This window comes from Lissotriton helveticus, chromosome 12, assembly GCF_964261635.1.
Source record: "Lissotriton helveticus chromosome 12, aLisHel1.1, whole genome shotgun sequence".
Classification (NCBI taxonomy): domain Eukaryota; kingdom Metazoa; phylum Chordata; class Amphibia; order Caudata; family Salamandridae; genus Lissotriton; species Lissotriton helveticus.
The window spans coordinates 94333701-94477879 of NC_136073.1; positions in this window are offsets into that span (position 1 = coordinate 94333701).

Sequence of the window (144179 nt, forward strand, 5' to 3'; positions counted from 1 at the left end):
AAAATTAGTGCAGAATATGCAGTATTATAAACAAAGTAGCGCTTAAGGTACTCCTTGTAAGTTGCGCCGTTCAAACAAATTCAAATAGAGAAAAATCTCCTCATTACCTCCCTATATAAATTGCAATTCATATATAATTGTCAAACAAATACTAATATTAGCCAATCTTTCAAACAAAAGCCACAGTAAGTGTTACTAAACTATCTTACCAAGGTCTCAAATCAACCAAATGGTCACTGCACGACGAATCAACAGAAGAGATATCAGTCGAGGAACGACAGCACCTGGATGGTCAGATCAGAAAGAAAGGAAAAACGCCATGGTTGCCAAGACTCGGGTCTCCTCAGGGAGCGATCGCGTCCAAAGCGAGATTGATTCCAATCCTTCGTCTTGACCACTCCTTCAGGCATCCGAGTCGCCGATGAGCCCCATGTTGGATGCGCCAATTTGTGGGGGTGAGCCTCAGCAAGGCCTACCAATGCAAGGGATTCGCCGTTCTCTGCACAGAGTCCTCAGACCAATAGGAAGAAGTTGGCACAGAAACTGGAATAGAAAATACAGAGTGGCACTACTTTCACACAACACCCTTCGGTAGTGTATGGCGTTGCACACTGAATGGAAGGAGCTTGGTCCTTTTATACCCACACAGGGGCTCAAATGAGAGCGGTACACGTACAAAATGCTGGTTTTAGGTACATATAAGGTCATACAGAAAATGCACAGTCAACAAGTGGGAGGAGCTAACAGTTGCTAATTCTGGTGAACACATCCTGACAGTTACAGACTGGGGACAGCTGCAAGGACAGCTGCAAGCTCAACTGAGCATGTGCGAAGCAGAAAAGGCTAAATATATCTCGTCTCTAGGCAGATTTCAGGAGCAGTTAACAGGAAGGTAGGACAGAGCACATTGCGGGCACATAGTTGCACATGGCAAACAAAATGGCTGATAGAAATACAAAATGGATTCCACAAAACGGGCAAGATAGTCTCTAAATGTAGGATGGCTTCCGCTAATGCTAACCTAATCGCTGTCAAATTACAACAAGACAACACAGTGAAAAATGTTGTGTGCTGGTGCAGCAGCTCTCCTGTTATCTGGTGTTGTAGCACTTCACCAGTACACTGTCAGGTAAAGTCACTGTCACTGGCCGAGATACAGCTCAAGAAGAACTTCTGGATAAGAGATCTGGCTTGATCACCCTCATTCCCAGCTAAAGATATACTTTATATTACTTTATTTTGTACTTCAACCCTCTACTCCAGCACCTATCAGGGCATAAAAAATAAATAAATATAGAAAATTAGGCATTATGACACTTCTTTGTTCTTTTGAAATAGTGACAGGCGTCGATCCTCGCCAGTGAGAGTGGGATTTTTCCTCCATTGTGGTTGTCGTTCTAGTCTTTTTGGAATAGTACATAAGGCAGATGCTGGCACAACCAAGTAGTAATTAATGGTACTTTTGCTGCTCAGATATTTAATAACTTGCACTTTTGCACACTACTAATTGCACATTCTTGGGGGGACTCTAAAAGTTAGCCAGAGGGTGTTTTAACTGTGTATTTAAATGTCGATCCTCCACACTCAGAGTAGGGCTCTTCCCAACCACCATTTTGGTTGTCATTCTAATCTTTTTGGGAGACTGTATAAGGCGAATGACAGGATGACCATGCAACGATTACAGGTACTTTTGCTGCGCAAAGCAGGTGTGCACTGCCGGCATGCCAAAGGCAATCCGGTCTCTGCATGTCCGTGCACCATCCGTGAGTAGCCCCTGCCATGCTGCCAGTCGCACCTCAGAGGCCTGGGGGACCACTTTGGCTAGTGCAGGACCCGGAACCTGTTACACAAGGGATCAACTGTTGGAAATTGGTAAGCGGATTGTTAAGCAATATGATACCCCTCTCATTTGAACACCACTACAAAGGAACTTCAAGGGCCTCCTTCATATACTAGCAGTAAAGACCCTGCTTTTCTGATATGTGGATTATCTAATAATGCAAGATCATTAGTAAAGCATTCTACAGAAATAGATTTCCTGCTAGAATCTGGCAATTGGGATGAAGTGTTTATAATTGAGACCTGGACCATCCTCCGACTCAGCAGCAGACCAAAGTATGGCCTGCTTGTTGTGTTTTTAAGCTTTTCACAATTCACTTATTAATAAGAAAGGAGGAGGAAGAGGAATTCTTTGCAATGAACATTTTAACATTTTAATTTTTCCCTACTTTCACTTGATGAGTCTGGAGGTTCAGAGGTACTGAGCTTTACCTTGAAAGCCGGTAATGGCAATGCTTCCTCATGTGTCCTATATTGTAGACCCTCAGATTCCCCAAATATAAATCTCTATTTTCTGATAGAAGTCTTCTCCAATAAGGCACTTGCAAATTCTATTTTTATTTTTAATTTAGGGTACTTCAATCTATGTGCAGAGGGGTACCTATCAACACATCTTAAGGAGCTGCAGGGCCACACCCATTGAACTGGACATAATCTGAATCTTAAAAAACAATATACAGAAGGAGCGTTAAATATAAGACAAAGAAAAATATATTGTTTATACAATTTCACAATTTATATTCAGAAATGTTAACTCCAAAGAAAAGTCCTCCAAGCTGCAGTTGTTCAATTCATTTTCTTTATTCTGAATGATGTCAGTCAGCTTCCAACCAAGATTATTATAAATACAACATAATTAACAGCCAACGCGTTTCGTCCCCATTTGGGACATCATCAGGGCTGAAAATAAGGAAAACAATATATCATAAAAATTATAAAAAGAACAGAATAGTCCAGAAATAAATACAACCAGTCTACTTTCTTTTAACAAAGCACCAATTACATACCCAGTCTACCTATTGAACATTCTAAAAATGAAATATACATCAGCACAGCAACCCGTATCTTTAGTGAATTAACATTCCAAAGGAAAGGAGAAACCTGACAATTCTATATCCGATTCATACCATTTAAGTCCTAATTGGGATACTCCAACATTTATCTGGATGGAAAATATTTCTATTATACCATTGGACGGTTCTGTTATCAAATATCCCAAATCTATACTGGCAGGTGATAGTTAGTCAATTAGTATTTCTTATATTCACATATGAAAAGCTCACCTCCTCGAGTATATTCAACTTTTAATCCTTGCTGTAAATACTGTAGTTGCGTCTGTTGTTATCTTAATGCTTCTATACCCTGGCAATAATACTGCAATTGAAAAAATGAAATATAAAAGACATGAGGTCATATAACCTGACTGAGTCTATCTGACCATTGCCCCCATTGATCCTTAACCGCACCCAATCTGTACGTACCCAGTCCGGTATCCAATTTTATCTCTCAAATTATATCCTTTTGTTAAATATTATGCGTCGCGATCCATCTCTGGAGTGAAACACATCCAAAGGTGCATACGTCCATCATGTCACAATTACAGAAAGCTAAGCAAGCGTACAAACTTTCTGCAGATAAACATCGAGTTGCAGGTCCTCAGTATGTCAAAGGTGATAAAGTATGGCTTTCTACCAAGAATATCACATTCAAGGATAAAAAGGCCTTTTACCCTAAATTTATTGGTCCATATGAGGTCATCAGATGGATAAACCCAGTCCCTTACAGACTAAGCTTTCCATCCAATATGAAGATTCATCCAGTGTTCCACACTTCATTGCAGAAACCAGCTTGGCAAACTTGTTCTTCTCCTCCAATTCCTGTTTCTGTCAAAGGACATGATGAATTCGAGGTTCGTCAAATTTTGTATTCCCGGTGGCGAGGTTCTCAGTTATGGTATCTGATTTCTTTGAAGGGCTATGGTCCTGAACATGACTCTTGGGAACCTGCCGTGCACGTCCATGCACCTCGTTTGGTGCGAAAATTCCATGATTCCTTCCCTCAAAAGCCAGCCCCTAGAGAACGCTTGGGAGGGGGGAGTACTGTAATGGTTACGGGCTGCGGCTCTAGGGGCAACACCATATCCTGCCGCATAAACTCTATCAATCAGTCCTGCGGTAGAAATATGTGTTCGCGCAGGCTCTGTGGCAGAGTTCATCCTCCTTTGCTTGGTTGTACCTCGGACTCCTTCAAAAGACATTAGAGCATCTTGTCACAGCTTATTATGTCAAACTGCCATGTATAAACTGTGCTTTGAGATGAAGGAACTGTGTATCACAAAGCAGCATTTTGTTACACTGTTATCCTTGATATGTTTAAACCATAGTTATCCTTCTTGTGTGTTAAAATACCTTGTTTATATTGCCAAAAACCTTTCTGAAGGAGGGTGGATACCTGACTATGGTTACCCCAGATTGTTGCCTTGTGTTTAGCTGGTTTTCGACTTAGTTGGCCTGGGATCCTGCCAATCAGGGTCCCAGGCTATCTGCTCTCTCCTTAAAATGGACTCCATGTACCCTAGGTGCATAACTATTTGGTACCGGACACCTTATCAGCCCCTGTACAGTGCACTAAAGGTGCCCAGGGCATAGGTGCATCCAAGGTCTATCAGGGGCTGCAGCATATATTTTGCCACCCCTGGCTGGCCATTCAAATCGACACAACTGGCTGATCACTCAGCTGGGGAGAGGTGGTGTACTCACACCTTGCTTAGATATAGTATACCTGTATCTAAACCTACATCTGGACACATATATACCTATCAGTCACTCCTATGGCAGGCCTTAACAATCCTGGAGGCAGAGTGCTTGGTTTTCTGTGAGATGGTGCTCTAGCATGAGCTGCGCCTGTCTGCAGCGTTCGGAACCATTTCCTTACTGCTGTTCCAGGATATTGCCATACCATATACTCTTAAGTGCATTATAATCCTCGCAGTTATTGCTAACTTTGGTTTGGCTTTATCAAAACATGTCGTGTAAGGTGTCATACACTTTGGAATACTACCCCCTCGCCAGTCCTGGCGACGGGGGTAGCTATCCACCCTTCTAGAGGGAGAAGACATGTTACTTTACTTAAAACGCGGTTAATCCTAACCAGAGCCTCAGCATCACAAAATGGATGCTGCTGCCCCGACACAAGTCTGACCTCCTGCTGCTGACCGAAACCTGGCAGGGGAGGCTTGGACAAAGAGTTTCCTGTCACAGGGAGTTGCTACACCACCCCAGACAGGAGATAGTGGATTGGAGCAGGGAGGGTTGAAAGAAACTAGACACTGCCTGGGGCACACAAGGTGTCCCATACAAAATCCAGTCAAACCGGTTGTGGGGCACTCCAGCCCCAGCTCTGGCACGAAACTGGACAAAGGGAAAGGGGTGTAACCACCCCCTTCCTGGGTCCCACCCATAGGAGGAACCTAGCAGGTAATCCAGCCCCTTGATTTGGAATAAAGGTAGGAGCTGTGCCAACGCACATCAGATTATCCTGACTGAAACTTATGAAACAAAACTCTGGACCCTTCGACATCATACTCGACGTAGAAGACTAAAGAATCTCCCTTGTGGTCAAGGAGTGACCACCCTGTGCAAACAGGTACCATCCAGCGCTCAATGGTTTGCTTTGTTGCAGTTCCCGCTGGAACTCGAGCGACAGAGATCAACAAGACCCAGCTTCCCTGGTTTCCAGCAGCCCGATCCACAGTCCCAGCGAATCTGAGACCCGTGGAGGTGACGTGAAGCGTGGAGCCGGCCATCTTGGAAAAACTACAAAGTGCTGACCGTGCAGTTCCTGAGGCACCCTTGAAGCTGTGCATTGGGGTTTGAAAAGGTTTATCCCCGAGCAGCTTGTGCACCGAAGATCTTCCCTCCACACTCACCGATTGCTGCGTGGGGCCCTTTTGCATTTTCCTGCTTGATGCATTGGTCCGGTCGCTTGCCCGTTGGCTAGTGGCCCCAGTACCGACGAACCTTTGAATTTGCTCTGCTAGTCTGGTTGCTCCAGACTGGCCCTCGCTCCCCTGAAAAGGAGCAACCCCTCTGACCTTGCTGCTCCGAGAAAGAAGCGATGTTCCAATCCTGCGTGGGTTGCCTTTGCCAAGGCCTGTTGACTCCGATCCAAAAACCGACACCGCCAACAGCGAGAGCCTTTGTGGGACAGCTCGTGATTTGATACACGTGGCAGCGGAGACAAGCTTCTGTCAACAACCTGATTGCGCCCGACGTCGCCTGGTTCCTTCTTGGTTCCTTCCTGGTTCCTTCCTGGTCATGGGCTAGTGACCCAGACTCTGTCCACTCTGCTTTCAGGTACTCTACAAATTCGATCCACTCTTGGATCCAACCGGACTCTTCTCTCCTGGCCGCCTGCAGCATCTTCCTCTCCAGGCTCCATAGAACTCCACGACGAAACCCGACACACTTTGGCACCTATGCACCCGCTTCCTGTGGGTGAGGTAACGATTGAACGCCGGTGCTCCTGTAGTGGTTCACACCCCTAGTGTCCTAGTTTAAAGTGGTTAAGTTCTAGTCCAGTCGGAAGACTTCTAAAACAGTAACTTTGTAACTTTTACGCACCATTGACTTTGCATTGGTGCATGCGTGGGCTTTTAGCGCTGCACCCGATTCCCGCGGGCTACTCCCGTCCTAACTGCTGTTAGTCCAGTGTAGTCCCAGCGATTCCCAAGGCCCCAGGCCTTACCACTGTTCGCAAAGTGATACTTATACCACTTTTTTAATATATGGTTTGAGTGGCCACCGGCCTCAACCATAAACGTGCAACTTTCATATGTTAAACTGTGCTTTTGTTTAAACGCTTGTGCTTCTAGACTCATAAAGAGTATAGAGGATTATTCTAGTAATAAATACATATATTTTTATAATATATAACTTGTGTGGTGTCCTTTCATTTGATATTACAGGATTGCATATGGTAAAACAGCTGGCTTCACATGCCCTCTTGAGTTTAGCCTGAAGGCTGCTTAGTCCATGCTACCTCTGGGATAGCTTGTCTATAAGGTTGACTTACAACCACCACCATAATGGATCGTTTGGACTGATACAAGGTGCCCACAGAACTGTGGACATCATACTTCAGGCCAACTTCTCACACTTTCTCTCCACGCCCCTGATGGTGGGCGCTCGTTATTCAGAATCATCTTGACGAAGACAGAGATCTTCAGCGCGAGTCCTTTTTCTCGGCAGAATTCCGGAGCAGTTGATTGGTGAGATGCGTCTCGACAAAAGGCAGAGCGGAAGACAGGCCGGAGCTTCTGAATCAAGGTAGGGGCTCTTTGCCTGTTGAGAGGGGGATTTTCAATCCAGCAGGCAGTCTTGAGAGTACTGTTCAGAACTGTCGGAGTGATCGAGCCGATGGCTGGAATTGAAGGGCAGTTCTAAAGAGGCGCTTTATTTTGAAAAGGTGTACAACATAAAGGAAAAGCATTTTGAAAGAATCCCTGAACTGTGTACATTATTAAAGGGAAGTTTTGGCAGCCAAGACATTTTACAAGAACCAAAGCGATCTATTAGATTGTATCTTCATTAAAAACTTTTTTTGACTTTACAAAAGTACGAATAGACTGGGAGGCTGAGACTAAAGAGAATTACAAGTTATTGAACTAAAAGCAGTCCGTGTATAAAGTTGCAAGGCAGGACCTGCATTGTTTGAATGATCCTAAACTGTAAAGGCTTATTTACAAGGAAAAGCACCAAAGGAACTTGCAGGCAGATGCATCAAAGAAAATACCGGGAGCAAACGGGCAGATTCTCAGAATCTGGCCGTTTGCTCCCGGTATTTTTGCATTTGGGATGCATCATCCCAAATGCAGAAATCGCAATTTAAGGAATCTCTAAATAGCGATTCCTTAAATTGCTCTTGCATTTAAGGAATCCCAAAATGAGATTCCTTAAATGCAATGCATGAAACCCCAAAAAATAGCGAATTCGCTAATAGGCGGAGCAAATGACCATGAAGTTGAACTTCGTGGTAATTTGCTAAAACTTTGAAAAATGCACTTTTGTGCATTTTTCAAAGTTACATGTTGCGCACACACATGCCCTTAGGGCATGTGTGTGTGTAACATTTGTGCACAGGTCCATTTCAGGGGTGCAACAGGGTGTCCTTTGGACACCTTGGCACCCTTGAAATAGCGGAACATTAGCGATTCGGTAATAGCTAATCACTAATAAGGAATGGCTTTCCCATTCATTCATAGGAATGAATGGGAAATCCATTCCTTATTAGCGATTAGCTATTACCGAATTGCAAATAAGGAATCTGTAGGAATCGCTAATAACATTGCGATTCCTACATGCATCCCGTTTTGCGAGTCTTTAATAGCGATTCCTTAAAATTCACTATTAAGGACTCGCAAAACATAACTTTGATGCATCTGCCAGTTGGTGGGTATATTTTATGCTTCAATTTTTTTTATAAGACAACCTTAGTTGCAATTTTTGAGTTATGTGAAGAATGATACTAAAAGAGTCTCTATATTTTTTAATATAGCTATCAAAGCCATTCCTGGAAGAACTTAGGGAAGAACAGATGATTGTTTAACAGATCCTTGAGTTTAAGACTTTAGATATATAGGGGGGCGTGGCTTGCGCGCCGCTGAGTGATGGCGGGTCGCGCTTGAGCTCCAGGGCGACGAGGTCCGTTGGAGATTCCTTCATCCGTTTCCAGCTGCCCTTCTGCGCTGAAATCCTCTCCTGGTCTGCTGAACATGCCGAGAGCGGTTTGTTTATATTTCCGTCGCTCTCCAGCCCTCCGTGTGTGATTTATGATAGACAGCGGTGACGCTCGTTATCTCTGTCTGCGACCGCCATTTTAGCTGCTGGTGACGGAGCTCGCAATTTCCTCTCAGAAAGCACGACATGAACACACTCTTGCAGGGTCAACGAGTTCACAGGTGCCATTACCCATATTTGGTTACTTTGTGACTCTCTATTATTTTCTCTTTTTTCTCTGCACTGCTTGGCTGCTATTTTGTGGCGATTTATGCTCAATGACGCATTGGATTACCCTGGGTATTAATTCCAAACTGCAGCTGCATTTGTTTCTTCTGTATTTCTCTGCTTTCGCCTGCTAGTTTTTTTTGGTATTCTCTACTATTATCTCCTGAGACTGAATGCATTATAAGTCCGCCTTTTTGGGTTATTTTGCCTGCGTGCTTCCAATGTGCTATATTCCTTACTTTTGTAGGAATATTCTACCTTTGACCTTCCTTGCCTGCCTCTATTATACCTCAAGTGGCCTTTCATTTTTTTTTGGTTTTTTTTGTGGCTGGTATCCCATGGCTTCAAATATGGGACGGTCATCAACTACTAAAGATGTTAAAGAGCCTGGTACCTCTCCTAAAAGAATCAAATCACAGTCCCCTACGCCTGAGGCTTCTCAATCGGATACCAATACCACTCTTGATGCAATCTTGACCAGACTTAAGGAAGTTCATGATATTGCGCAGTCCACAAAGACTAATACAGATTTACTGCAAGTGGAGGTGTCTGCTATCAGGAATGACTTTAAGGCTCTTTCTATCCGTGTTTCGGCCACAGAATCACGTATTAGTGGGGCAGAGGATAATATGCAGAAGCAATCTAGGTCTCTCTCCAGCATGGAGCGCTCAATGGCGGCATTGCGAAGGGATCTCACGGAGCAGGAGGATCGTAATCGCAGATCAAATCTGCGCATTTTTGGGCTGCCGGAAGATGCAGAGAAATCATCCTCTTCTATGATTGACTTTTTATACCAATGGATTCCTTCTACTCTACAAATCTCCTTCCAGAGAGACTTTGAATTGGAAAGGGCTCATCCTGTTCCTTCCTTTTGTTCTAAATCTGCCACACAGCCAAGAGCCATAATTTTTAAACCACTGCGTCACCAACACACGGAGCAGATTCTTGCCCACATGAGGAAGGTTAAAGCTGTTATCTGGGAAGGTCATCGAATCTCAATCTCTCAGGACTTCGCCAGGGATACAGTGATAAGGAGAAAAGGCTTCCTTAATCTTCGGAAACGTCTTTCTGACATGAACATCCCTTTTTCCTTCTCTGGTCCATCGAAATTTCGTATTACCTTCAAGGGTCGCTCCAGAATTTTTGACGAACCCGCTGACGTAACCTCCTTCTTGGACAATCAGATGGAACTGCAGATGGAGCTTCAAATGGCAACTTCTCTTGATCCTGGTGCTTCTGGCACTTGAAGTGTATACTTATATCTTCTCTGCTTTCTCTTTTGGTTTCAGATCTGTTGATCTATAGGTCTCTTATGATCTGTTTGGTGGTTTGATGCTTCCCTGTTGTGGATATATTGCGGTTGTCTTTTTCTGGCTTTACCAATTGAGTGGTTTGTTATATGCAATGACTTATTTTTCTTTCAGGTTCATTAAGTTTATTTCTTTTTGTTCTGTATAGTATTTTTACTCTTCACTGTTGTTTGTATTCTTTTACTATCCTGGGTGAGGTTTGTCAATTAATGATTTACGGTCTATCTTCTTCTCTCCCTTCTATATGCGTTTTCTATTTCTATGTTGTACTTTACCACCCTTTTCGGTATATATTATTTATTTCTCTTCTAACCTTTTTGGTGCTATTCCTTTTATTTATGTTGTCCATATTCCTATTTGTTTTTTCTTGTACTTATTCGTCTTCTTCCTTCCCTCTGCTTGTTCTCTGCTCGAGTTAGTTTTTCGGTTCTTCTAGTATTTCTTTTTCTGCTTCTTTTTATTTCCCTCTCTTTTATGTATGAGTCTTGGTCTTATGTCCCTCCTTTCTTCTTCTTTTTCTTTTGATTCTAATGTATCTCTCATTTACTGCTGTTGTTGTTTTATATGTTCATTTCGTATGGCTTTTTTGTCATGTGGTTTGTTCTTCAATGTTTACGTCGTTACTTATTAATGCATGATATTATACATTGGTTAGATAAACTGTTTCATAGATGTTTATTATGTACGCTTATATAGTTAATGCTCAATTCCTATTATTGTATAAGTTGTCTATATATCTAGCTTATGATAAGTCTCATCACTTGCTTCGTTATCTAGTATTATAATTGCCTCTCTATCCTAGTTCTAAGTTTTCTATAATTATTCTCCATATTCTAGTCTCCTGCTCTCCTATTTTTCATTACTATATAGTTAATATGTTCTTATATTTAAAAAAAAATCAAATTACGTATTACAAGTTATTTCTATTTACTAAATTTACTTAATTGATTGTCGTTCATTCTTGCATATACATCTGCCTGATATAGCGTTTTTTTCTATTTTTATCCTTGATTTTATTCTCTCTAAATCCTGATTTTGTTCTATCTACATCCTCGTTTACTTCTCTATGTTTTTGGCGCTTTCTTTTATTTCTGACTTGGCATATACAATTTCACTATTTATTTTCTCTGCTAGATGTCTTTCTCTCTTCTTCCTATGCAACTTGTCTATGATATACTCGCTATATTACCTATGTATTAATTTGCTACATGCTTACTGACTCTTTAGACCCACATTATGAATTGTTTTTTGCATATAATCTAATGGTTTTAGTTCATTTTTCAGATGTTGCTTTCTCCTCATTAAGCTTAACCAGTTTATACACTGTATTAGGGTTGTTGTTGTTATTATTGATTGAATTTTATTCTTCTGACGGTATCCTTGCTCGCCTTCCCACGTTCCCCCCTAGTATGAAGTTGGTCTTTTTCAGACCTCCCCTGCTGGTCCCTCTCCTTCTTCTTCTTTCTTCTATTTTCTCTGTCTTCTCCTTTCGGATTTCCCCCATGGACTCCTCCTCTTCGACAGTTTTGTTTCTTGTCTGGACGCTTCTATTCGTGCTCTATGTTCTCTTTTATTTTCCATTTAGGGTCTATGTTATCCTGTTCTATGTATATTAATGGCCGGTTTGAATGTGTTGTCCCTTAATGTTAAGGGTTTAAATCATCCAGTGAAACGATCGAAAATCTTAGACTATTGCAAATCTCTCTCATCAGATCTAGTCCTTTTTCAGGAAACTAAGGTATCTACTAGACAGGCACTATTTCTGAAGAAGGAATGGGTTTCAGATGTTGTTTGTTCTGATGCTTATGGTAAAAGAAATGGGGTCATTACTTTAATTTCAAAAAATTCTGGTTTATCCATTGTCTCTTCTGATCATGACACTGAGGGTCGGTGGTTATTAACTAAGTTGTCTGATGGCAATACGGATCTTCATGTCATGAATATTTACGCCCCTAACAAAGATGATCCGTCCTTTTGGAAAACGGTTACCAAAAAATTGAATGACACACCTCATTCTGGGAATCTTATTGTTGGTGGAGATTTTAACTTACCAATGGACCCCATGCTTGAGAGGAATTCAGCTTTTCAATTTCGCCCTCCAAAATCTCATAAACAAATGCTTAACATGTGTTCCTTAATTCATCTTCAAGATGTATGGCGTCTTCACAATCCCACTGGTAGTGATTTTTCCTTCTTTTCCTCACCTCATTCTACCTTTTCTCGTATTGATTATTTATTGGTTCACTCATCTCTAGTCTCGGCTTCCTCTTCTCCGCTTATTCATCCTATCTTGATTTCTGATCATGCCGCGGTTACTTTTACTTTGTTGTCCTTTGCTCCTAAATCAAGAGCTCGTTCCTGGAGGCTTAATACAGAAATTTTGTATGATGAGGCCCAAGTGGATCAATTTTCTACGGATATCGAGACCTTTTTCCTTGAGAATGAAGGCTCGGTCTCTTCCCCAGTTGTCCTTTGGGATTCGTTTAAATGTACCTTCCGTGGACAGGTTATTAAATGTATGTCGAAAAGGAATGCTACTATTAAAAAAGAACTTTCAGATTTAGCAACTGAAATAAAATCTCTAGAGTCTTCCTTTCGACACTCTAAAGATAAGTCTTGTTTACAGGCTATCAAGCAATTAAAGTATAAATATAATACTATAGTTACCAAAAGAGCCCATATTGGGGTTCAAGCTCAAAAATCCAAAAGACTATTATTAAAAAATCGTGCTGGGAAGATTCTCGCGGCCACATTAAAATTTCAGGATTCCTCCTTTAAGTCTTCTCAAATCTCTTCTATTAATGATCATCTTGGTTCTAAAAAATTTCAGACTGGGGAAATTCTTGAAGTCTTTTGTGACTTCTACGATAAATTATATACCCCTTCTAATCAAGCTTCTTTTGAGCAGTGTCAGGACTTCTTGAAAAATGTCCCGGTGAAGTCGATATCTGTGGAAGATAGCACTTCTTTAAATGGTCCGATAACTCCTGAAGAAATCATTGCCGCAATTAAAGCTACTCGTTCTGGGAAAGCTCCAGGGCCTGATGGTTACCCTATTTTGTTCTATAAAACCTTTCTTCCAGTGATTGTTCCCAAGCTTCAATCTGTCTTTGACGCTTTTATTAAGAATGGCTCTGTCTCTGGCACTGCGGCTGAGGCTACCATTGTCGTGATTCCAAAAGAGGGGAAAGATCACTCAGAGCCCAAAAACCTCCGTCCTATCTCCCTTCTTAACATGGAGGCTAACATTTTTGCTAAAATCTTGGCCAAGAGATTAGAGTCCTTCATTCCTAAATTGGTTCACCCCTCTCAAACGGGCTTTGTCAAAGGCCGTCTTGCGCGCGATAATATACGTACTTTTTGCCATATTCTTGGTGCAGCTAAACGTTCTCTTCTCCCTGCCGCGGCCTTGGCCCTTGATGCTGAAAAGGCCTTTGACAAGGTCTCTTGGCCTTTTCTTCGAGCTGTCTTGTGTGCACATAATCTTGGTGACTCCTTCATTAATATGGTAATGTCCCTATATTCTCAACCTAAGGCTAATATAAGGGTCAATGGGGCTACTTCGTCCTTTTTTACTCTTCGCCAAGGTACTAGACAGGGATGTCCGTTATCTCCACTTTTGTTTCTATTATCCATTGACCCTCTCCTCAGATTGATCGACACAAATCCAAATATTAAAGGTTTTGCTTTTGGACCTCATTGTATTAAAACTGCGGCCTACGCGGATGATGTTCTTATTTTCTCAGATGATATTGTTTTGGCTATCCCGGCGATCTCAGATACGATTTCCCTTTTTTCGAAAGTCTCAGGATACACCCTAAATAGGGATAAGACTGAGATGTTCCCTTTGAATGCCTACTGTTTTTCTACGCATATGGGTTCTGCTGGTTTCAAATGGCAGTCTAAGCAGTTAAAATATTTGGGTATATATTTTTGCTCTACCTTATTTGCTACAATTGCCTATAATGAATCTCAGACTATTCTTAAAGTACGACGTCTCTTGGATACTTGGTCGCCTAAACACATTTCTTGGTGGGGTCGCCTGCAGACCCTCAAAATGATGATTACGCCTATTATTAATTTTGTATCATCTATGCTCCCAGTAAAGTTATCGGACTCCTTCTTTCACGAAATTGATGTTCTGACCTCTAAGTTTCTATGGAATGACAAACGGGCTAGGATTGCATATAAATTCTTGCGAAAGCCTTATGATATGGGAGGTTGCAATCTTCCTGATTGGGAAAAATACCAAACTGCCTTTTTGGCGTCTCAAGGTGCTCTTTGGTTTTCTGTTCCCTCTATTCATATTCCTTCTTGGCTATTAATAGAGCAGGAATTGGCGTCTCCATTACCGACTGCCTCCTTTTGCACTGCATCTACCCTGTCTATCCTGTTCTCCCGCTCGATTATTCTTGATACTCTTGCTGCGGTTCGGAGGGTAGACAAGAAAGTGGCGATACCACTGCACAAGTCCAGGTGGTCATCTATTTGGCGGAATTCTAAAATCAAAATTAATATTGATCCTTCTCTGATGTCTTATTGGGCTACTAAGGGGATATCGCTTGTTAGACACCTTTATGGTTCTAATAATGAGCCACTTCCTTTCTCATCCTTAGCTCAACAACATTCTTTAACTAATTTGGACTTTTATACTTTTCTTAAAATCAAAGTAGCTCTTGCTAAGGTGCATCTTCATCCTACTTCCCCTACGATTTCTCTCTTTCAAATATGGACTAAATCTGGTCATGTAGCCTCTAAAATCTACAGATTCTTATCAACCATTTCATTACCTACTCACACGGTTGCTCAACATAAGTGGTTGCATCATTTTGATCATGGTGTTACTGACCATATTTCGTCCGACACCTGGCAGATGATTGGTAAATTTTCTCTTCACAATGAGATAGCCCCATCGTTAATGCAATCTAATTTTTTTTTCATTAACCTCCTTCATTGGACTCCTGTTCATTTACATTCGCTCAATCTAAAAGAGGATAACCTATGTTGGAGCTGTGGTTTGCTACCAGGTGACTTTCCGCATATGCTTTTTGAATGCTAATCCTCCTTCCCTTTTGGGACCTCATTCACAAACACCTAATGCTCATCTTTAATATTAAGTTCCAACTTTCCTTTCCATTAATTCTTCTGGGTCCACTAGCTGCCCCAGTTCCACTTCCCTTAGATACCTTGGATTTACAGCTACTGGATCTCCTATTGACTATTGCAGTGAAAGTAATTCTTATGGAGTGGAAATCCTTTTCCGCTGTTTCTTATCACACCTGGTGGGCTTGGGTTTCCTTTTTACGCAGTGCCCATACTTCGGTCGATCATGCTCACCTTTCTTCTCCTATTTCTAGTGGGGTTTGGAGTTCCCTGGATAATTATATGGATTTGTCAGCAAAAGGGTTGATTGCACAATTTCCCTTCGATTTGTCTGTATGACTGGTGTCTTGTTTGTTGTGGTAGTTTGGTGGAAATCCTTCTCTCCTTTTTTCTTCTTCTTCCTCTCTGTCCTATTTCCTTTTCCCATCTTTTTTCTTTTTCCTCTCTTTCTTTTTTCTTTCTTTTTTCCTTTCCTCTCCTCCCCTGATTATACCAGCTGATAGTGATACTTTTGATTGTAGACTTTGCCTAGCCACTTACTTTATTTCACTTCATCCATTTATCAGTTTTTGGCAGGCTACTTTTGTTTATTGATGTCCTGGTTACGACTCATTTTTGAATTCCAATTTCTAATTGCTTCTTATTTTTTTTTATTGATTGTGTCACTTTTTCATGTATTGTGTCTATCTATTTGCTTTTTTCTAATAATAAAATTCTTTTGAAATGAAAAAAAAAAAAAGACTTTAGATATATAAAAACATCAGATGTAAAGAAGTGTTTTTATGTCCTTTCAGATCTCCTTCCCAGCAGTTCCCTTCCTCCCTTCCTTTCCCTCACCTGGCCACTCTAAAGCTCTGTGTGATAATCACAAATCAGAGATTGGAGGTGCCTGGAGGTGGAACCCTTCTAACATCGTACAAGTCCAGAGGAGCATCGGCCTGACAGGACCCTTAGTTGTTGACTAACTACAGGCTCATATTGCTCCCTAAATGTGGGATAGAACCAGATTGTCATGCTGTTCAGCAAGCAGAATCCCCTTGGATTTTCCCCCCAACTTCTGGTCCTTTCCAACAGGAGCTGCGGCTGTCAGGTGCAGCGCACAATATTGGGGTCTTCTTTGATGACAATCTATCTCTGGGGAGCCCTGTCACAAAAGTTGCAGGTACCCGTTCTGCACTCCCATGTGTAAATCTCTCTTTGTGCGCAGTGTCATACTCAGTAGGTTGGACTATTGCAATGTCCTATTACTTAGAGCTCCTGACTACTTGATCAATAAGTTGCATAGAGTGGTGGCAGCTAAACTTGCTATTTTATTAAACAGACCCCAGAGATCTTTGGCATCCAATGCACTGTCGTGTTTGCATTGGCTTCCCCTGAGGCAGAGGAGCATCTTTATAGTACTGTGCATTGTGTTTAAGGCTCTACATTGGCAACGCTCCTGTGGTTCTACAGCATAGACTGAAAGGATATACTCCTGGGAAATATCTCCACTCAAGTTCTGCAACTCTTGTTTGCATAAATACATTTCACAAGATAAGACACAGTGGTCTGGCTTTCACAGTTAAGGTGGATCAGTTGTTGAACACACTGCCACCCACTCTTCTTCAACGGAATTGTTGCAATTCAGGAATGCTTTAAAGACCTGGCTTTTCCCTAAGTAACTCTGCCCCTCGTCCATGTGCATTCTTTCTTTCTATGTCATGAGTGTTTGGCCTATCTGTAAGCTTCCAGACCCAGAATACCAGTTTAGTGACAATTTGTGCTAAATATAATAAATAAATCAATAGATATTGGCGCGTTTTGAGTTTTTCTACTTTGTAGTTAGTGGGGGCAATTCTCTGATGACACAACACCTCAAATGTGCTTATCCCTAAAAAACAAATTAACAAAACACTGTATTAAAACTCTGTCGGTCTCCAATGCAGCATCACACTGAACAAACGTAAAGGTACATTACCTACAAACTCCAGCTTTGTCATATGTCTGTTTTGCCAGGTGATATTTGTATTGTCTTGTAGTGTGATGTGGACTCCGCAGCAGTATTTCCGGTCTCCGTCTCTTTCTGTAAGGTTGTCTATTCTGATGGTGGCGCTTCTGGCCTCAGGATCTCCCACTAGTGTAATGCGGTTGGTGTAGTTTTTATGGGTGTGCTTTTCAGTGTGATAGTAGATGAATGTAGCACTCCCACAGCGGTCTCCAGAGCCAGCTCTCCAGAACACATTCACCTTAACTTGACCCAGTGTCCTGGGGTAGGAGAATGTGCAGGGGATGGTGACGGACCCACCAATCCGCACTCGCAGGGACTCGGGCTGGTCTGCACAGAAGCCATGTTCTGCAGCTGCAGGCCCATATCCTAAAAAAGAGGAAGGAGAAAGTCAGGCTATCAGTCCTACAGGGGCCAACATGCATGCCTTACATATGTAGTTTTGCAAAAAGATGGAGCAAATTCATTACATGCTAAGGTTCTGCATGCACAATATGGAATGCCCCAAAACGTGTTTGCCCCAATTTATTTTTTCTACAAGGACAAATATTGAGGCAATGAAATATGCTTGAATTTTTAAACAGATAATATTGATGAACAAGATTTACTTTGTCAAAACATGTTAAACACGTTAAATTATTTATAACCTAATGATACTTCATATATTCTTTGCAATCGCTTCTCCACCTGCTTCCTTTATGTGTGCACTACCATATGTTTCAATAGCAAGTGCATTCACATCTTTTCCCTTTATCTGTCTCACAAGCATTGAACATACGTTGCAGCAGTACAGGCTTTCCATAACCAGGCCCCTGGCATGAGACTACAGAGCTTCCTCCGGTATAAGGCACTGATGCATTATACACTGTTGTTTTCACAAATTAACTACTGCAAAATTACATTTGTGCAGATTGAAATAAAATAGAATTTTGCACAGAATAATTAGAGCCAGACCTAGATGTAGGTAGTGCTGATAACCCCAGGTTATTGGATGATATTCTAATGCTAGACCTCAATCCTTCGCCTGGATTTCATCCACTTTATTAGAGACAAATCAGTTTGTGGATCATTTTCATTTACCTAAGAAAATATCAAAGAAATATTTGGGGCCTATTCGTGAAAGCATTTTAACGTAGAAGAAGTGGTACACCAGTAACATTACTTTAAGCACTGACAAATACTATTCAGGTGTGAGGGCCTGATAGACCGGTCACCATAAGGGAGGTCTCCCTCCAAATGTTATGCCTGTCTCTTCTGCTTTTGACAATTCTTTTTGTTGGCCTTAGGACTCTGGCTTTTGTAGTCTGGTCTGCCCTGTTCCCATGATGCACTGGGCCAGGGACAGACTTATTTGCATACAGCCAGGTTCTGAAACTGGGATGGTGCAATGAGCTAAAAAACGGTGTTGGATCTAGCCCTGATCTCTTGACTGTGTGAGAGTACTCTGCTTAATTCAGAGACTCTGTCCATCACCACCCCTTGTTGTAAATAATTTTGTCCACCCTAAGCGTGGAAGGGTATACTCAGATGTGAGTCCCTTGCTCATTGCACCATCAGGATTCAAGCAAGCCGGGCCGAAGACGGCTGAAATGCCAGAAACCGGTCCCCGGAAGCTGGTTTCCTTCCCAGTGTAAGAATTGGCTTTTGTAGTCTGGTCTGCCCTGTTCCCATGATGCACTGGGCCTGGGACAGACTAATTTGCATACAGCCAGGTTCTGAAACTGGGATGGTGCAATGAGCTAAAAAACGGTGTTGGATCTAGCCCTGATCTCTTGACTGGGTGAGAGTACTCTGCTTAATTCAGAGACTCTGTCCATCACCACCCCTTGTTGTAAATAATTTTGTCCACCCTAAGCGTGGAAGGGTATACTCAGATGTGAGTCCCTTGCTCATTGCACCATCAGGATTCAAGCAAGCCGGGCCGAAGACGGCTGAAATGCCAGAAACCGGTCCCCGGAAGCTTGTTTCCTTCCCAGTGTAAGAATTGGCTTTTGTAGTCTGGTCTGCCCTGTTCCCATGATGCACTGGGCCAGGGACAGACTAATTTGCATACAGCCAGGTTCTGAAACTGGGATGGTGCAATTAGCTAAAAAACGGTGTTGGATCTAGCCCTGATCTCTTGACTGGGTGAGAGTACTCTGCTTAATTCAGAGACTCTGTCCATCACCACCCCTTGTTGTAAATAATTTTGTCCACCCTAAGCGTGGAAGGGTATACTCAGATGTGAGTCCCTTGCTCATTGCACCATCAGGATTCAAGCAAGCCGGGCCGAAGACGGCTGAAATGCCAGAAACCGGTCCCCGGAAGCTTGTTTCCTTCCCAGTGTAAGAATTGGCTTTTGTAGTCTAGTCTGCCCTGTTCCCATGATGCACTGGGCCAGGGACAGACTAATTTGCATACAGCCAGGTTCTGAAACTGGGATGGTGCAATGAGCTAAAAAACGGTGTTGGATCTAGCCCTGATCTCTTGACTGGGTGAGAGTACTCTGCTTAATTCAGAGACTCTGTCCATCACCACCCCTTGTTGTAAATAATTTTGTCCACCCTAAGCGTGGAAGGGTATACTCAGATGTGAGTCCCTTGCTCATTGCACCATCAGGATTCAAGCAAGCCGGGCCGAAGACGGCTGAAATGCCAGAAACCGGTCCCCGGAAGCTTGTTTCCTTCCCAGTGTAAGAATTGGCTTTTGTAGTCTGGTCTGCCCTATTCCCATGATGCACTGGGCCAGTGACAGACTAATTTGCATACAGCCAGGTTCTGAAACTGGGATGGTGCAATGAGCTAAAAAACGGTGTTGGATCTAGCCCTGATCTCTTGACTGGGTGAGAGTACTCTGCTTAATTCAGAGACTCTGTCCATCACCACCCCTTGTTGTAAATAATTTTGTCCACCCTAAGCGTGGAAGGGTATACTCAGATGTGAGTCCCTTGCTCATTGCACCATCAGGATTCAAGCAAGCCGGGCCGAAGACGGCTGAAATGCCAGAAACCGGTCCCCGGAAGCTTGTTTCCTTCCCAGTGTAAGAATTGGCTTTTGTAGTCTGGTCTGCCCTGTTCCCATGATGCACTGGGCCAGGGACAGACTAATTTGCATACAGCCAGGTTCTGAAACTGGGATGGTGCAATTAGCTAAAAAACGGTGTTGGATCTAGACCTGATCTCTTGACTGGGTGAGAGTACTCTGCTTAATTCAGAGACTCTGTCCATCACCACCCCTTGTTGTAAATAATTTTGTCCACCCTAAGCGTGGAAGGGTATACTCAGATGTGAGTCCCTTGCTCATTGCACCATCAGGATTCAAGCAAGCCGGGCCGAAGACGGCTGAAATGCCAGAAACCGGTCCCCGGAAGCTTGTTTCCTTCCCAGTGTAAGAATTGGCTTTTGTAGTCTAGTCTGCCCTGTTCCCATGATGCACTGGGCCAGGGACAGACTAATTTGCATACAGCCAGGTTCTGAAACTGGGATGGTGCAATGAGCTAAAAAACGGTGTTGGATCTAGCCCTGATCTCTTGACTGGGTGAGAGTACTCTGCTTAATTCAGAGACTCTGTCCATCACCACCCCTTGTTGTAAATAATTTTGTCCACCCTAAGCGTGGAAGGGTATACTCAGATGTGAGTCCCTTGCTCATTGCACCATCAGGATTCAAGCATGCCGGGCCGAAGACGGCTGAAATGCCAGAAACCGGTCCCCGGAAGCTTGTTTCCTTCCCAGTGTAAGAATTGGCTTTTGTAGTCTGGTCTGCCCTGTTCCCATGATGCACTGGGCCAGGGACAGACTAAATTGCATACAGCCAGGTTCTGAAACTGGGATGGTGCAATGAGCTAAAAAACGGTGTTGGATCTAGCCCTGATCTCTTGACTGTGTGTGAGTACTCTGCTTAATTCAGAGACTCTGTCCATCACCACCCCTTGTTGTAAATAATTTTGTCCACCCTAAGCGTGGAAGGGTATACTCAGATGTGAGTCCCTTGCTCATTGCACCATCAGGATTCAAGCAAGCCGGGCCGAAGACGGCTGAAATGCCAGAAACCGGTCCCCGGAAGCTTGTTTCCTTCCCAGTGTAAGAATTGGCTTTTGTAGTCTGGTCTGCCCTGTTCCCATGATGCACTGGGCCAGGGACAGACTAATTTGCATACAGCCAGGTTCTGAAACTGGGATGGTGCAATGAGCTAAAAAACGGTGTTGGATCTAGCCCTGATCTCTTGACTGGGTGAGAGTACTCTGCTTAATTCAGAGACTCTGTCCATCACCACCCCTTGTTGTAAATAATTTTGTCCACCCTAAGCGTGGAAGGGTATACTCAGATGTGAGTCCCTTGCTCATTGCACCATCAGGATTCAAGCAAGCCGGGCCGAAGACGGCTGAAATGCCAGAAACCGGTCCCCGGAAGCTTGTTTCCTTCCCAGTGTAAGAATTGGCTTTTGTAGTCTGGTCTGCCCTGTTCCCATGATGCACTGGGCCAGGGACAGACTAATTTGCATACAGCCAGGTTCTGAAACTGGGATGGTGCAATGAGCTAAAAAACGGTGTTGGATCTAGCCCTGATCTCTTGACTGGGTGAGAGTACTCTGCTTAATTCAGAGACTCTGTCCATCACCACCCCTTGTTGTAAATAATTTTGTCCACCCTAAGCGTGGAAGGGTATACTCAGATGTGAGTCCCTTGCTCATTGCACCATCAGGATTCAAGCAAGCCGGGCCGAAGACGGCTGAAATGCCAGAAACCGGTCCCCGGAAGCTTGTTTCCTTCCCAGTGTAAGAATTGGCTTTTTTAGTCTGGTCTGCCCTGTTCCCATGATGCACTGGGCCAGGGACAGACTAATTTGCATACAGCCAGGTTCTGAAACTGGGATGGTGCAATTAGCTAAAAAACGGTGTTGGATCTAGCCCTGATCTCTTGACTGGGTGAGAGTACTCTGCTTAATTCAGAGTCTCTGTCCATCACCACCCCTTGTTGTAAATAATTTTGTCCACCCTAAGCGTGGAAGGGTATACTCAGATGTGAGTCCCTTGCTCATTGCACCATCAGGATTCAAGCAAGCCGGGCCGAAGACGGCTGAAATGCCAGAAACCGGTCCCCGGAAGCTTGTTTCCTTCCCAGTGTAAGAATTGGCTTTTGTAGTCTAGTCTGCCCTGTTCCCATGATGCACTGGGCCAGGGACAGACTAATTTGCATACAGCCAGGTTCTGAAACTGGGATGGTGCAATGAGCTAAAAAACGGTGTTGGATCTAGCCCTGATCTCTTGACTGGGTGAGAGTACTCTGCTTAATTCAGAGACTCTGTCTATCACCACCCCTTGTTGTAAATAATTTTGTCCACCCTAAGCGTGGAAGGGTATACTCAGATGTGAGTCCCTTGCTCATTGCACCATCAGGATTCAAGCAAGCCGGGCCGAAGACGGCTGAAATGCCAGAAACCGGTCCCCGGAAGCTTGTTTCCTTCCCAGTGTAAGAATTGGCTTTTGTAGTCTGGTCTGCCCTATTCCCATGATGCACTGGGCCAGTGACAGACTAATTTGCATACAGCCAGGTTCTGAAACTGGGATGGTGCAATGAGCTAAAAAACGGTGTTGGATCTAGCCCTGATCTCTTGACTGGGTGAGAGTACTCTGCTTAATTCAGAGACTCTGTCCATCACCACCCCTTGTTGTAAATAATTTTGTCCACCCTAAGCGTGGAAGGGTATACTCAGATGTGAGTCCCTTGCTCATTGCACCATCAGGATTCAAGAAAGCCGGGCCGAAGACGGCTGAAATGCCAGAAACCGGTCCCCGGAAGCTTGTTTCCTTCCCAGTGTAAGAATTGGCTTTTGTAGTCTGGTCTGCCCTGTTCCCATGATGCACTGGGCCAGGGACAGACTAATTTGCATACAGCCAGGTTCTGAAACTGGGATGGTGCAATTAGCTAAAAAACGGTGTTGGATCTAGACCTGATCTCTTGACTGGGTGAGAGTACTCTGCTTAATTCAGAGACTCTGTCCATCACCACCCCTTGTTGTAAATAATTTTGTCCACCCTAAGCGTGGAAGGGTATACTCAGATGTGAGTCCCTTGCTCATTGCACCATCAGGATTCAAGCTCAGTGGTTAGAGGCGGCAGACCCGGAAGCTGAGATCAGCCGTGGACCAGGGTTCGATTCCCCGCCTTGGCGGGTCTCGGGCTCAAAATTCCACGAACTCGATAATTCTCGTTCCGGTGCCTACTCAACTCACGGGGTCACACTCTGCGACTCTGGGCAATAGCTTGCTTAATCTCCACTACGGCCCCTCGCGGCGGGATGCCTGGCTTTCACCTTGTGGACACCCTGCTGGGGTATCTCACAGGGGAATACCAGGACGGGTTCCCTAAGCAAGCGCCGAGATGCCTACGGGTAGTCGTGCGCTATACAAGAGCGTAATCAAGCAAGCCGGGCCGAAGACGGCTGAAATGCCAGAAACCGGTCCCCGGAAGCTTGTTTCCTTCCCAGTGTAAGAATTGGCTTTTGTAGTCTAGTCTGCCCTGTTCCCATGATGCACTGGGCCAGGGACAGACTAATTTGCATACAGCCAGGTTCTGAAACTGGGATGGTGCAATGAGCTAAAAAACGGTGTTGGATCTAGCCCTGATCTCTTGACTGGGTGAGAGTACTCTGCTTAATTCAGAGACTCTGTCCATCACCACCCCTTGTTGTAAATAATTTTGTCCACCCTAAGCGTGGAAGGGTATACTCAGATGTGAGTCCCTTGCTCATTGCACCATCAGGATTCAAGCAAGCCGGGCCGAAGACGGCTGAAATGCCAGAAACCGGTCCCCGGAAGCTTGTTTCCTTCCCAGTGTAAGAATTGGCTTTTGTAGTCTGGTCTGCCCTGTTCCCATGATGCACTGGGCCAGGGACAGACTAATTTGCATACAGCCAGGTTCTGAAACTGGGATGGTGCAATGAGCTAAAAAACGGTGTTGGATCTAGCCCTGATCTCTTGACTGGGTGAGAGTACTCTGCTTAATTCAGAGACTCTGTCCATCACCACCCCTTGTTGTAAATAATTTTGTCCACCCTAAGCGTGGAAGGGTATACTCAGATGTGAGTCCCTTGCTCATTGCACCATCAGGATTCAAGCAAGCCGGGCCGAAGACGGCTGAAATGCCAGAAACCGGTCCCCGGAAGCTTGTTTCCTTCCCAGTGTAAGAATTGGCTTTTGTAGTCTGGTCTGCCCTGTTCCCATGATGCACTGGGCCAGGGACAGACTAATTTGCATACAGCCAGGTTCTGAAACTGGGATGGTGCAATGAGCTAAAAAACGGTGTTGGATCTAGCCCTGATCTCTTGACTGGGTGAGAGTACTCTGCTTAATTCAGAGACTCTGTCCATCACCACCCCTTGTTGTAAATAATTTTGTCCACCCTAAGCGTGGAAGGGTATACTCAGATGTGAGTCCCTTGCTCATTGCACCATCAGGATTCAAGCAAGCCGGGCCGAAGACGGCTGAAATGCCAGAAACCGGTCCCCGGAAGCTTGTTTCCTTCCCAGTGTAAGAATTGGCTTTTTTAGTCTGGTCTGCCCTGTTCCCATGATGCACTGGGCCAGGGACAGACTAATTTGCATACAGCCAGGTTCTGAAACTGGGATGGTGCAATTAGCTAAAAAACGGTGTTGGATCTAGCCCTGATCTCTTGACTGGGTGAGAGTACTCTGCTTAATTCAGAGTCTCTGTCCATCACCACCCCTTGTTGTAAATAATTTTGTCCACCCTAAGCGTGGAAGGGTATACTCAGATGTGAGTCCCTTGCTCATTGCACCATCAGGATTCAAGCAAGCCGGGCCGAAGACGGCTGAAATGCCAGAAACCGGTCCCCGGAAGCTTGTTTCCTTCCCAGTGTAAGAATTGGCTTTTGTAGTCTAGTCTGCCCTGTTCCCATGATGCACTGGGCCAGGGACAGACTAATTTGCATACAGCCAGGTTCTGAAACTGGGATGGTGCAATGAGCTAAAAAACGGTGTTGGATCTAGCCCTGATCTCTTGACTGGGTGAGAGTACTCTGCTTAATTCAGAGACTCTGTCTATCACCACCCCTTGTTGTAAATAATTTTGTCCACCCTAAGCGTGGAAGGGTATACTCAGATGTGAGTCCCTTGCTCATTGCACCATCAGGATTCAAGCAAGCCGGGCCGAAGACGGCTGAAATGCCAGAAACCGGTCCCCGGAAGCTTGTTTCCTTCCCAGTGTAAGAATTGGCTTTTGTAGTCTGGTCTGCCCTATTCCCATGATGCACTGGGCCAGTGACAGACTAATTTGCATACAGCCAGGTTCTGAAACTGGGATGGTGCAATGAGCTAAAAAACGGTGTTGGATCTAGCCCTGATCTCTTGACTGGGTGAGAGTACTCTGCTTAATTCAGAGACTCTGTCCATCACCACCCCTTGTTGTAAATAATTTTGTCCACCCTAAGCGTGGAAGGGTATACTCAGATGTGAGTCCCTTGCTCATTGCACCATCAGGATTCAAGAAAGCCGGGCCGAAGACGGCTGAAATGCCAGAAACCGGTCCCCGGAAGCTTGTTTCCTTCCCAGTGTAAGAATTGGCTTTTGTAGTCTGGTCTGCCCTGTTCCCATGATGCACTGGGCCAGGGACAGACTAATTTGCATACAGCCAGGTTCTGAAACTGGGATGGTGCAATTAGCTAAAAAACGGTGTTGGATCTAGACCTGATCTCTTGACTGGGTGAGAGTACTCTGCTTAATTCAGAGACTCTGTCCATCACCACCCCTTGTTGTAAATAATTTTGTCCACCCTAAGCGTGGAAGGGTATACTCAGATGTGAGTCCCTTGCTCATTGCACCATCAGGATTCAAGCAAGCCGGGCCGAAGACGGCTGAAATGCCAGAAACCGGTCCCCGGAAGCTTGTTTCCTTCCCAGTGTAAGAATTGGCTTTTGTAGTCTAGTCTGCCCTGTTCCCATGATGCACTGGGCCAGGGACAGACTAATTTGCATACAGCCAGGTTCTGAAACTGGGATGGTGCAATGAGCTAAAAAACGGTGTTGGATCTAGCCCTGATCTCTTGACTGGGTGAGAGTACTCTGCTTAATTCAGAGACTCTGTCCATCACCACCCCTTGTTGTAAATAATTTTGTCCACCCTAAGCGTGGAAGGGTATACTCAGATGTGAGTCCCTTGCTCATTGCAACATCAGGATTCAAGCATGCCGGGCCGAAGACGGCTGAAATGCCAGAAACCGGTCCCCGGAAGCTTGTTTCCTTCCCAGTGTAAGAATTGGCTTTTGTAGTCTGGTCTGCCCTGTTCCCATGATGCACTGGGCCAGGGACAGACTAAATTGCATACAGCCAGGTTCTGAAACTGGGATGGTGCATTGAGCTAAAAAACGGTGTTGGATCTAGCCCTGATCTCTTGACTGTGTGAGAGTACTCTGCTTAATTCAGAGACTCTGTCCATCACCACCCCTTGTTGTAAATAATTTTGTCCACCCTAAGCGTGGAAGGGTATACTCAGATGTGAGTCCCTTGCTCATTGCACCATCAGGATTCAAGCAAGCCGGGCCGAAGACGGCTGAAATGCCAGAAACCGGTCCCCGGAAGCTTGTTTCCTTCCCAGTGTAAGAATTGGCTTTTGTAGTCTGGTCTGCCCTGTTCCCATGATGCACTGGGCCAGGGACAGACTAATTTGCATACAGCCAGGTTCTGAAACTGGGATGGTGCAATGAGCTAAAAAACGGTGTTGGATCTAGCCCTGATCTCTTGACTGGGTGAGAGTACTCTGCTTAATTCAGAGACTCTGTCCATCACCACCCCTTGTTGTAAATAATTTTGTCCACCCTAAGCGTGGAAGGGTATACTCAGATGTGAGTTCCTTGCTCATTGCACCATCAGGATTCAAGCAAGCCGGGCCGAAGACGGCTGAAATGCCAGAAACCGGTCCCCGGAAGCTTGTTTCCTTCCCAGTGTAAGAATTGGCTTTTGTAGTCTGGTCTGCCCTGTTCCCATGATGCACTGGGCCAGGGACAGACTAATTTGCATACAGCCAGGTTCTGAAACTGGGATGGTGCAATGAGCTAAAAAACGGTGTTGGATCTAGCCCTGATCTCTTGACTGGGTGAGAGTACTCTGCTTAATTCAGAGACTCTGTCCATCACCACCCCTTGTTGTAAATAATTTTGTCCACCCTAAGCGTGGAAGGGTATACTCAGATGTGAGTCCCTTGCTCATTGCACCATCAGGATTCAAGCAAGCCGGGCCGAAGACGGCTGAAATGCCAGAAACCGGTCCCCGGAAGCTTGTTTCCTTCCCAGTGTAAGAATTGGCTTTTGTAGTCTGGTCTGCCCTGTTCCCATGATGCACTGGGCCAGGGACAGACTAATTTGCATACAGCCAGGTTCTGAAACTGGGATGGTGCAATGAGCTAAAAAACGGTGTTGGATCTAGCCCTGATCTCTTGACTGGGTGAGAGTACTCTGCTTAATTCAGAGACTCTGTCCATCACCACCCCTTGTTGTAAATAATTTTGTCCACCCTAAGCGTGGAAGGGTATACTCAGATGTGAGTCCCTTGCTCATTTCACCATCAGGATTCAAGCAAGCCGGGCCGAAGATGGCTGAAATGCCAGAAACCGGTCCCCGGAAGCTTGTTTCCTTCCCAGTGTAAGAATTGGCTTTTGTAGTCTGGTCTGCCCTGTTCCCATGATGCACTGGGCCAGGGACAGACTAATTTGCATACAGCCAGGTTCTGAAACTGGGATGGTGCAATGAGCTAAAAAACGGTGTTGGATCTAGCCCTGATCTCTTGACTGGGTGAGAGTACTCTGCTTAATTCAGAGACTCTGTCCATCACCACCCCTTGTTGTAAATAATTTTGTCCACCCTAAGCGTGGAAGGGTATACTCAGATGTGAGTCCCTTGCTCATTGCACCATCAGGATTCAAGCAATCCGGGCCGAAGACGGCTGAAATGCCAGAAACCGGTCCCCGGAAGCTTGTTTCCTTCCCAGTGTAAGAATTGGCTTTTGTAGTCTGGTCTGCCCTGTTCCCATGATGCACTGGGCCAGGGACAGACTAATTTGCATACAGCCAGGTTCTGAAACTGGGATGGTGCAATGAGCTAAAAAACGGTGTTGGATCTAGCCCTGATCTCTTGACTGGGTGAGAGTACTCTGCTTAATTCAGAGACTCTGTCCATCACCACCCCTTGTTGTAAATAATTTTGTCCACCCTAAGCGTGGAAGGGTATACTCAGATGTGAGTCCCTTGCTCATTGCACCATCAGGATTCAAGCAAGCCGGGCCGAAGACGGCTGAAATGCCAGAAACCGGTCCCCGGAAGCTTGTTTCCTTCCCAGTGTAAGAATTGGCTTTTGTAGTCTGGTCTGCCCTGTTCCCATGATGCACTGGGCCAGGGACAGACTAATTTGCATACAGCCAGGTTCTGAAACTGGGATGGTGCAATTAGCTAAAAAACGGTGTTGGATCTAGACCTGATCTCTTGACTGGGTGAGAGTACTCTGCTTAATTCAGAGACTCTGTCCATCACCACCCCTTGTTGTAAATAATTTTGTCCACCCTAAGCGTGGAAGGGTATACTCAGATGTGAGTCCCTTGCTCATTGCACCATCAGGATTCAAGCAAGCCGGGCCGAAGACGGCTGAAATGCCAGAAACCGGTCCCCGGAAGCTTGTTTCCTTCCCAGTGTAAGAATTGGCTTTTGTAGTCTAGTCTGCCCTGTTCCCATGATGCACTGGGCCAGGGACAGACTAATTTGCATACAGCCAGGTTCTGAAACTGGGATGGTGCAATGAGCTAAAAAACGGTGTTGGATCTAGCCCTGATCTCTTGACTGGGTGAGAGTACTCTGCTTAATTCAGAGACTCTGTCCATCACCACCCCTTGTTGTAAATAATTTTGTCCACCCTAAGCGTGGAAGGGTATACTCAGATGTGAGTCCCTTGCTCATTGCACCATCAGGATTCAAGCATGCCGGGCCGAAGACGGCTGAAATGCCAGAAACCGGTCCCCGGAAGCTTGTTTCCTTCCCAGTGTAAGAATTGGCTTTTGTAGTCTGGTCTGCCCTGTTCCCATGATGCACTGGGCCAGGGACAGACTAAATTGCATACAGCCAGGTTCTGAAACTGGGATGGTGCAATGAGCTAAAAAACGGTGTTGGATCTAGCCCTGATCTCTTGACTGTGTGAGAGTACTCTGCTTAATTCAGAGACTCTGTCCATCACCACCCCTTGTTGTAAATAATTTTGTCCACCCTAAGCGTGGAAGGGTATACTCAGATGTGAGTCCCTTGCTCATTGCACCATCAGGATTCAAGCAAGCCGGGCCGAAGACGGCTGAAATGCCAGAAACCGGTCCCCGGAAGCTTGTTTCCTTCCCAGTGTAAGAATTGGCTTTTGTAGTCTGGTCTGCCCTGTTCCCATGATGCACTGGGCCAGGGACAGACTAATTTGCATACAGCCAGGTTCTGAAACTGGGATGGTGCAATGAGCTAAAAAACGGTGTTGGATCTAGCCCTGATCTCTTGACTGGGTGAGAGTACTCTGCTTAATTCAGAGACTCTGTCCATCACCACCCCTTGTTGTAAATAATTTTGTCCACCCTAAGCGTGGAAGGGTATACTCAGATGTGAGTCCCTTGCTCATTGCACCATCAGGATTCAAGCAAGCCGGGCCGAAGACGGCTGAAATGCCAGAAACCGGTCCCCGGAAGCTTGTTTCCTTCCCAGTGTAAGAATTGGCTTTTGTAGTCTGGTCTGCCCTGTTCCCATGATGCACTGGGCCAGGGACAGACTAATTTGCATACAGCCAGGTTCTGAAACTGGGATGGTGCAATGAGCTAAAAAACGGTGTTGGATCTAGCCCTGATCTCTTGACTGGGTGAGAGTACTCTGCTTAATTCAGAGACTCTGTCCATCACCACCCCTTGTTGTAAATAATTTTGTCCACCCTAAGCGTGGAAGGGTATACTCAGATGTGAGTCCCTTGCTCATTGCACCATCAGGATTCAAGCAAGCCGGGCCGAAGACGGCTGAAATGCCAGAAACCGGTCCCCGGAAGCTTGTTTCCTTCCCAGTGTAAGAATTGGCTTTTTTAGTCTGGTCTGCCCTGTTCCCATGATGCACTGGGCCAGGGACAGACTAATTTGCATACAGCCAGGTTCTGAAACTGGGATGGTGCAATTAGCTAAAAAACGGTGTTGGATCTAGCCCTGATCTCTTGACTGGGTGAGAGTACTCTGCTTAATTCAGAGTCTCTGTCCATCACCACCCCTTGTTGTAAATAATTTTGTCCACCCTAAGCGTGGAAGGGTATACTCAGATGTGAGTCCCTTGCTCATTGCACCATCAGGATTCAAGCAAGCCGGGCCGAAGACGGCTGAAATGCCAGAAACCGGTCCCCGGAAGCTTGTTTCCTTCCCAGTGTAAGAATTGGCTTTTGTAGTCTAGTCTGCCCTGTTCCCATGATGCACTGGGCCAGGGACAGACTAATTTGCATACAGCCAGGTTCTGAAACTGGGATGGTGCAATGAGCTAAAAAACGGTGTTGGATCTAGCCCTGATCTCTTGACTGGGTGAGAGTACTCTGCTTAATTCAGAGACTCTGTCTATCACCACCCCTTGTTGTAAATAATTTTGTCCACCCTAAGCGTGGAAGGGTATACTCAGATGTGAGTCCCTTGCTCATTGCACCATCAGGATTCAAGCAAGCCGGGCCGAAGACGGCTGAAATGCCAGAAACCGGTCCCCGGAAGCTTGTTTCCTTCCCAGTGTAAGAATTGGCTTTTGTAGTCTGGTCTGCCCTATTCCCATGATGCACTGGGCCAGTGACAGACTAATTTGCATACAGCCAGGTTCTGAAACTGGGATGGTGCAATGAGCTAAAAAACGGTGTTGGATCTAGCCCTGATCTCTTGACTGGGTGAGAGTACTCTGCTTAATTCAGAGACTCTGTCCATCACCACCCCTTGTTGTAAATAATTTTGTCCACCCTAAGCGTGGAAGGGTATACTCAGATGTGAGTCCCTTGCTCATTGCACCATCAGGATTCAAGCAAGCCGGGCCGAAGACGGCTGAAATGCCAGAAACCGGTCCCCGGAAGCTTGTTTCCTTCCCAGTGTAAGAATTGGCTTTTGTAGTCTGGTCTGCCCTGTTCCCATGATGCACTGGGCCAGGGACAGACTAATTTGCATACAGCCAGGTTCTGAAACTGGGATGGTGCAATTAGCTAAAAAACGGTGTTGGATCTAGACCTGATCTCTTGACTGGGTGAGAGTACTCTGCTTAATTCAGAGACTCTGTCCATCACCACCCCTTGTTGTAAATAATTTTGTCCACCCTAAGCGTGGAAGGGTATACTCAGATGTGAGTCCCTTGCTCATTGCACCATCAGGATTCAAGCAAGCCGGGCCGAAGACGGCTGAAATGCCAGAAACCGGTCCCCGGAAGCTTGTTTCCTTCCCAGTGTAAGAATTGGCTTTTGTAGTCTAGTCTGCCCTGTTCCCATGATGCACTGGGCCAGGGACAGACTAATTTGCATACAGCCAGGTTCTGAAACTGGGATGGTGCAATGAGCTAAAAAACGGTGTTGGATCTAGCCCTGATCTCTTGACTGGGTGAGAGTACTCTGCTTAATTCAGAGACTCTGTCCATCACCACCCCTTGTTGTAAATAATTTTGTCCACCCTAAGCGTGGAAGGGTATACTCAGATGTGAGTCCCTTGCTCATTGCACCATCAGGATTCAAGCATGCCGGGCCGAAGACGGCTGAAATGCCAGAAACCGGTCCCCGGAAGCTTGTTTCCTTCCCAGTGTAAGAATTGGCTTTTGTAGTCTGGTCTGCCCTGTTCCCATGATGCACTGGGCCAGGGACAGACTAAATTGCATACAGCCAGGTTCTGAAACTGGGATGGTGCAATGAGCTAAAAAACGGTGTTGGATCTAGCCCTGATCTCTTGACTGTGTGAGAGTACTCTGCTTAATTCAGAGACTCTGTCCATCACCACCCCTTGTTGTAAATAATTTTGTCCACCCTAAGCGTGGAAGGGTATACTCAGATGTGAGTCCCTTGCTCATTGCACCATCAGGATTCAAGCAAGCCGGGCCGAAGACGGCTGAAATGCCAGAAACCGGTCCCCGGAAGCTTGTTTCCTTCCCAGTGTAAGAATTGGCTTTTGTAGTCTGGTCTGCCCTGTTCCCATGATGCACTGGGCCAGGGACAGACTAATTTGCATACAGCCAGGTTCTGAAACTGGGATGGTGCAATGAGCTAAAAAACGGTGTTGGATCTAGCCCTGATCTCTTGACTGGGTGAGAGTACTCTGCTTAATTCAGAGACTCTGTCCATCACCACCCCTTGTTGTAAATAATTTTGTCCACCCTAAGCGTGGAAGGGTATACTCAGATGTGAGTCCCTTGCTCATTGCACCATCAGGATTCAAGCAAGCCGGGCCGAAGACGGCTGAAATGCCAGAAACCGGTCCCCGGAAGCTTGTTTCCTTCCCAGTGTAAGAATTGGCTTTTGTAGTCTGGTCTGCCCTGTTCCCATGATGCACTGGGCCAGGGACAGACTAATTTGCATACAGCCAGGTTCTGAAACTGGGATGGTGCAATGAGCTAAAAAACGGTGTTGGATCTAGCCCTGATCTCTTGACTGGGTGAGAGTACTCTGCTTAATTCAGAGACTCTGTCCATCACCACCCCTTGTTGTAAATAATTTTGTCCACCCTAAGCGTGGAAGGGTATACTCAGATGTGAGTCCCTTGCTCATTGCACCATCAGGATTCAAGCAAGCCGGGCCGAAGACGGCTGAAATGCCAGAAACCGGTCCCCGGAAGCTTGTTTCCTTCCCAGTGTAAGAATTGGCTTTTGTAGTCTGGTCTGCCCTGTTCCCATGATGCACTGGGCCAGGGACAGACTAATTTGCATACAGCCAGGTTCTGAAACTGGGATGGTGCAATGAGCTAAAAAACGGTGTTGGATCTAGCCCTGATCTCTTGACTGGGTGAGAGTACTCTGCTTAATTCAGAGACTCTGTCCATCACCACCCCTTGTTGTAAATAATTTTGTCCACCCTAAGCGTGGAAGGGTATACTCAGATGTGAGTCCCTTGCTCATTTCACCATCAGGATTCAAGCAAGCCGGGCCGAAGATGGCTGAAATGCCAGAAACCGGTCCCCGGAAGCTTGTTTCCTTCCCAGTGTAAGAATTGGCTTTTGTAGTCTGGTCTGCCCTGTTCCCATGATGCACTGGGCCAGGGACAGACTAATTTGCATACAGCCAGGTTCTGAAACTGGGATGGTGCAATGAGCTAAAAAACGGTGTTGGATCTAGCCCTGATCTCTTGACTGGGTGAGAGTACTCTGCTTAATTCAGAGACTCTGTCCATCACCACCCCTTGTTGTAAATAATTTTGTCCACCCTAAGCGTGGAAGGGTATACTCAGATGTGAGTCCCTTGCTCATTGCACCATCAGGATTCAAGCAAGCCGGGCCGAAGACGGCTGAAATGCCAGAAACCGGTCCCCGGAAGCTTGTTTCCTTCCCAGTGTAAGAATTGGCTTTTGTAGTCTGGTCTGCCCTGTTCCCATGATGCACTGGGCCAGGGACAGACTAATTTGCATACAGCCAGGTTCTGAAACTGGGATGGTGCAATGAGCTAAAAAACGGTGTTGGATCTAGCCCTGATCTCTTGACTGGGTGAGAGTACTCTGCTTAATTCAGAGACTCTGTCCATCACCACCCCTTGTTGTAAATAATTTTGTCCACCCTAAGCGTGGAAGGGTATACTCAGATGTGAGTCCCTTGCTCATTGCACCATCAGGATTCAAGCAAGCCGGGCCGAAGACGGCTGAAATGCCAGAAACCGGTCCCCGGAAGCTTGTTTCCTTCCCAGTGTAAGAATTGGCTTTTGTAGTCTGGTCTGCCCTGTTCCCATGATGCACTGGGCCAGGGACAGACTAATTTGCATACAGGCAGGTTCTGAAACTGGGATGGTGCAATGAGCTAAAAAACGGTGTTGGATCTAGCCCTGATCTCTTGACTGTGTGAGAGTACTCTGCTTAATTCAGAGACTCTGTCTATCACCACCCCTTGTTGTAAATAATTTTGTCCACCCTAAGCGTGGAAGGGTATACTCAGATGTGAGTCCCTTGCTCATTGCACCATCAGGATTCAAGCAAGCCGGGCCGAAGACGGCTGAAATGCCAGAAACCGGTCCCCGGAAGCTTGTTTCCTTCCCAGTGTAAGAATTGGCTTTTGTAGTCTGGTCTGCCCTGTTCCCATGATGCACTGGGCCAGGGACAGACTAATTTGCATACAGCCAGGTTCTGAAACTGGGATGGTGCAATGAGCTTAAAAACGGTGTTGGATCTAGCTCTGATCTCTTGACTGGGTGAGAGTACTCTGCTTAATTCAGAGACTCTGTCCATCACCACCCCTTGTTGTAAATAATTTTGTCCACCCTAAGCGTGGAAGGGTATACTCAGATGTGAGTCCCTTGCTCATTGCACCATCAGGATTCAAGCAAGCCGGGCCGAAGACGGCTGAAATGCCAGAAACCGGTCCCCGGAAGCTTGTTTCCTTCCCAGTGTAAGAATTGGCTTTTGTAGTCTGGTCTGCCCTGTTCCCATGATGCACTGGGCCAGGGACAGACTAATTTGCATACAGCCAGGTTCTGAAACTGGGATGGTGCAATGAGCTAAAAAACGGTGTTGGATCTAGCCCTGATCTCTTGACTGGGTGAGAGTACTCTGCTTAATTCAGAGACTCTGTCCATCACCACCCCTTGTTGTAAATAATTTTGTCCACCCTAAGCGTGGAAGGGTATACTCAGATGTGAGTCCCTTGCTCATTGCACCATCAGGATTCAAGCATGCCGGGCCGAAGACGGCTGAAATGCCAGAAACCGGTCCCCGGAAGCTTGTTTCCTTCCCAGTGTAAGAATTGGCTTTTGTAGTCTGGTCTGCCCTGTTCCCATGATGCACTGGGCCAGGGACAGACTAAATTGCATACAGCCAGGTTCTGAAACTGGGATGGTGCAATGAGCTAAAAAACGGTGTTGGATCTAGCCCTGATCTCTTGACTGTGTGAGAGTACTCTGCTTAATTCAGAGACTCTGTCCATCACCACCCCTTGTTGTAAATAATTTTGTCCACCCTAAGCGTGGAAGGGTATACTCAGATGTGAGTCCCTTGCTCATTGCACCATCAGGATTCAAGCAAGCCGGGCCGAAGACGGCTGAAATGCCAGAAACCGGTCCCCGGAAGCTTGTTTCCTTCCCAGTGTAAGAATTGGCTTTTGTAGTCTGGTCTGCCCTGTTCCCATGATGCACTGGGCCAGGGACAGACTAATTTGCATACAGCCAGGTTCTGAAACTGGGATGGTGCAATGAGCTAAAAAACGGTGTTGGATCTAGCCCTGATCTCTTGACTGGGTGAGAGTACTCTGCTTAATTCAGAGACTCTGTCCATCACCACCCCTTGTTGTAAATAATTTTGTCCACCCTAAGCGTGGAAGGGTATACTCAGATGTGAGTCCCTTGCTCATTGCACCATCAGGATTCAAGCAAGCCGGGCCGAAGACGGCTGAAATGCCAGAAACCGGTCCCCGGAAGCTTGTTTCCTTCCCAGTGTAAGAATTGGCTTTTGTAGTCTGGTCTGCCCTGTTCCCATGATGCACTGGGCCAGGGACAGACTAATTTGCATACAGCCAGGTTCTGAAACTGGGATGGTGCAATGAGCTAAAAAACGGTGTTGGATCTAGCCCTGATCTCTTGACTGGGTGAGAGTACTCTGCTTAATTCAGAGACTCTGTCCATCACCACCCCTTGTTGTAAATAATTTTGTCCACCCTAAGCGTGGAAGGGTATACTCAGATGTGAGTCCCTTGCTCATTGCACCATCAGGATTCAAGCAAGCCGGGCCGAAGACGGCTGAAATGCCAGAAACCGGTCCCCGGAAGCTTGTTTCCTTCCCAGTGTAAGAATTGGCTTTTGTAGTCTGGTCTGCCCTGTTCCCATGATGCACTGGGCCAGGGACAGACTAATTTGCATACAGCCAGGTTCTGAAACTGGGATGGTGCAATGAGCTAAAAAACGGTGTTGGATCTAGCCCTGATCTCTTGACTGGGTGAGAGTACTCTGCTTAATTCAGAGACTCTGTCCATCACCACCCCTTGTTGTAAATAATTTTGTCCACCCTAAGCGTGGAAGGGTATACTCAGATGTGAGTCCCTTGCTCATTTCACCATCAGGATTCAAGCAAGCCGGGCCGAAGATGGCTGAAATGCCAGAAACCGGTTCCCGGAAGCTTGTTTCCTTCCCAGTGTAAGAATTGGCTTTTGTAGTCTGGTCTGCCCTGTTCCCATGATGCACTGGGCCAGGGACAGACTAATTTGCATACAGCCAGGTTCTGAAACTGGGATGGTGCAATGAGCTAAAAAACGGTGTTGGATCTAGCCCTGATCTCTTGACTGGGTGAGAGTACTCTGCTTAATTCAGAGACTCTGTCCATCACCACCCCTTGTTGTAAATAATTTTGTCCACCCTAAGCGTGGAAGGGTATACTCAGATGTGAGTCCCTTGCTCATTGCACCATCAGGATTCAAGCAAGCCGGGCCGAAGACGGCTGAAATGCCAGAAACCGGTCCCCGGAAGCTTGTTTCCTTCCCAGTGTAAGAATTGGCTTTTGTAGTCTGGTCTGCCCTGTTCCCATGATGCACTGGGCCAGGGACAGACTAATTTGCATACAGCCAGGTTCTGAAACTGGGATGGTGCAATGAGCTAAAAAACGGTGTTGGATCTAGCCCTGATCTCTTGACTGGGTGAGAGTACTCTGCTTAATTCAGAGACTCTGTCCATCACCACCCCTTGTTGTAAATAATTTTGTCCACCCTAAGCGTGGAAGGGTATACTCAGATGTGAGTCCCTTGCTCATTGCACCATCAGGATTCAAGCAAGCCGGGCCAAAGACGGCTGAAATGCCAGAAACCGGTCCCCGGAAGCTTGTTTCCTTCCCAGTGTAAGAATTGGCTTTTGTAGTCTGGTCTGCCCTGTTCCCATGATGCACTTGGCCAGGGACAGACTAATTTGCATACAGCCAGGTTCTGAAACTGGGATGGTGCAATGAGCTAAAAAACGGTGTTGGATCTAGCCCTGATCTCTTGACTGGGTGAGTGTACTCTGCTTAATTCAGAGACTCTGTCCATCACCACCCCTTGTTGTAAATAATTTTGTCCACCCTAAGCGTGGAAGGGTATACTCAGATGTGAGTCTCTTGCTCATTGCACCATCAGGATTCAAGCAAGCCGGGCCGAAGACGGCTGAAATGCCAGAAACCGGTCCCCGGAAGCTTGTTTCCTTCCCAGTGTAAGAATTGGCTTTTGTAGTCTGGTCTGCCCTGTTCCCATGATGCACTGGGCCAGGGACAGACTAATTTGCATACAGGCAGGTTCTGAAACTGGGATGGTGCAATGAGCTAAAAAACGGTGTTGGATCTAGCCCTGATCTCTTGACTGTGTGAGAGTACTCTGCTTAATTCAGAGACTCTGTCTATCACCACCCCTTGTTGTAAATAATTTTGTCCACCCTAAGCGTGGAAGGGTATACTCAGATGTGAGTCCCTTGCTCATTGCACCATCAGGATTCAAGCAAGCCGGGCCGAAGACGGCTGAAATGCCAGAAACCGGTCCCCGGAAGCTTGTTTCCTTCCCAGTGTAAGAATTGGCTTTTGTAGTCTGGTCTGCCCTGTTCCCATGATGCACTGGGCCAGGGACAGACTAATTTGCATACAGCCATGTTCTGAAACTGGGATGGTGCAATGAGCTAAAAAACGGTGTTGGATCTAGCTCTGATCTCTTGACTGGGTGAGAGTACTCTGCTTAATTCAGAGACTCTGTCCATCACCACCCCTTGTTGTAAATAATTTTGTCCACCCTAAGCGTGGAAGGGTATACTCAGATGTGAGTCCCTTGCTCATTGCACCATCAGGATTCAAGCAAGCCGGGCCGAAGACGGCTGAAATGCCAGAAACCGGTCCCCGGAAGCTTGTTTCCTTCCCAGTGTAAGAATTGGCTTTTGTAGTCTGGTCTGCCCTGTTCCCATGATGCACTGGGCCAGGGACAGACTAATTTGCATACAGCCAGGTTCTGAAACTGGGATGGTGCAATGAGCTAAAAAACGGTGTTGGATCTAGCCCTGATCTCTTGACTGGGTGAGAGTACTCTGCTTAATTCAGAGACTCTGTCCATCACCACCCCTTGTTGTAAATAATTTTGTCCACCCTAAGCGTGGAAGGGTATACTCAGATGTGAGTCCCTTGCTCATTGCACCATCAGGATTCAAGCAAGCCGGGCCGAAGACGGCTGAAATGCCAGAAACCGGTCCCCGGAAGCTTGTTCCCTTCCCAGTGTAAGAATTGGCTTTTGTAGTCTGGTCTGCCCTGTTCCCATGATGCACTGGGCCAGGGACAGACTAATTTGCATACAGCCAGGTTCTGAAACTGGGATGGTGCAATGAGCTAAAAAACGGTGTTGGATCTAGCCCTGATCTCTTGACTGGGTGAGAGTACTCTGCTTAATTCAGAGACTCTGTCCATCACCACCCCTTGTTGTAAATAATTTTGTCCACCCTAAGCGTGGAAGGGTATACTCAGATGTGAGTCCCTTGCTCATTGCACCATCAGGATTCAAGCAAGCCGGGCCGAAGACGGCTGAAATGCCAGAAACCGGTCCCCGGAAGCTTGTTTCCTTCCCAGTGTAAGAGTTGGCTTTTGTAGTCTGGTCTGCCCTGTTCCCATGATGCACTGGGCCAGGGACAGACTAATTTGCATACAGCCAGGTTCTGAAACTGGGATGGTGCAATGAGCTAAAAAACGGTGTTGGATCTAGCCCTGATCTCTTGACTGGGTGAGAGTACTCTGCTTAATTCAGAGACTCTGTCCATCACCACCCCTTGTTGTAAATAATTTTGTCCACCCTAAGCGTGGAAGGGTATACTCAGATGTGAGTCCCTTGCTCATTGCACCATCAGGATTCAAGCAAGCCGGGCCGAAGACGGCTGAAATGGCAGAAACCGGTCCCCGGAAGCTTGTTTCCTTCCCAGTGTAAGAATTGGCTTTTGTAGTCTGGTCTGCCCTGTTCCCATGATGCACTGGGCCAGGGACAGACTAATTTGCATACAGCCAGGTTCTGAAACTGGGATGGTGCAATGAGCTAAAAAACGGTGTTGGATCTAGCCCTGATCTCTTGACTGGGTGAGAGTACTCTGCTTAATTCAGAGACTCTGTCCATCACCACCCCTTGTTGTAAATAATTTTGTCCACCCTAAGCGTGGAAGGGTATACTCAGATGTGAGTCCCTTGCTCATTGCACCATCAGGATTCAAGCAAGCCGGGCCGAAGACGGCTGAAATGCCAGAAACCGGTCCCCGGAAGCTTGTTTCCTTCCCAGTGTAAGAATTGGCTTTTGTAGTCTGGTCTGCCCTGTTCCCATGATGCACTGGGCCAGGGACAGACTAATTTGCATACAGCCAGGTTCTGAAACTGGGATGGTGCAATGAGCTAAAAAACGGTGTTGGATCTAGCCCTGATCTCTTGACTGGGTGAGAGTACTCTGCTTAATTCAGAGACTCTGTCCATCACCACCCCTTGTTGTAAATAATTTTGTCCACCCTAAGCGTGGAAGGGTATACTCAGATGTGAGTCCCTTGCTCATTGCACCATCAGGATTCAAGCAAGCCGGGCCGAAGATGGCTGAAATGCCAGAAACCGGTCCCCGGAAGCTTGTTTCCTTCCCAGTGTAAGAGTTGGCTTTTGTAGTCTGGTCTGCCCTGTTCCCATGATGCACTGGGCCAGGGACAGACTAATTTGCATACAGCCAGGTTCTGAAACTGGGATGGTGCAATGAGCTAAAAAACGGTGTTGGATCTAGCCCTGATCTCTTGACTGGGTGAGAGTACTCTGCTTAATTCAGAGACTCTGTCCATCACCACCCCTTGTTGTAAATAATTTTGTCCACCCTAAGCGTGGAAGGGTATACTCAGATGTGAGTCCCTTGCTCATTGCACCATCAGGATTCAAGCAAGCCGGGCCGAAGACGGCTGAAATGGCAGAAACCGGTCCCCGGAAGCTTGTTTCCTTCCCAGTGTAAGAATTGGCTTTTGTAGTCTGGTCTGCCCTGTTCCCATGATGCACTGGGCCAGGGACAGACTAATTTGCATACAGCCAGGTTCTGAAACTGGGATGGTGCAATGAGCTAAAAAACGGTGTTGGATCTAGCCCTGATCTCTTGACTGGGTGAGAGTACTCTGCTTAATTCAGAGACTCTGTCCATCACCACCCCTTGTTGTAAATAATTTTGTCCACCCTAAGCGTGGAAGGGTGTACTCAGATGTGAGTCCCTTGCTCATTGCACCATCAGGATTCAAGCAAGCCGGGCCGAAGACGGCTGAAATGCCAGAAACCGGTCCCCGGATGCTTGTTTCCTTCCCAGTGTAAGAATTGGCTTTTGTAGTCTGGTCTGCCCTGTTCCCATGATGCACTGGGCCAGGGACAGACTAATTTGCATACAGCCAGGTTCTGAAACTGGGATGGTGCAATGAGCTAAAAAACGGTGTTGGATCTAGCCCTGATCTCTTGACTGGGTGAGTGTACTCTGCTTAATTCAGAGACTCTGTCCATCACCACCCCTTGTTGTAAATAATTTTGTCCACCCTAAGCGTGGAAGGGTATACTCAGATGTGAGTCCCTTGCTCATTGCACCATCAGGATTCAAGCAAGCCGGGCCGAAGATGGCTGAAATGCCAGAAACCGGTCCCCGGAAGCTTGTTTCCTTCCCAGTGTAAGAATTGGCTTTTGTAGTCTGGTCTGCCCTGTTCCCATGATGCACTGGGCCAGGGACAGACTAATTTGCATACAGCCAGGTTCTGAAACTGGGATGGTGCAATGAGCTAAAAAACGGTGTTGGATCTAGCCCTGATCTCTTGACTGGGTGAGAGTACTCTGCTTAATTCAGAGACTCTGTCCATCACCACCCCTTGTTGTAAATAATTTTGTCCACCCTAAGCGTGGAAGGGTATACTCAGATGTGAGTCCCTTGCTCATTGCACCATCAGGATTCAAGCAAGCCGGGCCGAAGACGGCTGAAATGCCAGAAACCGGTCCCCGGAAGCTTGTTTCCTTCCCAGTGTAAGAATTGGCTTTTGTAGTCTGGTCTGCCCTGTTCCCATGATGCACTGGGCCAGGGACAGACTAATTTGCATACAGCCAGGTTCTGAAACTGGGATGGTGCAATGAGCTAAAAAACGGTGTTGGATCTAGCCCTGATCTCTTGACTGGGTGAGTGTACTCTGCTTAATTCAGAGACTCTGTCCATCACCACCCCTTGTTGTAAATAATTGTGTCCACCCTAAGCGTGGAAGGGTATACTCAGATGTGAGTCTCTTGCTCATTGCACCATCAGGATTCAAGCAAGCCGGGCCAAAGACGGCTGAAATGCCAGAAACCGGTCCCCGGAAGCTTGTTTCCTTCCCAGTGTAAGAATTGGCTTTTGTAGTCTGGTCTGCCCTGTTCCCATGATGCACTGGGCCAGGGACAGACTAATTTGCATACAGGCAGGTTCTGAAACTGGGATGGTGCAATGAGCTAAAAAACGGTGTTGGATCTAGCCCTGATCTCTTGACTGTGTGAGAGTACTCTGCTTAATTCAGAGACTCTGTCCATCACCACCCCTTGTTGTAAATAATTTTGTCCACCCTAAGCGTGGAAGGGTATACTCAGATGTGAGTCCCTTGCTCATTGCATCATCAGGATTCAAGCAAGCCGGGCCGAAGACGGCTGAAATGCCAGAAACCGGTCCCCGGAAGCTTGTTTCCTTCCCAGTGTAAGAATTGGCTTTTGTAGTCTGGTCTGCCCTGTTCCCATGATGCACTGGGCCAGGGACAGACTAATTTGCATACAGCCAGGTTCTGAAACTGGGATGGTGCAATGAGCTAAAAAACGGTGTTGGATCTAGCCCTGATCTCTTGACTGGGTGAGAGTACTCTGCTTAATTCAGAGACTCTGTCCATCACCACCCCTTGTTGTAAATAATTTTGTCCACCCTAAGCGTGGAAGGGTATACTCAGATGTGAGTCCCTTGCTCATTGCACCATCAGGATTCAAGCAAGCCGGGCCGAAGACGGCTGAAATGCCAGAAACCGGTCCCCGGAAGCTTGTTTCCTTCCCAGTGTAAGAATTGGCTTTTGTAGTCTGGTCTGCCCTGTTCCCATGATGCACTGGGCCAGGGACAGACTAATTTGCATACAGCCAGGTTCTGAAACTGGGATGGTGCAATGAGCTAAAAAACGGTGTTGGATCTAGCCCTGATCTCTTGACTGGGTGAGAGTACTCTGCTTAATTCAGAGACTCTGTCCATCACCACCCCTTGTTGTAAATAATTTTGTCCACCCTAAGCGTGGAAGGGTATACTCAGATGTGAGTCCCTTGCTCATTGCACCATCAGGATTCAAGCAAGCCGGGCCGAAGACGGCTGAAATGCCAGAAACCGGTCCCCGGAAGCTTGTTTCCTTCCCAGTGTAAGAATTGGCTTTTGTAGTCTAGTCTGCCCTGTTCCCATGATGCACTGGGCCAGGGACAGACTAATTTGCATACAGCCAGGTTCTGAAACTGGGATGGTGCAATGAGCTAAAAAACGGTGTTGGATCTAGCCCTGATCTCTTGACTGGGTGAGAGTACTCTGCTTAATTCAGAGACTCTGTCCATCACCACCCCTTGTTGTAAATAATTTTGTCCACCCTAAGCGTGGAAGGGTATACTCAGATGTGAGTCCCTTGCTCATTGCACCATCAGGATTCAAGCATGCCGGGCCGAAGACGGCTGAAATGCCAGAAACCGGTCCCCGGAAGCTTGTTTCCTTCCCAGTGTAAGAATTGGCTTTTGTAGTCTGGTCTGCCCTGTTCCCATGATGCACTGGGCCAGGGACAGACTAAATTGCATACAGCCAGGTTCTGAAACTGGGATGGTGCAATGAGCTAAAAAACGGTGTTGGATCTAGCCCTGATCTCTTGACTGTGTGAGAGTACTCTGCTTAATTCAGAGACTCTGTCCATCACCACCCCTTGTTGTAAATAATTTTGTCCACCCTAAGCGTGGAAGGGTATACTCAGATGTGAGTCCCTTGCTCATTGCACCATCAGGATTCAAGCAAGCCGGGCCGAAGACGGCTGAAATGCCAGAAACCGGTCCCCGGAAGCTTGTTTCCTTCCCAGTGTAAGAATTGGCTTTTGTAGTCTGGTCTGCCCTGTTCCCATGATGCACTGGGCCAGGGACAGACTAATTTGCATACAGCCAGGTTCTGAAACTGGGATGGTGCAATGAGCTAAAAAACGGTGTTGGATCTAGCCCTGATCTCTTGACTGGGTGAGAGTACTCTGCTTAATTCAGAGACTCTGTCCATCACCACCCCTTGTTGTAAATAATTTTGTCCACCCTAAGCGTGGAAGGGTATACTCAGATGTGAGTCCCTTGCTCATTGCACCATCAGGATTCAAGCAAGCCGGGCCGAAGACGGCTGAAATGCCAGAAACCGGTCCCCGGAAGCTTGTTTCCTTCCCAGTGTAAGAATTGGCTTTTGTAGTCTGGTCTGCCCTGTTCCCATGATGCACTGGGCCAGGGACAGACTAATTTGCATACAGGCAGGTTCTGAAACTGGGATGGTGCAATGAGCTAAAAAACGGTGTTGGATCTAGCCCTGATCTCTTGACTGTGTGAGAGTACTCTGCTTAATTCAGAGACTCTGTCTATCACCACCCCTTGTTGTAAATAATTTTGTCCACCCTAAGCGTGGAAGGGTATACTCAGATGTGAGTCCCTTGCTCATTGCACCATCAGGATTCAAGCAAGCCGGGCCGAAGACGGCTGAAATGCCAGAAACCGGTCCCCGGAAGCTTGTTTCCTTCCCAGTGTAAGAATTGGCTTTTGTAGTCTGGTCTGCCCTGTTCCCATGATGCACTGGGCCAGGGACAGACTAATTTGCATACAGCCAGGTTCTGAAACTGGGATGGTGCAATGAGCTAAAAAACGGTGTTGGATCTAGCTCTGATCTCTTGACTGGGTGAGAGTACTCTGCTTAATTCAGAGACTCTGTCCATCACCACCCCTTGTTGTAAATAATTTTGTCCACCCTAAGCGTGGAAGGGTATACTCAGATGTGAGTCCCTTGCTCATTGCACCATCAGGATTCAAGCAAGCCGGGCCGAAGACGGCTGAAATGCCAGAAACCGGTCCCCGGAAGCTTGTTTCCTTCCCAGTGTAAGAATTGGCTTTTGTAGTCTGGTCTGCCCTGTTCCCATGATGCACTGGGCCAGGGACAGACTAATTTGCATACAGCCAGGTTCTGAAACTGGGATGGTGCAATGAGCTAAAAAACGGTGGTGGATCTAGCCCTGATCTCTTGACTGGGTGAGAGTACTCTGCTTAATTCAGAGACTCTGTCCATCACCACCCCTTGTTGTAAATAATTTTGTCCACCCTAAGCGTGGAAGGGTATACTCAGATGTGAGTCCCTTGCTCATTTCACCATCAGGATTCAAGCAAGCCGGGCCGAAGATGGCTGAAATGCCAGAAACCGGTCCCCGGAAGCTTGTTTCCTTCCCAGTGTAAGAATTGGCTTTTGTAGTCTGGTCTGCCCTGTTCCCATGATGCACTGGGCCAGGGACAGACTAATTTGCATACAGCCAGGTTCTGAAACTGGGATGGTGCAATGAGCTAAAAAACGGTGTTGGATCTAGCCCTGATCTCTTGACTGGGTGAGAGTACTCTGCTTAATTCAGAGACTCTGTCCATCACCACCCCTTGTTGTAAATAATTTTGTCCACCCTAAGCGTGGAAGGGTATACTCAGATGTGAGTCCCTTGCTCATTGCACCATCAGGATTCAAGCAAGCCGGGCCGAAGACGGCTGAAATGCCAGAAACCGGTCCCCGGAAGCTTGTTTCCTTCCCAGTGTAAGAATTGGCTTTTGTAGTCTGGTCTGCCCTGTTCCCATGATGCACTGGGCCAGGGACAGACTAATTTGCATACAGCCAGGTTCTGAAACTGGGATGGTGCAATGAGCTAAAAAACGGTGTTGGATCTAGCCCTGATCTCTTGACTGGGTGAGAGTACTCTGCTTAATTCAGAGACTCTGTCCATCACCACCCCTTGTTGTAAATAATTTTGTCCACCCTAAGCGTGGAAGGGTATACTCAGATGTGAGTCCCTTGCTCATTGCACCATCAGGATTCAAGCAAGCCGGGCCGAAGACGGCTGAAATGCCAGAAACCGGTCCCCGGAAGCTTGTTTCCTTCCCAGTGTAAGAATTGGCTTTTGTAGTCTGGTCTGCCCTGTTCCCATGATGCACTGGGCCAGGGACAGACTAATTTGCATACAGCCAGGTTCTGAAACTGGGATGGTGCAATGAGCTAAAAAACGGTGTTGGATCTAGCCCTGATCTCTTGACTGGGTGAGTGTACTCTGCTTAATTCAGAGACTCTGTCCATCACCACCCCTTGTTGTAAATAATTTTGTCCACCCTAAGCGTGGAAGGGTATACTCAGATGTGAGTCTCTTGCTCATTGCACCATCAGGATTCAAGCAAGCCGGGCCGAAGACGGCTGAAATGCCAGAAACCGGTCCCCGGAAGCTTGTTTCCTTCCCAGTGTAAGAATTGGCTTTTGTAGTCTGGTCTGCCCTGTTCTCATGATGCACTGGGCCAGGGACAGACTAATTTGCATACAGGCAGGTTCTGAAACTGGGATGGTGCAATGAGCTAAAAAACGGTGTTGGATCTAGCCCTGATCTCTTGACTGTGTGAGAGTACTCTGCTTAATTCAGAGACTCTGTCTATCACCACCCCTTGTTGTAAATAATTTTGTCCACCCTAAGCGTGGAAGGGTATACTCAGATGTGAGTCCCTTGCTCATTGCACCATCAGGATTCAAGCAAGCCGGGCCGAAGACGGCTGAAATGCCAGAAACCGGTCCCCGGAAGCTTGTTTCCTTCCCAGTGTAAGAATTGGCTTTTGTAGTCTGGTCTGCCCTGTTCCCATGATGCACTGGGCCAGGGACAGACTAATTTGCATACAGCCAGGTTCTGAAACTGGGATGGTGCAATGAGCTAAAAAACGGTGTTGGATCTAGCTCTGATCTCTTGACTGGGTGAGAGTACTCTGCTTAATTCAGAGACTCTGTCCATCACCACCCCTTGTTGTAAATAATTTTGTCCACCCTAAGCGTGGAAGGGTATACTCAGATGTGAGTCCCTTGCTCATTGCACCATCAGGATTCAAGCAAGCCGGGCCGAAGACGGCTGAAATGCCAGAAACCGGTCCCCGGAAGCTTGTTTCCTTCCCAGTGTAAGAATTGGCTTTTGTAGTCTGGTCTGCCCTGTTCCCATGATGCACTGGGCCAGGGACAGACTAATTTGCATACAGCCAGGTTCTGAAACTGGGATGGTGCAATGAGCTAAAAAACGGTGTTGGATCTAGCCCTGATCTCTTGACTGGGTGAGAGTACTCTGCTTAATTCAGAGACTCTGTCCATCACCACCCCTTGTTGTAAATAATTTTGTCCACCCTAAGCGTGGAAGGGTATACTCAGATGTGAGTCCCTTGCTCATTGCACCATCAGGATTCAAGCAAGCCGGGCCGAAGACGGCTGAAATGCCAGAAACCGGTCCCCGGAAGCTTGTTTCCTTCCCAGTGTAAGAATTGGCTTTTGTAGTCTGGTCTGCCCTGTTCCCATGATGCACTGGGCCAGGGACAGACTAATTTGCATACAGCCAGGTTCTGAAACTGGGATGGTGCAATGAGCTAAAAAACGGTGTTGGATCTAGCCCTGATCTCTTGACTGGGTGAGAGTACTCTGCTTAATTCAGAGACTCTGTCCATCACCACCCCTTGTTGTAAATAATTTTGTCCACCCTAAGCGTGGAAGGGTATACTCAGATGTGAGTCCCTTGCTCATTGCACCATCAGGATTCAAGCAAGCCGGGCCGAAGACGGCTGAAATGGCAGAAACCGGTCCCCGGAAGCTTGTTTCCTTCCCAGTGTAAGAATTGGCTTTTGTAGTCTGGTCTGCCCTGTTCCCATGATGCACTGGGCCAGGGACAGACTAATTTGCATACAGCCAGGTTCTGAAACTGGGATGGTGCAATGAGCTAAAAAACGGTGTTGGATCTAGCCCTGATCTCTTGACTGTGTGAGAGTACTCTGCTTAATTCAGAGACTCTGTCTATCACCACCCCTTGTTGTAAATAATTTTGTCCACCCTAAGCGTGGAAGGGTATACTCAGATGTGAGTCCCTTGCTCATTGCACCATCAGGATTCAAGCAAGCCGGGCCGAAGACGGCTGAAATGCCAGAAACCGGTCCCCGGAAGCTTGTTTCCTTCCCAGTGTAAGAATTGGCTTTTGTAGTCTGGTCTGCCCTGTTCCCATGATGCACTGGGCCAGGGACAGACTAATTTGCATACAGCCAGGTTCTGAAACTGGGATGGTGCAATGAGCTAAAAAACGGTGTTGGATCTAGCTCTGATCTCTTGACTGGGTGAGAGTACTCTGCTTAATTCAGAGACTCTGTCCATCACCACCCCTTGTTGTAAATAATTTTGTCCACCCTAAGCGTGGAAGGGTATACTCAGATGTGAGTCCCTTGCTCATTGCACCATCAGGATTCAAGCAAGCCGGGCCGAAGACGGCTGAAATGCCAGAAACCGGTCCCCGGAAGCTTGTTTCCTTCCCAGTGTAAGAATTGGCTTTTGTAGTCTGGTCTGCCCTGTTCCCATGATGCACTGGGCCAGGGACAGACTAATTTGCATACAGCCAGGTTCTGAAACTGGGATGGTGCAATGAGCTAAAAAACGGTGTTGGATCTAGCCCTGATCTCTTGACTGGGTGAGAGTACTCTGCTTAATTCAGAGACTCTGTCCATCACCACCCCTTGTTGTAAATAATTTTGTCCACCCTAAGCGTGGAAGGGTATACTCAGATGTGAGTCCCTTGCTCATTGCACCATCAGGATTCAAGCAAGCCGGGCCGAAGACGGCTGAAATGCCAGAAACCGGTCCCCGGAAGCTTGTTTCCTTCCCAGTGTAAGAATTGGCTTTTGTAGTCTGGTCTGCCCTGTTCCCATGATGCACTGGGCCAGGGACAGACTAATTTGCATACAGCCAGGTTCTGAAACTGGGATGGTGCAATGAGCTAAAAAACGGTGTTGGATCTAGCCCTGATCTCTTGACTGGGTGAGAGTACTCTGCTTAATTCAGAGACTCTGTCCATCACCACCCCTTGTTGTAAATAATTTTGTCCACCCTAAGCGTGGAAGGGTATACTCAGATGTGAGTCCCTTGCTCATTGCACCATCAGGATTCAAGCAAGCCGGGCCGAAGACGGCTGAAATGGCAGAAACCGGTCCCCGGAAGCTTGTTTCCTTCCCAGTGTAAGAATTGGCTTTTGTAGTCTGGTCTGCCCTGTTCCCATGATGCACTGGGCCAGGGACAGACTAATTTGCATACAGCCAGGTTCTGAAACTGGGATGGTGCAATGAGCTAAAAAACGGTGTTGGATCTAGCCCTGATCTCTTGACTGGGTGAGAGTACTCTGCTTAATTCAGAGACTCTGTCCATCACCACCCCTTGTTGTAAATAATTTTGTCCACCCTAAGCGTGGAAGGGTGTACTCAGATGTGAGTCCCTTGCTCATTGCACCATCAGGATTCAAGCAAGCCGGGCCGAAGACGGCTGAAATGCCAGAAACCGGTCCCCGGATGCTTGTTTCCTTCCCAGTGTAAGAATTGGCTTTTGTAGTCTGGTCTGCCCTGTTCCCATGATGCACTGGGCCAGGGACAGACTAATTTGCATACAGCCAGGTTCTGAAACTGGGATGGTGCAATGAGCTAAAAAACGGTGTTGGATCTGGCCCTGATCTCTTGACTGGGTGAGTGTACTCTGCTTAATTCAGAGACTCTGTCCATCACCACCCCTTGTTGTAAATAATTTTGTCCACCCTAAGCGTGGAAGGGTATACTCAGATGTGAGTCCCTTGCTCATTGCACCATCAGGATTCAAGCAAGCCGGGCCGAAGATGGCTGAAATGCCAGAAACCGGTCCCCGGAAGCTTGTTTCCTTCCCAGTGTAAGAATTGGCTTTTGTAGTCTGGTCTGCCCTGTTCCCATGATGCACTGGGCCAGGGACAGACTAATTTGCATACAGCCAGGTTCTGAAACTGGGATGGTGCAATGAGCTAAAAAACGGTGTTGGATCTAGCCCTGATCTCTTGACTGGGTGAGAGTACTCTGCTTAATTCAGAGACTCTGTCCATCACCACCCCTTGTTGTAAATAATTTTGTCCACCCTAAGCGTGGAAGGGTATACTCAGATGTGAGTCCCTTGCTCATTGCACCATCAGGATTCAAGCAAGCCGGGCCGAAGACGGCTGAAATGCCAGAAACCGGTCCCCGGAAGCTTGTTTCCTTCCCAGTGTAAGAATTGGCTTTTGTAGTCTGGTCTGCCCTGTTCCCATGATGCACTGGGCCAGGGACAGACTAATTTGCATACAGCCAGGTTCTGAAACTGGGATGGTGCAATGAGCTAAAAAACGGTGTTGGATCTAGCCCTGATCTCTTGACTGGGTGAGAGTACTCTGCTTAATTCAGAGACTCTGTCCATCACCACCCCTTGTTGTAAATAATTTTGTCCACCCTAAGCGTGGAAGGGTATACTCAGATGTGAGTCCCTTGCTCATTGCACCATCAGGATTCAAGCAAGCCGGGCCGAAGACGGCTGAAATGCCAGAAACCGGTCCCCGGAAGCTTGTTTCCTTCCCAGTGTAAGAATTGGCTTTTGTAGTCTGGTCTGCCCTGTTCCCATGATGCACTGGGCCAGGGACAGACTAATTTGCATACAGCCAGGTTCTGAAACTGGGATGGTGCAATGAGCTAAAAAACGGTGTTGGATCTAGCCCTGATCTCTTGACTGGGTGAGTGTACTCTGCTTAATTCAGAGACTCTGTCCATCACCACCCCTTGTTGTAAATAATTGTGTCCACCCTAAGCGTGGAAGGGTATACTCAGATGTGAGTCTCTTGCTCATTGCACCATCAGGATTCAAGCAAGCCGGGCCGAAGACGGCTGAAATGCCAGAAACCGGTCCCCGGAAGCTTGTTTCCTTCCCAGTGTAAGAATTGGCTTTTGTAGTCTGGTCTGCCCTGTTCCCATGATGCACTGGGCCAGGGACAGACTAATTTGCATACAGGCAGGTTCTGAAACTGGGATGGTGCAATGAGCTAAAAAACGGTGTTGGATCTAGCCCTGATCTCTTGACTGGGTGAGAGTACTCTGCTTAATTCAGAGACTCTGTCCATCACCACCCCTTGTTGTAAATAATTTTGTCCACCCTAAGCGTGGAAGGGTATACTCAGATGTGAGTCCCTTGCTCATTGCACCATCAGGATTCAAGCAAGCCGGGCCGAAGACGGCTGAAATGCCAGAAACCGGTCCCCGGAAGCTTGTTTCCTTCCCAGTGTAAGAATTGGCTTTTGTAGTCTGGTCTGCCCTGTTCCCATGATGCACTGGGCCAGGGACAGACTAATTTGCATACAGGCAGGTTCTGAAACTGGGATGGTGCAATGAGCTAAAAAACGGTGTTGGATCTAGCCCTGATCTCTTGACTGGGTGAGAGTACTCTGCTTAATTCAGAGACTCTGTCCATCACCACCCCTTGTTGTAAATAATTTTGTCCACCCTAAGCGTGGAAGGGTATACTCAGATGTGAGTCCCTTGCTCATTGCACCATCAGGATTCAAGCAAGCCGGGCCGAAGACGGCTGAAATGCCAGAAACCGGTCCCCGGAAGCTTGTTTCCTTCCCAGTGTAAGAATTGGCTTTTGTAGTCTGGTCTGCCCTGTTCCCATGATGCACTGGGCCAGGGACAGACTAATTTGCATACAGGCAGGTTCTGAAACTGGGATGGTGCAATGAGCTAAAAAACGGTGTTGGATCTAGCCCTGATCTCTTGACTGTGTGAGAGTACTCTGCTTAATTCAGAGACTCTGTCTATCACCACCCCTTGTTGTAAATAATTTTGTCCACCCTAAGCGTGGAAGGGTATACTCAGATGTGAGTCCCTTGCTCATTGCACCATCAGGATTCAAGCAAGCCGGGCCGAAGACGGCTGAAATGCCAGAAACCGGTCCCCGGAAGCTTGTTTCCTTCCCAGTGTAAGAATTGGCTTTTGTAGTCTGGTCTGCCCTGTTCCCATGATGCACTGGGCCAGGGACAGACTAATTTGCATACAGCCAGGTTCTGAAACTGGGATGGTGCAATGAGCTAAAAAACGGTGTTGGATCTAGCTCTGATCTCTTGACTGGGTGAGAGTACTCTGCTTAATTCAGAGACTCTGTCCATCACCACCCCTTGTTGTAAATAATTTTGTCCACCCTAAGCGTGGAAGGGTATACTCAGATGTGAGTCCCTTGCTCATTGCACCATCAGGATTCAAGCAAGCCGGGCCGAAGACGGCTGAAATGCCAGAAACCGGTCCCCGGAAGCTTGTTTCCTTCCCAGTGTAAGAATTGGCTTTTGTAGTCTGGTCTGCCCTGTTCCCATGATGCACTGGGCCAGGGACAGACTAATTTGCATACAGCCAGGTTCTGAAACTGGGATGGTGCAATGAGCTAAAAAACGGTGGTGGATCTAGCCCTGATCTCTTGACTGGGTGAGAGTACTCTGCTTAATTCAGAGACTCTGTCCATCACCACCCCTTGTTGTAAATAATTTTGTCCACCCTAAGCGTGGAAGGGTATACTCAGATGTGAGTCCCTTGCTCATTTCACCATCAGGATTCAAGCAAGCCGGGCCGAAGATGGCTGAAATGCCAGAAACCGGTCCCCGGAAGCTTGTTTCCTTCCCAGTGTAAGAATTGGCTTTTGTAGTCTGGTCTGCCCTGTTCCCATGATGCACTGGGCCAGGGACAGACTAATTTGCATACAGCCAGGTTCTGAAACTGGGATGGTGCAATGAGCTAAAAAACGGTGTTGGATCTAGCCCTGATCTCTTGACTGGGTGAGAGTACTCTGCTTAATTCAGAGACTCTGTCCATCACCACCCCTTGTTGTAAATAATTTTGTCCACCCTAAGCGTGGAAGGGTATACTCAGATGTGAGTCCCTTGCTCATTGCACCATCAGGATTCAAGCAAGCCGGGCCGAAGACGGCTGAAATGCCAGAAACCGGTCCCCGGAAGCTTGTTTCCTTCCCAGTGTAAGAATTGGCTTTTGTAGTCTGGTCTGCCCTGTTCCCATGATGCACTGGGCCAGGGACAGACTAATTTGCATACAGCCAGGTTCTGAAACTGGGATGGTGCAATGAGCTAAAAAACGGTGTTGGATCTAGCCCTGATCTCTTGACTGGGTGAGAGTACTCTGCTTAATTCAGAGACTCTGTCCATCACCACCCCTTGTTGTAAATAATTTTGTCCACCCTAAGCGTGGAAGGGTATACTCAGATGTGAGTCCCTTGCTCATTGCACCATCAGGATTCAAGCAAGCCGGGCCGAAGACGGCTGAAATGCCAGAAACCGGTCCCCGGAAGCTTGTTTCCTTCCCAGTGTAAGAATTGGCTTTTGTAGTCTGGTCTGCCCTGTTCCCATGATGCACTGGGCCAGGGACAGACTAATTTGCATACAGCCAGGTTCTGAAACTGGGATGGTGCAATGAGCTAAAAAACGGTGTTGGATCTAGCCCTGATCTCTTGACTGGGTGAGTGTACTCTGCTTAATTCAGAGACTCTGTCCATCACCACCCCTTGTTGTAAATAATTTTGTCCACCCTAAGCGTGGAAGGGTATACTCAGATGTGAGTCTCTTGCTCATTGCACCATCAGGATTCAAGCAAGCCGGGCCGAAGACGGCTGAAATGCCAGAAACCGGTCCCCGGAAGCTTGTTTCCTTCCCAGTGTAAGAATTGGCTTTTGTAGTCTGGTCTGCCCTGTTCCCATGATGCACTGGGCCAGGGACAGACTAATTTGCATACAGGCAGGTTCTGAAACTGGGATGGTGCAATGAGCTAAAAAACGGTGTTGGATCTAGCCCTGATCTCTTGACTGTGTGAGAGTACTCTGCTTAATTCAGAGACTCTGTCTATCACCACCCCTTGTTGTAAATAATTTTGTCCACCCTAAGCGTGGAAGGGTATACTCAGATGTGAGTCCCTTGCTCATTGCACCATCAGGATTCAAGCAAGCCGGGCCGAAGACGGCTGAAATGCCAGAAACCGGTCCCCGGAAGCTTGTTTCCTTCCCAGTGTAAGAATTGGCTTTTGTAGTCTGGTCTGCCCTGTTCCCATGATGCACTGGGCCAGGGACAGACTAATTTGCATACAGCCAGGTTCTGAAACTGGGATGGTGCAATGAGCTAAAAAACGGTGTTGGATCTAGCTCTGATCTCTTGACTGGGTGAGAGTACTCTGCTTAATTCAGAGACTCTGTCCATCACCACCCCTTGTTGTAAATAATTTTGTCCACCCTAAGCGTGGAAGGGTATACTCAGATGTGAGTCCCTTGCTCATTGCACCATCAGGATTCAAGCAAGCCGGGCCGAAGACGGCTGAAATGCCAGAAACCGGTCCCCGGAAGCTTGTTTCCTTCCCAGTGTAAGAATTGGCTTTTGTAGTCTGGTCTGCCCTGTTCCCATGATGCACTGGGCCAGGGACAGACTAATTTGCATACAGCCAGGTTCTGAAACTGGGATGGTGCAATGAGCTAAAAAACGGTGTTGGATCTAGCCCTGATCTCTTGACTGGGTGAGAGTACTCTGCTTAATTCAGAGACTCTGTCCATCACCACCCCTTGTTGTAAATAATTTTGTCCACCCTAAGCGTGGAAGGGTATACTCAGATGTGAGTCCCTTGCTCATTGCACCATCAGGATTCAAGCAAGCCGGGCCGAAGACGGCTGAAATGCCAGAAACCGGTCCCCGGAAGCTTGTTTCCTTCCCAGTGTAAGAATTGGCTTTTGTAGTCTGGTCTGCCCTGTTCCCATGATGCACTGGGCCAGGGACAGACTAATTTGCATACAGCCAGGTTCTGAAACTGGGATGGTGCAATGAGCTAAAAAACGGTGTTGGATCTAGCCCTGATCTCTTGACTGGGTGAGAGTACTCTGCTTAATTCAGAGACTCTGTCCATCACCACCCCTTGTTGTAAATAATTTTGTCCACCCTAAGCGTGGAAGGGTATACTCAGATGTGAGTCCCTTGCTCATTGCACCATCAGGATTCAAGCAAGCCGGGCCGAAGACGGCTGAAATGGCAGAAACCGGTCCCCGGAAGCTTGTTTCCTTCCCAGTGTAAGAATTGGCTTTTGTAGTCTGGTCTGCCCTGTTCCCATGATGCACTGGGCCAGGGACAGACTAATTTGCATACAGCCAGGTTCTGAAACTGGGATGGTGCAATGAGCTAAAAAACGGTGTTGGATCTAGCCCTGATCTCTTGACTGGGTGAGAGTACTCTGCTTAATTCAGAGACTCTGTCCATCACCACCCCTTGTTGTAAATAATTTTGTCCACCCTAAGCGTGGAAGGGTGTACTCAGATGTGAGTCCCTTGCTCATTGCACCATCAGGATTCAAGCAAGCCGGGCCGAAGACGGCTGAAATGCCAGAAACCGGTCCCCGGATGCTTGTTTCCTTCCCAGTGTAAGAATTGGCTTTTGTAGTCTGGTCTGCCCTGTTCCCATGATGCACTGGGCCAGGGACAGACTAATTTGCATACAGCCAGGTTCTGAAACTGGGATGGTGCAATGAGCTAAAAAACGGTGTTGGATCTGGCCCTGATCTCTTGACTGGGTGAGTGTACTCTGCTTAATTCAGAGACTCTGTCCATCACCACCCCTTGTTGTAAATAATTTTGTCCACCCTAAGCGTGGAAGGGTATACTCAGATGTGAGTCCCTTGCTCATTGCACCATCAGGATTCAAGCAAGCCGGGCCGAAGATGGCTGAAATGCCAGAAACCGGTCCCCGGAAGCTTGTTTCCTTCCCAGTGTAAGAATTGGCTTTTGTAGTCTGGTCTGCCCTGTTCCCATGATGCACTGGGCCAGGGACAGACTAATTTGCATACAGCCAGGTTCTGAAACTGGGATGGTGCAATGAGCTAAAAAACGGTGTTGGATCTAGCCCTGATCTCTTGACTGGGTGAGAGTACTCTGCTTAATTCAGAGACTCTGTCCATCACCACCCCTTGTTGTAAATAATTTTGTCCACCCTAAGCGTGGAAGGGTATACTCAGATGTGAGTCCCTTGCTCATTGCACCATCAGGATTCAAGCAAGCCGGGCCGAAGACGGCTGAAATGCCAGAAACCGGTCCCCGGAAGCTTGTTTCCTTCCCAGTGTAAGAATTGGCTTTTGTAGTCTGGTCTGCCCTGTTCCCATGATGCACTGGGCCAGGGACAGACTAATTTGCATACAGCCAGGTTCTGAAACTGGGATGGTGCAATGAGCTAAAAAACGGTGTTGGATCTAGCCCTGATCTCTTGACTGGGTGAGAGTACTCTGCTTAATTCAGAGACTCTGTCCATCACCACCCCTTGTTGTAAATAATTTTGTCCACCCTAAGCGTGGAAGGGTATACTCAGATGTGAGTCCCTTGCTCATTGCACCATCAGGATTCAAGCAAGCCGGGCCGAAGACGGCTGAAATGCCAGAAACCGGTCCCCGGAAGCTTGTTTCCTTCCCAGTGTAAGAATTGGCTTTTGTAGTCTGGTCTGCCCTGTTCCCATGATGCACTGGGCCAGGGACAGACTAATTTGCATACAGCCAGGTTCTGAAACTGGGATGGTGCAATGAGCTAAAAAACGGTGTTGGATCTAGCCCTGATCTCTTGACTGGGTGAGTGTACTCTGCTTAATTCAGAGACTCTGTCCATCACCACCCCTTGTTGTAAATAATTGTGTCCACCCTAAGCGTGGAAGGGTATACTCAGATGTGAGTCTCTTGCTCATTGCACCATCAGGATTCAAGCAAGCCGGGCCGAAGACGGCTGAAATGCCAGAAACCGGTCCCCGGAAGCTTGTTTCCTTCCCAGTGTAAGAATTGGCTTTTGTAGTCTGGTCTGCCCTGTTCCCATGATGCACTGGGCCAGGGACAGACTAATTTGCATACAGGCAGGTTCTGAAACTGGGATGGTGCAATGAGCTAAAAAACGGTGTTGGATCTAGCCCTGATCTCTTGACTGTGTGAGAGTACTCTGCTTAATTCAGAGACTCTGTCCATCACCACCCCTTGTTGTAAATAATTTTGTCCACCCTAAGCGTGGAAGGGTATACTCAGATGTGAGTCCCTTGCTCATTGCATCATCAGGATTCAAGCAAGCCGGGCCGAAGACGGCTGAAATGCCAGAAACCGGTCCCCGGAAGCTTGTTTCCTTCCCAGTGTAAGAATTGGCTTTTGTAGTCTGGTCTGCCCTGTTCCCATGATGCACTGGGCCAGGGACAGACTAATTTGCATACAGCCAGGTTCTGAAACTGGGATGGTGCAATGAGCTAAAAAACGGTGTTGGATCTAGCCCTGATCTCTTGACTGGGTGAGAGTACTCTGCTTAATTCAGAGACTCTGTCCATCACCACCCCTTGTTGTAAATAATTTTGTCCACCCTAAGCGTGGAAGGGTATACTCAGATGTGAGTCCCTTGCTCATTGCACCATCAGGATTCAAGCAAGCCGGGCCGAAGACGGCTGAAATGCCAGAAACCGGTCCCCGGAAGCTTGTTTCCTTCCCAGTGTAAGAATTGGCTTTTGTAGTCTGGTCTGCCCTGTTCCCATGATGCACTGGGCCAGGGACAGACTAATTTGCATACAGCCAGGTTCTGAAACTGGGATGGTGCAATGAGCTAAAAAACGGTGTTGGATCTAGCCCTGATCTCTTGACTGGGTGAGAGTACTCTGCTTAATTCAGAGACTCTGTCCATCACCACCCCTTGTTGTAAATAATTTTGTCCACCCTAAGCGTGGAAGGGTATACTCAGATGTGAGTCCCTTGCTCATTGCACCATCAGGATTCAAGCAAGCCGGGCCGAAGACGGCTGAAATGCCAGAAACCGGTCTCCGGAAGCTTGTTTCCTTCCCAGTGTAAGAATTGGCTTTTGTAGTCTAGTCTGCCCTGTTCCCATGATGCACTGGGCCAGGGACAGACTAATTTGCATACAGCCAGGTTCTGAAACTGGGATGGTGCAATGAGCTAAAAAACGGTGTTGGATCTAGCCCTGATCTCTTGACTGGGTGAGAGTACTCTGCTTAATTCAGAGACTCTGTCCATCACCACCCCTTGTTGTAAATAATTTTGTCCACCCTAAGCGTGGAAGGGTATACTCAGATGTGAGTCCCTTGCTCATTGCACCATCAGGATTCAAGCATGCCGGGCCGAAGACGGCTGAAATGCCAGAAACCGGTCCCCGGAAGCTTGTTTCCTTCCCAGTGTAAGAATTGGCTTTTGTAGTCTGGTCTGCCCTGTTCCCATGATGCACTGGGCCAGGGACAGACTAAATTGCATACAGCCAGGTTCTGAAACTGGGATGGTGCAATGAGCTAAAAAACGGTGTTGGATCTAGCCCTGATCTCTTGACTGTGTGAGAGTACTCTGCTTAATTCAGAGACTCTGTCCATCACCACCCCTTGTTGTAAATAATTTTGTCCACCCTAAGCGTGGAAGGGTATACTCAGATGTGAGTCCCTTGCTCATTGCACCATCAGGATTCAAGCAAGCCGGGCCGAAGACGGCTGAAATGCCAGAAACCGGTCCCCGGAAGCTTGTTTCCTTCCCAGTGTAAGAATTGGCTTTTGTAGTCTGGTCTGCCCTGTTCCCATGATGCACTGGGCCAGGGACAGACTAATTTGCATACAGCCAGGTTCTGAAACTGGGATGGTGCAATGAGCTAAAAAACGGTGTTGGATCTAGCCCTGATCTCTTGACTGGGTGAGAGTACTCTGCTTAATTCAGAGACTCTGTCCATCACCACCCCTTGTTGTAAATAATTTTGTCCACCCTAAGCGTGGAAGGGTATACTCAGATGTGAGTCCCTTGCTCATTGCACCATCAGGATTCAAGCAAGCCGGGCCGAAGACGGCTGAAATGCCAGAAACCGGTCCCCGGAAGCTTGTTTCCTTCCCAGTGTAAGAATTGGCTTTTGTAGTCTGGTCTGCCCTGTTCCCATGATGCACTGGGCCAGGGACAGACTAATTTGCATACAGCCAGGTTCTGAAACTGGGATGGTGCAATGAGCTAAAAAACGGTGTTGGATCTAGCCCTGATCTCTTGACTGGGTGAGAGTACTCTGCTTAATTCAGAGACTCTGTCCATCACCACCCCTTGTTGTAAATAATTTTGTCCACCCTAAGCGTGGAAGGGTATACTCAGATGTGAGTCCCTTGCTCATTGCACCATCAGGATTCAAGCAAGCCGGGCCGAAGACGGCTGAAATGGCAGAAACCGGTCCCCGGAAGCTTGTTTCCTTCCCAGTGTAAGAATTGGCTTTTGTAGTCTGGTCTGCCCTGTTCCCATGATGCACTGGGCCAGGGACAGACTAATTTGCATACAGCCAGGTTCTGAAACTGGGATGGTGCAATGAGCTAAAAAACGGTGTTGGATCTAGCCCTGATCTCTTGACTGGGTGAGAGTACTCTGCTTAATTCAGAGACTCTGTCCATCACCACCCCTTGTTGTAAATAATTTTGTCCACCCTAAGCGTGGAAGGGTGTACTCAGATGTGAGTCCCTTGCTCATTGCACCATCAGGATTCAAGCAAGCCGGGCCGAAGACGGCTGAAATGCCAGAAACCGGTCCCCGGATGCTTGTTTCCTTCCCAGTGTAAGAATTGGCTTTTGTAGTCTGGTCTGCCCTGTTCCCATGATGCACTGGGCCAGGGACAGACTAATTTGCATACAGCCAGGTTCTGAAACTGGGATGGTGCAATGAGCTAAAAAACGGTGTTGGATCTGGCCCTGATCTCTTGACTGGGTGAGTGTACTCTGCTTAATTCAGAGACTCTGTCCATCACCACCCCTTGTTGTAAATAATTTTGTCCACCCTAAGCGTGGAAGGGTATACTCAGATGTGAGTCCCTTGCTCATTGCACCATCAGGATTCAAGCAAGCCGGGCCGAAGATGGCTGAAATGCCAGAAACCGGTCCCCGGAAGCTTGTTTCCTTCCCAGTGTAAGAATTGGCTTTTGTAGTCTGGTCTGCCCTGTTCCCATGATGCACTGGGCCAGGGACAGACTAATTTGCATACAGCCAGGTTCTGAAACTGGGATGGTGCAATGAGCTAAAAAACGGTGTTGGATCTAGCCCTGATCTCTTGACTGGGTGAGAGTACTCTGCTTAATTCAGAGACTCTGTCCATCACCACCCCTTGTTGTAAATAATTTTGTCCACCCTAAGCGTGGAAGGGTATACTCAGATGTGAGTCCCTTGCTCATTGCACCATCAGGATTCAAGCAAGCCGGGCCGAAGACGGCTGAAATGCCAGAAACCGGTCCCCGGAAGCTTGTTTCCTTCCCAGTGTAAGAATTGGCTTTTGTAGTCTGGTCTGCCCTGTTCCCATGATGCACTGGGCCAGGGACAGACTAATTTGCATACAGCCAGGTTCTGAAACTGGGATGGTGCAATGAGCTAAAAAACGGTGTTGGATCTAGCCCTGATCTCTTGACTGGGTGAGAGTACTCTGCTTAATTCAGAGACTCTGTCCATCACCACCCCTTGTTGTAAATAATTTTGTCCACCCTAAGCGTGGAAGGGTATACTCAGATGTGAGTCCCTTGCTCATTGCACCATCAGGATTCAAGCAAGCCGGGCCGAAGACGGCTGAAATGCCAGAAACCGGTCCCCGGAAGCTTGTTTCCTTCCCAGTGTAAGAATTGGCTTTTGTAGTCTGGTCTGCCCTGTTCCCATGATGCACTGGGCCAGGGACAGACTAATTTGCATACAGCCAGGTTCTGAAACTGGGATGGTGCAATGAGCTAAAAAACGGTGTTGGATCTAGCCCTGATCTCTTGACTGGGTGAGTGTACTCTGCTTAATTCAGAGACTCTGTCCATCACCACCCCTTGTTGTAAATAATTGTGTCCACCCTAAGCGTGGAAGGGTATACTCAGATGTGAGTCTCTTGCTCATTGCACCATCAGGATTCAAGCAAGCCGGGCCGAAGACGGCTGAAATGCCAGAAACCGGTCCCCGGAAGCTTGTTTCCTTCCCAGTGTAAGAATTGGCTTTTGTAGTCTGGTCTGCCCTGTTCCCATGATGCACTGGGCCAGGGACAGACTAATTTGCATACAGGCAGGTTCTGAAACTGGGATGGTGCAATGAGCTAAAAAACGGTGTTGGATCTAGCCCTGATCTCTTGACTGTGTGAGAGTACTCTGCTTAATTCAGAGACTCTGTCCATCACCACCCCTTGTTGTAAATAATTTTGTCCACCCTAAGCGTGGAAGGGTATACTCAGATGTGAGTCCCTTGCTCATTGCATCATCAGGATTCAAGCAAGCCGGGCCGAAGACGGCTGAAATGCCAGAAACCGGTCCCCGGAAGCTTGTTTCCTTCCCAGTGTAAGAATTGGCTTTTGTAGTCTGGTCTGCCCTGTTCCCATGATGCACTGGGCCAGGGACAGACTAATTTGCATACAGCCAGGTTCTGAAACTGGGATGGTGCAATGAGCTAAAAAACGGTGTTGGATCTAGCCCTGATCTCTTGACTGGGTGAGAGTACTCTGCTTAATTCAGAGACTCTGTCCATCACCACCCCTTGTTGTAAATAATTTTGTCCACCCTAAGCGTGGAAGGGTATACTCAGATGTGAGTCCCTTGCTCATTGCACCATCAGGATTCAAGCAAGCCGGGCCGAAGACGGCTGAAATGCCAGAAACCGGTCCCCGGAAGCTTGTTTCCTTCCCAGTGTAAGAATTGGCTTTTGTAGTCTGGTCTGCCCTGTTCCCATGATGCACTGGGCCAGGGACAGACTAATTTGCATACAGCCAGGTTCTGAAACTGGGATGGTGCAATGAGCTAAAAAACGGTGTTGGATCTAGCCCTGATCTCTTGACTGGGTGAGAGTACTCTGCTTAATTCAGAGACTCTGTCCATCACCACCCCTTGTTGTAAATAATTTTGTCCACCCTAAGCGTGGAAGGGTATACTCAGATGTGAGTCCCTTGCTCATTGCACCATCAGGATTCAAGCAAGCCGGGCCGAAGACGGCTGAAATGCCAGAAACCGGTCCCCGGAAGCTTGTTTCCTTCCCAGTGTAAGAATTGGCTTTTGTAGTCTAGTCTGCCCTGTTCCCATGATGCACTGGGCCAGGGACAGACTAATTTGCATACAGCCAGGTTCTGAAACTGGGATGGTGCAATGAGCTAAAAAACGGTGTTGGATCTAGCCCTGATCTCTTGACTGGGTGAGAGTACTCTGCTTAATTCAGAGACTCTGTCCATCACCACCCCTTGTTGTAAATAATTTTGTCCACCCTAAGCGTGGAAGGGTATACTCAGATGTGAGTCCCTTGCTCATTGCACCATCAGGATTCAAGCATGCCGGGCCGAAGACGGCTGAAATGCCAGAAACCGGTCCCCGGAAGCTTGTTTCCTTCCCAGTGTAAGAATTGGCTTTTGTAGTCTGGTCTGCCCTGTTCCCATGATGCACTGGGCCAGGGACAGACTAAATTGCATACAGCCAGGTTCTGAAACTGGGATGGTGCAATGAGCTAAAAAACGGTGTTGGATCTAGCCCTGATCTCTTGACTGTGTGAGAGTACTCTGCTTAATTCAGAGACTCTGTCCATCACCACCCCTTGTTGTAAATAATTTTGTCCACCCTAAGCGTGGAAGGGTATACTCAGATGTGAGTCCCTTGCTCATTGCACCATCAGGATTCAAGCAAGCCGGGCCGAAGACGGCTGAAATGCCAGAAACCGGTCCCCGGAAGCTTGTTTCCTTCCCAGTGTAAGAATTGGCTTTTGTAGTCTGGTCTGCCCTGTTCCCATGATGCACTGGGCCAGGGACAGACTAATTTGCATACAGCCAGGTTCTGAAACTGGGATGGTGCAATGAGCTAAAAAACGGTGTTGGATCTAGCCCTGATCTCTTGACTGGGTGAGAGTACTCTGCTTAATTCAGAGACTCTGTCCATCACCACCCCTTGTTGTAAATAATTTTGTCCACCCTAAGCGTGGAAGGGTATACTCAGATGTGAGTCCCTTGCTCATTGCACCATCAGGATTCAAGCAAGCCGGGCCGAAGACGGCTGAAATGCCAGAAACCGGTCCCCGGAAGCTTGTTTCCTTCCCAGTGTAAGAATTGGCTTTTGTAGTCTGGTCTGCCCTGTTCCCATGATGCACTGGGCCAGGGACAGACTAATTTGCATACAGCCAGGTTCTGAAACTGGGATGGTGCAATGAGCTAAAAAACGGTGTTGGATCTAGCCCTGATCTCTTGACTGGGTGAGAGTACTCTGCTTAATTCAGAGACTCTGTCCATCACCACCCCTTGTTGTAAATAATTTTGTCCACCCTAAGCGTGGAAGGGTATACTCAGATGTGAGTCCCTTGCTCATTGCACCATCAGGATTCAAGCAAGCCGGGCCGAAGACGGCTGAAATGCCAGAAACCGGTCCCCGGAAGCTTGTTTCCTTCCCAGTGTAAGAATTGGCTTTTGTAGTCTGGTCTGCCCTGTTCCCATGATGCACTGGGCCAGGGACAGACTAATTTGCATACAGCCAGGTTCTGAAACTGGGATGGTGCAATGAGCTAAAAAACGGTGTTGGATCTAGCCCTGATCTCTTGACTGGGTGAGTGTACTCTGCTTAATTCAGAGACTCTGTCCATCACCACCCCTTGTTGTAAATAATTGTGTCCACCCTAAGCGTGGAAGGGTATACTCAGATGTGAGTCTCTTGCTCATTGCACCATCAGGATTCAAGCAAGCCGGGCCGAAGACGGCTGAAATGCCAGAAACCGGTCCCCGGAAGCTTGTTTCCTTCCCAGTGTAAGAATTGGCTTTTGTAGTCTGGTCTGCCCTGTTCCCATGATGCACTGGGCCAGGGACAGACTAATTTGCATACAGGCAGGTTCTGAAACTGGGATGGTGCAATGAGCTAAAAAACGGTGTTGGATCTAGCCCTGATCTCTTGACTGTGTGAGAGTACTCTGCTTAATTCAGAGACTCTGTCCATCACCACCCCTTGTTGTAAATAATTTTGTCCACCCTAAGCGTGGAAGGGTATACTCAGATGTGAGTCCCTTGCTCATTGCATCATCAGGATTCAAGCAAGCCGGGCTGAAGACGGCTGAAATGCCAGAAACCGGTCCCCGGAAGCTTGTTTCCTTCCCAGTGTAAGAATTGGCTTTTGTAGTCTGGTCTGCCCTGTTCCCATGATGCACTGGGCCAGGGACAGACTAATTTGCATACAGCCAGGTTCTGAAACTGGGATGGTGCAATGAGCTAAAAAACGGTGTTGGATCTAGCCCTGATCTCTTGACTGGGTGAGAGTACTCTGCTTAATTCAGAGACTCTGTCCATCACCACCCCTTGTTGTAAATAATTTTGTCCACCCTAAGCGTGGAAGGGTATACTCAGATGTGAGTCCCTTGCTCATTGCACCATCAGGATTCAAGCAAGCCGGGCCGAAGACGGCTGAAATGCCAGAAACCGGTCCCCGGAAGCTTGTTTCCTTCCCAGTGTAAGAATTGGCTTTTGTAGTCTGGTCTGCCCTGTTCCCATGATGCACTGGGCCAGGGACAGACTAATTTGCATACAGCCAGGTTCTGAAACTGGGATGGTGCAATGAGCTAAAAAACGGTGTTGGATCTAGCCCTGATCTCTTGACTGGGTGAGAGTACTCTGCTTAATTCAGAGACTCTGTCCATCACCACCCCTTGTTGTAAATAATTTTGTCCACCCTAAGCGTGGAAGGGTATACTCAGATGTGAGTCCCTTGCTCATTGCACCATCAGGATTCAAGCAAGCCGGGCCGAAGACGGCTGAAATGCCAGAAACCGGTCCCCGGAAGCTTGTTTCCTTCCCAGTGTAAGAATTGGCTTTTGTAGTCTAGTCTGCCCTGTTCCCATGATGCACTGGGCCAGGGACAGACTAATTTGCATACAGCCAGGTTCTGAAACTGGGATGGTGCAATGAGCTAAAAAACGGTGTTGGATCTAGCCCTGATCTCTTGACTGGGTGAGAGTACTCTGCTTAATTCAGAGACTCTGTCCATCACCACCCCTTGTTGTAAATAATTTTGTCCACCCTAAGCGTGGAAGGGTATACTCAGATGTGAGTCCCTTGCTCATTGCACCATCAGGATTCAAGCATGCCGGACCGAAGACGGCTGAAATGCCAGAAACCGGTCCCCGGAAGCTTGTTTCCTTCCCAGTGTAAGAATTGGCTTTTGTAGTCTGGTCTGCCCTGTTCCCATGATGCACTGGGCCAGGGACAGACTAAATTGCATACAGCCAGGTTCTGAAACTGGGATGGTGCAATGAGCTAAAAAACGGTGTTGGATCTAGCCCTGATCTCTTGACTGGGTGAGAGTACTCTGCTTAATTCAGAGACTCTGTCCATCACCACCCCTTGTTGTAAATAATTTTGTCCACCCTAAGCGTGGAAGGGTATACTCAGATGTGAGTCCCTTGCTCATTGCACCATCAGGATTCAAGCAAGCCGGGCCGAAGACGGCTGAAATGCCAGAAACCGGTCCCCGGAAGCTTGTTTCCTTCCCAGTGTAAGAATTGGCTTTTGTAGTCTGGTCTGCCCTGTTCCCATGATGCACTGGGCCAGGGACAGACTAATTTGCATACAGCCAGGTTCTGAAACTGGGATGGTGCAATGAGCTAAAAAACGGTGTTGGATCTAGCCCTGATCTCTTGACTGGGTGAGAGTACTCTGCTTAATTCAGAGACTCTGTCCATCACCACCCCTTGTTGTAAATAATTTTGTCCACCCTAAGCGTGGAAGGGTATACTCAGATGTGAGTCCCTTGCTCATTGCACCATCAGGATTCAAGCAAGCCGGGCCGAAGACGGCTGAAATGCCAGAAACCGGTCCCCGGAAGCTTGTTTCCTTCCCAGTGTAAGAATTGGCTTTTGTAGTCTGGTCTGCCCTGTTCCCATGATGCACTGGGCCAGGGACAGACTAATTTGCATACAGCCAGGTTCTGAAACTGGGATGGTGCAATGAGCTAAAAAACGGTGTTGGATCTAGCCCTGATCTCTTGACTGGGTGAGAGTACTCTGCTTAATTCAGAGACTCTGTCCATCACCACCCCTTGTTGTAAATAATTTTGTCCACCCTAAGCGTGGAAGGGTATACTCAGATGTGAGTCCCTTGCTCATTGCACCATCAGGATTCAAGCAAGCCGGGCCGAAGACGGCTGAAATGCCAGAAACCGGTCCCCGGAAGCTTGTTTCCTTCCCAGTGTAAGAATTGGCTTTTGTAGTCTGGTCTGCCCTGTTCCCATGATGCACTGGGCCAGGGACAGACTAATTTGCATACAGCCAGGTTCTGAAACTGGGATGGTGCAATGAGCTAAAAAACGGTGTTGGATCTAGCCCTGATCTCTTGACTGGGTGAGAGTACTCTGCTTAATTCAGAGACTCTGTCCATCACCACCCCTTGTTGTAAATAATTTTGTCCACCCTAAGCGTGGAAGGGTATACTCAGATGTGAGTCCCTTGCTCATTGCACCATCAGGATTCAAGCAAGCCGGGCCGAAGATGGCTGAAATGCCAAAAACCGGTCCCCGGAAGCTTGTTTCCTTCCCAGTGTAAGAATTGGCTTTTGTAGTCTGGTCTGCCCTGTTCCCATGATGCATTGGGCCAGGGACAGACTAATTTGCATACAGCCAGGTTCTGAAACTGGGATGGTGCAATGAGCTAAAAAACGGTGTTGGATCTAGCCCTGATCTCTTGACTGGGTGAGAGTACTCTGCTTAATTCAGAGACTCTGTCCATCACCACCCCTTGTTGTAAATAATTTTGTCCACCCTAAGCGTGGAAGGGTATACTCAGATGTGAGTCCCTTGCTCATTGCACCATCAGGATTCAAGCAAGCCGGGCCGAAGACGGCTGAAATGCCAGAAACCGGTCCCCGGAAGCTTGTTTCCTTCCCAGTGTAAGAATTGGCTTTTGTAGTCTGGTCTGCCCTGTTCCCATGATGCACTGGGCCAGGGACAGACTAATTTGCATACAGCCAGGTTCTGAAACTGGGATGGTGCAATGAGCTAAAAAACGGTGTTGGATCTAGCCCTGATCTCTTGACTGGGTGAGAGTACTCTGCTTAATTCAGAGACTCTGTCCATCACCACCCCTTGTTGTAAATAATTTTGTCCACCCTAAGCGTGGAAGGGTATACTCAGATGTGAGTCCCTTGCTCATTGCACCATCAGGATTCAAGCAAGCCGGGCCGAAGACGGCTGAAATGCCAGAAACCGGTCCCCGGAAGCTTGTTTCCTTCCCAGTGTAAGAATTGGCTTTTGTAGTCTGGTCTGCCCTGTTCCCATGATGCACTGGGCCAGGGACAGACTAATTTGCATACAGCCAGGTTCTGAAACTGGGATGGTGCAATGAGCTAAAAAACGGTGTTGGATCTAGCCCTGATCTCTTGACTGGGTGAGTGTACTCTGCTTAATTCAGAGACTCTGTCCATCACCACCCCTTGTTGTAAATAATTTTGTCCACCCTAAGCGTGGAAGGGTATACTCAGATGTGAGTCTCTTGCTCATTGCACCATCAGGATTCAAGCAAGCCGGGCCGAAGACGGCTGAAATGCCAGAAACCGGTCCCCGGAAGCTTGTTTCCTTCCCAGTGTAAGAATTGGCTTTTGTAGTCTGGTCTGCCCTGTTCCCATGATGCACTGGGCCAGGGACAGACTAATTTGCATACAGGCAGGTTCTGAAACTGGGATGGTGCAATGAGCTAAAAAACGGTGTTGGATCTAGCCCTGATCTCTTGACTGTGTGAGAGTACTCTGCTTAATTCAGAGACTCTGTCTATCACCACCCCTTGTTGTAAATAATTTTGTCCACCCTAAGCGTGGAAGGGTATACTCAGATGTGAGTCCCTTGCTCATTGCACCATCAGGATTCAAGCAAGCCGGGCCGAAGACGGCTGAAATGCCAGAAACCGGTCCCCGGAAGCTTGTTTCCTTCCCAGTGTAAGAATTGGCTTTTGTAGTCTGGTCTGCCCTGTTCCCATGATGCACTGGGCCAGGGACAGACTAATTTGCATACAGCCAGGTTCTGAAACTGGGATGGTGCAATGAGCTAAAAAACGGTGTTGGATCTAGCCCTGATCTCTTGACTGGGTGAGAGTACTCTGCTTAATTCAGAGACTCTGTCCATCACCACCCCTTGTTGTAAATAATTTTGTCCACCCTAAGCGTGGAAGGGTATACTCAGATGTGAGTCCCTTGCTCATTGCACCATCAGGATTCAAGCAAGCCGGGCCGAAGACGGCTGAAATGCCAGAAACCGGTCCCCGGAAGCTTGTTTCCTTCCCAGTGTAAGAATTGGCTTTTGTAGTCTGGTCTGCCCTGTTCCCATGATGCACTGGGCCAGGGACAGACTAATTTGCATACAGCCAGGTTCTGAAACTGGGATGGTGCAATGAGCTAAAAAACGGTGTTGGATCTAGCCCTGATCTCTTGACTGGGTGAGAGTACTCTGCTTAATTCAGAGACTCTGTCCATCACCACCCCTTGTTGTAAATAATTTTGTCCACCCTAAGCGTGGAAGGGTATACTCAGATGTGAGTCCCTTGCTCATTGCACCATCAGGATTCAAGCAAGCCGGGCCGAAGACGGCTGAAATGCCAGAAACCGGTCCCCGGAAGCTTGTTTCCTTCCCAGTGTAAGAATTGGCTTTTGTAGTCTGGTCTGCCCTGTTCCCATGATGCACTGGGCCAGGGACAGACTAATTTGCATACAGCCAGGTTCTGAAACTGGGATGGTGCAATGAGCTAAAAAACGGTGTTGGATCTAGCCCTGATCTCTTGACTGGGTGAGAGTACTCTGCTTAATTCAGAGACTCTGTCCATCACCACCCCTTGTTGTAAATAATTTTGTCCACCCTAAGCGTGGAAGGGTATACTCAGATGTGAGTCCCTTGCTCATTGCACCATCAGGATTCAAGCAAGCCGGGCCGAAGACGGCTGAAATGCCAGAAACCGGTCCCCGGAAGCTTGTTTCCTTCCCAGTGTAAGAGTTGGCTTTTGTAGTCTGGTCTGCCCTGTTCCCATGATGCACTGGGCCAGGGACAGACTAATTTGCATACAGCCAGGTTCTGAAACTGGGATGGTGCAATGAGCTAAAAAACGGTGTTGGATCTAGCCCTGATCTCTTGACTGGGTGAGAGTACTCTGCTTAATTCAGAGACTCTGTCCATCACCACCCCTTGTTGTAAATAATTTTGTCCACCCTAAGCGTGGAAGGGTATACTCAGATGTGAGTCCCTTGCTCATTGCACCATCAGGATTCAAGCAAGCCGGGCCGAAGACGGCTGAAATGGCAGAAACCGGTCCCCGGAAGCTTGTTTCCTTCCCAGTGTAAGAATTGGCTTTTGTAGTCTGGTCTGCCCTGTTCCCATGATGCACTGGGCCAGGGACAGACTAATTTGCATACAGCCAGGTTCTGAAACTGGGATGGTGCAATGAGCTAAAAAACGGTGTTGGATCTAGCCCTGATCTCTTGACTGGGTGAGAGTACTCTGCTTAATTCAGAGACTCTGTCCATCACCACCCCTTGTTGTAAATAATTTTGTCCACCCTAAGCGTGGAAGGGTATACTCAGATGTGAGTCCCTTGCTCATTGCACCATCAGGATTCAAGCAAGCCGGGCCGAAGATGGCTGAAATGCCAAAAACCGGTCCCCGGAAGCTTGTTTCCTTCCCAGTGTAAGAATTGGCTTTTGTAGTCTGGTCTGCCCTGTTCCCATGATGCATTGGGCCAGGGACAGACTAATTTGCATACAGCCAGGTTCTGAAACTGGGATGGTGCAATGAGCTAAAAAACGGTGTTGGATCTAGCCCTGATCTCTTGACTGGGTGAGAGTACTCTGCTTAATTCAGAGACTCTGTCCATCACCACCCCTTGTTGTAAATAATTTTGTCCACCCTAAGCGTGGAAGGGTATACTCAGATGTGAGTCCCTTGCTCATTGCACCATCAGGATTCAAGCAAGCCGGGCCGAAGACGGCTGAAATGCCAGAAACCGGTCCCCGGAAGCTTGTTTCCTTCCCAGTGTAAGAATTGGCTTTTGTAGTCTGGTCTGCCCTGTTCCCATGATGCACTGGGCCAGGGACAGACTAATTTGCATACAGCCAGGTTCTGAAACTGGGATGGTGCAATGAGCTAAAAAACGGTGTTGGATCTAGCCCTGATCTCTTGACTGGGTGAGAGTACTCTGCTTAATTCAGAGACTCTGTCCATCACCACCCCTTGTTGTAAATAATTTTGTCCACCCTAAGCGTGGAAGGGTATACTCAGATGTGAGTCCCTTGCTCATTGCACCATCAGGATTCAAGCAAGCCGGGCCGAAGACGGCTGAAATGCCAGAAACCGGTCCCCGGAAGCTTGTTTCCTTCCCAGTGTAAGAATTGGCTTTTGTAGTCTGGTCTGCCCTGTTCCCATGATGCACTGGGCCAGGGACAGACTAATTTGCATACAGCCAGGTTCTGAAACTGGGATGGTGCAATGAGCTAAAAAACGGTGTTGGATCTAGCCCTGATCTCTTGACTGGGTGAGTGTACTCTGCTTAATTCAGAGACTCTGTCCATCACCACCCCTTGTTGTAAATAATTTTGTCCACCCTAAGCGTGGAAGGGTATACTCAGATGTGAGTCTCTTGCTCATTGCACCATCAGGATTCAAGCAAGCCGGGCCGAAGACGGCTGAAATGCCAGAAACCGGTCCCCGGAAGCTTGTTTCCTTCCCAGTGTAAGAATTGGCTTTTGTAGTCTGGTCTGCCCTGTTCCCATGATGCACTGGGCCAGGGACAGACTAATTTGCATACAGGCAGGTTCTGAAACTGGGATGGTGCAATGAGCTAAAAAACGGTGTTGGATCTAGCCCTGATCTCTTGACTGTGTGAGAGTACTCTGCTTAATTCAGAGACTCTGTCTATCACCACCCCTTGTTGTAAATAATTTTGTCCACCCTAAGCGTGGAAGGGTATACTCAGATGTGAGTCCCTTGCTCATTGCACCATCAGGATTCAAGCAAGCCGGGCCGAAGACGGCTGAAATGCCAGAAACCGGTCCCCGGAAGCTTGTTTCCTTCCCAGTGTAAGAATTGGCTTTTGTAGTCTGGTCTGCCCTGTTCCCATGATGCACTGGGCCAGGGACAGACTAATTTGCATACAGCCAGGTTCTGAAACTGGGATGGTGCAATGAGCTAAAAAACGGTGTTGGATCTAGCCCTGATCTCTTGACTGGGTGAGAGTACTCTGCTTAATTCAGAGACTCTGTCCATCACCACCCCTTGTTGTAAATAATTTTGTCCACCCTAAGCGTGGAAGGGTATACTCAGATGTGAGTCCCTTGCTCATTGCACCATCAGGATTCAAGCAAGCCGGGCCGAAGACGGCTGAAATGCCAGAAACCGGTCCCCGGAAGCTTGTTTCCTTCCCAGTGTAAGAATTGGCTTTTGTAGTCTGGTCTGCCCTGTTCCCATGATGCACTGGGCCAGGGACAGACTAATTTGCATACAGCCAGGTTCTGAAACTGGGATGGTGCAATGAGCTAAAAAACGGTGTTGGATCTAGCCCTGATCTCTTGACTGGGTGAGAGTACTCTGCTTAATTCAGAGACTCTGTCCATCACCACCCCTTGTTGTAAATAATTTTGTCCACCCTAAGCGTGGAAGGGTATACTCAGATGTGAGTCCCTTGCTCATTGCACCATCAGGATTCAAGCAAGCCGGGCCGAAGACGGCTGAAATGCCAGAAACCGGTCCCCGGAAGCTTGTTTCCTTCCCAGTGTAAGAATTGGCTTTTGTAGTCTGGTCTGCCCTGTTCCCATGATGCACTGGGCCAGGGACAGACTAATTTGCATACAGCCAGGTTCTGAAACTGGGATGGTGCAATGAGCTAAAAAACGGTGTTGGATCTAGCCCTGATCTCTTGACTGGGTGAGAGTACTCTGCTTAATTCAGAGACTCTGTCCATCACCACCCCTTGTTGTAAATAATTTTGTCCACCCTAAGCGTGGAAGGGTATACTCAGATGTGAGTCCCTTGCTCATTGCACCATCAGGATTCAAGCAAGCCGGGCCGAAGACGGCTGAAATGCCAGAAACCGGTCCCCGGAAGCTTGTTTCCTTCCTAGTGTAAGAGTTGGCTTTTGTAGTCTGGTCTGCCCTGTTCCCATGATGCACTGGGCCAGGGACAGACTAATTTGCATACAGCCAGGTTCTGAAACTGGGATGGTGCAATGAGCTAAAAAACGGTGTTGGATCTAGCCCTGATCTCTTGACTGGGTGAGAGTACTCTGCTTAATTCAGAGACTCTGTCCATCACCACCCCTTGTTGTAAATAATTTTGTCCACCCTAAGCGTGGAAGGGTATACTCAGATGTGAGTCCCTTGCTCATTGCACCATCAGGATTCAAGCAAGCCGGGCCGAAGACGGCTGAAATGGCAGAAACCGGTCCCCGGAAGCTTGTTTCCTTCCCAGTGTAAGAATTGGCTTTTGTAGTCTGGTCTGCCCTGTTCCCATGATGCACTGGGCCAGGGACAGACTAATTTGCATACAGCCAGGTTCTGAAACTGGGATGGTGCAATGAGCTAAAAAACGGTGTTGGATCTAGCCCTGATCTCTTGACTGGGTGAGAGTACTCTGCTTAATTCAGAGACTCTGTCCATCACCACCCCTTGTTGTAAATAATTTTGTCCACCCTAAGCGTGGAATGGTGTACTCAGATGTGAGTCCCTTGCTCATTGCACCATCAGGATTCAAGCAAGCCGGGCCGAAGACGGCTGAAATGCCAGAAACCGGTCCCCGGAAGCTTGTTTCCTTCCCAGTGTTAGAATTGGCTTTTGTAGTCTGGTCTGCCCTGTTCCCATGATGCACTGGGCCAGGGACAGCCTAATTTGCATACAGCCAGGTTCTGAAACTGGGATGGTGCAATGAGCTAAAAAACGGTGTTGGATCTAGCCCTGATCTCTTGACTGGGTGAGTGTACTCTGCTTAATTCAGAGACTCTGTCCATCACCACCCCTTGTTGTAAATAATTTTGTCCACCCTAAGCGTGGAAGGGTATACTCAGATGTGAGTCCCTTGCTCATTGCACCATCAGGATTCAAGCTCAGTGGTTAGAGGCGGCAGACCCGGAAGCTGAGATCAGCCGTGGACCAGGGTTCGATTCCCCGCCTTGGCGGGTCTCGGGCTCAAAATTCCACGAACTCGATAATTCTCGTTCCGGTGCCTACTCAACTCACGGGGTCACACTCTGCGACTCTGGGCAATAGCTTGCTTAATCTCCACTACGGCCCCTCGCGGCGGGATGCCTGGCTTTCACCTTGTGGACACCCTGCTGGGGTATCTCACAGGGGAATACCAGGACGGGTTCCCTAAGCAAGCGCCGAGATGCCTACGGGTAGTCGTGCGCTATACAAGAGCGTAATCAAGCAAGCCGGGCCGAAGACGGCTGAAATGCCAGAAACCGGTCCCCGGAAGCTTGTTTCCTTCCCAGTGTAAGAATTGGCTTTTGTAGTCTAGTCTGCCCTGTTCCCATGATGCACTGGGCCAGGGACAGACTAATTTGCATACAGCCAGGTTCTGAAACTGGGATGGTGCAATGAGCTAAAAAACGGTGTTGGATCTAGCCCTGATCTCTTGACTGTGTGAGAGTACTCTGCTTAATTCAGAGACTCTGTCCATCACCACCCCTTGTTGTAAATAATTTTGTCCACCCTAAGCGTGGAAGGGTATACTCAGATGTGAGTCCCTTGCTCATTGCATCATCAGGATTCAAGCAAGCCGGGCCGAAGACGGCTGAAATGCCAGAAACCGGTCCCCGGAAGCTTGTTTCCTTCCCAGTGTAAGAATTGGCTTTTGTAGTCTGGTCTGCCCTGTTCCCATGATGCACTGGGCCAGGGACAGACTAATTTGCATACAGCCAGGTTCTGAAACTGGGATGGTGCAATGAGCTAAAAAACGGTGTTGGATCTAGCCCTGATCTCTTGACTGGGTGAGAGTACTCTGCTTAATTCAGAGACTCTGTCCATCACCACCCCTTGTTGTAAATAATTTTGTCCACCCTAAGCGTGGAAGGGTATACTCAGATGTGAGTCCCTTGCTCATTGCACCATCAGGATTCAAGCAAGCCGGGCCGAAGACGGCTGAAATGCCAGAAACCGGTCCCCGGAAGCTTGTTTCCTTCCCAGTGTAAGAATTGGCTTTTGTAGTCTGGTCTGCCCTGTTCCCATGATGCACTGGGCCAGGGACAGACTAATTTGCATACAGCCAGGTTCTGAAACTGGGATGGTGCAATGAGCTAAAAAACGGTGTTGGATCTAGCCCTGATCTCTTGACTGGGTGAGAGTACTCTGCTTAATTCAGAGACTCTGTCCATCACCACCCCTTGTTGTAAATAATTTTGTCCACCCTAAGCGTGGAAGGGTATTCTCAGATGTGAGTCCCTTGCTCATTGCACCATCAGGATTCAAGCAAGCCGGGCCGAAGACGGCTGAAATGCCAGAAACCGGTCCCCGGAAGCTTGTTTCCTTCCCAGTGTAAGAATTGGCTTTTGTAGTCTGGTCTGCCCTGTTCCCATGATGCACTGGGCCAGGGACAGACTAATTTGCATACAGCCATGTTCTGAAACTGGGATGGTGCAATGAGCTAAAAAACGGTGTTGGATCTAGCCCTGATCTCTTGACTGGGTGAGAGTACTCTGCTTAATTCAGAGACTCTGTCCATCACCACCCCTTGTTGTAAATAATTTTGTCCACCCTAAGCGTGGAAGGGTATACTCAGATGTGAGTCCCTTGCTCATTGCACCATCAGGATTCAAGCAAGCCGGGCCGAAGACGGCTGAAATGCCAGAAACCGGTCCCCGGAAGCTTGTTTCCTTCCCAGTGTAAGAATTGGCTTTTGTAGTCTGGTCTGCCCTGTTCCCATGATGCACTGGGCCAGGGACAGACTAATTTGCATACAGCCAGGTTCTGAAACTGGGATGGTGCAATGAGCTAAAAAACGGCGTTGGATCTAGCCCTGATCTCTTGACTGGGTGAGTGTACTCTGCTTAATTCAGAGACTCTGTCCATCACCACCCCTTGTTGTAAATAATTTTGTCCACCCTAAGCGTGGAAGGGTATACTCAGATGTGAGTCCCTTGCTCATTGCACCATCAGGATTCAAGCAAGCCGGGCCGAAGATGGCTGAAATGCCAGAAACCAGTCCCCGGAAGCTTGTTTCCTTCCCAGTGTAAGAATTGGCTTTTGTAGTCTGGTCTGCCCTGTTCCCATGATGCACTGGGCCAGGGACAGACTAATTTGCATACAGCCAGGTTCTGAAACTGGGATGGTGCAATGAGCTAAAAAACGGTGTTGGATCTAGCCCTGATCTCTTGACTGGGTGAGAGTACTCTGCTTAATTCAGAGACTCTGTCCATCACCACCCCTTGTTGTAAATAATTTTGTCCACCCTAAGCGTGGAAGGGTATACTCAGATGTGAGTCCCTTGCTCATTGCACCATCAGGATTCAAGCAAGCCGGGCCGAAGACGGCTGAAATGCCAGAAACCGGTCCCCGGAAGCTTGTTTCCTTCCCAGTGTAAGAATTGGCTTTTGTAGTCTGGTCTGCCCTGTTCCCATGATGCACTGGGCCAGGGACAGACTAATTTGCATACAGCCAGGTTCTGAAACTGGGATGGTGCAATGAGCTAAAAAACGGTGTTGGATCTAGCCCTGATCTCTTGACTGGGTGTGAGTACTCTGCTTAATTCAGAGACTCTGTCCATCACCACCCCTTGTTGTAAATAATTTAGGCCTTAGGACTCTGAGCGCTTTACCACCTATGACCAGTCCCACAGTGAATGTGTTTCTCCCCTAAAAATGGCAACATTGGTTGACACCTGTTCTGCATATTTAAAGTACTTGTAAGTCCCTTGTAAAGTGGTATACCATATATCCAGGGCCTATAAATTAAATGCTACAGGAGAATCTGCAGCACCCTTTAAACCTGAAGCCCTTTAAACCTGTCTCAGGCCTGCCACTGCAGAGCCTGTTTGTGCAGTTTTACTGCCACTTCAACTTGGCATTTAAAAGCCTTTGCTAAGCCTTACAATCCCTGTGTATTGCATGTAAGTCACCCCTAAGGTTGGTCCTAGCTAGCCCATAGTACAGGGTGATATATAAGTAAGAGGTAGGACATGCAATTTCAAGTTATGCATGTCCTGGCAGTGAAAAATCCCTACATTTATTTTTCACTACTCTGAGGCCTACTCCTTATATAAGTTAACATTGGTAATTCCTTAACCCCTTCGACGCTCATGACGAGCTCAGCTCATCATGAAGTACACCTCTTGTACACTCATGACGAGCTGAGCTCGTCATGAACCGCTTTTTTTGTAATTTTCCAGCGAACAGCAGGAAAATGCACCGCATCGATGGTGTTAATAGACTTTTAAGCTGTAATTCCTGACTAGTAATGTGTGATTTTGTCATGTATTATATCTTTGTATGGTACTGATAAATCCTTTTTACTATTAAAGCTGGGTTTTACATTACAGTTTTAGAAAGATGATATTTCTCCGCTCTTACAGCTCTATGTACCTTTAGCCTGGCTCCAATACACATCTGGGGTGGGTAACATCTACACTTTGTGCTTTCCCTCTAGACAGTCACAGACACTGGAATGTTATGTGTGTCTGAGCACTCTTTTGCATTTTTGAATACCCTTCCCGGGGAGGAAATGAGGGAGGAGTTGACACTTGCACCTGAATAGGTAGCATCCTGTTCCCATTCAAAGGGATGATTATCCCCTACTGATAGTCTGGAGCCAGGGCTGCAAATAAAGGTCTTCTGAGTACTTCAATAGCCCTTCTTTGAAGTCAGACCCTTGTGAAAGTGACAAATGGTCATAAGTACTGGGGCTCTGACCCCACTTAATCAGACATTTCTGGATCTACAACTGGACTCTGTCAAAAGAACTGCTGTGCTGCATCAAGGACTGGCACACTTTGCTGGTCTTCTGACCTGAAAGGTTTACTTTTCTCTTTTTCTATCCAGCTGCCTGCTTTTCTCTGATCCTGCTGAGGAGAGCTGGACTTTGCCTTACACCTAAGTGATCTCCAAAGGCTTGTTGACTTGCCTGCTGTTGCTTGAGACTCAGGGCTATCAAAGTCTTCACTCTTGATCCTGTGTCTGCTTCACTGGAAGTCACCCCTATACTTGCACCCGGGAAATGATCAATTCATCTTGAGTCTGCGTGTAGCAGAAATGGCCATCGACTCTGTTGCGGGAGTAGAATCAGCGCATTTTACGTGGAACCACCACATCACATACAGAACCGTCCCTTCCGAACCAATGCATCCCGTCACTGTATGAAGAAGATCAACCGATCCCCCCTCAAGCAAGGATTATACCTGTGCATCACCTTCACAACCACCACACTCAGATCAGGCTATTGCCATAAACGAACCTGAGGCATCACCAGCTCTGCATGAAGAAAAGCGATGCATTACCTCGACTGCAGGCTCAACATCGACGTATAGATTGTCTGCACTCCGCATGTCGCTGTTGCGACCAAAGATCAAGGTACTCTGTTTGCCAGGCCTGCGGGGTTCCTGTCCCTGGCCTGTGCTCCATCACGGTCGGCTTGCACTGTTGACTCTGTCCTGGTCAGCGTAACCAGAAAACCCCAATTGGCGTTTATTGCTTCTAAGCACTGGAACTCTTTTTATTCTATAAAAATTAATGACTTAACTTCTACTTATTAGATTTTTGTTGTTTTGATCTTGATTTATTCATAAAAGTATTGTCTGTTTTTCTGAACCTGTGTGGAGACTTTTTGTGGTGTTTTCATTGTGTTACTCTGTGTATGTGTGTGTGTGTGTGTTGCACATAGGCTATTTAGATAAGCCTGACTGCTCTGTGCCAAGGCACAGGTTATGTTTTAGTGTGCATCTAGCTTACCCTCACCAGAGTTGGGGTCCCTACTTGAACAGGCTGCATATCTCTGCCAACTAGAGATCCCATTTCTAACAGCCTGCATGAGGGTTCTTTAAGTGTTAAGCTGGAGCCATCTGTATACTTTTGTGAGGAGTTTCAATGTGTGGAACTAGAATAAGGCAACCCTTTTGCCTGGTTGGAATTAATTGTGTGTTTGTCGATCATGGTTCCCAGGTTCCTGTCTTAATGTGATGGGCTGGTTGTCTGTCCAAGTTCTGATGACCACCTGACTGAAGACAAGTAAGAGGTGGCTTTTCAGAAGAGTACCACTACTGTTTTTCTCAGCTTCAAGCAGTTGCTCTTTATCCATTTTGTATGTTGGGAATGCAGTTGTTGAAATTTTTCTGGGTTTCAAAGGCGTCATCGGAGAGGGAGAGGATGAGCTCGGTTTGTCTGCATAAGTTATGATGATGAGTCTCTTAATTTTGATGATGTATGTGAGTGGGGCCATTTAGACATTGAAGAGCAAGAGGCTGAGTGATTATTCTTGAGGCACAGGAACACTCCTGGGCAACTTCACAACGGCAATGATTTCTTTGGAGTTGGAGAGCTGATATGTTGGTGGTCCTCTTGGTGGTGTCACAGGAGTATCACAATCCGCATTCTAGCTGTTTGCAGTAGTATTTGGAGAGTCTAGGTCATCCATGAGCCAGCTTGCTTGTGGCTTAGTCTAGGCTGTATAGCTGGTTTTAGACAGAAACAGGGTCTCAGAGCAGGAAGTGATCCAAGTGTTGGAATTTGTGAGGAAGTGACTTATGTCTTGGTTTGTCCGGCACTGAGTTTTGAGTTTAGTCATCCACGTTTCTATGGGGACCTTGTATCAGTTCCATCGAGTATGCATGGTGTGGTTCAGTGGTGGATGGGGAGGTGCACGCTGAATCGGACAAGGGAGTGGTCAGTCCTGAGCATATATCATGTTAATCCAGGAAGGTCCCAAACTCCAATAGTGTGTTTGAGGAGAAAGCAGGTGTTGAGGAGAAGGCATCTAAGGTTGGAGTGCATGCTATGTGCTGGGGGTGATTTGTGGGTGACCTGTGGGGAGCAGTTGTGTGTGTGGGGTGAGGGATCTCTGGGTTGCAGGGAAAAAACAGGAGAATGCATCTTCAGTACTGGTTGGGAGTCCGGGGTACAGTGCATAGATGGGCCAATAACAGACCACTAGGAAACCTTTTGCCAGGTGTAACCTTCCCTTTATAATACATATAAGTCAATCCATCAGCAGGCCCTAAACATCCTGTAGGGCAGGGAACATTGTATTTAACCCCTTCAGTGCTAATGACAAGGGTAACTCGTCATGGAGTTTCCATTGATTTCAATGGAAAGTCAATGGGAAGAGGTGGATGTACCTTAGCATCCAAGTGGTTAATGGGTAGGATATACATTTTTAATTGGTACATGTCTAGTAGTGAAAAATTTCAAAGTAGATTTTTTCACTACTGTGAGGCCTGCCTCACCCATGGGATAAAATAGCACTATCTTATTACATTTAATAAGTGCTAACTATTGATTGGGAACAGGTAGAAATGCCATGTTTGGTCTCATAAGAATTTTTTATTTTAAATCCTCTTTAATAGTAAAATCAGATTTTAGGTCAAAATTCTGAAAATGCCACTCTCCGAAAGTTGTCATTTTATTTTCTTGCCATAACCGTTTTGTGTTTGCAGCCTGTGTCATGGGTCACATGTCTGGGAACATTTGTCGGTTGGGCTTTATGTACTATTCCCAGAGAGTGAGACAAAGGGAGTCTTTGGTAGGATGGGCCATCCTGCTAGGATGGGAAGGGTTGAGCTGTTCCCTGCCTCACATACATTTCAAAGGGGCTACCTCTAGTTCACTCACAATGGAACTTGACATGGGCCTATTGCAACCTTAGACCACTTAGAACCTGAGAAGGGGAAGGAAGAACATTTCCAGCACCAGTTGTGGGGGAAGTCTAGAAGTTTACCCCACTTCAAAGAGTGGCACCAAGTATAAAGATTGGACTCTCAGACCAACTCTTCAGTACACTCCTGGACGTGCAAGGGCCCCGAGAAGGACAGCCTCATAATTCAGAGGGCTGTCCTGATTCTTTAGGCCTGCTTTTTATCTCGGAGTGCTGTGTTGCTACAAGAGGACTGACCTGCTGCTTGAAGCTGGCCTTCCACCCTCAGAGGACTGCCTTGCTGCTTGAGGCTTTCGTTGATGCATAATTCCAGAGTGACTCCATGTGCTAGTTGGCTGGTCTCCTACACAAAGCAAAGGGACATAACAAATTCCAGGGACATTGAAACCCACACATTGCCTCTGCCTGGAGTGAGTCCTGACCCCCCAAGTGGTGCTGAATCAGTCCTGGACCGTTGTAAGTGGTGCTAAATCCAAAACCTGAAACTTGGATCTTAGAAATAGTATGACCAAAACTTCAAATTCTTTTTTACTGGTCCTCTCGGAAGTGGTATCTGAACTCATGGAACCCTCTTCATCTGTAGTCCAAACATAGAAATCTTCACTGTGAATTTCTTTAGTGGCTTCTTGACAATGATTAATCTTCCACGGACCCCATCAGCTGCCTTGCCACACTGAAATCTATCTTTTAAATTCCTTCTGAGTCTGAAGGTAAGCCTAGACGGGCCCAATCCAGATTGTGTATCTGAATGGTCTCCATTTCAGTCAGCCTTAACTTTTGTCTTCGCACTGATTTTGTGTGAACAGATACTCCTGGTTGGCATTTTGTTATTTATGGTGCTATTTTATACGTAAAAACTTTTTTTAATCCAGTTTTAATGATTGGATTCAATTTATTTGGGGTCATTTCATTTTTTTATTCTCTTTACTTTTCTAAATTAGTGTGGGACTTTTCTTGGCTTGAGTTTTCATCTTATTACTGTTTGTGTGCTGTATACATATTAAAAACAGTGCCTCTAAGTTAAGCCTGAATTCTTTTGAGCCAAGTTAGAAGATGGTTAAATACAGACTCATTTACTAACTTCTGTGACAAGGACTGTGGTTATTGCTTGAGAAGGGTGTTGCCCCTCTCAAGTAATACCCCATTGAGGTTCTTGCCTAAGTAGTGTCTTGTGGACTGGTGACAGGGTGGTAATGGAGAGGTTCTGACGCTGGGCTCAGATGGTTTGCCTATGGAGCTTCGTCGGTGCACCAGTGACACCATCCACTATTCATCTATGCCACGACTGTCATTAAGTAAGTCCTGAAGGGGTTGGAGATCCAGGGTCAGTGGATGGGACTAGTCAAGGCTGGAGTGAGTAGTTTGAAACACGAGAGCAGTAGTAGGCGTGCCGTACAAAAAAAGGCAGGAAGGGTAGCAGAGGGGTGATAAGGGGTGCAAAGGTGTAGAGCAGACCAAAAGGGCGGGCTTGGTTGGAGGACAGGGCACAGGTAAACTGGGCATGCATGGCCAGGCAGTGCCTTTTTATTGCTTCCATTAAGTAGGTTGGGGGAAGTTCCGGGGTTGGTAGGCAAGTCTGAGTGGGGGAGGAGAGAGCAACAGGAAACAATGTATCAGCAGATACGTATGCAGCATGGGAAAATGTGGTAAAGCCAACAGATGGGGCCAAAAGGGGAATATAGGGATCAAATATAGGAAAGAGAAGGCTGCAGAGAAGACTGAAAAGCAGGATAAATGAGGAAAGAGTAAGATAGTCAAGATGGACAAAGAGCAGAAAGGTGAGAAGAATACTAGATTTGACAAAGCAGAAGCAAAACAGAGAAAAAAAGCAAAAAGGTGAAAAGAACGTAAAGATGTTAAAGCAAGAGCAAAAGTAGCACAAGATTAGAAAGAGTGCAAGAATGTCAAAGCCAGACCAATAAAAGAAAAAGAGGTGTGACGTACAAAGGAAAAAAGCAAAACAAAATACGATTAGGAGTTAAAATGACAAAGAGGTAAAAAGCAGAAGCAAGAGGTGAGAGTGTGAGGTGGGGAGGCATCAGTTAGGCGGAGGGAGGGGAGCTGCGGCCTCAGTCCTGAGCAACAGTGGAGTGGCACATGAAAGAGCCCATCCTTCTCAGAGGACCAAGCAAGGAAAGGCATGGAGGCGGGTTGGACAGTTACTTTTTAATCCACCAAAGCTTACCTAAGTCTTATTTGTGGATACCTCCACAGGCAGACCTATTTACATAGGAAATAAGGGACGGGTAAGGCCCAGTGGTTGCAATTGGGGAATATATACTAAAAAACAAGTGGAGAAAAGTAAAATTTAATGAGGGTTTAGGGGAGGGATACACAAATATTGAAAGAGACCCACAAAATAATAAGATAATTGCTATTTATCATTAAGGTACACGGAAATCTACTGTTGTGCTTGTACTGACAAAACAGATTCACATCTTCTCCATCCCAGCCTTCAAGAAAGTCATGCAGCACACAAAAAATACATAACAAATGATGGGAAGAAGGGAAACAGCCATTACAACGCAACTTTCACAACACATTACCATTACAATAAAACTTTTACAACACAGGATCCATTACAACGCATGCCATTACAATGCATGCCATTACAACGCAGATTCTATTACAACGCATGCCATTACAACATAGGTATGGGTAAATATTTAATTTAATTGTAACCCCTACACTATCCAACACTTACCCTACTATTACACCCCCTGGAGTTAAATAGTAATTTTAACCCCTACACTATCCAACACTTACCCTACTATTACACCCCCCTGGAGTTAGAATAGTAACTTTAACCCCTACACTATCCAACATTTACACTACTATTACATTCCCATTAATTAAAATAAAAAAAATACTTACCCATACTTACGTTGAAATGGCATGCGTCGTAATAGCATCTGCTTTGTAATGGCATGCGTTGTAATGGCATGCGTTGTAATGGATCCTGCGTTGTAAAAGTTTTGTTGTAATGGTATGCGTTGTGAATGTATGCGTTGTAACGTCATACATTCGGGAAGAATGGTTGAAAATGGCCTAATCCAATGGAAATTAATCTAGGTAGTATTCCTGCGGTATTTGCAGCCCAAATTGCCACTCTAACTGGAAACCTCCCTTATGCAAATGTGTACTGGGTGTGCTCCTTAGGTGAACAGCCCACCCTAAATTTCCAGATGAGGACCCACCAGAAGTACACACAAGCAACCCGATACTGACTGTGGCATTGTGAGGTCTTGTCAGTGAGTTATAGCTGGGAGTCCATGGCATAGCTGGCAAGAGACCAACGTCTCAGCATACTGATGGACACTTTGTGTCATCTGACACAGAATAGTATCTTGGAGGAATGCTTGCAAATAGTCTAAACCACTGGCAATCACTCTGGGCGACTTACCTTGTCATGGTTACAGACAGTGAGCAGGAGTTCATTTTATCTACAGCCCGCTTCGAGGTCATACTTGCACATATTAAAATACAGACTGGACTCAATCTCCCAGACTTGGTATCTATCCAGAGAATCAGTAGAGGCACCATGGGGATCTCGCTAATGAGCTAATCACATTGCATGTGCTAGGTGGAAAAGGTGTGGCGCAGCGACCAGGGTGCCTGACTCCGGACCACAGAATTCACAGTTCGATTGTCAGCGGCAGGTTAGCCCAGAGCCCTGTGACTCTGGGCAATAGCTCACTTAATCTTCCCGACTGCCCCAGAGCCAGGACACCTCTCTGGAGGTAGTTGTGAGCTTTAAAAATGCTGGCATTTCATAATATTTCATAGGTACTGAGATGCATCACCAGTTGAGTGCACCAGTTTATGCCTAATCACTGGCAGAGAGGCAACAGGTGGCAAGGTAATTCTAGTCCATTTCCCAGTTCATTTGCCATTAAGTGTTATCGGTTGAACACACAGGGCACTTCAGCCACTTTGAAACAGCGAGTGCCATGTTTGCAACAGGCACCACTGATACTCTATCAATATGAAATGTGCAAGCCATCTCTGATGCAAGGGCCCTTCACTGTTGTGTACAGCGTTGGATTGGTAACGGGGGCATTCGGGCAATGCCCGAGGGGCTGGGGTCCAAATTCCATCTGAAGGCTGCTTTTGAGCAGCCTGGGGGCCGATTTGGGCGGTGTCTCTGGTGTTCGACTATATCGCCCGCGGCCCAGTGGGTGTCTGAGTGGTCTTTCTGGAGGGAGATGGGCACTCATTATCTCCCGTATAGCAACAACAGGTAGAGGTGTCACGCCTTTTCTCTCGCTGTAGGCATACTGAGCGGGGCAGGGGGCCTGAGCAGAAGTGGACTCAGCAGAAGTGGCCTCACTTGTTTTCAGATGTGTTTCTCTAGTGTAAACCGATGCATGCATTTTTTTTACCCTCCCCCCCTTTATGTAATATTACTCTGAAAGTAGTGATTTGAGGGAAGGCATTATGCAAATGTGGGTCGATTTTTTTATGCGTGCCCGGGCCGATTTTTAATCCCAATCCAACCCTGGTTGTGTATATTGTATTTCCTGGGTTCACATGCTACAACTACAGTTTTCAAAAGTTAACTCTTTCTTATCAGTTGTTTGCTGCAGATTTATATGACGTACAGCTACTAGTTAAGTCAAAGTAATTTTCACTGGCACTGCATGGGTACCTGGAAAATTGCATCACAAACACACTCAATTTTTTTTTTTTATTATTTCATATTTTGAGAGAGACAGATAATGACAACTGAATAGTTTATAGATTTCCTTATGTATAACTGAATTAATTAATTTTACACGAAATTGAAAATTGGCATATTTAGGAATCATACTTTAAGAGTTTGATGAAGTGCAACTTTGAGATAAAATAATGCCATACAGCAGTATAGATGCTCTTATTATAGAGGTAAACAATGTGTGTCCCATGTGCCAACTGACCACTTTTTGATGCCCATGTGAATAGAGAAGTCATTTTAATAATCACTTGGCATGCTACTGGAAATCACTGTTTTATGACGGAAACTGTAAAAAAAGAACAATGATCGTATTTTGAGAGGTTTCCATGGTCCTTTTGATACCCATCGAACCCAGAACTAAAGAGAAATCTGTTTTGATATTAATTCTTGTTGATATTTGATATGTTGCAAAACAAGCCATTTTTAAACAAATGTTAGTAACCGTCCTAGAATGTTGACACTAACAGGAAAAATCACTTTATATTTAACCCCTCCCATGCTGGTGACGGAACTGCTCCGTCACCAGCCACAGACGCGCTGTGCTGATGATGGAGCGGTTCCGTCATGACCCACTCGGCACACCTGCGCGGCGCGGAATCCGCACCTGCGCTGGCCGTTCTGTTGAGCGGGCGGGGCCGTGACGGAACCGCTCCGTCATCAGCACAGCGTACCCGAGGCTCGTGACGGAGCGGTTCCATCACGAGCATGGGAGCGCCGAGCGGCCCCCCCACCCCCCTAGCGCTGCGGCGGAATTGCCGCCGCAGCGAAGGGGTTAAATACCAAAGATGAATATGAACACTCATTAGTGGTACTGGGTACAGTAGTTAGAGTTTTTAAAACTCTGTCAATATGAGACAGAAATACCCTCTGCCCTGTTACAAGTGCCATAGATTATTATGTACAGGCGGTACCTGTGGTCAGGTTATCTGCTACATTTGTGAAGGAGTATCTCATCTGTTAAACTCCAAAGAAAGCCCTGAGTTTGTAAGTAACAAAGAGCGACTGGATTTGAAGAGAGCAGGGCTATTTTACCTGTTGAGGCTTAAAGCATGACATTTGAACGTCTAAGAGAGTCTGGAATTAGAGTTGGCTAGTTCGATACAGATGCAGAAATGCACAGAGGTTTGGTATGCAAATGCAACTTAAATAGATCTAAATGTGTAGTGGAGGAAGACTACATAAAATGTATGGTAAATGAAAGAATGATGTATTGATGTGACAATCAAGTTATTAGATGGAATTTATAATGTGGTATTACATGATTGAACTAGCATTTGCATGAAATATTGTGTTTTTGGAACAAATCTGTTTATTTTTTTGAGTAAATGCAGGGTATAGATGAATATATCCCTCACACAGTTTATTATAGTTTAGAATTTTGTATGTTGTTTTTAACAAATAAAATGGACAAAATAGATACAAGGTATTGATAGAGATGTAAACGTTTGTATTTTCTTTTCAACTCTGAAATTAAAAAAAACTGAAGCAACATTTGATTTTGGTGCCCTGTACAAGAAATGGATTATACCAAAACACATGTTGCCAGAATATTCTTCAACAAAATCTGCAAAACCCAAGGAACTGCTAACAAGTACAACTAGAGGGTGCACTATGCTGTTCTGATATGTGAAATTTCCCATTTTGGATTACCAACATTATTGTAGCCTATTGTGTGTTGCACAACATTGCCGTGTGATCGGACGTACTTGTACACCATACACTGTACTATGGCCAAACCAGGTCCTTGGGGTGAGACATGGAGCAAAGGTAAGGGTCTGCAGCAGTATGGCCTCATCGTTCACCTGAGCTGCTTGTTTGAATGTTCTGATTTAAAAGGGGGTGGTGATGGACAGAGTATCTGAATTAAGCAGAACACTCCTACCCAGTCAAAAGATCAGGGCTTGATCCATCACCGTTTTTTAGCTCACTGCACCATCCCAGTTCAGAACCTGGCTACATGCAAATTAGTCTGACCCTGGCCCAGTGCATCATGGGAACAGGGCAGACCAAACTACCAAGCCAATTCTTTACTGGAAAGGAAACAAGCTTCCGGGGACCGGTTTCTGGCATTACAGCCGTCTTCGGCCCGGCTTGCTTGAATCCTGATGGTGCAGTGAGCAGGGGACTCACATCTGAGCATACCCTTCCACACTTGTGGTGGCCAAAACGATTCAAAAGGGGGTGGTGATGGACAGAGTATCTGAATTAAGCAGAACACTCCTACCCAGTCAAAAGATCAGGGCTTGATCCATCACCATTTTTTAGCTCACTGCACCATCCCAGTTCAGAACCTGGCTACATGCAAATTAGTCTGACCCTGGCCCAGTGCATCATGGGAACAGGGCAGACCAAACTACCAAGCCAATTCTTTACTGGAAAGGAAACAAGCTTCCGGGGACCGGTTTCTGGCATTACAGCCGTCTTCGGCCCGGCTTGCTTGAATCCTGATGGTGCAGTGAGCAAGGGACTCACATCTGAGCATACCCTTCCACACTTGTGGTGGCCAAAACGATTCAAAAGGGGGTGGTGATGGACAGAGTATCTGAATTAAGCAGAACACTCCTACCCAGTCAAAAGATCAGGGCTTGATCCATCACCGTTTTTTAGCTCACTGCACCATCCCAGTTCAGAACCTGGCTACATGCAAATTAGTCTGACCCTGGCCCAGTGCATCATGGGAACAGGGCAGACCAAACTACCAAGCCAATTCTTTACTGGAAAGGAAACAAGCTTCCGGGGACCGGTTTCTGGCATTACAGCCATCTTCGGCCGAGCTTGCTTAAATCCTGATGGTGCAGTGAGCAAGGGACTCACATCTGAGCATACCCTTCCACACTTGTGGTGGCCAAAACGATTCAAAAGGGGGTGGTGATGGACAGAGTATCTGAATTAAGCAGAACACTCCTACCAAGTCAAAAGATCAGGGCTTGATCCATCACCGTTTGTTTAGCTCACTGCACCATCCCAGTTCAGAACCTGGCTACATGCAAATTAGTCTGACCCTGGCCCAGTGCATCATGGGAACAGGGCAGACCAAACTACCAAGCCAATTCTTTACTGGAAAGGAAACAAGCTTCCGGGGACCGGTTTCTGGCATAACAGCCGTCTTCGGCCCGGCTTGCTTGAATCCTGATGGTGCAGTGAGCAAGGGACTCACATCTGAGCATACCCTTCCACACTTGTGGTGGCCAAAACGATTCAAAAGGGGGTGGTGATGGACAGAGTATCTGAATTAAGCAGAACACTCCTACCCAGTCAAAAGATCAGGGCTTGATCCATCACCGTTTTTCAGCTCACTGCACCATCCCAGTTCAGAACCCGGCTACATGCAAATTAGTCTGACCCTGGCCCAGTGCATCATGGGAACAGGGCAGACCAAACTACCAAGCCAATTCTTTACTGGAAAGGAAACACGCTTCCGGGGACCGGTTTCTGGCATTACAGCCGTCTTTGGCCTGGCTTGCTTGAATCCTGATGGTGCAGTGAGCAAGGGACTCACATCTGAGCATACCCTTCCACACTTGTGGTGGCCAAAACGATTCAAAAGGGGGTGGTGATGGACAGAGTATCTGAATTAAGCTGAACACTCCTACCCAGTCAAAAGATCAGGGCTTTATCCATCACCGTTTATTAGCTCACTGCACCATCCCAGTTCAGAACCTGGCTACATGCAAATTAGTCTGACCCTGGCCCAGTGCATCATGGGAACAGGGCAGACCAAACTACCAAGCCAATTCTTTACTGGAAAGGAAACAAGCTTCCGGGGACTGGTTTCTGGCATTACAGCCGTCTTCGGCCCGGCTTGCTTAAATCCTGATGGTGCAGTGAGCAGGGGACTCACATCTGAGCATACCCTTCCACACTTGTGGTGGCCAAAACGATTCAAAAGGGGGTGGTGATGGACAGAGTATCTGAATTAAGCAGAACACTCCTACCCAGTCAAAAGATCAGGGCTTGATCCATCACCGTTTTTTAGCTCACTGCACCATCCCAGTTCAAAACCTGGCTACATGCAAATTAGTCTGACCCTGGCCCAGTGCATCATTGGAACAGGGCAGACCAAACTACCAAGCCAATACTTTACTGGAAAGGAAACAAGCTTCCGTGACCGGTTTCTGGCATTACAGCCGTCTTTGGCCCGGCTTGCTTGAATCCTGATGGTGCAGTGAGCAAGGGACTCACATCTGAGCATACCCTTCCACACTTGTGGTGGCCAAAACGATTCAAAAGGGGGTGGTGATGGACAGAGTATCTGAATTAAGCAGAACATTCCTACCCAGTCAAAAGATCAGGGCTTGATCCATCACCGTTTTTTAGCTGACTGCACCATCCCAGTTCAGAACCTGGCTACATGCAAATTAGTCTGACCCTGGCCCAGTGCATTATGGGAACAGGGCAGACCAAACTACCAAGCATATTCTTTACTGGAAAGGAAACAAGCTTCCGGGGACCGGTTTCTGGCATTACAGCCGTCTTCGGCCCGGCTTGCTTGAATCCTGATGGTGCAGTGAGCAAGGGACTCACATCTGAGCATACCCTTCCACACTTGTGGTGGCCAAAACGATTCAAAAGGGGGTGGTGATGGACAGAGTATCTGAATTAAGCAGAACACTCCTACCCAGTCAAAAGATCAGGGCTTGATCCATCACCGTTTTTTAGCTCACTGCACCATCCCAGTTCAGAACCTGGCTACATGCAAATTAGTCTGACCCTGGCACAGTGCATCATGGGAACAGGGCAGACCAAACTACCAAGCCAATTCTTTACTGGAAAGGAAACAAGCTTCCGGGGACCGGTTTCTGGCATTACAGCCGTCTTCGGCCCGGCTTGCTTGAATCCTGATGGTGCAGTGAGGAAGGGACTCACATCTGAGCATACCCTTCCACACTTGTGGTGGCCAAAACGATTCAAAAGGGGGTGGTGATGGACAGAGTATCTGAATTAAGCAGAACACTCCTACCCAGTCAAAAGATCAGGGCTTTATCCATCACCGTTTTTTAGCTCACTGCACCATCCCAGTTCAGAACCTGGCTACATGCAAATTAGTCTGACCCTGGCCCAGTGCATCATGGGAACAGGGCAGACCAAACTACCAAGCCAATTCTTTACTGGAAAGGAAACAAGCTTCCGGGGACCATTTTCTGGCATTACAGCCATCTTCGGCCCGGCTTGCTTGTATCCTGATGGTGCAGTGAGCAAGGGACTCACATCTGAGCATACCCTTCCACACTTGTGGTTTCCAAAACGATTCAAAAGGGGGTGGTGATGGACGGAGCATCTGAATTAAGCAGAACACTCCTACCCAGTCAAAAGATCAGGGCTTGATCCATCACCATTTTTTAGCTCACTGCACCATCCCAGTTCAGTACCTGGCTACATGCAAATTAGTCTGACCCTGGCCCAGTGCATCATGGGAACAGGGCAGACCAAACTACCAAGCCAATTTATTACTGGAAAGGAAACAAGCTTCCGGGGACCGGTTTCTGGCATTACAGCCGGTTTCGGCCCGGCTTGCTTGAATCCTGATGGTGCAGTGAGCAAGGGACTCACATCTGAGCATACCCTTCCACACTTGTGGTGGCCAAAACGATTCAAAAGGGGGTGGTGATGGACAGAGTATCTGAATTAAGCAGAACACTCCTACCCAGTCAAAAGATCAGGGCTTGATTCATCACCGTGTTTTTAGCTCACTGCACCATCCCAGTTCAGAACTTGGATACATGCAAATTAGTCTGACCCTGGCGCAGTGCATCATGGGAACAGGGCAGACCAAACTACCAAGCCAGTTCTTTACTGGAAAGGAAACAAGCTTCCGGATACCGTTTTCTGGCATTACAGCCGTCTTCGGCCCGGCTTGCTAAATCCTGATGGTGCAGTGAGCAAGGGACTCACATCTGAGCATACCCTTCCACACTTGTGGTGGCCAAAACGATTCAAAAGGGGGTGGTGATGGACAGAGTATCTGAATTAAGCAGAACACTCCTACCCAGTCAAAAAATCAGGGCTTGATCCATCACCGTTTTTTAGCTCACTGCACCATCCCAGTTCAGAACCTGGCTACATGCAAATTAGTCTGATCCTGGCCCAGTGCATCATGGGAACAGGGCAGACCAAACTACCAAGCCAATTCTTTACTGGAAAGGAAACAAGCTTCCGGGGACCGGTTTCTGGCATTACAGCCGTCTTCGGCCCGGCTTGCTTGAATCCTGATGGTGTAGTGAGCAAGGGACTCACATCTGAGCATACCCTTCCACACTTGTGGTGGCCAAAATGATTCAAAAGGGGGTGGTGATGGACAGAGTATCTGAATTAAGCAGAACACTCCTACCCAGTCAAAAGATCAGGGCTTGATCCATCACCGTTTTTTAGCTAACTGCACCATCCCAGTTCAGAACCTGGCTACATGCAAATTAGTCTGACCCTGGCCCAGTGCATCGTGGGAACAGGGCAGACCAAACTACCAAGCCAATTCTTTACTGGAAAGGAAACAAGCTTCCGGGGACCGGTTTCTGGTATTACAGCCGTCTTCGGCCCGGCTTGCTTGAATCCTGATGGTGCAGTGAGCAAGGGACTCACATCTGAGCATACCCTTCCACACTTGTGGTGGCCAAAACGATTCAAAAGGGGGTGGTGATGGACAGAGTATCTGAATTAAGCAGAACACTCCTACCCAGTCAAAAGAATAGGGCTTGATCCATCACCATTTTTTAGCTCACTGCACCATCCCAGTTCAGAACCTGGCTACATGCAAATTAGTCTGACCCTGGCCCAGTGCATCATAGGAACAGGGCAGACCAAACTACCAAGCCAATTCTTTACTGGAAAGGAAACAAGCTTCCGGGGACCGGTTTCTGGCAATACAGCCGTCTTAGGCCCGGCTTGCTTGAATCCTGATGGTGCAGTGAGCAAGGGACTCACATCTGAGCATACCCTTCCACACTTGTGGTGGCCAAAACGATTCAAAAGGGGGTGGTGATGGACAGAGTATCTGACTGGGTATGAGTGTTCTTTTTAATTCAGATGCTCTTTCCATCACCACCCCCTTTTTCTGAATCGTTTTGGCCACTATAGGAGTGGCAGGGTATGCTCAGACATGAGTCCCTTGCTCACTGCACCATCAGGATTCATGCAAGCCGGGCCGAAGACGGCTGCAATGCCAGAAACCGGTCCCCGGAAGCTTGTTTCCTTTCCAGTAAAGAATTGGCTTGGTAGTTTGGTCTGCCCTGTTCCCATGATGCACTGGGCCAGGGACAGACTAATTTGCATATAGCCAGGTTCTGAGCTGGGATGGTGCAGTGAGCTAAAAAACGGTGGTGGATCAAGCCCTGATCTTTTGACTGGGTACGAGTGTTCTGTTTAATTCAGATGCTCTGTCCATCACCACCCCTTTTTCTGAATCGTTTTGGCCACTATAGGAGTGGCAGGGTATGCTCAGACATGAGTCCCTTGCTCACTGCACCATCAGGATTCAAGCAAGCCGGGCCGAAGGCGGCTGCAATGCCAGAAACCGGTCCCCGGAAGCTTGTTTCCTTTCCAGTAAAGAATTGGCTTGGTAGTTTCGTCTGCCCTGTTCCCATGATGCACTGGGCCAGGGACAGACTAATTTGCATATAGCCAGGTTCTGAGCTGGGATGGTGCAGTGAGCTAAAAAACAGTGATGGATCAAGCCCTGATCTTTTGACTGGGTACGAGTGTTCTGTTTAATTCAGATGCTCTGTCCATCACCACCCCTTTTTCTGAATCGTTTTGGCCACTATAGGAGTGGCAGGGTATGCTCAGACATGAGTCCCTTGCTCACTGCACCATCAGGATTCAAGCAAGCCGGGCTGAAGACGGCTGCAATGCCAGAAACCGGTCTCCGGAAGCTTGTTTCCTTTCCAGTAAAGAATTGGCTTGGTAGTTTGGTCTGCCCTGTTCCCATGATGCACTGGGCCAGGGACAGACTAATTTGCATATAGCCAGGTTCTGAGCTGGGATGGTGCAGTGAGCTAAAAAACGGTGATGGATCAAGCCCTGAAATTTTGACTGGGTATGAGTGTTCTGTTTAATTCAGATGCTCTGTCCATCACCACCCCCTTTTTCTGAATCGTTTTGGCCACTATAGGAGTGGCAGGGTATGCGCAGACATGAGTCCCTTGCTCACTGCACCATCAGGATTCAAGCAAGCCGGGCCGAAGACGGCTGCAATGCCAGAAACCGGTCCCGGAAGCTTGTTTCCTTTCCAGTAAAGAATTGGCTTGGTAGTTTGGTCTGCCCTGTTCCCATGATGCACTGGGCCCGGGACAGACTAATTTGCATGAAGCCAGGTTCTGAACTGGGATGGTGCAGTGAGCTAAAAAACGGTGATGGATCAAGCCCTGATCTTTTGACTGGGTACGAGTGTTCTGTTTAATTCAGATGCTCTGTCCATCACCACCCCCTTTTTCTGAATCGTTTTGGCCACTATAGGAGTGGCAGTGTATGCTCAGACATGAGTCCCTTGCTCACTGCACCACCAGGATTCAAGCAAGCCGGGCCGAAGATGGCTGCAATGCCAGAAACCGGTCCCCGGAAGCTCGTTTCCTTTCCAGTAAAGAATTGGCTTGGTAGTTTGGTCTGCCCTGTTCGAATGATGCACTGGGCCAGGGACAGACTAATTTGCATATAGCCAGGTTCTGAGCTGGGATGGTGCAGTGAGCTAAAAAACGGTGATGGATCAAGCCCTGATCTTTTGACTGGGTTCGAGTGTTCTGTTTAATTCAGATGCTCTGTCCATCACCACCCCCTTTTTCTGAATCGTTTTGGCCACTATAGGAGTGGCAGGGTATGCTCAGACATGAGTCCCTTGCTCACTGCACCATCAGGATTCAGGCAAGCCGGGCCGAAGACGGCTGCAATGCCAGAAACCGGTCCCCGGAAGCTTGTTTCTTTTCCAGTAAAGAATTGGCTTGGTAGTTTGGTCTGCCCTGTTCCCATGATGCACTGGGCCAGGGACAGACTAATTTGCATATAGCCAGGTTCTGAGCTGGGATGGTGTAGTGAGCTAAAAAACGGTGATGGATCAAGCCCTGATCTTTTGACTGGGTACGAGTGTTCTGATTAATTCAGATGCTCTGTCCATCACCACCCCCTTTTTCTGAATCGTTTTGGCCACTATAGGAGTGGCAGGGTATGCTCAGACATGAGTCCCTTGCTCACTGCACCATCAGGATTCAAGCAAGCCGGGCCGAAGGCGGCTGCAATGCCAGAAACCGGTCCCCGGAAGCTTGTTTCCTTTCCAGTAAAGAATTGGCTTGGTAGTTTGGTCTGCCCTGTTCCCATGATGCACTGGGCCAGGGACAGACTAATTTGCATATAGCCAGGTTCTGAGCTGGGATGGTGCAGTGAGCTAAAAAACGGTGATGGATCAAGCCCTGATCTTTTGACTGGGTCCGAGTGTTCTGTTTAATTCAGATGCTCTGTCCATCACCACCCCCTTTTTCTGAATCGTTTTGGCCACTATAGGAGTGGCAGGGTATGCTCAGACATGAGTCCCTTGCTCACTGCACCATCAGGATTCAAGCAAGCCGGGCCGAAGGCGGCTGCAATGCCAGAAACCGGTACCCGGAAGCTTGTTTGCTTTCCGGTAAAGAATTGGCTTGGTAGTTTGGTCTGCCCTGTTCCCATGATGCACTGGGCCAGGGACAGACTAATTTGCATATAGCCAGGTTCTGAGCTGGGATGGTGCAGTGAGCTAAAAACCGTTGATGGATCAAGCCCTGATCTTTTGACTGGGTACGAGTGTTCTGTTTAATTCAGATGCTCTGTCCATCACCACCGCCTTTTTCTGAATCGTTTTGGCCACTATAGGAGTGGCAGGGAATGCTCAGACATGAGTCCCTTGCTCTCTGCACCATCAGGATTCAAGCAAGCCGGGCCGAAGACAGCTGCAATGCCAGAAACCGATCCCCGGAAGCTTGTTTCCTTTCCAGTAAAGAATTGGCTTGGTCGTTTGGTCTGCCCTGTTCCCATGATGCACTGGGCCAGGGACAGACTAATTTGCATATAGCCAGTTTCTGAGCTGGGATGGTGCAGTGAGCTAAAAAACGGTGATGGATCAAGCCCTGATCTTTTGACTGGGTACAAGTGTTCTGTTTAATTCAGATGCTCTGTCCATCACCACCCCCTTTTTCTGAATCGTTTTGGCCACTATAGGAGTGGCAGGGTATGCTCAGACATGAGTCCCTTGCTCACTGCACCATCAGGATTCAAGCAAGCCGGGCCGAAGACGGCTGCAATGCCAGAAACCGGTCCCCGGAAGCTTGCTTCCTTTCCAGTAAAGAATTGGCTTGGTAGTTTGGTCTGCCCTGTTCCCATGATGAACTGGGCCAGGGACAGACTAATTTGCATATAGCCAGGTTCTGAGCTGGGATGGTGCAGTGAGCTAAAAAACGGTGATGGATCAAGCCCTGATCTTTTGACTGGGTACGAGTGTTCTGTTTAATTCAGATGCTCTGTCCATCACCACCCCCTTTTTCTGAATCGTTTTGGCCACTATAGGAGTGGCAGGGTATGCTCAGACATGAGTCCCTTGCTCACTGCACCATCAGGATTCAAGCAAGCCGGGCCGAAGACGGCTGCAATGCCAGAAACCGGTCCCCGGAAGCTTGTTTCCTTTCCAGTAAAGAATTGGCTTGGTAGTTTGGTCTGCCCTGTTCCCATGATGCACTGGGCCAGGGACAGACTAATTTGCATATAGCCAGGTTCTGAGCTGGGATGGTGCAGTGAGCTAAAAACGGTGATGGATCAAGCCCTGATCTTTTGACTGGGTACGAGTGTTCTGTTTAATTCAGATGCTCTGTCCATCACCACCCCCTTTTTCTGAATCGTTTTGGCCCGTATAGGTGTGGCAGGGTAAGCTCAGACATGAGTCCCTTGCTCACTGCACCATCAGGATTCAAGCAAGCCGGGCCGAAGACGGCTGCAATGCCAGAAACCGGTCCCCGGAAGCTTGTTTCCTTTCCAGTAAAGAATTCTCTTGGTAGTTTGGTCTGCCCTGTTCCCATGATGCACTGGGCCAGGGACAGACTAATTTGCATATAGCCAGGTTTTGAGCTGGGATGGTGCAGTGAGCTAAAAAACGGTGATGGATCAAGCCCTGATCTTTTGACTGGGTACGAGTGTTCTGTTTAATTCAGATGCTCTGTCCATCACCACCCCCTTTTTCTGAATTGTTTGAATGTTCCAGCACAGTGGTTTGAGACTGTCAAGTCAAAGATGATTTGCGGAATATTATTTAGTCTTGTATACAAAACCCTGAGACAACACAGCTCCAATGCCATACACTCTCAAACTAACATGCAATATGCACACTGTACCACATCATTAATTCATTCATTCATATGTGACAAGTTATGAGTGCACAATCATTCAAGTACATAAACATTTGCTACATATTTTGGAACTCCCTACAGGTAGAGCATCTATATATCAAATTAAATGTCCTTTTAATATTCTTATAAAGGATTATTATTTTATTCCAACTCTGTACCAGATTTCTATGCTTCTTCATTATAAAAATGGAAAGCTCCCAGTTGCGGGAGGAGTAGATATTTCCGGCAAGCGTGAAAAATCGGAAATGACTTACAATAGCAGGAAGCAGACAAGTCCTGAGACATGCATTCACCACAACACAATTCTCTTTCATTCTGCTGCTCCTTTCGTCCTTTAATCCCACAAATGGCTGGTGCATCTGAACGGGGGCCTCTGTTTTATCGCAGAATAATTACATATCTCTGTGGGGGTCCCCCAAATCATGTGCCAGTTGTCTGGGTGGCTAAACCCCCGGCTGAGCAATGCAGCACACAATCTGGAAACACAATGTCATGCACTGCAGTGCTGTCGATGTGCAGCAGTGGCTCTTCCACTATGGTGGAGGAGCATCACCCCCCCCCCTCACAGCAGAGTTAAAAATGTTTTATAATAAACCCAGGTTTATTGTTGTTTCCCATCCGAGTTTTGGGGACGGGCAAGAGGGATGACTGGCACCAACGGGGAGTGGTATGCACTGCTTTCAGTGTACTTGTCGGTTTAGCCAGTCATCTCAGGCTGACCAAACACACATGTGCACTGAAGCTGTCTCCATCCTGAGCTGCGTTGCACGGTAGTAGATAGCAAGCATAGGCTCCCAGCCTCCCTGTGAGTGCAAATTGAGCGCTCAAAGGCCAACCCTTAAGCTGCTTTCAAGCATTAAGAGCAGCTTCAAGACTGGCTACAGGGGAGTCCTGATGCCTGTGCCTGCAGAGGAGCTAGAAGAAGCGCTAAGATGCGGCGGGCTGCAGGCATCAGATACGTTCTTTTTTCCCCCTTCTTTTCAGCGTCATCATCATGTCTACACCCCCCTCGCCCTACCACTCTCCTCTGACATGAGCCGGTACTGTTGATGTGCACACCCAGACAGCCATTGAGTGCTGCGAGCACTTGAAGGACCTCTCTTCCTGGGCATGTCTGAAGACACAGGGTATGCATGGGGTATAATCGCAGCCACATTTGTGGTACACCAGGCTTACACCACTGCATAAGAGGGTCCTGGCTGAACCTCCGTATTCTACATGGAGCCACACGAGCAGTAGAATGGTCGTCTCATGTTTGAGATCTTTCTAATATGACCGTATTGGCTGAACTATATGTATGCCTGTATATTTGTTGCTGAGTGAGTGTATGTCTTTTATTTCTTTATGCTTCTTTTTAATTTTGAAAATTGTATTCAGAATAATATGTTGACGCAGAAACTTCGAAAATAAAAAGCATGTTATTTTTAAATGAATATGAACTACGCCATTGTTGAATGACCTTACTTTAAAAGAAAGTGACTTCATATTGTGAGTTGTACATATCCATCATAAAGTTTTATGGTTTATATCATGTCAAACACACAAATTAGAACATGTACACCAAACATAGTACACACAACACACATTACAACCATATTGACATAATTACATGAACAAAATTGAATTCTAAAAAGTAATGGCCAGACAATGACTACTTATAATTGTTTGCCATTATTTGTTTAGATAGTAAACACGGACGTACCATATATCAGTCATCATATTCTGACCTTCGGCTCATAATCTATTTCCTGTTTGCTCTGTGCTAAATTGCTCTCTTGCCATGTCAACCATAGAGAAAGAATAATGGTTTACAGTGAAGTAACTTGTGCTGCAGGATCATTTTTCTTTATCAAAGACAACTACTTTTCAAAGCGGAACCCGGAAGGGTCAACCTTTCATCCTATAGAGAAGTGATATGCTTGACAATTCCACCCTTTGCCATTTTTATTGTAGCATAAACTCACTAAAATAACTCACATAACACTCACTTGCATGCACAAAATCAAATCTGGAATAGCCCCCAACTACCTCTGTACTCTGGCCAAACTCTACACCCCATCCAGAAATCTAAGATTGGACTCCCAAGGAAACTTTGTGGTCCCCAAATCCAACCTAGCACGGATGGGAGGAAAATCCTTCTCATATTTAGGGCCGTCCTATTGGAACTCCCTTCCTGTCGTGCTTAGAATTGAGATAAGCTACTCCAACTTCTGCAAAATGCTTAAAACCTGGCTGTTTTACAAATAAGATTCCCAGGCACTGCCTGTTATGGCCTTTTCGTCTGTGCTAGAAAACCCTTTGTGGGTAGCTGTTGCGCAATATAAATTTAAACAATAATATTAATAATAATAATAGCTTAAAAATTATTTAAATGCACATGAATTAGTGTATATATTCATTCATCATTTCTTTAATTGATAATCATTCCTTTTCAGAGAGCAGTGCAGGTGAGTCAAGGAGACAGCAGCATGGGACAAAGAACAACAAGTACTGTGACTGCTAGGTGGGAATGTGAACAATTAAGTACCACCAGTAGAGAGGAGGTACCGACTACCAGCAGGGAAAGTGCACACGGAAAGAGTCAAATGCTCACAGATCAAACTAATAAGGTCGGAGAGCCCACCAAGATGGTGGTGATAAGGACAACACTTGCCAGGAGGAGTTGAAAAAATTGGCTCCTTATGGCCAACAATAAGAAACATCATTTTTATTTCATAATCAGTTCCCGTTTTATCCGGGGCATCAGGTACACTTTCATCAGTCCAGAAGACACCAAAAGGATCCACCATCAGCAGCACCTTCTGCAATACCTTCTTCTACTTACTTTTTTGAATCTTTGATGCCCCCCACCAGGCCCAGAGTAAGTAAAGGTGGCTTTTGTCCCTGAAGCCATTAGACAAACGAATGCTGGTGAGATTGAGATAACTTATAATGTCGAAGAGACAAGTGTTGGATGGGCAGTCCAAGAGGTGCCTTTGGACCCGTATTGGGAATTATGGAGCCATCTTACTACCTGGAAAATATACAGATTGTTTTGTGGTTTTCCATCACAACCCTCCAAACTGCTATAATATTTCTCCCAGTAGGTTGGACCAAGCTGTTTATGTACCTACCGTGTGTGCACAGCACATTGGGGTGTATTGTTCTACCCCAGAAGACCACCTGTCAGCATCTGAAGAGAAGAATGGGTGTGGCTAAGTCTGAACCTTACAATGGCCACAAACCAGAGCAGCTTTTCTGACAGTTGACTTTTTTTGCAAAATGTACTTTACATTAAGGTCAACAATAGCAAAAAGGCAGCAGGATAAGCAACAACTGCACTATCTAGGCTAGTCACAAGAGTGATTTGCACATTGTATTGCCCACCTCAAATGGCCATCTGTCACATAACCATAAATAAATATAGAAGAGAAAGCTGATGAGAGGCAATACACAGGTTCAGCAAAAATACAGTACATTTAAAGGAAAGTACAGGCATTGTAGGTTTCTGTTGCAAGTCTTTCTTTTTCAAAAATCCATTGTAAACACGTGGAAACAGCCAACACGTTTCCCATTCCACAAGGGCTTCTTCAAGGAAAAAATAAGGTAATGAAGACTTGCATGTCAGTGTCAAGTATTCAGCCTTAGGTATGCTTGTAAAGATTCCCTCTTGGAAAAAGTTTTCTCCAAAAATGAAGACCTTGAGCTGGTAGTCTATGCCCTTATATCCTTAGTTCAGTGTAAAAATGCAATGCCTCCAAAGGGCGTAGAAGTAACTCCTGTAGCACTAGTAAGCCTCCAGTGTATTCAGCAAAAGTACTTGTGCGTTCAGTCGTCTATGTCCACGGCAAGCCCATGTCCAGCAGCCGCAGCAGTCAAGACATAGACGACTGAACGCACAAGTACTTTTACTGAATACACTGTAGACTTACTAGTGCCACAGGAGGGTAAAACACATTAGCTGTTTCCACGTGTTTACAAAGGATTTAAAAAAAATAAAGGCTTGCAACAGAAACCTACAATGCCCACTAAATGTACTATCCTTTAAATGTACTATATTTTTGTTGAACCTGTGTATTGCCTCTCATCAGCTTTCTCTACTTTACATTAAGGGTCTCATTACGATGTCGGTCAGAGAAGCTCCAAACAGCATTCGGATTTTCCCAATCCAAGTCGAAACCCATGATTCCAACTGACCAGCATTTGAACCAGGTTTCTGACCAACGTATTGCAATGTCTGATTTGGACAGCCTTCCCAAACCGGTTCATCTGACACAGAACGGCTGCCGGAAAATGACTTTGGGAACCCATAGCAGGCCCCCCTTCACACAGAGGCCTCTGGTTGGGGCCCGTTGGGGTACCAAGGGGACCCCTCTTTCCAACCATTCACAGAGTGACAGGCACCACAGGGTGCAAGGTTTTCCGCAACAATCCCTTTCTTCAATGGGAGCCTATGTTGTCGGTAAGAACACAGGCTCCCATAGAATTCTATGGGATTCAGACCGAACGGTGTTCGGAACCATCGTAATCGTCTGTCGGACTCCCCAAACCCTAGTCAGTCCGAAATGATTCTTACAAGGAGGCAGTCAGAATGCTTTCCGACCGACATCGTAATGAGGCCGGTAGACTTTGTGTGAGAAAATGGTTTGTTGATTGAAGTTGGGGGGATAACCCCTGTTCAACCTATAACCACAATCCCTGTCAGGGTGAACCACAAAGTTCTCTAAATAAACCTGGCTTTAACCCTCTTGTAGCTTTGCATAAAATCAGTCAAGCTTAACTTAGAGGCAAAGTGTAAAGTATTATGCAGCATGCAGTAAAAAAGTGAAAACGCACACATTTAAAATCCCACACTAATTTAGAAATATAGAGCACTATTTAATAAAACATTGGACATCAAAATGACAAAAATCCAATTAGTAGAACTAGATACATGCAATTATAAAGATTTACGCGAAAATAGTGTCATAAAGCACCAAGAGACACTCACAGGTATCTGGTCGTGCGATACCAGGTAAAAGTCACAAGTTCAGGCCGACCACAATGGAGCATGAGCTGCATGAAAGGATCAGCTTAGTCCCACTGAACGAGTTGCCTTTAATGTCACCGCGAGCTGTTGATGTTATAGCGCAAAGGGCAGAACCCACAGGGCTAGATGTCATTGGTGGTCACTGTGTGAAGAATTGGATTAACCAGGACTTCACATTGCCAAGCAGTCAGCACGATTTTGGCATGAACACACCTGTTCACATTTGCATTGAGCCCATACCCCAGATTTTCTCCTTTTCTTGAGGAGAAAGCTCAACCGATGCCACACGAAGGGTTCAGGACCTAAGGGGCACCTCTTGGGGAACAAGAATCCACTCCAGCAGAGGCCAGCAGGGCTCAGGCAGGTCCAGGCAGCAGGTCAGCTGGGTAGTTGCAGGGATACTCTGGAGCTTGACGTGTCTCTGTAGCTCCGAACAGTCAGCCCTTGGAGTCACTTCAGCCTATGATGGAGGAGCAGGTCCAGTACACCTTCTAAGCAAGCAGGGCAGCATGTCACAGAGCAGCAGAGTAGCAGTGCAGCAGAGTGATAGTCTTTCTGACAGCTAAGCAGCACAACTGTCCTTCTACTGTAGCATTCACAGGTCCATAAGTGTACTGAAGAGTGGCTCTGAGGGTACCCTTTTTATACACAGCACCTTCTCTGAAATTGGGGAAATTTCTAAAGAATTCCCTTTGAAGTGATTGAAGTTTCCTGACTTCTCTCCCCTGCCTCCACGCTGGCTGGGTGAACATTACAGGGGTGGCAAGTCTTGTGTGTGAAGGCAGAGCACAGCCTATTCCGTTAAAAGTAATGGGGCTGTGCCCATCTAATCCCTCTATTGTTTGATAGACTGGGAAGAATAAACAAAGTCCAAATGCCGTCTGGGTCAGGTGACCTAGGATAGGATGCAGGCACCAAATAGTTTAGGGCAGGAAAATGACAACTTTCTAAAAGTGTAATTTTCAAAATGGTAACTTAAAATCTGACTTTACTGTTATAGAGGAATTTAATTGCAATTTCTCAGACACCAAATGAGAATACCTGTTCCCAATCAAAAGTTAGCACTTATTAAATGTAATACGGCAACCCAATATTATTGTACAGGAGAGATAGGCCTCACTGTAGTGAAAAGAAAATGTAGGAATTTTTCACTTCCAGGACATGTAAAACTTAAAAGTAAATGGTCACCCTTTTGGTTGCAATGTACCCTGCCGTAGAGGCTACCTAGGGCCTACCTTAGGGGTCACTTTTATAAATTAAAAAGGGAGTTTAAGGCTTGGTGAGGGGGCTTATATTGCCAAGTCAAACTGGTTGTTTAAAATTGCATTCGGGCTGCAAAGGTAGGCCTATGACATGTTTTAAGGGGCTACTTAAGTGGTTCGCACAAACACTGCTGCAGGCCCACTAGCAGCATTTAATTTAGAACCCCTGGGTACATGGTGTACAGCCCTACAAGGATCTCATAAGTAAATTAAATATGCCGATCAGGAGCCCAAGCACTATAAAATGTGTTTATTTTTATTTAGTTTTGCAATTGTATATATTGTTGCAGTAGCCTGATACAAGGGTACATCAAGGTACAGTTACAATAATTATGTTTAGACATATTGAATCAGTAGCTGGACAAATACAGCTATTGGACAAGAGAGATACACAGTTCAAGCATTTAGTACTATGGTGGAGGGACACAATGAAGGTATTTGGTCTCCTGGATAGAGTACTTAGCTATGGCCGAGAGCGATTAAACCAGGTGTCTATAAAATAGGAGGACCTTGGGGTCCTTTTTGAAGGTGGCTATGCAGGTTGTTAGGCACATGTGGGGAGGTAAGGAGTTTCACATTCTTGGTACTTGTACTACCAGAGAATGACTGGCTCATGCACCATTTTCAACTGAAGGTGGGGGTTCTAGGAGCAAAGAAGGCCATTTCTGGAACCCCAATCGCTCCAGAGGTTTTCAATTTCCCACTTAGAGGGTGAAGAGATGTGCAGCGCTCTGTGGGTAATGCAGACAGTTTTGAATTGGGCATGAGCTTCAATGGGATGCCAATGGAGGGTTAGCAGGGCCATGGAAATATGGTCACATTTAATGAGACCTAGCACAAAGCATGCTGCTGCACTTAGAGTTGCTCTCAGTGGGCCTTGATGAACTTTGGGAATGCCTGAGAGAAGGGCAATTCCATAATCTAGTCTGGATAGGAGGAAAGACTGCTTCACTGTTTTGTGGTCTTGTTCCTGGAGCACTTGTCTGACACACCACAGCTGCCTGAGTTGGTATCAGGGCAATAATGATGTGGCTGTGGAGTTTAAGATGATCGTTAAGGGCGATACCAAGTGATCTAGCACTCTGGATAATGGCAGGGCAGCCATACAGGGTGGGAAAGTTGGCCATCCATTCCTCTACTGGGGTTTTTGCTTTTGGAGGAGAGATCAAAAGAAATTAATTTTTAGTTGGGTTGAATTTTAGATGATGGTTTGATGTTTAATTTTGAATCTTTAGGAGTCTGATTGAAAGCAGGGCAAGTTCTTCAGTGGATGAGATTTTTATATATATTTGAGTGTCGTCAGCGTTGAGGTGGAGAGAATCCCAGCGTTTCTGAGAATCACACATAGTGTTTCTGGATACAGGACCAGGAGGAAGGAGTTCCCAGAATCGAGGATTGGATTCTATAGGATTGCAGTTTCAGTACTGTGGCCTTGGTGAGTCTATGAGGTTGTTTGTTCGAATGTGTGAAGTGAGCTGGGAAGCAAATCAACTTTCAATGACTTTGCCTAAAAATGGGAGTGTTGAGACTAGGAGGCAGTTGTTCATGTTCTCTGGGTCCAGAGTTTGCTTTTCCAATAGAGGAGAGACAACCCACTTTTAGTCTTTCTGGAAAAAGACCCTGTTGAAGAGGGGAGTTGACCATGTTGCTCCATAACGGGAGAAGGTGTGAGGCAGAAGATTTGCTGATAGACCCTGGAATGGTGTCCTGAAGGTGGTTCAAGGGTTTCGCTTCAGAGATTGTTCGCTGTAGGTCTCATTCGGAAATTGGGGAGAAACAACACTACGAATGAAGCACCTTGCATGGTAGAATTGCAGTTCCTGGGGGTTCACCTTCTGTGTCTCTGACTTTTCTCTCAAGGAAATCCTCAAATTTGTTGCAATGGCACAAGGATGGCTCAAAAGATGAAGTGATGGAGGGGTTTGTAGTTTGTCCGAGATCCTCAAACAGGCACTTTGGTCTGTTCTTTGCAGAATTCGCAAGTGCTCTGAAGTGAAAGGTGTTGGCTCCAAGGATTCGGTCTTCATTCTGTTTTCATGCTACTCAAAGCTTATTTAAACTCAGGTGAGAGGGTAATAATCTCCATTCTTTCTTAAACTTTCTGATAAACTTTCTTTCTTTGTAAAGTTATTTTGAGAAACGAGGATTGGATGGTTTAGGTCTAGATAATTTGCACTTCAGTGGTGCAAATTTGTTGATAAGGGATTCCATTCAATAGTTTTATTTTCTGGTGGCCTCATTAATATAAAGGTGGGGTATAATCGAGATTAGGGTGTATCGGGTCATGATGAAAATGGCTTCTGTGTCAAGGTTGGATGTGTTCCTGAACCATATTCTCTCTCTCTTGGGTTGCCCAGAAGTTTTGGTATAAGAGCCAGAGAGGAAGAATGGGATTTGCATGTTGTCAGGCCAATCGACTGGAATGGGGTCGTATTACTGTAGAGGTGGGGATTTGGAGATTATCAGGTCAAGGATGGCGCCTTTGTGGAGTGTGGGTTTAAGGCAGTGTTTTTGGAGATCATTGTCTGTGAGAAAAGCTGTAAAGGTGTTCACCAGGCTGTTACTCTCAATTTCATAGTGAATGTTGAAGTCTCCGAGGGAAATCGTGTTGTCTGAGCTGATCAGTTGAGAGGTAAATAGTTCCATACATTCTTCGATGAAGGAACTGATATGACCTGGTGGATGGTAGATCACATTCAGTCTGATGCTGGAAGTAGTGGATGTGGACATTTCCACTGATATGCATTAGAAAGACTGAAACTGAGTCATTTGGAGGATTCTGCATCTCAATGAGTTTCTGTGAATGAATGTGATACCTCTACCTAGACTATCTTCCCAGTCTCTATGTAAGATGGAGTAATTGGGAGGAAGTTGAGGGTCTAGAGAGTGGTTAGATGAATTGTTGCTTCGGTTAGGATCAGGATATCAAGTTTATGGTCCAGGATCGCCGCCAATATCTCTAGACAGTGCTTAACTGCAGACCGACTAGTGCGTAGCAAGCAGTTCAGAGAGAAGCTTTTGACTTTCTGGTTAGGTGTTCACAGAGCGAGGTAGGGATTTGTATCAAGTTAAGAGGGAGTGAACGTACACCATGATGGTGTATGTTAGTTTCACTGCAGCATGAGATAATGGTGGGGATCGGGTAGCTCACTGCAGGAATGCAGGGTAGGGGATGGAACTTGAAGATGAATAACTCTCTAGGAGATAGTATTTTTCTGTGATGTCTATTTGTGAATGTGTCCATTTGGGTCTGGGTAGACTGTTGTCTCTCGGTATGTAGGAGGGCATGGGGCTGAGGGTCTGGAGGGGGTGAAGGAAAGAGCAGCAACAGGAGGATAGAAAGCTGCTTAGATAGGAAAGAGCGGATTAGAGGATGTTGATTCTTTGAGATAGATACAAGAACATGGTAAAGAGCTTGTTAAGCGGAGGCCAGTTATGTTCATCAGTTATGATTGGGTGACATGTGGGTTCTTGTTATGTGGTGTTGGGAGAAGTTAGGGTAGTGGGCGAGGAAGGAGGGGAGGCATATGGGTCAACTGTGCAACAGAGAAGAGAGCAGGGAGGGCAATGGAAGGGGTGATACTGGTGTGTGGAATGTTGGACATGAGTGGTACAGAGATGGTCTGTGGGGGGGGTGTTCACGGTGTAGTTTTGGCTGTGAGCAATCAGGGTCATATCAGACTGCAGGAGAGTCCAGGAAGAGCATAACGGGTTGGGAGTGGGTGAGGGGTGTTAGGGATCAACAGAGAGGGGAAGTGTGGAGGATCATCGGACGGCTTGAGGGTGGAATGAATAAGGTTAACTGTTGCCAGGAATGTGTCATTGACTTGGAACATGATTATCCCTTTGATGTAGATGGAGATAGCAAGGTTGCACAAGAGGAAAAAGGGATAAACGCATTTGAGTTTGCGACCAAAGGGTATGTAAGAGATAGAGCAGTCAAGCCTCAACTCCTAATTTCAGTTTGGGGGAGCACCCATACTAGAAAACACATTCCCCTACTCCCCCCACTTGCTGTTCTATCTTTGACCCCAACCAGACAACCCGGCAGAGCATTTCTGCCTGCTCAGACCATGTAATAAATGTATGCTTTCAATGCCACAGAACTGGAAATTTCCAGCAGTTTTACAACCTAGAAAAACATAAATCTCACATCCATCAAAGTGAACTTCTAATTGCACTGTACTGGGGTGGATTTATCACATGGTAACAGTAAAATGAAATGATGTGCGATTTTACCTTGCCCTCAGTAGTACGGCTATCATTTCCAAAACATGAAATGATATATATTAACGCAAAAAATATATTACTGTCATAAAATGGTAAATAAAAAAAATACATATAGCATAAAATATATGTTAAAAAAGTGTTGTAAAAAAATAATACATATTTTTAAAGAAATACAATTGTTAAATACACTCCAAAATATCATATTAAATAATAATCACAAACAAGAGTGGATAAATTGTAAAAAATACATTTAATATAATTAACAATTTAATGTATTAAAATTAGTATTGGTCCACAAAAAATATAGAAACATTATTTAAATGAAGATAACTGGATTGCAGGAATGATTCTCCCACAATTAGTGGCACAAAAATGCCAATCCTGCTCTTTGCAGAAGATTCTTTACTTATATCCATAACACCTATGGCCCAGCAAATTTGAATGGATACATTTTTAGATTTCTGCAGGGAAAGGAGTTTGTAGTTTAACGTTGCCAAAACAAAACATATGGTGTTCGGGAAAGTGCGGGGGAATTACGTGAGGTTAGGATTGCATTTGAACCTCTCGAGCGATTAAAAACTTTGATTACCTTGGGATAGGATTAAGTGACTCACTTAGCTGGGAACAACAATTAGGAAAGATTTATCCTATCCTATGTCACATGTCCAAATCAATATTGATTTCCACAGTCATATATTCAATCTTTAACTCCAGCACTGGAAGTCTACAGTGCTAAAGTTATGAGTGGAGCTTGGTATGGAGCATAGATATGGGGCCATATATGGGATTGTTTGTTGGTTGTAAACCAACAAAGGATCTGTGAAAATATCTTTGTCATATCACTTATTTCGGTACCCACCACCACCCCATTGATTCCTCTGTTTTGTGACTTAGGGATGAAGAGAATAGGTGTCATGGTCTCACTGAAACCCCTAATTTAGTGGCTACACTTGTGGACAACACCCAGCTCTCTGACCACAGTAATTCTGTGAGGGAGGTATTGATGACCAGTGGTGCCAAAAAACTACTGTGGCTCAAACATATCAGAGGTTGGTGTAAATTGATGAAAATGTTGGAACTATGCGAATACCCATAGAATGCTACTAGAGGTAATCTACCGAGATTGAAAGCCAGGTTTTGGGCAGTTGTGGGGGAGCGCTATGCTACTAGATCAGCAAATGTCCATCCAACAACGCAATTTTTAAGTGCTAAGCCATGCCTGAGATTTGAACCTATCCTGGACCAAATCACACCTCCACTTGCTTATATGTTAGATTCAGATATGGCAACCTGCTCCTAAAGTTTCCCAGCAAACAGGCTGCTGGGTTATCACCAGACCTATGCCCTGCCTGCGTTAGAGCAAAAGAGACTGAAGAACATATATTTTTCTTTTGTGTCAAATACCAACTGATTCACAGGCGGTGGATAATACTGATCTGTTTATATCTTGGAACCTGGCAATATCAGGTCGCATACAGAATCATCAAAACTGACACATCTGGGCCAATAGTTTTTGCCGTTAGTTGCTTTTTATTCTCCTTTTGGATTAACCAACAGAAGTTTGTATACTAGGCTGCACTGATTGTTAGTACCAGAAAACATTTTTTTTTACTGTGATATGTTGGTTAATTGAATTAATGTATTGTTTATTGTATATAAGTCTCTTTTATACCCTTTGCATGTGGCGTGGCTTTTCAATTGAAAGGTTGCCAATCTGAAGCTCGCCTTTTTATGCTTCTTAATGTTTTACTTCCTGCCATTTTTATTGCACCTTTTAAAAAATATTTTAATTGGTGAGAGTAAGAAAAATATTCATAAATACAAATAGAGCCATTTGCGGACATCACTTCTCAAAAGATTTCGTGCAATTTCATATATATACTTCATATAGAGCATACAGTCACCCAAAACTAACAGTGTAGGAAAATGATAAGGGTACAGAATACAAGGGGGGAAAAGCCTATAACAGGACAATGTAGCTTAAAAACAGTAACATAGATATTGAAGCGTGTCATCTATCCTCCCTCACTAATAGAGAACGAAATGGATAAAACAGAAACATTCCTCTGCAATTGTGTTTTAGGGAGTCAGTCTACTATCCTGTCCATTCTTTCCTCCTCCTACCTAGGCCAGCCACTCCCTCCCATCTTCATGCCTTGTAAGCCATTTGCTCATTGGCGCCCAGATTTTACAGCCTTTCTTACTGCGACGCCGGCTTTTACAGTTGTACAATGATCTCTCAAGATTATATATGGCCAACAAGCAGCCCAACCAGGGATGGTACGTAGGAGGGTCGGTATCCTTCCATTGTGTAGCGATAAGAAGCTGAGCTACAGCCACAGCAATAAAGACAACGTCGTTCTGCCTTATTTCTAGTTGTTCCTTGTCGTCATAACCCAATCACATCAGTGATGTAGTTATATGGACCGTGCTCCCCAGTGCCGCTAGAAGAAATTCTTCTATTTCCTCCTTTAGAAGCCCTCGTTTCTCGAAACAAAAAACATATGTATTGTATCTGCCAGTCCTTGATCACATTGTGGACATTTGTCATCCCCTTTTTTACCCCAGCGAAAAAGCTTTGGCGGAGTAAAATAGATGTCAAAGATAGTTTGGTAATGTTGGGCTTTTAAATTTGCTGAGAGAAATGTTGGTAAGAATGGTCTTTCACAATGAAAGATAGTGAACATTTGGGGCTGCTTGTGGCTGATTGAGCAGTGGTTGTGCTTGATTCATTCAGTTATTCCTTGTCAAGATACTCATTAATTATGTGCACTGGGAAGATTGATGGACTTTGAAGCAGACTAAGAGGGAATGGTGAGTTCCATTTACCATTATTGTTAAAATACATGTTCACCACAGGGCAGGTTGGGGCCTCCTGGGCTGTGGGACGCAGCCAGCACTAGTGAGAAAATGGTAAAGTAGCCACCAGCATTGTCATGATCACTAAACCTATGACAACAACCTGTAAGAAATTGGGTTATTGATTGAAGGGGTTAGGAAGCCTTCTGAAGCAACAACCACAATCTTTGTCAGGGTTAACCAAAAACTCACAAAAGTAATCTGTGCTTAATCCTCTGGCAGGTTGACACAAAAATAGGCAGGTTTAATTGCAACTCGAAGGTGGCAGGAGCATTCTATAACTCAAAAGGCATCACTCTGAATTGGAAGTGGCCCACGGGGTGGAGAATGCAGACCTCTCCCTAACCCTCTCTGAGTTAGGGAAATCTGTCAGCACTGAGAAGTCAAACTAAAAGTACTTAGGAACTTGGCAACACCCAACCTATCTATGAGCTTATCAGCTGGGGGGATTGGGTGAGAATCAGTCTTCATTGCTATGCTGAACTCCCTATAGTCCACACAGAATCAGATTTATAGGGTGGGCCATGGTGGGGAGTCTTTGGGTGCCATCATCACTGACTTGAACCAAAGACTATTAGGGTGCTCAATCACCCCTAATTGCAGCATCTTGAGACATTCCTCCTTGATACTGGCTCTAACTTTGTCAGACAGCTTGTAAATTTTATTTTTCACAGGCATGCTGTCCCCAGCGTCAACATCATGGCTACACAGATGAGTGAGCCCAGGGTTCAGTGAGAATAATGAGGCAAACTGCCCAATCAAATGTCCACAGTCCCTCTGCTGCCTTGGGGTCAAGAACAGGAGATTGACAACTTCCTCTGACCAATCCTGCTCCTTAGAAGATATGAGGTCATGGAGAGGTTCATACTCCTCTTCCACCCCATTATATGTCACCAGGAGCATTATGTCTTCAAAACTCTCTTTGTGGGGCTTGAGGCGACTAATATGGAGGGCCCAAAATTGATTCCTCAGGTTGTTGAGGTCCACCAGGTAGGGGATCTCCTTTTCCTCATAGGGCCCAGAACTTTTTGCTATTTGTAATCAAGGTATTGGATGCCTGTCTGATGTGGGACATGAATTCGGGTCTCCATGATGCGGTTTACCTAATCCTGACTATGAGGATGCTGGTAGGAGGTACAAATGGTTGAAATCATTATTTTGAAGAGCCACCTTGTGGGATAGAAAAGAAAGAAGGCTATGAGAAATTGCATCATGTGGAACATTACGTTGCCAGTTGATTCACTAATAAACTATTGTGGTACTTGAATTTGAATGCCCTGAAGAATTCACCTTTGTGAATGAAACACATTAGCTGAGGCTGCATCAATTAAAATATGGAACAGAAAAAAAAATGTTTTCCAGAACATGAATTGAAGAAAGAAGAAACTTCAATTGGACTATTTTAATCATTGGGTGCACCATTTTATTTTTTAATAGGGCCCAGGCCACCCTGGGCTTAACTGGCTCCATTACCAACACTTTTTAGACAGGCTGAATCTCAACTAGAGCGGCCTTCTAGTTGTACCAGAACTTTATTTTTCTATCCTGCTGACTGACTTCCAGGTTCTCAGTAGTCCTCTTCCAGAAGCGCATTATCTGAGTCGTGAGGACTGATATATTTCTAACTACATCATGGGAGATTATTGGGAAACTGCTCTCGCCCCTCATTTACAAGACTGAGAGGTCCCCTAACAAGGTGGATATACAGGACATACAGGTACAGTCACAGTCCTCAAAGGTATGTCCACTTGGTACCTTGTGGCATGGTCCACCAAGACCAGAATGAACCTGCTGCCTGAGGCAGTTTTGCTTAAAGGGGCCCAATAATGTTGATGCACACTCATTCAAAGGGGTGCCAATATGACAGGTAAGGGTAGCAGGGGCGCTTTTAGCTTTCTCCCTGACTTCCCACTGGCCTGACAGGTAGGATATGACCTGCAGAATGCACCTGAGGCCAGTCTCACCTGGGGACAATGAAGGTCAGTGACCAGCCTGGCAAAGTCCATCTTGTCTCAGATAGCCTGCCAGGAGGAAGTAGCACTAGGGGGCCAATAACCCAGGATTGCTCCATTCTCAGGAACCTTGGGCTCACTATACAGGAGGCCATTATCCCAATATATCAGCTGATCCCAGAGATGCCACTAGCTTCCTGGGCTTCAACATGCCACATCATCTGCCCAGCATGGCCCAACCTCAGCTTGCCAACCAGCCAGCTCAGGTAGGTCTCCCCGGGAAGCAATGTCAACCCCATTAGGTTTCAAGGAATTGCCCTTAAGCTTAGCCTCCTCCTGGACCATTGGAATTTTCCCTTCCTCATCTGGCAGCTATCTGAGCTATTTTCCAAGGCTCCAGGCCTCATTGACTATCCTTTCGGACTGCCACAGGCCTTGCGGTCCCACACCCACTAAGACAAACCTAACATCCCCAGGTGGGAACAGAGATTCACCTCTTTCCAGATGGTGTGCTCCAAGTAATTTCCCAGCAGACAATCCACATGCATACCTTCAAGAAACCTGAGATCCTCCCCATTTAAAGTGAACCAGAGCCATTGGGTAGTTACTCTCCCAGATGTTTCCTACCACAACCTGATGGAATGTTTTGGGGATTACCTGCTCTGAGGTCTTCAGAAGACACCTGACTGTAGACGTGCTAGCTCCCATTTCCCTAAGAACCTCTATCTGCTGCCCATTGTGGGTGACTGTTTACCTACACTTGGAAGTATTACAAGGTATGTGAGCATATGTTGTAATCTCCTTCTCCCTCTGGACAGTAGGATAACCTCTGCACTAACTCCCATGCTATCTGGAAAAACCTTGTCCTCAAACACTACACGAGTCATCCCCAGTGCATATCCACTAGTGGGAGGCTGTACCATCTTGGGGCATCTGCCATCTCTCTAGACAAGCCCATATTTATAGTACTCATAGCATTTGAGAATGAATTCCCCTGATGTGTTTTCAACAAACCCACTCTTCTTGTAGTCAGGATAGGACTGGCAGTCCCTCTACTGAGAACTGTTTTAGGGCCCTTTAGAAGACTTCTTGTTATCATTTTTGTCTTCCACCTCTTTTTTCTATTTGGGACCCTGACCACCATTTTGGTGATCACCCCAGATACCTTCTGATGGACCCTAGTGCTGAGCCAGAGGTATTCCTCCTTAGAAAGCTTCCTAGGGTCAATGATATTACTATTCAGTAGACGCTGGTGCAGCGCTGCATAACAATTATGGAACATGAGCTCTTTGGCAAACCTATTAACCAGCATTTTACACAAATGCAAACGCGCAAACTGTGCTCTTGAAAAGAATGTTCCAAACGGTAAAAACTGTGCAGATGGAGGGAAAAACATCCAAAACATTGCCTCAACTAATAACATAAATATTATAGATAACGATAAAGAGGAAAAGATAAGGGAAAAAAATCCCAAAATGTTACATCGAGCAAAAAAACCAGATTATTGCACATCAAACCGAAAAAAATGTATAAAGTAGGAGACCAAAATGAGGATGTAAATATAGCAGACTACCCTGTGTTGGAACCAATCACAAGTATATATGTGCCTAGTACTGTAGTAAACCAACAAATGTACAAGCACAAACACAGTAAACAATCCCCACCTGCTTTAACAAAACGACAAAAAAACGAGCAAGGAAGTCCAGAAACCGCTTGCATACCAGTAAATCATTAAATAATGGTGTACTGGATATTTATCCAATCTTTAATCTCCATAGCAAAAGGAGATCACCACGGATATTAGGTAAACTTCAAAAACAATATGAGGAGGAGGAAGAAACTCTATCCAACTAATTATTATCAACAAAGACATCATACCGATTGAACAAAGTCCAGCCGGTAGTGAATAGTCCAGTGGAGATCCAGAGCCTTGAGTGTAGTGAGCCTGATTCCACTATAACACCTATACCTACGGGGAGAAGTACAAACTGGAGCCCTGAAAGGAGTGATCCCGAATTAACAAAACATAAACTTAAAGGGAGCATAATGGGACACTTAACAGGTATTGGAAATAAAATAAAACAACCCGCTAAGGCAACAAAGTTCCAACCGAGACAGACCCTGATTGCACAAGCAAATGGAACTCTCCTAGACAAAAGAATTAAAGAAGATCTGAATGTAGAGGTGTGCAAACAAGGATCTCCAATGAAAAAGACAAATAAATGTTGTGATGTAAGACGAACTAGAAGCCTCAACCAGAAATTGACCATTCATCCATCTGAAAACGTTCTCCCCTACAGGAATCCCAGCTCCAATTTACAAGTCCAGAGTAGTGAAATTAAACAAGATAGGGAAGTTATCATGAAGGTTGAACAGAGCTCATGAAATATTAAGGAAAGTCTGCTATGGATTAACATAAAATCAGAGCGTGTTGACGTAAATAAGAACAGAACAACTGAAATGGAACAAAACTCAAAGATTGGTCAATTGACAACATCTTACCCGCAAGGTCAAAAGAGTGTTAAGCAAGGTGACAAGAGAGGTGAAAGAAAATTTAACTTGAAGACAGATCAGCAAATAGAATATACTAAGAAAGATCAGGGACCGATCAACATAAAAAGACAGTGTAATGACGCATACCCCAGGGATATTGAAGAACTAGGAAGAAGGCATACAAACTATCAGACGTTATCTTCTTATGGGGAAAAAAAGAGAACAAACTAACCCCAAATAATATGATCCTATTCACCCCACATTATGATTCACAGGGTCCTCAAGATTATTTGAATAGAGTAAATATTTTATGCCTAATGGCAGAAATTCCAACATTACAACATCTAACGTCTGCAGACTTAACAGCAATAGAATTTGTTAATCCTGGAAACAATTTAGGAAATGAGGGCACCATAGCAACATGGAGGAATGAAGAGATAGTAACAGGCATTTTACAAGAAATCACAAAATTTGAGAACTGGGGAATTTCACTTACCATCGCAGTAATACAACGTTATCCATCTCCATTTTTAATGTTAAGTATACCCCAGATAAAAAACGAGGTGCCAAAGGTGCAGACACCAAAATCACAGAGCAACAGGAAAAAATAAACTTAAGGTTGTCCACTCCTGGGTGGACAGGAAAATGAAGGTATAGAGCACCGGGAAAAATAGCGCTTTCCTCTATAAAAATTATATCCTGGAACATTGCAGGAGCAAAAGGAATCCTACAGGACAAAGGAAAGACAGCGTCCTGGGACAATTATAAAACAATAATACTACAAGAAACTTGGCTGACAGCCCCTGTGGATGTTCCAGGTAGAATAGGTCATCTCGTGAATGCAATAAGAACACAGCAACACGGAATAGCTATGAGGGGCCTAGCTGTTTACATTTCTACAGCACTAAAAATCTCAGCAACACAGCTGATATCAACAACATAAGCTATGCATATAATAATAATGGATCTGGGCATACATTCCAGGGCAAGCACTATCATCCTAATCAATATTTATGCTCATCCGAAACCTAAGATAAAAAAAGATCTTTTCAAGAAAGTTACTAGGGTCATTGCGGAATTTCCGTTCGAACAGCCATCTTGGGAGATAATTATCACTGGGGACTTCAATGAAAACCTACTAAATCGTGAAGAAGAGGAAGACAACATTCTTGCAGCAAATGAAATTTGGACCGTAGAAACACAGTTGTTTCCTGAACAAAACCGCAATGATAAAGTAGGGCAGCAGTTGATAAGCGACCTCGAAAATCTAGGTATGCGTGCTTTGAACCGGAGAATAAAACAGGACTGACCTGCCAATTGTACACACATTGGCCAGCGTTCAAGCTCAATTCTGCACTACACAATAGTAACTCTCCAACTTTTTGGGCAAATAAACAGTTTCCAAATCAAAGGCTCAATCGAGAGTGATCATTCGGCTCAGCATATTGAACTTAAAATAACACATTTTAAACACCTAGCAGCTCCAGTGATATAAGGGGAGATATCAACAATCAATTTGAAACGTCTGAGGTGGACATGTAACATTTTACTGGATATAGCTTTAAAAGCTAAAAACCTAATTTTTATTTTTTTTTGGTTTTTAAAAAGATCTTTATTTTGCATAAGGGTGACATCATACATGTTACAATTTACAGCCAGAGGGGCTGGCCGTGTCGAGAACGATCAGGCAAATTTTAACTGAGTAACACAGCCATTTAGCCGGCAAACCGGGGGTCCGGCGGCGAGTCTCATGAACCTGCATTTGTAGCCATCTGGTATCTAGCTATGTAAGTGACAGATCTTATGATTTTATCTTTTCTTCGTCAAAAGTATCATTGCAGTATCCACCCAGCATTAGTGCCATGATAATAATCTCCCAAGTCCCTACAAATAACCAGAGAGACAGCTATGGTTGGTCGATGGTGGGAGGGAGGGGGGATCAGCAGTAGGTGGTTCACCGAGTCAGTGTCCTTAATGCCGTCTGTGAAATGGCATAATGTGTGTTAGTATAGCTCACTGTGGCATTGGAGCAAGCGGGTATGTTCGGCAGGGGTAGCCTGCAGCCTATCCAAACAGGGCTCAGGTATCCATCAGTACGGTGTCTGTGTGCCTTTCCAGTTTTGGTGCTGAGAGATCGCGAAGGACGTGTCAGTGGCTAATGTACAGCGCAGCGAATTCTTGGCTAACACGTGCGAGGCTGAATACTAGGTCGCACCCCTCATAGTGTGTAGGTGTCATCGTGTCCCCGACATTCGTGGGCAGCATGAAGTCAATCGGGTATCGCTTCCTGGTAATGTCATGTTGCATCTAGCGTCCTCTTTGTAAGTAAGAAAGGGGGCCTGGTCAGGGAACTTGACCAGCGAACAAACTATTCCCTACGCCTATACAATGGCGGGGAAAAACCTGGGGTCAGGAGGGCAGAGGGGAGAGGAGGAGGGGGGGGAGATCGTCGCGGGTTCTCACATATGGTAGTAAGCATAAAGCGGGGCCTGGCAGGGTTTCCTGCAATGTAAGAGGAGAAGTGGGGGGGCCTGTATTCCAGGTAGAGGCTGGTAGGCGTTGCCCATGGCGCATAGGCAGCGTAAGCTGGCGTTCCGTGGGGCATTGGTGCAGTCCCCCTGCTGGGGGGGAGAGAAGAAGGGGGGGCGCCTCTCTGGCAGTATCCATAGTCAGCGTGGGCAGGCTAAAGCAAGGGCAGTAATGTGTGCGTAGAGTCGTAGAGGCGTCTGATGTGTGGCGGAGAATCGCAAGTGTCTGTATCTGGTAGCGCAGGTCGTGAGGTCAGAAGAGGTGAGGGGGCAGGGGAAAGGGGCGCTGGGCCGTGTCCGCTCTCTGAGTTAATTGGCATCGCTAAGGCGGTCGCCTGGTGTCTCAAGTGATCCCCCGTTCCCGGCTGGTGTGCTGGAATGCCTTAAGGTAGTCGTTCCAGAGCTGGGCAATAGGGAATTTGCGGAGTCCCGCCGTTTCCTCCCGGAGGAGCACCGTGCCCTCCGCTCATGCCCAGGTGGTAAAGGAGGCACGCCAATGCTGAGTGTGGGGAGGGGTCGCGGCCTTCCAATGTTCGGTAAGCAGGCGTTTGGCTGTTATAAGTCCCATATCCCAAAAGCGTGTCCTCACTTTGTCAAGTTTTGTGCGTTTGTACAACCCCAAGATGCATGCTTCCTACGTGTGCGGTATCTGTTCGCCAGTGCTGCGTGTGAGGAGCGTAACGACTTTGTCCCAGTATGCTTGTATATTTGGACAATGCCACAACATGTGTAAGAGGTCTGCTCCAGTCAGAGAGTAGCGTGGACAGGCAGCGTCAGTGGTCGTGAAGTACCTATTTATTTTGTCGGGTGTGAGGTAAGCGCGGTGTAAGATGTAGAGTTGAATGATTTTGAAGCGGGGGTTGCGTGGGACATACGTCGGTCCGGCCAGAATCATCGCCCATTCCCCATCAGTCCAGTTCCGTCCTCTACCTGCCGCCCACTTCTCCTGTAGCGGCAATGTAGATGGCTGCGAGTGCGCCTGTAGGGCCTGCGCCAGCCAATGGATGACGTGCGAGCCATTTCCCATTACATGCAGATATTGCATGAAGTTATGCATCGGCAATTCTGCGGTTACATCGACCCAGGAGGCTGCAAGTGTGCGTAAGAGAGCCGCGTGGAGCAGGAACTGACCAGCTGGGAGTTCCGTGGTAGCTGCCAGATCTGAAAAGGTGAGTAGCGCGCCGTCAGCGTACAGGTCGCCCAAAGTGTCCACCCCTGCTTGCGTCCAGCTAGCTAAGCGAGGCACGGTCAGTGCGTCCACCAGACATGGAGTGCCCAGTATAGGTAGTATCGGGGCGTATGGTGTCGTTGCTCGGGTGAGTCGCAGACAGCGTAGGAAGCACCTGCGCGCAACCGCTAGGTGCAGCTGTGAGGGGCAGGGAGTCCGGGTTATCGGGTGAAATAGCGTGCAGATTTGCGATTGCGTCCAGGGAGCAGTGTCCGAGGCGGTGTCCTCTAGGTGTTTGCCGCTGAGCCACCCTGCCACCCATTGCATCTGCGCCGAAAGGTAGTACAGCTCCATATTGGGAACCGCCAGACCTCCTGACTCAGTTGGCATGTAGAGCTTGGTCAGCGCTACTCGGGGTCGGCCCTTGTTCCATATGAGGCTACGCAGCAGGATCTCCAGGTCTCGGAATAGCTTATTCGGCACGTAAGTGGGTATATTGGCGAAATAGTACAGTAGTCTAGGCAGCACTATCATTTTGGTAAGTGCTACTCGGCTCGGCACGTTGAGGGGCAAGGTGTTCCAGAATCTGATCTGCGCCTGAACTAAGGCAACGGCCCGCAGGAGGTTCCCCTCCAGGACATCCGTCGGGTTCCGATATATTCGTATCCCCAGGTAGCGGAACGTAGTGGCGTACCATTGCAATCTGCCTCCGCCCAAGCGCACGTCGCATTCGGGCGTGTCCGGGCCAAAGGAATAAGCCCCCGATTTGGACCAGTTAACTCGTAATCCCGACATCTCTTCGAAGATCCGAAAGACGTCGGCCAGGGAGGCAGGGATGTCAGTTATATCTCTGACGTACAGCAGTAAGTCATCTGCGTATAGTGACACCGTGTGCAGGCCATCAGCTAGTGGAATCCCCCATGCAGGTCCTTGTGTCCTGAGGATTGTGGCCAGGGGTTCCATGGCCAAGGAGAATAGTAGAGGCGACAGGAGGCAGCCCTGCCTAGTGCCTCGTTGCACCCGGATGGTGTCCGAGAGCAGTGCGCCAGTGCGAACCCGGACTGTCGGCTTGTCGTACAGTAGGCCTACCATGGCTTCATAGCCTCCACCTAGTTGGAATTTCTCCATAACCGCCCCCAGGTACGGCCACTCCACCGAATCGAAGGCCTTCTCCAGGTCCAAGATCAAGCATCCTGCTCTGGGCCACTGTTGGGTAGCATACTCTTGGACGCGGAAAAGGCGGCGGATATTGTGGGAGGTGTGGCGGGTTGGAACAAAGCCGTTCTGGTCCTGGTGCACCAGGCGGGGCACATAGGGGGCCAGTCTCCGGGCTAGTGTAGAGGCCAGTATCTTGTAGTCTGCATTTAGCAGCGCCAGGGGGCGGTAAGAGCCCACCTGCGTGCAGTCCTTATCAGGTTTGGGGATGGAGATCAGGGTTGCTTCATTTAGCATTGAGGGTAAGGCTGCATCCTCCGATGCCGCGGCGTACATTTTCAGAAGCTCTGGGATAAGTATATCCGAACCTGCTTTGTAAAATTCGTCTGGGAGCCCATCCGGGCCCGGAGATTTGCCGTTAGACAGATTGAAAATTGCGTCCCGGACCTCATCGGGTGTAAGCGAGGCTCCCAGTTCGTCTTGTTGTGCAGTAGTCAGTTGTGGCATTTGCAGAGGGGCGAGATAGCCAGCAATGTCCGGGTGTGGGTGCGGCAAGCGAGAGCGGTGTAGTGCAGTGTAGTGAGAGGTGAACGTGTCATGAATCTGGCGCTGTGTGTATAATAGGCCCCTCCCCTCTGCGTGTATTGCTACCACTGGGGTCGAACGCGTCTCTTGTGAAATCAACCAGACCGGTAGCTTGCCAGGCCTGTCATTTAGATGGTGCGTCCTCGCCGAGTGTGCTGCATAGTTAATGTCGAAAAGCTAAAAACCTAATAATGCTTGAGTCAGAAAATAAAACGATTTTAGAAACATGGATTGGTTTTTTGGCAAGTCTACCTAAAGCAGGAGCGTCAACCAAACAGACAAATAAAAACTGGACAGATAACTACATTTATTTCAGTCAATCATTACGAAGCTTAAGAAAGCACCTGAGAAGCACCCTCAGAAAGGGTCAATATCAAAGTCCAAGGTCCGAAGTATGGGAGGAGGTACGTGTATTAAAGAAAAAATACAAGAAACAAATTTGAATTGATAAAAAAGTTGAAGAAAATAACTTTTGGATGAAATTATTATACAATGCAAAGAAATCTGACGCTAGAGCATTCTGGGGGCAGGTGAATTCTATGAGCAGAACTGCCAAAACTATAAACATGACTTGTGTCGCTGAGCATGCATGGGTACAGCACTTAATTTCGACATTTTCAATAAATACATCGGATCAGCTGCCCATAGTTGCCATTTCGACACATGAAAAGCAAAAATTATAAGAAAAAGTCAGCTTGATAGTGCACCTGGACTGAATGGTGTCCCACAGGCATTCTACAAACAAGACCCCAAATATTGGGCAATTAAGATGAGTAGTCTGTTCCAGATGATTGGTACTACCAGTCGTATTCCAGAAAGTTGGAAAGGAGCGATTATTAACCCAATATATAAAGCCGGGGAGCACACAAATCCTGCAAATTATCTCTTGATCGCGTTGATGGATGCAGAGGCCAAATACTATGTACTTTTGATTTTAACCGCTTTGATAAATTGGTCCGATGAGAACAAAAAAATGCCCTATGAATCAGTCGGGCTTTCGACGCGGCACAGGCACAATTGCAAACATACTAGCAATAGGATTTATTACCGATAAAAGTCTACGAAAGCGACAGGCACTTTACCTATGCTTCATGGACTTTACCGCGGCCTTTGACCGTGTTAGTCGACACACATTATGGGCCAAACTTAAGCACCAGGGTCTACCAGATACAATTTTAAATCCAATCATGGATCTTTATACCAACACCTGGATGCAGGTTAAAATCGCCAATGGCCAGAGGTTCACAAAGACGATCTATACCTACAAAGGGCTAAAACAAGGTTGCGTTTTGACCCCGCACCTGTTTAATTTATTCATGGCCAATTTAACACCAAGGCTAGACGGGGTTAATTCACATCCGCCACAGCTGGGTATATTGCCTCTAACACATCTGTTCCACGCAGATGATGTTGTACTTCCAAGCCAGACGTGAATTTGATTGCAACGATCAATTCATGAGTTAGCTGAATTCGCCAAAATAAATCTGATGGAAATAAACGCAAAAAAAATAAAGGTCATGATTATAACTCATTGTCGGCCAAAACATTCAAAATTTATAATTGATAACATTAAGGGCCTGATTCTGATGCGGTTAGGAAGGCATCCTAATGGCATTTGCTCCTTCCAAATCGTATCGGGAACGTGTCTTCCCGACCCAGGACCCAATTATGATGCGGTTAGGAACATATGCTCCCATTGAAGTCAATGGGAGTCCAACCAAATCGTGTCTGGAAGCATCCGGATGCATCGTACTCAGACGGTCGAACTCTCCCGATCCGAGTGGGTCGCTAACCATTTCCAAACGATTCAGTCGGGAAGCTTTCCAATCCGCATCAGAATCAGGCCCTAAGTTGGAAGTAGTCGACAGATATAAATATTTGGGGATATACTTGGTCCGAAGGTTTTCATTCATCCCCCCCACTATGAGTCAATCCAAAAAAAGGGAACTGCTTTATTATTTGCATTCTGTAGTGTACTAAAGCAGCTAAAAGGACCATCATTCACTCCAATTTTGGCAGTTATTAAAGCAAAACTACTTCCAACTATTGCATATGGAAGTGTCGTCCAGCATGGAAATAGTGCACCAATCCTAGACAAAATACAAACCCGAGCGTACAAAAGAGTATTTCGGCTGCCAAGTGATGCCTCACCTGCTCAGGAACGCCTAGAGTTTGGATTACAACAACAACTACTCCACAAAAGGTATGAGACAATTACATTTTGGTGTAAAATATGGCTTAATCGTGACCTAGATATTATCTCAGCACTCTGGGAAGCCCTGCAAAATGATCCAAGATCATTCTAACAGATTATGAAAAAAGCGGCAAAATTGCATTCATTAATCGATGATAAAGCAATCTTAAGTTGACGTGCGCATGCATGGATGGATTTACAATCTTATATGAGGCCTGAACCCGCAGTATACCTGGGCCTTACCTTTCCACCTCACCTGAAAACCAAGTATTTGGAGTTACGTATGGGAAAACTGCCATTGAATGCTGATCAACCTATTTGTAGGACCCCTGGCCCAAAAGATTGTAACTTATGCGGAGTATCAGTACAAGACTTTATACATTTGATATGTATCTGTCTGGTGTTAGGGTGCTGCCGCCAGGATTTGCTCAGGAGAAAGTTTAATTAAATTGGTTACAAATGGGGGTGGGGTCGCACACTACTCACACACCGGCGGTGTCGCCCCTAAGGACTCTGGTCAATGTAGTAAAGTGTTCGCGATGCATCATCTTTCGATCTTCGGCTATCTTCGCTGTCTTCGCCATCCCTGGACACGTGTTTCGGGGTATCACCCCTCGTCAGCAGGGATAGGCCGTGTACTGGGGTTGCCGATGGCTGCCAATATCTGCGAGGTATAGTACCACTCAGGTGCGTAGGTACGGGATCCCAGGCTCGTCAGCCCACTGCTCACGGGAGCTTTAAAGTTACAAATGGGGGTGGGGTCGCACACTACTCACACACCGGCGGTGTCGCCCCTAAGGACTCTGGTCAATGTAGTAAAGTGTTCGCGATGCATCATCTTTCGATCTTCGGCTATCTTCGCTGTCTTCGCCATCCCTGGACACGTGTTTCGGGGTATCACCCCTCGTCAGCAGCGATAGGCCGTGTACTGGGGTTGCCGATGGCTGCCAATATCTGCCAGGTATAGTACCACTCAGGCGCGTAGGTGCGGGATCCCAGGCTCGTCAGCCCACTGCTCACGGGAGCTTTAAAGTTACAAATGGGGGTGGGGTCGCACACAACTCACACACCGGCGGTGTCACCCCTAAGGACTCTGGTCAATGTAGTAAAGTGTTCGCGATGCATCATCTTTCGATCTTCGGCTATCTTCGCTGTCTTCGCCATCCCTGGACACGTGTTTCGGGGTATCATCCCTCGTCAGCAGGGATAGGCCGTGTACTGGGGTTGCCAATGGCTGCCAATATCTGCCAGGTATAGTACCACTCAGGCGCGTAGGTGCGGGATCCCAGGCTCGTCAGCCCACTGCTCATGGGAGCTTTAAAGTTACAAATGGGGGTGGGGTCGCACACTACTCACACACTGGCGGTGTCACCCCTAAGGACTCTGGTCAATGTAGTAAAGTGTTCGCGATGCATCATCTTTCGATCTTCGGCTATCTTCGCTGTCTTCGCCATCCCTGGACACGTGTTTCGGGGTATCACCCCTCGTCAGCAGGGATAGGCCGTGTACTGGGGTTGCCGATGGCTGCCAATATCTGCCAGGTATAGTACCACTCAGGTGCGTAGGTACGGGATCCCAGGCTCGTCAGCCCACTGCTCACGGGAGCTTTAAAGTTACAAATGGGGGTGGGGTCGCACACTACTCACACACCGGCGGTGTCGCCGCTAAGGACTCTGGTCAATGTAGTAAAGTGTTCGCGATGCATCATCTTTCGATCTTCGGCTATCTTCGCTGTCTTCGCCATCCCTGGACACGTGTTTCGGGGTATCACCCCTCGTCAGCAGGGATAGGCCGTGTACTGGGGTTGCCAATGGCTGCCAATATCTGCCAGGTATAGTACCACTCAGGCGCGTAGGTGCGGGATCCCAGGCTCGTCAGCCCACTGCTCACGGGAGCTTTAAAGTTACAAATGGGGGTGGGGTCGCACACTACTCACACACCGGCAGTGTCGCCCCTAAGGACTCTGGTCAATGTAGTAAAGTGTTCGCGATGCATCATCTTTCGATCTTCGGCTATCTTCGCTGTCTTCGCCATCCCTGGACACGTGTTTCGGGGTATCACCCCTCGTCAGCAGGGATAGGCCGAGTACTGGGGTTGCCGATGGCTGCCAATATCTGCCAGGTATGGTACCACTCAGGCGCGTAGGTGCGGGATCCCAGGCTTGTCAGCCCACTGCTCACGGGAGCTTTGAAGTTACAAATGGGGGTGGGGTCACACACTACTCACACACCGGCGGTGTCGCCCATAAGGACTCTGGTCAATGTAGTAAAGTGTTCGCGATGCATCATCTTTCGATCTTCGGCTATCTTCGCTGTCTTCGCCATCCCTGGACACGTGTTTCGGGGTATCACCCCTCGTCAGCAGGGATAGGCCGTGTACTGGGGTTGCCGATGGCTCCCAATATCTGCCAGGTATAGTACCACTCAGGCGCGTAGGTGCGGGATCCCAGGCTCGTCAGCCCACTGCTCACGGGAGCTTTAAAGTTACAAATGGGGGTGGGGTCGCACACTACTCACACACCGGCGCTGTCGCCCCTAAGGACTCTGGTCAATGTAGTAAAGTGTTCGCGATGCATCATCTTTCGATCTTCGGCTATCTTCGCTGTCTTCGCCATCCCTGGACACGTGTTTCGGGGTATCATCCCTCGTCAGCAGGGATAGGCCGTGTACTGGGGTTGCCGATGGCTGCCAATATCTGCCAGGTATAGTACCACTCAGGCGCGTAGGTGCGGGATCCCAGGCTCGTCAGCCCACTGCTCACGGGAGCTTTAAAGTTACAAATGGGGGTGGGGTCGCACACTACTCACACACTGGCGGTGTCACCCCTAAGGACTCTGGTCAATGTAGTAAAGTGTTCGCGATGCATCATCTTTCGATCTTCGGCTATCTTCGCTGTCTTCGCCATCCCTGGACACGTGTTTCGGGGTATCACCCCTCGTCAGCAGGGATAGGCCGTGTACTGGGGTTGCCGATGGCTGCCAATATCTGCCAGGTATAGTACCACTCAGGTGCGTAGGTACGGGATCCCAGGCTCGTCAGCCCACTGCTCACGGGAGCTTTAAAGTTACAAATGGGGGTGGGGTCGCACACTACTCACACACCGGCGGTGTCGCCGCTAAGGACTCTGGTCAATGTAGTAAAGTGTTCGCGATGCATCATCTTTCGATCTTCGGCTATCTTCGCTGTCTTCGCCATCCCTGGACACGTGTTTCGGGGTATCACCCCTCGTCAGCAGGGATAGGCCGTGTACTGGGGTTGCCAATGGCTGCCAATATCTGCCAGGTATAGTACCACTCAGGCGCGTAGGTGCGGGATCCCAGGCTCGTCAGCCCACTGCTCACGGGAGCTTTAAAGTTACAAATGGGGGTGGGGTCGCACACTACTCACACACCGGCAGTGTCGCCCCTAAGGACTCTGGTCAATGTAGTAAAGTGTTCGCGATGCATCATCTTTCGATCTTCGGCTATCTTCGCTGTCTTCGCCATCCCTGGACACGTGTTTCGGGGTATCACCCCTCGTCAGCAGGGATAGGCCGAGTACTGGGGTTGCCGATGGCTGCCAATATCTGCCAGGTATGGTACCACTCAGGCGCGTAGGTGCGGGATCCCAGGCTTGTCAGCCCACTGCTCACGGGAGCTTTGAAGTTACAAATGGGGGTGGGGTCACACACTACTCACACACCGGCGGTGTCGCCCATAAGGACTCTGGTCAATGTAGTAAAGTGTTCGCGATGCATCATCTTTCGATCTTCGGCTATCTTCGCTGTCTTCGCCATCCCTGGACACGTGTTTCGGGGTATCACCCCTCGTCAGCAGGGATAGGCCGTGTACTGGGGTTGCCGATGGCTGCCAATATCTGCCAGGTATAGTACCACTCAGGCGCGTAGGTGCGGGATCCCAGGCTCGTCAGCCCACTGCTCACGGGAGCTTTAAAGTTACAAATGGGGGTGGGGTCGCACACTACTCACACACCGGCGCTGTCGCCCCTAAGGACTCTGGTCAATGTAGTAAAGTGTTCGTGATGCATCATCTTTCGATCTTCAGCTATCTTCGCTGTCTTCGCCATCCCTGGACACGTGTTTCGGGGTATCACCCCTCGTCAGCAGGGATAGGCCATGTACTGGGGTTGCCGATGGCTGCCAATATCTGCCAGGTATAGTACCACTCAGGCGCGTAGGTGCGGGATCCCAGGCTCGTCAGCCCACTGCTCACGGGAGCTTTAAAGTTACAAATGGGGGTGGGGTCGCACACTACTCACACACCGGCGGTGTCGCCCCTAAGGACTCTGGTCAATATACTAAAGTGTTCGCGATGCATCATCTTTCGATCTTCGGCTATCTTCGCTGTCTTCGCCATCCCTGGACACGTGTTTCGGGGTATCACCCCTCGTCAGCAGGGATAGGCCGTGTACTGGGGTTGCCGATGGCTGCCAATATCTGCCAAGTATAGTACCACTCAGGCGCGTAGGTGCGGGATCCCAGGCTCGTCAGCCCACTGCTCACGGGAGCTTTAAAGTTACAAATGGGGGTGGGGTGGCACACTACTCACACACCGGCGGTGTCGCCCCTAAGGACTCTGGTCAATGTAGTAAAGTGTTCGCGATGCATCATCTTTCGATCTTCGGCTATCTTCGCTGTCTTCGCCATCCCTGGACACGTGTTTCGGGATATCACCCCTCGTCAGCAGGGATAGGCCGTGTACTGGGGTTGCCGATGGCTGCCAATACCTGCCAGGTATAGAACCACTCAGGCGCGTAGGTGCGGGATCCCAGGCTCGTCAGCCCACTGCTCACGGGAGCTTTAAAGTTACAAATGGGGGTGGGGTCGCACACTACTCACACACCGGGGGTGTCGCCCCTAAGGACTCTGGTCAATGTACTAAAGTGTTCGCGATGCATCATCTTTCGATCTTCGGCTATCTTCGCTGTCTTCGCCATCCCTGGACACGTGTTTCGGTGTATCACCCCTCGTCAGCAGGGATAGGCCTTGTACTGGGGTTGACGATGGCTGCCAATATCTGCCAGGTATAGTACCACTCAGGCGCGTAGGTGCAGGATCCCAGGCTCGTCAGCCCACTGCTCACGGGAGCTTTAAAGTTACAAATGGGGGTGGGGTCGCACACTACTCACACACCGGCGGTGTCGCCCCTAAGGACTCTGGTCAATGTAGTAAAGTGTTTGCGATGCATCATCTTTCGATATTCGGCTATCTTCGCTGTCTTCGCCATCCCTGGACACGTGTTTCGGGGTATCACCCCTCGTCAGCAGGGATAGGCCGTGTACTGGGGTTGCCGATGGCTGCCAATATCTGCCAGGTATAGTACCACTCAGGCGCGTAGGTACGGGATCCCAGGCTCGTCAGCCCACTGCTCACGGGAGCTTTAAAGTTACAAATGGGGGTGGGGTCGCACACTACTCACACACCGGCAGTGTCGCCCCTAAGGACTCTGGTCAATGTAGTAAAGTGTTCGTGATGCATCATCTTTCGATCTTCAGCTATCTTCGCTGTCTTCGCCATCCCTGGACACGTGTTTCGGGGTATCACCCCTCGTCAGCAGGGAAAGGCCATGTACTGGGGTTGCCGATGGCTGCCAATATCTGCCAGGTATAGTACCACTCAGGCGCGTAGGTGCGGGATCCCAGGCTCGTCAGCCCACTGCTCACGGGAGCTTTAAAGTTACAAATGGGGGTGGGGTCGCACACTACTCACACACCGGCGGTGTCGCCCCTAAGGACTCTGGTCAATGTAGTAAAGTGTTCGCGATGCATCATCTTTCGATCTTCGGCTATCTTCGCTATCTTCGCCATCCCTGGACACGTGTTTCGGGGTATCACCCCTCGTCAGCAGGGATAGGCCGAGTACTGGGGTTGCCGATGGCTGCCAATATCTGCCAGGTATGGTACCACTCAGGCGCGTAGGTGCGGGACCCCAGGCTCGTCAGCCCACTGCTCATGGGAGCTTTGAAGTTACAAATGGGGGTGGGGTCGCACACTACTCACACACCGGCGGTGTCGCCCATAAGGACTCTGGTCAATGTAGTAAAGTGTTCGCGATGCATCATCTTTCGATCTTCGGCTATCTTCGCTGTCTTCGCCATCCCTGGACACGTGTTTCGGGGTATCACCCCTCGTCAGCAGGGATAGGCCGTGTACTGGGGTTGCCGATGGCTGCCAATATCTGCCAGGTATAGTACCACTCAGGCGCGTAGGTGCGGGATCCCAGGGTCGTCAGCCCACTGCTCACGGGAGCTTTAAAGTTACAAATGGGGGTGGGGTCGCACACTACTCACACACCGGCGCTGTCGCCCCTAAGGACTCTGGTCAATGTAGTAAAGTGTTCGTGATGCATCATCTTTCGATCTTCAGCTATCTTCGCTGTCTTCGCCATCCCTGGACACGTGTTTCGGGGTATCACCCCTCGTCAGCAGGGATAGGCCATGTACTGGGGTTGCCGATGGCTGCCAATATCTGCCAGGTATAGTACCACTCAGGCGCGTAGGTGCGGGATCCCAGGCTCGTCAGCCCACTGCTCACGGGAGCTTTAAAGTTACAAATGGGGGTGGGGTCGCACACTACTCACACACCGGCGGTGTCGCCCCTAAGGACTCTGGTCAATGTACTAAAGTGTTCGCGATGCATCATCTTTCGATCTTCGGCTATCTTCGCTGTCTTCGCCATCCCTGGACACGTGTTTCGGGGTATCACCCCTCGTCAGCAGGGATAGGCCGTGTACTGGGGTTGCCGATGGCTGCCAATACCTGCCAGGTATAGAACCACTCAGGCGCGTAGGTGCGGGATCCCAGGCTCGTCAGCCCACTGCTCACGGGAGCTTTAAAGTTACAAATGGGGGTGGGGTCGCACACTACTCACACACCGGCGGTGTCGCCCCTAAGGACTCTGGTCAATGTAGTAAAGTGTTCGCGATGCATCATCTTTAGATCTTCGGCTATCTTCGCTGTCTTCGCTGTCTTCGCCATCCCTGGACACGTGTTTCGGGGTATCAGATATTGGCAGCCATCGGCAACCCCAGTACACGGCCTATCCCTGCTGACGAGGGGTGATACCCCGAAACACGTGTGCAGGGATGGCGAAGACAGCGAAGATAGCCGAAGATCGAAAGATGATGCATCGCGAACACTTTAGTACATTGACCAGAGTCCTTAGGGGCGACACCGCCGGTGTGTGAGTAGTGTGCGGCCCCACCTCCATTTCTAACTTTAAAGCTCCCGTGAGCAGTGGGCTGACGAGCCTGGGATCCCGCACCGACGCGCCTGAGTGGTACTATACCTGGCAGATATTGGCAGCCATCGGCAACCCCAGTACACGGCCTATCCCTGCTGACGAGGGGTGATACCCCGAAACACGTGTCCAGGGATGGCGAAGACAGCGAAGATAGCCGAAGATCGAAAGATGATGCATCGCGAACACTTTACTACATTGACCAGAGTCCTTAGGGGCGACACCGCCGGTGTGTGAGTAGTGTGCGACCCCACCCCCATTTGTAACTTTAAAGCTCCCGTGAGCAGTGGGCTGACGAGCCTGGGATCCCGCACCTACGCGCCTGAGTGGTACTATACCTGGCAGATATTGGCAGCCATCGGCAACCCCAGTACACGGCCTATCCCTGCTGACGAGGGGTGATACCCCGAAACATGTGTCCAGGGATGGCGAAGACAGCGAAGATAGCCGAAGATCGAAAGATGATGCATCGCGAACACTTTACTACATTGACCCGAGTCCTTAGGGGCGACACCGCCGGTGTGTGAGTAGTGTGCGACCCCACCCCCATTTGTAACTATAAAGCTCCCGTGAGCAGTGGGCTGACGAGCCTGGGATCCCGCACCTACGCGCCTGAGTGGTACTATACCTGGCAGATATTGGCAGCCATCGGCAACCCCAGTACACGGCCTATCCCTGCTGACGAGGGGTGATACCCCGAAACACGTGTCCAGGGATGGCGAAGACAGCGAAGATAGCCGAAGATCGAAAGATGATGCATCGCGAACACTTTACTACATTGACCAGAGTCCTTAGGGGCTACACCGCCGGTGTGTGAGTAGTGTGCGCCCCACCCCCATTTGTAACTTTTAAGCTCCCGTGAGCAGTGGGCTGATGAGCCTGGGATCCCGCACCTACGCGCCTGAGTGGTACTATACCTGGCAGATATTGGCAGCCATCGGCAACCCCAGTACACGGCCTATCCCGGCTGACGAGAGGTGATACTCCGAAACACGTGTCCAGGGATGGCGAAGACAGCGAAGATAGCCGAAGATCGAAAGATGATGCATCGCAAACACTTTACTACATTGACCAGAGTCCTTAGGGGCGACACCGCCGGTGTGTGAGTAGTGTGCAACCCCACCCCCATTAATGAAATTGGTATCCACACCTGTAGAGCTACAAAATTAAAAATACTGGACTCAAAGGACCCGCAAATATTCTGTCAAATAATTACATTTTTAACCTATTTTGAGAACTTAACTAAAGAACAAAATAGGCTAAAACTATAATTCATCAATTCTTACAGTCTATTCCTTTTATAAAAGTAAACAATTAAAATCCAGTAAATTGAAATCCAATGTTAAATATATCTATTTTCATTGTTTATATCTATTTTACAACAGCACATGAAGGTAATATATTTTATGCTTTTGAATATTGTGATGGTTTTAATGAACAGCACAATAAAGAATTTCAACATTCTTTGGCAACCAGATTGTGCAGCTCCTTGTAATCTCTCACATCAATGTCTTTCACCCAAAGATCCAGTGCCTTACAAAAGTGATCCACATAATCAACCCAGCACTAATTGTCAAATTTTGGCTGTCCCGCTACTTCTACTACATAGTTCATGAAAAGGGCACCCTTCTTTAGAGGATACCTCATCCTTTCCCACTTGCTTAGGCCAGCAATACACTCCTCCCTTCATTTCGTATGTGCCTCCAGACACTGGCTCCCCACTCCTCATCAGGGACCTGTGCATCTCCACGGCATCGTCATAAAACTCAAACCTCATATCAATATCATCCACCACAACAATATTAGGCACCAAGTCTTTGAGGATGTGGACCGTTCTGTCTACACTCACAACTGGGGTAATGCTGCCACATTTACTGCTAGACTCTGAGGCACGTTTAGCTTTAATGCCTAGCTCCTTAACATCCACTTCATAAGCCAACATCGGTTTTCTTTTAGACAAGGCCCTTTAAGCCTTAGCCTTCTCCTGTTCTTTTTGAATTTGTCGCCCTAAGTTGGAATGGTATGCCCAGACATGGGTCCCATGCCCGCTACGCCACCAGGTAGCTAGCCTGTCTAATAAGGGGTGAAACCCAGAAACCAGTCCCAGGATGGATCTTTCTGGTTCAGGGAAGTTCTGGCCAGGCAGTTCGGGCTGGTCTATTCCCATGGGAAGCAGGGCCAAGACTGATTTGCATATGGCTAGGTCTAAACTGGAATGGCGTAGATTATTTAAAAAAAAGATGGATTTAACCCAGATCTGTGACTGGGGGTGAATAGTTGATTGGTTCAGCATACCGTCCATCAACTGTTTTTTTTGCATTTGTTACCCTAAGTGGGAAGGGTATGCCCAGACGTGGGTCCCTTGCTCGCTACACCATCAGATTCAAGCAAGCTTGGATGATGATGGGTGAAATCCCTCCTCTCTGGATTCGAATCGGGCGGACGGCGGATTGCGAGATTCGGCATCGCACAGGGGCCGCTTTGACGAGTATCTACGTTTATTAAGTGTCGCATATCACAGCGTACACAGACTTACTTGAGTAACATCGATAGCTTCTAAACGTGGATCTTTCAAGCACTTGTGAATCATTTGTACAAAGTGTGCAGTTCCTAGTTGAACTTCCCCGGAGTGAAAATTAACTTTTGTTGGATGGGATACCCCTACGAGGAGCTTTTATAATTTTGATCTGAAACACAAGCAGAAAAGACTATATTGGTTTGACCATATTCGATGCCCTGCGGAAGCCCCATTTGGGCGAAACGCGTTGGCTGTGTGGTGAATGTTGAATTTGACCATCTTGCGTCAAGAACACTTCCAGGATGTATTAATGAGATCATCTGCTTCAATCAATCAATCAATCAATCAATCAAAGCATTTCTATAGCGCGCTACTCACCCGGAGGGTCTCAAGGCGCTGGGGGGGGGGGGTCCGCTACTGCTCGAACAGCCAGGTCTTGAGCTGCTTCCTGAAGGCAAGGTGGTCTTGGGTCAGGCGGAGGCGGGTCGGAAGGGAGTTCCAAGTCTTGGCGGCCAGGGAGGAAATGGACCTTCCTCCTGTGGTGGCTCTTCGGATGCGGGGGACGGCGGCGAGGGCGTGGCTGGTCGATCGAAGCTGGCGTTTGGGAGCGTAGAAGTTGAGGCGGCTGTTGAGGTATCCTGGGCCTTGGTTGTGTAGGGCTTTGTGTGCGTGGGTGAGGAGCCGGAAGGTGATTCTCTTGTTGACCGGGAGCCAGTGCAGGTCTCTCAGGTGTCCGGAGATGTGGTTGCGGCGGGGGATGTCCAGGATGAGTCGTGCTGAGGTGTTCTGGATCCGCTGGAGTCTCTTCTGGAGTTTGGCGGTGGTTCCGGCGTAGAGGGAGTTGCCGTAGTCCAGACGGCTGGTGACGAGGGCCTGGGTGACCGTCTTCCTGGTCTCGGAGGGGATCCATCGGAAGATCTTGCGTAGCATGCGCAGGATGTTGAAGCACGACGAGGAGACGGCGTTGACTTGTCTGGTCATGGAGAGGGAGGAGTCCAGGATGAAGCCCAGGTTGCGTGCGTGGTCTGTTGGTTTGGGTGCGCTGCCCAGGGCGGGTTGCCACCAGGAGTCGTCCCAGGCGGAGGGTGAGAATCCTAGGATGAGGACTTCCGTCTTGTCTGAGTTCAGTTTCAGGCGGCTGTTCGACATCCATTTGGCCACGTCTGTCATCCCTTCGTGCAGGTTGGCTCTGGCGGTGGTGGGGTCGTTGGTGCTTGACATCATTCAAGGACATTTTCATTTCTTTAGCGTGCTACAGTATTTTGAAAGACATCTGCTTTGTTGCATGTCTATTTGCTTGTATTTAGATTCAATGTTTATGGTCTTGTGGCAGTGGACTAAAGAGGTGGGCAACTAAAATTTGAGTTATCTAATAGGATCTACGTGTATAGTAAGGTGGTGCAACTTCTTTCTCCCTTACTGCCAAATTGTTTATTTTTGTGAAACACGGAAACCAGTCCTAGGATGGATCTTTCTGGTTCAGGGAAGTTCTGGCCTGGCAGTTCGAGCTGGTCTTTTCCCAAGACGGATTTGCATATGTCTAGGTCTAAACTGGAATGGGGTAGATTATTTAAAAAACAGATGGATTCAACCCAGAACTGTGACTGGGGGTGAATATTTGAGTGGTTCAGCATACCGTCCATCATCTGTTCTTTTTGCATTTCTCACCCTAAGTGGGAAGGGTATGCCCAGACGTGGGTCCCTTGCTCGCTACACCATCAGATTCAAACAAGCCTGGATGATGATGGGTGAAATCCCGAAACTGGTCCCACAATGCTTGTTTCTGGTCCAGGATTGACCTGACCTGGCAATGCGGGCTGGACTGTTTCCATGCAGAACAGGATCAAGACTGAGTGGTATATAACTAGGTCTAAACTGGAATGGCGTAGCATGCAGAAAAACAATGGATTTAACCCAGATCTCTGACTGGAGGTAAATGTTTGATTGGTTCAGAATTCTGTCCATCATCTGTTCTTTTTGCATTCGTCACCCTAAGTGGGACGAATTTGTCCAGACGTGGGTTTCTTGGTTGCTACAACACCAGATTCAAGCTAGCCTGGCTGATGAAGGGTGAAACTCAAAACCGGTCCCAGGATGCTTGTTTCTGGTCCAGGGACATACTGGCTTGTCAGTTTGTGCTGGACTGCTCCCTTAGGGAACAGGGTAAAGACTTATTTGCATATGTCTAGGGATATACTGGAATGGAGCAGCATGTACAAAATTAGGGATTTAACCTAAATCGGTGACTGAGGGTGAATGTTTGATTGGTTCAGCATTCCGTCCATCATCTGTTCTTTTTGCAGTTGTTACCCTAATTAGGAAGGGTATGCCCAGACCTGGGTCCCTTGCTCGCTACGTGAGCTGGCCTGGATGATAAGGGGTGAAGTACTGAAACCGGTCCCAGGATTCTTGTTTCTGGTCCAGGGATGACTTGGCATGGCAGTTTGGGATGGACTGTTGCCATGGGGAGCTGGGTCAAGACAGATTTGCATATGTCTAGGTCTAAACAGGAATAGTATGGCATGCAAAAATAACAATGGTTTAACCCAGATACTGGGGGTGAATGTTTTATTGGTTCAGCATTCCATCCATAACCTGTTCTTTTTGCAATTCTCCTTCTCCATGGTCAGCTTTTTCTCCTCCCTGGCTCTTTCAGCTTCACATTTTCTCTCATCTACAGCTATCTGGGTAGCTGCCTCTTCCTTTTTAAGTTTGGCCATCTGCAGCCTGAATTCTCTTTCTGCTTTCCTGTTCTGCAGCTCCTATAGAAACAGGTTATGGGGGAAACACTGCTCCCTGTCCATACAGGAATATCACTCCTGTAGACAAGGAGTCCTCCTCTTGCCGCTAAGGTCTTATGGCCAGGTCATTTTCCTCCTCCTCCTCAAATCCAGCCCCACATCCTTAGGGCCATCCTCTCCCTCCTCCTCTGGGGTGGTCTGTAACCTTCTGAACTCCTCAAAGGCTTAGTGGACTACCTGGATGTGACCTCAGTGGCCTTCAGTCCACATTCAGTCCCGTCTTTTTCCAGGGCCCTTGCAGCTCTGCCTTGTTAAGTTTGCCAACATTCATCAGATCCATGACCCTTTAGCTGAAAGGGTGTGGGGCAAGATTTATATTTGAAAAAAATAAAAAACAATGACCACAGTGGAAACTAAGGAACATTTTGAAAAAAAGGTTGAAGTGGATGTAAAATTATTTATAGGGGTATTTTAGTGTTGCAAAATATCACTGAGTGGTACTTCACAACACACAAACTGGATTCCAATACAGCCACCAATGTAAGAAAGTAGGTTACTGATTGAAGGGCCTTCTCAAGTACCAATTACAAACCTTGTCAGGGTGAACCAAAATAGTCATTAAATTAACCTGTGCCTTAACTCTATGATAGCCTGGCCCAAAAGCAGTCAGTTTTAATTTAGAGGCACTGTTTTGAGTATTTATGCAGCACACAAACAGTATTATAGTGAAGAAAACACATGAAAAAAACCAAATCAATTTAGAAAAATTGTATGAATTGCAATAAATAAATAACACTTGAACAACAACATTCCAATTGTTATAATCAGAGATATTGCATTTAAAAGTGTAGGTAAATGTAGTGCTTAAAAGCACAAAGGGCCTCTGGTGGTAATCTGGTTGTGGTAAACCCACGAAAAGAGTCACAAGTTCAAGTCGACCGTTATGGAGCATGGGCAAATCACAGAGACCAGTTTTCTCCCGCTGACAAAGTTGCCTTCTGAGGTACAGCGCAAATAGTTCAGTTGAGGGTGGAGGAGGCTGCAAGGAGCAGGGTAAACATCACAGGTGGTTGTTGCTGTAGGGCAAAGACCAGGCATGGCATCATGGACGGTCATTGCTGTTGTGCAAACATCCAGTTGCATACCACAGATGGTTATTAATAGAGCTTCACGTTTGCAGTTACTACAGGCTGTCGTTGCTGTATCGTGAATTGCAGATCTCACGTAGCAGGTCGCCAATGTAGTGTGAACAGTAGGGTTCACTTGAGGTTCGCATTGGTAATTATCAAAATAAGCACAGGCTCAACGCGGACAGGCCCATTTGCAGTTGGGAAGAGCCATCTTCAGGATTTCTCCCTTTCTTTAAAAAGAGGGCACTCTGATGCCAGCCAAAGGTCCAGGACCTGGAAAGGCGTCTCTTGGGAATGAGGGGCATACACTGGCAGAGGCCAGCAGGACTCAACTCAAGCAGGTCCAATAGTATGTGTAGGCAGGTTTAGTTGCAGCAGCCCAAATGGGCAGTTGCAGGGATGCCTCTAGAGCTTTGGTGAGTCCCTGTAGCTCAGAACAGGAGGTCAGCCGACTGACCATTGGAGTTACTCAGGTTAGCCTGGGACAAAGAGAGCAGATCCAATCTTTCTTCACAGACCTCAGTGCAGGCCTCAAGAAATGGGGCAGTCCTCCAGGGAGCATGGCAGGCTTCAAGCATGAGGACAATCCTCTGGTGGTAACAGTGTAGTCATTTGGCAAGCCCCTGTGAAATTCAAGTGTGGCAGGAAACAGCTCTGCCCCCACCCATCATATCAGGATGTCCCACCCTGCCCACATCTAAACCCTTTTATCGCTCAAAGCTTAACAGCAGGTCATGTGACCCAAGACATTGGCAGCAGACACCAAAAAAATGCAAACTTTCTAAAAGTGGCATTTTCAGAACTGTGTTTCAAATCTGAAGATTTACCATTAAAGAGGATTTTAAATTACAATTCACTTGAGGACAAACTTGACATTCCTATCTGACCCTACCCAAATGTTAGCACCTATTAAATCTAATAAGGCAATCCAATGGATGAGATAGGCCTTACAGTACTAAAAAACGACTTATGAGTTTTTCACTACAAGGTTATGTAAAAGTTAAAACACAAATGCCATACACTTTAAATTCAATGCATCCTGCCTTATGAGCTGGATAGGGTCTACCTTAGGGATGCCTTATATGTATTAATAAGGAAGGTTTAGGCCTGGCAAGAGGTTTATTTTTCTAATTCAAAATTCAGTTCCAAACTGCACTACAGGCTACAGTAGCACGCCTGAGACATATTCAAATTACTACTATAATGGATGGCACACTGAGTGCTGTGGACCAACTAGTAGCATTTAATTTACAGGCCTTGGGTACAGGTAGTGCCTCTTTACTAGGAGCTTATCTGCAAACTGAAAGTGCCAATAGGATGTAAGCCAATTGTACCATGTTTACAAAAGGGAGCACAAGTATTTTAGTTCTGTTAGCAGAGGTACCAATAATGTCAGTTCTAACATGTGCCCCCCGCAAGCTGAAAGGAGGAACAACGCCCCCCCCCCATGGGATTTCTCATCACTAAGGTGGAAGGCCCTGGATAGACCATCAACACTGGAGTTGTCAGTCCTAAGACAGGTGTTCCACCATAAAGTCCATTCATTGTAGAGAATGGTCCACCTCACCACTTTGGGAATTTTAACCCTCATCTCCATGAGCCATCTGAGGGGCCGGTGGTCTGCTTCAACCCCCAAGTGAGTTTCAAACATGTATGGTCTCAACGTCTTTAGTACCCAGACCACAGCAAATGCTTCTCTCACAATAGCACTCAAACTCTGCTCTCTGGGGGGGGTAGCCTCCTGCCAATGTAGGCTACATGCTGGTATAGGCCCTAGTCATTCAGCAATGATAGCATCGTCCCCATGCCAAGCTCTAAGGTGTCCCTCTTGACAATAAACCTCTTAGTGAAGTGAGGGGCCTTCAGTACTAGTGCAGTACACATGCCCTCCTTCATCATGTAAATGCCTTTCTGGCAGGTCTCTGACCAAATCAACTTCCTCTGATGCTTTTTGGAAGTCAAATCAGTCAGAGAGACAACAATGGTGGTGCCATATTGCTTGTCAAACCTCCTAAAGTATCCATTGAGGTCTAGGAAGTCCCCAGTTCAACTTGTGTCTTGGGGGGTTCCCAAGCCAGGATAGTCTGAATTTTGGTTTGGAGAGGCTGCACGTTGCCCCACAAACTTGGTGTCCCAAGTAAATCAATGACCCTGTCCTATCTGGCATTTGCTGGCCTTGAAAGTCAGGTCTGCCTGCTGCAGAGCCTGAATCACCTTCTGGAGGGACTTGTTCCAGTTAGAAGTGTTAATGTACACAGAGTCCTAATGCCAACAAAATCAAATGTCATATAACAGGAAAGTGAAGGCAAAAGGGTTTGGGGGAAGACTGCACCAAGATTGTCTTGTCTAACACACCCTATAGATCACAATGTTGGGCGCCTAAAACGCCTAATCTTGTACTTGTGTTGTTGTATTGGGGCAATTGTAAGCTATACAGTGTTTGGACAAAATATATAAAAAAAAATGTATGGACAAATATTGTGTCAAGAATATCCAGGACAAAAATATTGTGAAGGGAAGCTTATATGGGTAAGCAAAGTTTTACTATACTTAACTCTATATATATGTAACTTGATGATATATATATCTTCAAGGTACATAGATGTGGAGATAAGACTAGTAACTTATATTTAGCTATTTGCACTTACCTACTAAAAATATTTTGGTCCTTGATATTTTTGATACAATGTTCTGTCCACACATTATTTTGGTCATAGAAAATTTGTTCGACAATATAATGACAACACTGACTTTTTAAATGAGGAACTGATGTGGTAGAGCTTTACTTTTCACTTGAGCAATCTATGGTTGAAATCTTCAGCAAGGAAGCAGTGACTCACTTTAATGTAAAAACACTAAAATGAGGGTTTTTTACGAACACATTGTCTTACTAGAGAGACAGTCATCAGAGATAACATAATCCGTTTTATATATACAAGAGGTTTGGCTATCTGTGTGCAAATGATCATGTGATCCATGACATTTCCTTTGAGATCAGATCCTGCTGAGCAGTAACTTCTAATCCGAGGCCTGGACTGCAGTGATGAACAGATGTGGCCATGTTAGTATGTGAAAATACCCACACATCTTCAAGCTAAGCGAAGAAGCATAAGAGTCTAAATCAAAGCTAATCTGAACTACCTGGCTGCCAGGACCCGATTTGCTGAAGTGGGAACAGACTGTAACCTCACTTCACCTTTGAACTGGAGAAATATCCAACAGGTAGACTGAATAGACAAACCACTGCATGATCTGTGGTGTCGGGTTGAGGAAGGGGACTCTGGGGAGTAGATCTTGTTGACTGTCGAAGAGGTTAATAAAGGGTTTCTCCTCAGGCAGGAATGTCATACATGATTCGGAATTATACATTATGTCTCTTACCTGTAAGTAGTTGTAGCACTCAAACAATATCCACTTGCGGGGATTCCACTCTGCAATCTTGGGGATAGGAATTGGATTTAAGGGCTGCAGAGAGCTGAGCCTCTGCAAAGCAACCAAACTAGCAGTATGCATGAATATATTAGCACCGATGAAAAATTGCCATTCTTGCCCCAATCTTCCCTACTCTAATGTGACCCTTGCATTCTCAAGATCATACAGATGGTTGGAGGTATTAATATTATTGTATCCACTGAGTTAAACCCTGCCTGGTTCCAGGGTGGATAGTTCCCACAGGAGGGGGAGTCAAGAGTCTTTGTGGCTCTTTAAGTATTAAGAATTAAGGTTCACGCCACGATTATACTTTAAGTCAACCCCCTTTTCTTAATGAGACCTCAGGAAGCACTAATTCGTAAAATCCTAACTCTCGGTCATAACCTTTGCTGGCTGTTTACTGAACACAACCTTCAGTCACGAAGAAACCTCCGTTTTTATGTCTTCTTTAGCACAAGAACAAACGTGGCAGATATTCTTGGGTTCATAAGAAAGACTTAACTATCACAAACATGGGTTCACAAAGGAAAACTCAGTCTCTTCATAAAAAGAAAGGAGGGCTCTAAATCACAGTAAGAGATTTCCCAGCGCCGTGCAGGGCAAACCAGCAATGCCAAACTTTTATTGTTGAGTTCATACTGTCATCTTCATGCTCCAGGGGCAAACGTCTCAGGTAAGGAATTCTCGCACAAGGTCAAAACAATGAAGCAGCTGAATGACAGCCATTGTGTTTCTTGACAGCCATACCCGTGATAAGGAGGTAATAGAAAACCTACAGTCAGATGTTCCAGTGTGTTGGGATTGCCGGCAACAGAGGTTTATTCACGTATTTGTTTATTTATCTATTTGAGGTATTTATGTCGTCTGTACAAGGCCTGATACCATCGAGAGAACACTTTACTAGGTACTGTTCAAGTAAGCAAATATATGCAGTAACATGAGGGAAGAAGGGGCCAAATACATAGAAAACAGCCAAATGAACCATGGTGGGTGGTCAAACAATATAATTATCAGCTAGTGGTAGAACAGTAGGGCAGCTGAACACATCACATACAACTGTATACAAGTCCATAAACATAAGCAGTAACTTTGGGAACAAAAAAATTCACAGACATTATACATCTCCGGATGCATCAAATAATGGCCAAAAATTATAGTTTCAATTCAGTCACTAACAACTTCTGCTCATGCATGTGACCATCTAATTAATTATTCAAACAATAGAGTGAAAATGGGAAAAAATACAGCAGTTCAAGAAATAATTCATGTAGTTTGAGTGAGATAAAAAATGCTGAAGTTGTTTTTCGAAAGCAGTGAGACAGGTGACACTTCACGTGGTAGGAGGGATAGAATCCACACAATGAGTACATAGCCTGAGAAGGATTGGTTCAATGTATGATTTCCTTAAAACCAGGGTCATTTAGTTATAGTGTATCATAGCTGTGGAGTTGGTAGAATCATTCTTAGATCAACACAGCCTTCCTGAGATCAACAGTGTCTTGGCAAAGTCATGAGAGTGAACAGGGTGGATGTGTTTGTGTTCTAGACATGTGTGGTAGGTTAGATCTGTCATAAATCTTTGGTCAACTCAAACAGTTTGCAACAGTTGTAATGTGATAATAATAATTATCCCTTGTAATATGGAAGGCTGCTGAATGCACTGTGGCTTTGAACAGAGCCATGTGAATTTCAGGAATGCCGTGTAGTAGTGAGAAAAGATTACTTATGCTGTCATATGACAAATTCTGGAAACGCCTCACTTCTTCAAGAAGAAAACGTATTTCAGGATTCTCGTGACTGTCTGGGTCTAATTAGTAATCACATTGTAAGCTTTTGAGTTCTTTGGAACCATCAGCCCTGCTCTGGACAGAGCTTTTTGCATTATACAGAGGCTTGAACTGGAATGTCTCGAGTGCTGAAGCATCTGTTAGCCTGTCTACACATTATGAACACCAAGGGGCAGATTTACAAGCCCCTTGCGCCACTTTTGTGTTACTTTTAACATGGGAAAAGTGACACAAAAGTGGCGCAAGGGGCTTGTAAATCTGCCCCCAAGGGTCTATTTTAATGTGCTGTAGAAATTATACATCCTGATGGTTTCTGGAAACACTGCACAAAGTGTAGGGGAAATCACTCAAAGAATGTGCTCCAGCATCCTCAATCTATGCTAGAGAGCATTATGCCAGTAAATTATCTTTTAAATTCTGCATTCTTTCCACTATAGTTATTGTATCATGGAGGACATTCTTCAGGGTATTGTCCACAGGAAAGCAACACTTCTTCCAGACATCTAGGATTTCCAGTTAACTCCCAACACGAAATCAAGCCCAGGGTAACCTTTGATCAGGAACTGATTAAAGAAATCTAACTTTGCCAAGTCAGTTTGTGATGTTTTGAGTACAACTGCCTACTGACTCCAACTCTGAGCAGAACACAAGGAACCCAACTTTAATAGAAACAGAAGCTCAGAAGATGAGGCTGAGGAGAGCTTAGCCTCGAGCTGCAGCTCACCATTCAGGACTAGACAGAAGTGAGACACTTCGAAGACTTGCTCCTGAGCTACCAGATACCCTTATTTCCTGACAGGGCCAATGACGCTTTTACCAGCCCTATCAGCAAATGTGAGTTGTGTGCAGTTATTACCTTCCTCTCACGGTTCCTCTGGTCAGTTTGACATTTTCAGGGAAAATAAGGGGAGAACGATGAACTACGGAGGAAATTGGACCCGGCATTGCAGATGTTTCAGGTGATTCATTGGAGAAGGCTTAGGGTCCTAGTGGAATCCCCCCAATTCTGCACATCTGGAGCTATTGAGGCCGTCAGCATTGTTAACTCTGAGGAAGATAAATAGAACCCCTTGCACCCGGGGACCTGGCAATGAAGCCCTTGGACTGCCCTTTACTAGAAAGCTTTACGCCTTCTCCATATGAAAACCCCAACCAAGGATAGATTCATGCACACAAATGATAACTGGTAGCAGTAAGAACATAGTCCTACACAACTATAAAAATAAGGACAGAACAAGTACACATGGGACAGTAATATAAGTCCCCCAATACACACAACTATCCGCTGTTTAGTAATGAGGACTTGAAGAATTTAGAATCTCAGGTCATAAATCAACATTGGTATGTATTGCTAAGGCCAGAAAACACATGACATAAGATCATGTCAACAAGTCCTCTGACCTGCGGAAAAAAAAGACGCCCCCCAGTGCGCGGCCAGCCTCTAAGGCAGGTAAAAAAACGTGTTTAATTTAAATATACACATCATATGCATTATACGGCGTGAAACATTTCTACCAAAACATACTGCACGCATCCATCATACATTCAGTATATTACCACCATCAGAAAGCTTGAAAGCTTTAAACATTGTCCTCTGTCACTGTCAACATTTACGGTACATAAGTCAAATATTATGCGCCTTTCACACACACACACACATACACACACGCACACACACACAACCTATGTCATGACAAACATATGTAGCACTGAGCACACATGCAATCTAGTGCGTCTATCATACAATTGGTCATAACATCTGATTACATAATCTCCTCTTCAAAAAGTCAGCATCTCACCTCCCCTGCTAGAAATATACAATTACTGTCTAATATCCTGTTGCGATAAAACTCACCCAAATGTAGTCCCAGCAACAGAAGGACACTTGCAGCAGCCATTCTGCTCACAGAGTAGCTCATGGGCTGTGCCGGAAGCTTGTGCTGAGAGCAAAAGTTAATTATTTTCCTTTTCCCTTTTTTCTTAGTCACTTTCTGTGAGTAGAACACGCGGATGCACGCAACTTCCTGTAAAAGCTAACTCCCCCTCGCTCTGACTTCTTAAGTATCTTGAAGTTCGCACTTTTCTTCATCTTGCAACTCTTGATGAACGATTTTTTGTATAACATGTAACAACCAGCCTTTCATATGGAGTCGGAAGCAGAGAGCAAGGGTGTTGTACCTCACACTTTCTGCAGAGCCACCCCAAACGTTTCCCCCTTCTCCCCTCCTGTTTACTAAAAGTTTAAGGACTCACGTGCACTTTACAGCTGACAACCAGTGCTAAACGTCTTGAGCTCTCTCCTTTCAAAATGGTGAATTACACTTCCATCTGATTGACACATTTAATTTACTTATAAATCTCTAGGAAAGTAGTACAACTTGTGCCCAGGGCCTGTAAATAAATGCAACTACTACGCCTGCAGGACTTAATGTGCCACCCCCTTAAGTAGCCTTTTAAAACATTTTTCAGGACTGACACTGCAGCCTGTGTGCCGTTTTAAGCTGCCAATTCCACTTGTCAAAACATCCCTTTTGCTCGACCTAAACCATCCTTTTTGCTACATATAAGACAAAATATTGAAACCAAGATATCGTCCTACCAAAATATTGTTTTTAAGATAAGTAATATTGTTTTTGAAAATATCAGTCATTAATATCGTTTACAAAAATATAGTTGTTTCAAATATAGTTTTTAAATCATTGTTATGTATTTTTATATATATTTTGAATGTATATGGTGTACATTTTTTTGTATAATTAAGGTTTATATTTTTTAGTATAGCTGGTACATCTTTAGTAGTTATTAAAAGTAATTTAATATTTTTTTTAAATTTTAGTACCATTAGCCTGTTGAGGATGTATAGGGGTATAGGGTGGGAAGTAATTCGCTTATAATTAATCTATAATTATGTTTTAACTCATATTAATTATTTAATGTATAATTAATTATGTAAATTTTGCAATTCATTTCTTTTTATTTACATTTCAGCTATGAGTTGCAGGGTTTATAGGGGCACAGAGTGGGAACTAAATTATTTGTAATTCATTAATAATTTGTTTTTAATAAATATTAATCATTTAATTGAAAATCAATTGTTAATTATGCAAATATTTTTATTAATTAAAATTGTAGTTGCTGCTTGTTTGGTTTATAGGGGTACAGGGTGAGAAGTATATTAACTATTATTAATTAATTGTTAGGGCCTCATTCCAATATCAGTGGGCCCGCTATTGACAGGGCATCAGTGGCGCGCCCACCGAAATCCATAGAAATGGTCCGATCACCGGATTATGATCCTGGTCATCTTGGCCCACCTGATCTCCTGTGTCTATTGTCCTGATTTGGGTTGTTCTGGTGCTTCCCAGGTCAGTTCCTTGTTTCCTTCTCCTTTCAGACCTTACCCTCAGCTTGATCCTGTTTCTCTTTCCTAGGCCTCTGGAGACTAGCTACTTTGGTCCCTGTCCTTCTACGTCCCTTGCCCAATTGCCTTGGTCTGTCTGGCTGTGACTGACTTGACACATCTGATCCTCCTCATGCTGGTCCTGCTATGCCAGGTTCTGGTTGTTCTGCTCCACTCGGTACTCCGGACCATGGTCCCGTATGATCTCATCTTCATTTCCTTTTTAAACCTGTTGTGAGCCCTCCTGAACTTTTTAGTTTACTCCATCCTTCTTGATCTGTTCATCCTGGTACATTTGATCCTGGTTTTTCTAGTCCCTGTCCTGGTAATTCTGGTCTCGTGGTTCGACTGGCCTTTGTTCTGCTAGTCTTAACTTAAGAGACATCCTCAATTTGGTCCTGATATATCCAACTCCAGTTCTCCCATCTCTTCTAGTCCCTATGGTCCTCCTTCCCATCATTGTCCTAGTAGTCTTGCGGGTACCCTGGTTTGCCTGTTCCACCTTGTGCTTGAACTTCCTACCCTGGTTCCTTCTTTCCTGTTCCTACTAGTAGTGGCCATCATGGGCCTAGTTGTTTTTGTCCTTTTTGCCCTGCCCCTCTTAGTTATCATGGTGTGGTTCACCCTGGTCTATGTAGTCCTTGTCATTCTGATTTAGGGTCATCCTGATTCTGACCATAACGGACCTTCCTATCAAGAATCGACTGGATGTGAACATCCTCATCCTCTCTATCCTTTTTTGGTCCTGCTAATCTAGGGCCCTGGTTAACAGTGTGCATTCCACCGAAGTTGTTTCTGTAGTAAGGCATCTGTGAGTGGGTCATGTATGATAACACATCCTGTATTCCTTGTTGAATTTCACAAAGGGCTTCCTATGCATAGCTATCTAGATAGGGTCATTCAAACATTTTCCAGAATGAAACAACAAAGGTGAAATCCTTTCCCAGTCCTGGGTCTGCAATGTAGTGCCCAAGCCAGGGCTTCTCCAGTAAGGCAGCTAATAAGGTAGCCCACCCTAATTTTGTCTTGAGCGAATTGAGTGCGTTCAAATGCAAAACAAACTATAAAGGAGTTCAGGAATTCTTTCGGCTCTCTTGGATCTCCATCAAAACGCAGGG